The sequence below is a fragment of the Pan troglodytes genome, chromosome 5 (assembly GCF_028858775.2).
Source record: "Pan troglodytes isolate AG18354 chromosome 5, NHGRI_mPanTro3-v2.0_pri, whole genome shotgun sequence".
In the NCBI taxonomy this organism is placed as follows: Eukaryota; Metazoa; Chordata; class Mammalia; order Primates; family Hominidae; genus Pan; species Pan troglodytes.
Window position 1 is genome coordinate 170,977,648 of NC_072403.2, and position 144,179 is coordinate 171,121,826.

The 144,179-nt window shown below is 40.8% G+C and overlaps 2 protein-coding genes and 1 long non-coding RNA gene across 13 annotated transcripts; 1 reads left to right on the forward strand and 2 right to left on the reverse strand.

Annotated features, from left to right (window-relative positions):
* Positions 1 to 1,471: 1,471 nt before the first annotated feature.
* Positions 1,472 to 54,447, reverse strand: RSPH3 (radial spoke head 3). 8 transcript variants are annotated; one of them, XR_010157801.1, is made up of 9 exons: positions 53,906 to 54,447; positions 48,316 to 48,403; positions 40,721 to 40,862; positions 38,124 to 38,269; positions 36,946 to 37,149; positions 35,230 to 35,392; positions 32,718 to 32,804; positions 31,942 to 32,307; positions 1,472 to 2,179 (listed from the first exon to the last, which is right to left on the reverse strand). XR_010157801.1 is itself a non-coding variant. In XM_001147232.8 (8 exons), exons 1-8 carry the CDS (start codon positions 54,445 to 54,447, stop codon positions 31,997 to 31,999), a joined length of 1,683 nt encoding a protein of 560 aa, XP_001147232.2. In that variant the 3' UTR covers positions 27,327 to 31,996. The 8 variants fall into 8 exon arrangements, 2 of the variants coding, with proteins under 2 accessions (XP_001147232.2, XP_003311615.1); XR_010157803.1 differs by lacking the exon at positions 1,472 to 2,179 and adding an exon at positions 24,254 to 24,271; XR_010157800.1 differs by lacking the exon at positions 1,472 to 2,179 and adding an exon at positions 25,033 to 27,049.
* LOC104007056 (uncharacterized) lies at positions 54,401 to 74,959 on the forward strand. Of its 3 annotated transcripts, none has more exons than XR_010157807.1 (3): positions 54,401 to 54,863; positions 55,073 to 55,146; positions 74,654 to 74,959. It is a non-coding gene; the product is annotated as an uncharacterized LOC104007056 (long non-coding RNA). The 3 variants fall into 3 exon arrangements; XR_010157806.1 differs by having other exon boundaries at positions 54,744 to 54,863; positions 55,116 to 55,146; positions 74,654 to 74,774; XR_008548718.2 differs by lacking the exon at positions 55,073 to 55,146 and having other exon boundaries at positions 54,744 to 54,863.
* Positions 74,960 to 89,565: 14,606 nt separating this feature from the next.
* TAGAP (T cell activation RhoGTPase activating protein) lies at positions 89,566 to 99,685 on the reverse strand. 2 transcript variants are annotated; one of them, XM_518833.8, is made up of 10 exons: positions 99,454 to 99,685; positions 98,698 to 98,782; positions 98,556 to 98,609; positions 98,167 to 98,233; positions 96,656 to 96,822; positions 95,932 to 96,093; positions 95,301 to 95,410; positions 93,692 to 93,887; positions 92,688 to 92,802; positions 89,566 to 91,699 (listed from the first exon to the last, which is right to left on the reverse strand). In XM_518833.8, exons 2-10 carry the CDS (start codon positions 98,722 to 98,724, stop codon positions 90,402 to 90,404), a joined length of 2,196 nt encoding a protein of 731 aa, XP_518833.3. In that variant the 5' UTR covers positions 98,725 to 98,782; positions 99,454 to 99,685; the 3' UTR covers positions 89,566 to 90,401. The 2 variants fall into 2 exon arrangements, with proteins under 2 accessions (XP_518833.3, XP_054542443.1); XM_054686468.2 differs by lacking the exon at positions 98,698 to 98,782 and having other exon boundaries at positions 99,454 to 99,606.
* Positions 99,686 to 144,179: the final 44,494 nt, after the last annotated feature.

Here is a 144,179-nt window from a genome sequence, read left to right on the forward strand (position 1 = left end):
TTCCTCTCCCAGACTGTAATTTAAAATATGTACTCATAATTTGCTTAATTTGGAAACAGGCAGAGAATAGAAATTCTATCTTTAAAAGTACCATATTCTGTATTGAGTATTACTTGGCACTTAAAAAATAATTTTTTTTTTTTTTTTGAGGCAGGGTCTTTCTCTGTTACCCAGGCTGCAGTGCAGCGGTGCAATCACGGCTCACTGCAACCTTGACCTCCCAGGCACAGGCAATTCTCCCACCTCAACCTCCCTAGTAGCTGGGACCACAAGTGTGTGCCACCTCGCCTGGCTAATTTTTGTATTTTTTGTGGAAATGGGGTCTATGCTATGTTGCCCAGGCTGGTATTGAACTCTTGGGCTCAAGTGATTTGCTCACCTCGGCCTCCCAAAGTGCTAGGATTACAGGTATAAGCCACCACACCTGGCCAGAAATAATGTTTTAAAAGCATGACAGGAAGTTTCCAGTCAATAAGTTTAATGTCAGGGTTGGTCAGACCATACTATACATGCTGTGAGACTTTTTCATCCTATCAGGTTTATTACATTTATTGTACATTATTGATTTAGAAACTCATAAACTACCTTTCGTTAAAATTACATTTTCAACCAAAGCAAGTTATTGGAAATAAAAAGCACTGTAGGAATTATATATATATACATATATACATACATATAATTGTATATATGTACATATGTTATATATGTACATATAATATATGTACATATATAATTATATATGTGCATATATACACAAAATATACAAATATATGTATATATGCACATATTTAATTGTATATTATATTAATCATATTAATACATTAATTGTATATTAATATAATTAATATTAATATATTAATTGTATATTAATATATTAATATTAATACATTAATTGTATATTAATATATTAATATTCATATATTTATTGTATATTAATATAATTAATAGTAATATATTAATATAATATAGTATATAAATATAATATATAATTATATATGTGCATATATACATATATTTGTATGTTATATATGTATATATTTATATATAAATATGTATTTATGTTTGTATATATTTATATAAATATACATTTATATATAAATACATATATACATATAAACATATATATATTTACATATAAATATATTTATATGTATATATTTAAATATATATAAATGTATACTTATACATTTATATATTATATACAAACATTTATATACATTTTATATATATTTATATATTTTGTGATTTTTTTATCACACTAGAAAACTGATCAATTAAAACAGAAAACTCCTATTTAAACTTGAAGCTTTACTACTTCAGTAATTTTATCATATAATACTATTTTAACATTGTAATAACATTGTAATATTTGCTTTGGCCAATACTGCCTGAAAGTAAACTCATGGCTATATTCTTAAAACCTAGATATGTCCTAAATTTCTGAATAAAAAGGGATAGACTATTGCTTTTTATAGAATTTTATACTTTTTGTAAAAAGATTCACCAAAGTAAATAAGATACACTTTGACTATATTTATTTTAATTATAAGAAGACACTTTTTGGGCATTTTCCTTCCAATCTACATGGACTCTCATCCATTCTTCTGAGCACTTAGTGCAGCAGATGGCTAGAGGGCATGGATGGGGTCAGCTACACCTATGTTCCCCTGAGAATCACACGAGCTAGTCCCTAGTCTGTCTTCTTTGGGGGTTTAGAGATTGGCAGGGACTGCTAGGGTCTGGTAGCATCACCTAATTCACTGGGTCCAATTTCCATTTTTCTTTAGTATGAGGGACTATATTGTGGGTCAAATGAGAAGAAGAAACGAATGTGTATGAAAGAACCCAGAGAAGAAACAGTGCTCGGTGGTTTTCAAGTTTTCAACTCTGGCTGCACTTTTCGCTAACTTGGGCAGCTTTGAAACCGTGATGCCTGGACTCCGCCCCAGCGCAGCTGAATCACAGTTTGCATTCATTGCACAAAGTATTGTTTAGAAGGTGCTTTTAGGAGTATCTTGCAGTGATCTCATAGGGCTGAGGAAGTTTGCCCATGCAGGGAGGCAGGACTTGCTTCATTTTCAAGAGACGCGGAAGTCGGGCAGCAACCTTCCCTGTTAGTTCATTGTTGTGTTTTTAGTCACAAAACAGGTCTTGGTGCATAATAAGTCTAAATAAATATCTGTTGAATAAATAAATGACAAAGTATAAAGACTAAGCTGTGTTTTCTCCTCATGGTAGGGATATGCACTCTAGGTTCTCTCTTCAAATGTGCAGCAGATTTCTCTTTAGCCATTCCACTCGCAAACTGGCACCTGTCTGACAGGCGATGTCTTAAGTCTTTTCTTATTGAACGCTATTTTATTTCTTGATGTTTATTATGGAAAGAGTAGATGATGTTTCATGTATTATTTTCTGATTAATAAATGAAAATTAGATTTTATGTTATGTTAAAATAACGTTAAGAGATTTTACTGAATAATCTATGTTTCGAGTAGATAAATTAACCGCAAAATAAAACCATTTTCATTTACCCTTTCTTCCCATCCAGAAATCAAAATGTTGTGGTCAAAAAGTTCCTGATGCAAAGGATGAAGACTGGTCTTGGATAAAATCAATGTCCTGGGATACAGATACACAAAATATAAAAATCTCATAGGGCACTGAAGACATCTATGACACTGACCACAAGTGTGATCTTCCATGGTCCCAACTTTCAGAAACGGAAGAATGACCCGGCTGAGGGAGTTCAATGGGACTATGTTAACTGACATATTCCAATAGAAAGAAACGTATGATGCTTTAACAACTTACATGAACATTATTAAAGTAATGGCTAATACTTTATCCATGAATGATACTGAAGTGATTCCATGCTGTAATATAAGGATTTGCTAAAATTACATTATAATTTATAATGTTACATCATATATACATATTTTACTCATCTGTAATTTTGTTAGAAATAATTTTAGCAGTTACTTCACAAGAAATGAAAAGTATTAGAAATAAAAAATTTGTATATTCATGAGTGCTTTGTGTAGTTTTCCTTTAAGGTACTATATAGATAGCTTTCACTGACTATTAAATTTTTTTTCCCAAATAGAGGAAATTATACACACACACACGCAAAATTTCCTTAGCACTTAGCACTTGGCACACTTAAGTGTCTGGTACAGATGTGTGTGTGTATATAAAATCAGAAGTAGATGAGCCATTTCAGGGATATTTTATTGCCTATACTAATTGAAAAATGGGGCCTGAAATTTTAAGTTTGGAATGATAAATTTTCTTTAGCATTAGGGACTTGGATTAGGAAAAATCCAAGCATACAACTTTTTGGCTACTACTACTGCTGAAAAAACAAAAGAATCACATACATAGACAGTGTTCTCTTGCAACATTCTGGGAAGACTATGACATTCTCGTATCATGTAAACCGTTACTCCATTTTCTTTACTTATGTGGAAGTAGCTCTATAACTAATTAAATCTTGTGTGAAATGTGTGAATGCAGTCACTTCTTTCTTTTTTTTGAGATGGAGTCTTGCTCTGTCGCCCAGGCTGGAGCGCAGTGGCACGATCTTGGCTCACTGCAAGCTCCAACTCCCGGCTTCACACCATTCTCCTGCCTCAGCCTCCTGAGTAACTGGGACTACAGGCACCCGCCACCATGCTCAGCTAATTTTTTTGTATTTTTAGTAGAGATGGGGTTTCACCATGTTAGCCAGGCTAGTCTTGAACTCCTGACCTCGTGATCTGCCCGCCTTGGCCTCCCAAAGTGCTGGGATTACAGGCGTGAGCCACTGTGCCTGGCCAGTCACTTCTTATTTTACTTTTTTTTTTTGAGACAAGGTCTTGCTCTGTCACTCAGGCTGGAGTGCAGTGGTGGTATCATAGCTCACTACAGCCTCAAGCTCCTGGGCTCAAGAGAACCACCTGCCTCAGCCTCCCAAGTAACTGAGACTACAGGGGTGTGCCACCATGCCTGGCTAATAAAAGAAAAACATTTTTTATTTGTATTTTTTTCAAAGCCAGGGTCTCACCATCTTGCCTAGGCTGGCCTTGAACTCCTGGGCTCAAGTGATCCTCCTTCCTGCCTTGGCCTCCCAAAGTGCTGGGATTACAGGCGTGAGCCACTGTGCCTGCCCCTACAGTGATTTTTTAAAAAAGTAAATCCTCCCTTCTATTCTACCATGTATTTCTTCAGTTTTCCTCCAATTTTTTTGACCATGTCATCTGTTTCCTCCAATGTCTCCTCTTCCTTCCTTCTCCTTCAACTGCATTCTCATTGACCTGAGAATTTCTCTACTCTTTCAATTTCTGAGGTCTCATTCATTTTTCAGTGTTCAGTTCTCAGATGATGTCCCAAAACCCATCCAGTTTCTCAGGCCCTGACTCTTCTTTGCCACCCCGACAGCTTATATCTACACCCCAGAAGCTGATTCTCCATGGCTGGAGCTGACCAGATTCCAGATCACAGTCACCACACTCCCACCCTGCTAACTGGCTGCTCCTCTCTCTTCCCTGTTCCTATCACAAGCATCGATATTCTTCAGTCTCCCACGGGCTCTACTCCTAAGCAGGGAGGCCCTCAAGGGCTATTCCTGCATTGTTCTGTACTAGAGTGTGAGCTTCATGCGGGCAAGGCTCAGGTCTGTTGTGATCAATGCTGTCAGCCCAGGGTCTAGAGCAGTAGTGCCCAGGATGGAACAAACATGCAGCGTGAATTTTTGTACAAATGACATGAACAGCTCCATCTATTCATGACATACCACATACCTTTGCTTTGCCACATGGATTTTAAAAATATATTAAAGTAGAAAATTATCTCAATAGATGCAGAAAAAGCCTTCGATAAAATTCAACACCCTTTCATGCTAAAAACGCTCAATAAACCAGGTACTGATGGAACGTATCTCAAAATAATAAGAGCTATTTATGACAAACACGCAGCCAATATCGTACTGAATGGGCAAAACCTGGAAGCATTCCCTTTGAAAACCAGCACAAGACAAGGATGCCCTCTCTCACCACTCCTATTCAACATAGTGTTGGAAGTTCTGGCCAGGGCAATCAGGCAAGATAAATAAATAAAGGGTATTCAAATAGGAAGAGAGGAAGTCAAATTATCTCTGTTTGCAGATGACACAATTGTATATTTAGAAAACCCCATTGTCTCAGCCCAAAAACTCCTTAAGCTGATAAGCAATTTCAGCAAAGTCTCAGGATACAAAATAAATGTGCAAAAATCATAAGCATTCCTATACACCAATAATAGAGAGTCAAATCATGAGTGAACTCCCATTTATGATTGCTACAAAGAGAATAAAATACTTAGGAATAAAACTTAAAGTGATGTGAAGGACCTCTTCAAGGAAAACTACAAACCATCGTTCAAAGAAATAAGAGAGGACACAAACAAATGGAAAAAAATTCCATGCTCATGGATAGGAAGAATCAATATTGTAAAAATGACTATACTGCCCAAAGTAATTTATAGATTCAACGCTATTTCCATCAAGCTACAATTGACTTTCTTCACAGAATTAGAAAAAACTACGTTAAATTTCATATGGAACCAAAAAAGAGCCCATATAGCCAAGCAAAAAGAACAAAGCTGGCGGCATCATGCCACCTGACTTCAAACTATACTACAAGGCTACAGTAAAAAAACAGCTTGGTACTGGTACCAAAACAGATATATAGACCAATGGAACAGAACAGAGGCCTCAGAAATAACACCACACATCTACAACCATCTGATCTTTGACAAACCTGACAAAAACAAGCAATGGGTAAAGGATTCCCTATTTAATAAATGGTGTTGGGAAAACTGGCTAGCCATATGCAGAAAACTGAAACTGGACCTCTTCCTTACACCTTATACAAAAATTAACTCAAGATGGACTAAAGATTTAAATGTAAGGCCTAAAACCATAAAAACCCTAGAAGAAAACCTAGGCAATACCATTCAGGACATAGGCATGGGCAAAGACTTCATGACTAAAACACCAAAAGCAATGGCAACAAAAGCCAAAATAGACAAATGGAATATAATTAAACTAAAGAGCTTCTGCACAGCAAAAGAAACTATCATCAGAGTGAACAGGCAACCTACAGAATGGGAGAACATTTTTGTAATCTATCCATTTGACAAAGGGCTAATATCCAGAATCTACAGGGAACTTAAACAAATTTACAAGAAAAAAACAACCCCATCAAAAAGTGGGCGAAGGATATGAACAGACACTTTTCAAAAGAAGACATTTATGCAGCCAACAAACATTTAAAAAAAAGCTCATCATCACTGGTCATTAGAGAAATGCAAATCAAAACCACAATGAGATACCATCTCATGCCAGTTAGAATGGCGATCATTAAAAAGTCAGGAAACAACAGATGCTGGAGAGGATGTGGAGAAATAGGAACACTTTTACACTGTTGGTGGGAGTGTAAATTAGTTCAAACATTGTGGAAGACAGTGTGGCAATTCTTCAAGGATCTAGAACTAGAAATACCATTTGACTCAGCAATCCCATTACTGGTTATACACCCAAAGGATTATAAATTATTCTAATATAAAGATACATGCACACGTATGTTTATTGCAGCACTATTCACAATAGCAAAGACTTGGAAACAACCCAAATGCCTATCAATGATAAACTGGATAAAGAAAATATGCCACATATACACCATGGAATACTATGCAGCCATAAAAAAAGAATGAGTTCATGTCCTTTGCAGGGATATGGATGAAGGTGGAAACCATCATTCTCAGCAAACTAACACAGGAACAGAAAACCAAACACCACATGTTCTCACTCATAAGTGGGAGTTGAACAATGAGAACAATGAGGGCATGGGGTGGTGAACATCACACACTGGGGCCTGTCGGTGAGTGGAGGCAAGGAGAGGGATAGCGTTAGGAGAAATAAGTAATGTAGATGACGGGTTGATGGGTGCAGCAAACCACAATGGCACATGTATACCTATGTGACAAACCTGTACGTTCTGCATATGTATCCCAGAACTTAAGTATAATTAAAAAAAAGAAAAAAGAAAATAATAACCAATATTTGTGGATCACTGTTTTCTGCATTTGATACTTATCTGCTTTATTTCTTACAAAAACCTTATGATGAGGCAGAGGGAACATATTGTTAAATTTCCACTTTAGAAATGTTAAACTGAGACTCGATGGGCAAGTAATGAGTCTAATTTCTTCACCTGAATTTGGTTTCATCTTCTCTTAACTTCTTACAGACTTTGCTTCATCTAGAATCTCCTATTGGCTTTGTCTCATGTGACTGTCCCCTGCTTTCAACTCCCACTCTCTCAATGGCTTACTCTCTCTTGCCTAACAATTGGAATATTGTACTAATTAACCTCTTATTTCCTTTTTCTTTTTTTCTCTTTTTTTTTTTTTTTTTTTTTTGAGACAGGGTCTTGCTTTGTCACCCAGGTTGGAGTACAGTGACCTGATCTCGGTGCACTGCAACCTCTGCCTCCCAGGCTTAAGTGATCCTCCTGTCTCAGCCTCCCGAGTAGCTGGGACCACAGGCTAGTGCCACCATGCCCTGATTCTTGTATTTTTTTGCAGAGACAGGGGTCTCACTATGTTGCCCAGGCTGGTCTCGAACTCCTGGGCTCAAGCAATCCACCCGTCTTGGGATTACAAGCATGAGCTACCATGCCTGGCCCTATTTCCATTCTTAACAAAATTCTATTTTATACTTCTACCAGAATTACCTTCAAAAAATACAAATTTGATGTCATTCTTCTTAAAAACTACAATAGTTTCCCTGACCTCCCAGAAGATTTCATCTTTTCCCAGACATGGTAATACAGAAACTAGAATAAAACAATTTCTATAATCCAGATTGAAGAGTAATGAAAAAATAATTTGGTACAAGAAATTTTCAATTAGCCTTCACAGGGTTTCAGTATCTTTTGAAAGTAACATGTATTGGCCGGGCGCAGTGTCTCATTCCTATAATCCCAGCACTTTTGGAGGCCGAGGCGGGTGGATCACCTGAGGTTGGGAGTTCGAGACCAGCCTGACCAACATGGTGAAACCCTGTCTCTACTAAAAATACAAAATTAGCCGGCCGTGGTGGCACATGCCTGTAATCCCAGCTACTTGGGAGGCTGAGGCAGGAGAATCGCTTGAACCCGCGAGGTGGAGGTTGCAGTGAGCCGAGATTGTGTCATTGCACTCCAGCCTGGGCAACAAGAACAAAACTCCATCTCAAAAAAAAAAAAAAAAAAAAAAAGAAAGTGACATGTATTTTTCCATATAACAATTTGAAAGACACAAGCTTCAAATGGCATTCATTTTATGTGTGTAGAGGTATTATAGTAATAGTTAATACAGCTATGCATAAGATGTACTTAGGGCTGATGTGTCTAGCTAGCTAAAGGCAATACTGCTTATTACTATTGCTCTCATATTAAAAATTAACATTTTGTGAAACACACACAATGCACTAGAATGGCCTTGGTTAAACCATCAGGCGGAGCCAGTCTACAGATAATGCTGCCTCAATTCCTAGATGTCGTGGAAATAAAACTCTTAATGTTTTATTACTTCATCGTCTGAAGTTAAACAAGTCCTACAGGAGGATAACAGTAGGCCAGAGTCATAACATTGCTCTATGTAATGTCAGCACACTGATGCTAAATTCTTTTTTTCTTTTCTTTGAGACAGGGTCTCACTGTGTCGCCCAGGCTGGAGTGCAGTGGCATGATCAGAGCTCACTGCAGCCTGGACCTCCCAGGCTCAAGCAATCCTCCCTCCTCAGCCTCCCCAGTAGCTGGGACCACAGATGTGTGCTACCACAACTGGCTAATTTTTTGTAGAGATGAAGTTTCGCCTTGTTGCCCAGGCTTGATGCTAAATGATGCTACTGCCAAACCCAGCATGGTGATGGCTTTCCTGTATCTCATTTGAACTCATGAACGTATGTAATTCTCTTATGTTCAGCTGTCAAGGAACTTACATTTTATTGTATCTTTTTTTTCTGGGAGAATCTTTTAGCTACCACCACTTTATATTTATAAAATCCCATTCTTGTTTTCTGTGAGATTTTTAAAAACAAGATAACCAGACGTAACTCTATGAAGATAAATTATGGGTGAAAACTCTTTCAACTAAATTAATTCAATATAGTGTTGTGCAAAATGCTATGCATTCCTGTCATTTGGGGGAGGTGTTTAAATTTCTCAAGACCCTTCCTAAATGAAATCAGTATAAAAGATGTGAAATCATTACTTCATATTTTCTATCAGTAGCTTCAGTTATAATTCAGGGACCCACTAAGATACTGCTGGCTGCCAAAGTTTACCAAAGCAAGGAGGCAACCCGGTCATATTATCTATTTAGAAACTCAATGCTCTATAGGTGGCACTCCTTTCCTGTTATGTTTGGATAAAGAGAAATGATTGTGAAATAAAGAACAAAAGAAATTAAAAAGGGTAGCAATGTATGAGAAGATAAGTGATTGTGAAACAAAGAATGTAAGAAAGTAAACAGAGTAGCAATGTATGAAAATTTCACCTTCATAGCATTTACTTAATACATTTTATTCCTACATAACTAGATTATTGAACAAACTGGACTTGAGAGGAGGCAGGCAGGACACAACCTTATTTTTCCTTCCACTGACTCTTTAAGCCCAATCTGTGGACTTGTTTCTTTGCCTCTTGGATGAAATGTTGGGCAGATTCCACAGCTTTTCTGGTTACTTTTTAAAAACACTGTGAAATTCATAATGTAAAATTTAACCATCTTAACAATTTCTAAGTGTACAATTCAGTAGTGTTAAATATATTCATATTATTGTGCCACCAATCTCTAGAAGTGTTTCATCTTGCAAAACTGAAACTCTAAACACATTAAGCAACAACTTCCTGTTTCTCCTCCCTTCCAGCCCCAGCAATCACCATTCTACTTTCTGTCTCTATGAATTTGACTACTCCAGATATCTCATATAAGTGGTATCATATAGTAGTCATCTTTTTTGTGAGTGGCTTATTTCACTTAACATGATGCCTTCAAGTTTTATCCATATTGTAGCATTTGTCAGAATTTCCTTCATTTTTAAGGCTGAATAATATTCCATGGTGTGCATATACCATATTTTGTTTATTCGTTCATTCATGCATGGATACCTGGGTTGCTTCCACCTCTTGGCAATTGTGAATAGTGTTGCTATGAACATGGGTATACAACCATCTCTTCAAGATCTTGCTTTCAATTATTTTGGATATATACCCGGAAATGAGATTGTTGGATCATATGGTAATTCTGCTTTGAATTTTTTGAGGAACCATCATGCCATTTTCCATAGGGGCTGCACCATCTTGCATTCCAACGACAGTGTACAAGGGTTCCAATTGTCCCGCGTTCTCATGAACACTTATTTTGTATTGTGTTTTGGGTGGTAGCCATCCTAAATGGTATATGGTGATATCTCATTGCAGTTTTGATTTGCATTTTTCTAATGATTGGTGATGTTGCATATCTTTTCATATGCTTGTTGGCCATCTGTATATCATCTTTGGAGCAATGTCTATTTAATTCTTTTGTCCATTTTAAATTTGGGTTATTTTGCTCTTGTCGTTATTGTTGAGTTGTAGGAATTCTTTATGTATTCTGGGTATTAACCCCTTTTCAGATTTATGACTGGCAAATATCTTCTTCTATTCCACAGGTTGCCTTTTCACTCTGTTGAATGTGTACTTTGGTACACAGAAGTCTTAAATTTTGATGGAATCCAATTTGTATATTTTTACTTTTGTTGCCTGTTTCTGGTCATGTTTAAGGTACTAGAACCTCTAGTTAAATAACCGAGTCTAATACAGTGCAATAGTCAAAACTCTGGACACTCCACCAGTTGGAAACCTCTCCCTCCCGCATCCAGCCAGCTTCAGATTGGACGATCTGTGGTGGAGTGGCAGAGGGCTGGCGCTGGGATGCCTGGCTTTTCCTCTTTTCTCCAAATTGCTCTCAACTTGTTGCAGGTGCTTGTTGTTTCTGACCCCTCTGTTAGAAGGTGTTGGGCCCAGGGAGAGCAAGAATCTGCAGAAGTGGTGCACCCGTGATCTACTCTCAGGGTCCTCTAGATGGTGGGTATCAAATCTTGGTTCTTCCTCTCAAAGAGAACTTTTGAGGGTTCCTCAAAGAACCCATGAGGGAGCTGGCTGTAGCTCTTCTGAAGCCATGCACTGATCAAAAGAAGTGTGCCTGACATTAGTGGTCAGGGACAGCAAGTCCTTTCGGGTCTTCGAGCTGGTGTGAGAAGTATCTGATGCTGTACTGCTGCTGGCCCTTGGTGCACCAGGCAGCCATGCCATGTCTGGCACTTTTGCCTGTGAGATGCCCAAAGGCTCATGTTAGTGGGAAACATGAGCAATGGCAGGCTGGTTGTGTGGGAGGTGAAGGCTGAGCAGTCCTGCTGTAGACTGACCTGAGGGAGTCCAAATGCTCCTGCTACTGTGGCTTGTCTTTTACTACGTGGTGTATGAACCCACTAGTTGTTTTTTGGTGGTATATTACATTTTGCGGTAGCAATTAACTCCAGCTCCAAGGAACACAGGTCGAACTCCTGAGCTCTCCCCTTGAAGCTTCTTTCCCGCCTAGACACTGTGTGGTACACCAGTATCTCCAGAACAAGCGCCACCCCTGGTCTCCCTGCACTCCCTGTCTACAGCGTCATGCTGGGCGGGGCCTAGTGCTCACAGCCTGCTATCTCTCTGCAGGGCCTCGCAGTTGGTGCCTTTCTTAGGATGTAGCAGTACCAGGTGCTACTGCATGGTTCTCAGCCTCTAGGGCCTTGGCTTCCCCTGAGAAGGGAGTCCCGTTTAAACATCCTGTTGGGCGCGGTGGCTCACGCCTGTAATCCCAGCACTTTGGGAGGCTGAGATGGGTGGATCACTTGAGGTCAGGAGTTTGAGACCAGCCTAGCCAACATGGCAAAACCCTGTCTCTACTAAAAACACAAAAATTAGCTGGCTGTGGTGGCGTGCGCCTGTAATCCCAGTTACTTGGGAGGCTGAGGCAGGAGAATCGCTTGAACTCGGGGGATGGAAGTTGCAGTGAGCTGAGACTGCACCATTGCACTCCAGGCTGGGTGACAGAGTGAGATTGTCTCAAAAAAAAAAAAAAAAAAAACAGTTACCTGACTATATTACAGAGAACAAAGAAAACTAAAACAAGTAGCAGTTTAAAAATGAGGCACTAGTGAAATTACTTGATAAAAATACCTCTGAAAAAAAATTTTAGGTACTTTATTTATTATTTATTTATTATTGTTATTATTTGAGATGAAGTCTCACTCTGTCGGCCAGGCTGGAGTGCACTGGTGTGATCTCGACTCACTGCAACCTCCACCTCCCGGGGTTCAAGTGATGGGCCTGCCTCAGCCTCTTGAGTAGCTAGGACTACAGGTGCATGCCACCACGCCTGGCTAAGTTTTGTATTTTAGTAGAGATGGGGTTTCACCATGTTGGCCAGGTTGGTCTCAAATTCCTGACCTCAGGTGATCCACCTGCCACAGTCTCCCCAAGTGTTGGGATTACAGGTGTGAGCCACTGCGTCTGGCCATAATTTTAATAATAGTATCTGAAATAATGTATCTTATTAACCCATCTTATAACAAGTGACTCAATACTGAAATTCAAGCAAAACCAACGTCATGATGTCTTAGTCTGTTTTCTGTTACTTACAACAGATGACCTGAAACTGGATGATTTATTCAAAAGAGGAATTTATTTCTGACAGCTCTGAAGGCTGAGAAGCTCAAAGTTGAGGGGCTGCATCTGGTGAGGGCCTTCTTCCTGGTGGGAACTGTGCAGAATCCTGAGGTGACAGGGCATCACATGATGTGCTGGCTCAGTTCTCTTTCCCCTGCTTAGAAAGCCACCAGTCCCACTTTTGTGACATCCCATTAATCAATCAACCCATGAATCCTTGCGTGGGTTAATCTATTAATGAGGGCAGAGCCCTCATGACCCAATCACCCCTTAGAGAGCCCCCACCTTTTAATACTGCCACATTGAGGATTGAGTTTTAGAGGGGAATGCTACAATTCCACCCCTGGTCCCCCAAAACTCATTTCCTTCTCACATTCATTCTACTCCCATAGTTCCAAAGTCTGAACTAATTCCAGCACAAAATTCCAGTTCAAAGTCCAGAGCCTCACTTGTGAGCCTGTGAAACCAAAACTAGCTCTCTTCTTCCAAGATACAGCGGTGGTACAGGCATTAGACAGACATTCCTATTTCAAAAGAGAGAAATAGGCAAAAAGAGAGGAGTAATAGGCCCCAAGCAAGCCCAAGACCCAGCAAAGAAGACGTCAAATCTTAAAGCTGGAGAATAGTCTCTTTTGACTCCATGTGCCACCTGCTGTACACACTGGGGCAGAGGTTGGGGCCCTAAGGCTTCAGGCAGCTGCCCCCACCCCCTGGCTTTGCTGGGTGCAGTCCCTGTGGCAAAGCGCCTGAAGCTTTGCCATGCAGGTGCTGCATGCTGCTGGGGACTCCACCGCCCTGGGGTCCTGGTGGTGGTCCCGCTCCCATGGCTCCACTAGCAGCCCTGGTGGGGACTCCCTGTAGCAGCTCTGACTCCACATTTCTGCTAGCATTACTCTAGTGAGGGCTCTCTGCAGTGACGCCATCCCTGAACATGTCTCTACCTGGCTTCTAGGCTTTCAGCCACATCCTCTGAAATCTAGGTAGAGGCTGCCAATCCTCCGCAGCTATTGCTTTCTGCAAGCCTGCAGAATTAGCATCATGAGACACCATCAAGGCTACAGCTTGTATCTTCTTGAGCAGCGGGTTGATCCACACCTGGGACTACTTGAGCCACAGCTGGGGCAGCTGAGAAGCACCTCACCAGAATCTGGTTAGCAGGGTCCTGAGGTGGCCCTGGGGAGGGAGTCTGTGGAAGGTGTCTTGGGCTCATCTCTGCCCTCATAGGCCTCTGGGCCTGTAACAGCGGGGAAGCCTCAAAGGTCTTTAAAATGGCTTTGCGGTCTTTCTTTCATTGTTTTGAGAAGAAGCACCTGGCTTCCTTCTAGCTGTGCTAATCTCTTTGGCAAGAGGTCGCCGTGCTACATCCTTGATTTCCTCTTCTAAACATGCTTTTTCACTTTTTTTGAGGAAGGGTCTCACTCTGTTGCTCAGGAATGCAGTGGTGTGATCATGGCTCACTGCAGCCCCCTAGGCTCTGGTGATCCTACCACCTCAGCCTCCTGAGTAGCTGGGACTACCAGTAGCTGTGCACCACCACACCCAGCTATTTTTTTTATTTTTTGTAGAGGTGGGGTTTTGCCATGTTGTGCAGTCTGGTCTCAAACTCCTGGACTCAAGTGATCTGCCTGCCTCAGCCTGCCAAAGTGCTGGGATTACAGGCGTGAACCACTGTGCCCAGCCATTTTTCACTCTTTATATGGCCAGGCTGAGAATTTTCCAAATCTTTCTGCTTTGCTTTTCTTTTGGTTATAAATTCTGTCTCCAAGTCATTTTTTCCCCTCTCACAGCTTAATGTTAGCAATTAAAAGTAGCCATGTAGCAGCCTGAATGATTTTCTGCTTGGATATTTCTTCCACAGATACCCTAGTTCATCACTTTCAAGTTTGCTCTTCCACAAAGCCCTCAGACATGGACACGGTTCAACCAAGTTGGTTTTTTTTTTTTTTCTAATTTATAAAAAGGATAGCCTTTACTCTAGGTTCCAAGAGAGTTCCATTTGAGACCTTGTCAGAATGGCCTTCATTGTCCAAATTTCTATCAGTATTCTGGTCATGATCACTTAAACAATCTCTAGTGAGTTCCAAACTTTCCTTAGTCGTCTTGTCGTCTAAGCCTTTACCAGAATGAATTGAAGGCTTTTTCTGGACTTGGCCTGCTCCTCCAAATGCTTCCGGCCTCTGCCCTTACTTTCACGTTTTCAGGTATTCATTATTAGCAACAGCCCCACTTCTGATACCAATTTTCTTAGTCCATTTTCTATTGCTTATAACAGAATACCTGAAACTGGATAATTTATAAAGAAAAGAAATTTATATATATTGATGATAATTGCTTTCCAGAAAGATCGTGAGGGCCTTGTTGCTGGTGGGGACTCTTTGCAGGGTCCCAAGGTGGTGCAGGGCATCACATGGCAAGTGGTCTGAGTGTGCTAGTTCAGGTCTCTCTTGCTGTTCTTATGAAGCCACCAGTGCCACTCCTGTGATAACCCATTAATCACTTAACTCATTAATCCATTGATCCATGTGTGGATGAACCCATACATGAGGGCAGAGCTCTCATGACCCACCACCTCTTAAAGGTCCTGCCTCTCAAAACTGCCACACTGGGGATTAAGTTTCCACATGAGTTGAGGGAACAAACATTCAAACCATAGCGCATGGGAAAGGCATAAGAGTCAGGTTAACACAAAAATATTACTAGCTGTATGAAAAAAGCAAACTAAATTGTTGGTCATTTGGGCAACCATTGTTTGTAAACAAAAATGCAACTTATGAGATGAATGATAAACCTGGGTATCTGCAAATCAAGAAGTTAGAAAAATTTGGAAAACTACTAGATGAATTGAGCTTAATATAAGAGTTCCTATGACCCCTGGTCTGTTTAGCAATGCCTTCTTAGGGCTATGTCAGTCACTGGCCTCTTAGTACTCATGGCTGAAACAGTATGAGATGCTGATGGAACAGAAAATGAGGCACCTTTTGAATTTAGGGGGTAAACTGAGAATTTAGGGTCAACTTGACTAGGACTCATTCTCTGCAGATTGGTCTTCCAGAGATGGAGCTGGCCTCCCATGGAATAGGACCACTGGGTTCTGAAATATGCACCACAGATACTAGCTAGAATTGAGTACCTAAGGCAGTGAAGTTAATCATGATAGAATGCTGAGTGGCAGATCAGAGTTGGAAACTACTGATCTACCAGGTTACATAGTTAAAATTATAAGACTTGGCTCCTAGACTCTGACCATGCCACGGGAAGGCCTGGTACTCCCCCTGTCATGTAGCTGATCACGTTTATGTAAGAATACAAGGCTGAAGTCCCTTTTCTGGAGTCTAATATCCAGCTCTTCTCAGTCAACGTGAGCCACCCACCTGTGGGGGGGCAATGGGAAACTCTGCACTTGCAATTGTTCTTGTCTTGGTAAGTTTAGGCCTGGTGTGTGCTGCAAGGACACTGGAGCCCTGAGAAAGGCTTCTTAAAGTGGGGACTCCTAAGCTGAGTACTTAAGGATGAGAAATTTGCTAGGTAGGCAAATGGTTTGTGTGTGTTGTGGAGGTGGAGGGGATGGGAACAGCAGGTGGGTATATCAGATATCATTTGGTTCTTTCATTAATCATTTCTCTCTTGAGAAATGATTTCTTTCTTTAATCACCTCTCTCTTGAGAATTCATATTTTTCAACTCATTGAAAGCATATTTTGTTTTACTTCATTGAGGAGAGTTCTAATAGCTGTTTAAAAATCATTGGCTGCTAATTCCAGTATCTGGCACATCTTGGCATCGGACTCAGTTGATTTTGAGAATATGTTTCATTTTCTTGGTTCTTTATATGATAGGTAGTTTTTCTTATTGTATACTGGACCTTATCAATATTAAGTTGTAGAAATTCTGGATTCAGTTAATTTTCTCTCATGATTATGATTTCTTTTGTTTAAGCAGGCAATCGTCTGTGTTTGAGTTGCAATCTCTATTTTTTGGGGTGGCAGCTTCAGTCTCAGTTCAGATATTTTTTCTCTAAATGAGCTGCTTTGAATTTGGTCCATACATACGTGGTTCAAGGGTCACTCGGAAATGTGGGCAGACATGTTTGCTGAAACCTTCTCTTGCTCTTTTGCTTCCAAGATTCTTCCACTTTTTTCAGTGTCCATGATTCCCTAGCTTGGTTTTTTTTTTTTTTTTTAATTTCCCTGGTCAAAAAGACCGCTGTTTTCAATTAGTGTCTCCTCCAAGACCACACACTCCAAATAGACTATATTTAGCCCCAGAACAGAAGCCATAAAAACAGAGAATTTGTACAGCTCCCATCCTCTTTTTCTCTGAGCTTGTCTCCTCCACCCGATTTCGTCTGCTCTGTCCACTCTCCAATTCACTGATGTAGTTGCTTTGGTATTATGTCCAGTGTTTATAGATATTTTCTGTTGGGACTCCTCCAGTTGGGTCTTGTTCTGTCATTACTGGAGGTGAGGTGAAAATTCCTACTATTTATCTTTTAGCATAAAAGATGTGTTATTAAAGAAGGTAAAATCCAACTTACTCAGATTCCACTGACATTGATGGGAGTGTAAAAAGTTGGTACAATCTTTCTGGAAAGCATTTATCATCAATATATATCAAGAGCCTAAAAATGTTCATTATTTGACCTAGTAATCTCACTTGTAGGAATCTGCCAAGGAAAGATTTAAAGACACATTTATGATTGAAAATGTTGTTTATAATTTTAGAAGAGTAAAAAATTAGGAAAGCTTCAATGACCAGCAGTAGGACATCATTAAATCAATAATTGCACTTTAGGTGCTATTTGTAAGGAATACTGAATAATATGGGAAAACACAAAATATATTTAATGATAAAAACAGAAAATAAAATTATATTCATCATCCCAATTTTATGGAATTATAAACATATACATAAAAAGACTGAAAGGCAATATTATAAGTGATAATTCTTACTCAATTTTGGTGGTGAAATTAGGAGAGATCTTTTTTCTTTTTCATAATTTCTCTCCTTCCTCTCTTCCTCCCTCCCTCCCTCCTCTCTCTTTCCTTCCTTCCTTCTCCTTCCTTCCTTTCTTTCTTTCTTTCAGATAGGGTTTCACAGTCTTCCTTCCTTCCTCCCTCCCTCCCTCCCCCCTCCTTCCCCCTTCCCTTCCCTCCCCCTTCTTCCCCCTTCCCTTCCCTTCCCCTCCCCTCCCTTCCTCTCCCTTCCCTTCCCTTCCCTTCCCAGTCTCTTTCTCTTTCCCTCTTCCTTTCTTTCTCCTTCCCTCCCTCCCTCCCTTCTTTCTTTTCTTTCTTTCTTTTTCCCTTTTCTTTTTTCTTTTCTTTCTTTTGATAGGGTTTCACAATGTTGCCTAGGCTGCAGGGCAATGGTGCAATCATGGCTCAACAACTCACTGCAGCCTTGACTTCCCAGGCTCAAGCAATCTTCCCACTTCAGCCTCCCAAGCAGGTGGGACTACAGGCATGTGCCACCAAGCCAGGCTAATTTACAAAATTCTTTTGTAGAGACAGGGTCTCACTCTGTTGTCCAGGCTGGTCTCAAACTCTTGGGCTCAAGCAATCCTCTTGCCTTGGCCTCCCAAAGTGCTGGAATTATGCCATAATTTCTAGTAACTTCCAAATAGCCTCAATAAAATAAAATGGAATAAATAACAATGAAAACAATTTTTAACAGCCATAGATCCCCAAAGTGATATACTAGAAAGTAAATTTTCTACCCCTCCTCTTACCCCTGATAAAAATAACTTTTGCTAGTTATCAGGAATCATTAATATATGTACCCTATTCAAACAATGAGGGAGGTATGGACAAATGTTCCAAGACTTTTGGGTTCCACAGACCAATAACTTTTCAAAAACAATTTTAAGAATGGACAATTAGGGGGAAAAATTCTGAACAACTACTCTTTATTATCTTTAATTTCTCACACCACCCTCTCCTCTAATATAATCTCAGAATAAAGGACAGTTCTTTAATTGGGAAAAACTTATAGTATTGTCTTTATTTTTCAGTTTTTGCCATGGATTGATAGTTTTTGTGGACTGAATCAAATCTAAGGATCAATGGGATTAGATGGATTCTCAAGTCTTTTTCTGTATTGTGATTGTATGGTCTTCAACTCATTTTTAGGACCTGGAGTCCAGATGTGACCAGTGTCATGTCATAAATCATTAACCTTATTTGCTTGAATGAGTGTTCCAATTTCTCCTCATCCTTAATAACTAGTTATTGTCTGTCTTTTTAAATTTTAGCCACCTTAATGGGTATGAAGTAGTTTTGATTTGCAATTCCTTAATGACTAATGTTATTGAACATTTTCCATGTGTTTATTGGCTATTTGTTTAAATTCTTTAGAGAAATGTCTCTTTAAACCCTTTACTCATTTTTAAAATAGGTTGTCATTTTATTGTCGAGTTGTAATTCTTTGTATATTCTGGATAATAAATTCTTTGTTAGATATATGCTTTGATAACATTTTCATCCATTCTCTGAGTTATCTATTCACTTTCTTGATGGTGTCCTTTGAAGCACAAGTTTTAAATTTTGATGAAATCCAATTTATCTTTTCTTCTTTCACCATTTGTGCTTTTGATGTCATATATAAGAAACCATTGTCTAATCCACAGTCACAATGTTTTACTGTTATGTTGTCTTGAGTTCTAGCTCTTACACTTAGGTCTATAATCTATTTGGAGTAAATTTTTGTAAATGGTGTGAAGTGGGATTTGACTTAATTCTTTAGCCTGTGGGTATCTAGTTGTTCCATTACCATTTATTGAAAAGATCATTCTTCCCTTATTGAATGATCTTGAACATATGTCAAAAATTAATTGACCATAGATGTATGGATTTATTTCTAGACTCTGTAGTATTCCATTGATCTATATTTCTATCCTTATCCCTTACCACACAGTTTTGAATACCGTAGCTTTGAAGTTGGGAAGTGTGAGTCCTATAATTTTGTTCTTTTTCAAGATTGTTTGGCTACTAAGGTTCCCCTGTAATTCAATATGGGTTTTAGGACTGGCTTTTCCATTTCCATAAAAAAACTCTGTTGGGATTTTGATTGGTATTGCATTGAATCTGGAGATCACTCTGGGGAGTCCTGCCATCTTTACATCATTAAGTGTCCCAATATGAATATGTAATGTCTTTCCATTTATTTAGGTCTTCTTTAATTTCCTTCATGAGTGTTAAGTAGTTTTCAGTGTACTGTATAAGTCTTGCATCTCTTTGGTTAAATTTATTCTTAAGTATTTAATCCTTTTCAATGCTTTTGTAAATGAGATTGTTTTCTTAATTTCCTTTCAGATTGTTCATTGCCAATGTATAAAAATGCTATTTTTATAAACTATTGATTTTGTGGTCTGCAAACTTGCTGAACTCATGTATTACTTCTAATAGTGTTTTCATAGATTGCTTAAAATTCTGCAACTAAAGATATTTTAATTTTTCCTTTCCAATCCGGATGACTTTTCTTTTTCTTGCCTAAATGCCATGACTAGAACTTCCAGTACAATGTTGAATAAAGTGGCAAGATAAGATGTCTTTGGCTAATTCCTGATCTTATAAGGAAAACATTCAATCTTTCACCGTTAAGTATTATGTTGTGGAATTTTCCTAGATGCCTTGTACAGGATTGAGGAAGTTTCTGTCTGTTCCTAATTTTGTTGACTGTTTTTAATATGAAAGTGTGTTGAATTTGTTAAATGCTGTTTCTGCATCTATTGAGATGATCATGTGGTTTCTGTTATTATATTAATATGGCATATATTCTTTTCTTTTAATTTTATTTTTTAAACTCTTATTTTAGGTTCAGGGTACATGTGCAGATTTGTTATATGGGTAAACTTGTGTAATGAATATAACATATTATATTGATTGACTTTTGGATTTCACAACCTTATATTCCTTGGATAAATCTCACTTGGTCATCCTTTTCGTATGTTGCTAAATTCAGTTTGCTAGTATTTCATTGAGGATTTTTGCATTTATATATTTAAAGGATATTGGTCTACAGTTTTCTTGTGATGTCTTTGTCTGATTCTGGTATTAGGGTAAACTGGTCTCACAGAATGAGTTGGGAACTGTTCCCCTCTTCTTTTTCATAGTTTGTGAAAGTTTGACCTTAATTTTTCTTTAGATGTTTACTAGAATTCATCGGTGAAGCTGTCTGAGTCTGGGGTTTCCTTTGTGGGAAGTTTCAAAAATTAATAATCCAATCTCTTTGTTACAGATCTATTCAGCTTTTCTATTTCTTTTTGAGTCAGTTTTGGTAAATTGTATCTTTCTAGGAATTTGTCAATGTCATCTAAGTTATTTAATTTGGTGGCCTACAATTGTTCATAATATTCCTATAATAATCTTTATTAATGTAGGGCCGGTAAAATATCATTTCCTTCATTCCTAATTTAATAATTTGAGTGTTCTTATTTTTTCTTGGTCAGTTTAGTTTTGGGTTTGTCAATTTTGTTAATCTTTGCAAAAAAACCCCCAAATTTGTGGTTTTAGTGATTTTCTCAATTGTTTTTCTATTCTCTATTTCATTTATTTCTGCTCTAATCTTTATTATTTTCTTTCTTCACTGGCTTTGCATTTATTTTCCTCTTCTTTTCGTTTTTTAAGGTGGGAGTTTAGGTTACTGATTTAGGATGTTTCTTCTGTTTTAAATATAGACTTTCAGAGTTATAAATTTCTGTCTAAGCATTGCTTTAGATGCATCCATGTTTTGGCATGTTGTATTTTTTTTTTTTTAAAGACATGGTCTCACTCTGTTGACAAGCTGGAGTGCAGTGGTATGATCATGCATCACTGTAGCCTTGAACTCCCTGGGCTCAGATGATTCTCCCATCTTAGCCTCTCAAGTAGTTGGTACTACATGCATGTACCACCATGCCTGGCTAATTTTTGTATTTTTTTTTTTTGTAGAAACAGGGTTTTGCCAGGTTGCCCACGCTGGTCTTGAACTCCTCGGCAATCCACTCACCTTGGTTGGGATTACAGGCACGAGCCACAGCATCTGGCCTATTTCTGTTTCTATTCACCTCAAATTACTTTCTAATTTTTCTATGATTTCTCCTTTGAACCATTTATTATTTAGGGGTATATTGTTTAATTTCCACACATTTGTGAATTTCCCAAACTTCTTTTTATTATTGACTTTTAACTTAAATGTATTGTGATTGGAGAACATACATTGTGCAATTTTCACTATTTTAAAATTTACTAAGGCTTATTTTTGGTCTAACATAATCCTGGAGAATGTTCCATGTGCACTTGAGAAGAATGTGTATTCTGTTGTTAAGTATTTCTATAAATGTCTAAGATTAATTAGTTTATAATATATTTCACATCCTCTTTTTCTTTGCTGATCTTCTCCTTAGTCTATCCATTATTGAAAGTGGGGTTTTGAAATATCTATTGCTTTGAGTTGTCTAATACTCCCTTTAATTCTACCACTTTCTGCTTCATGTATTTTGGAGCCCTGTTGTTAGGTGCATATGTGTTTATAATTGTTGTCTTTCTGAAGATTGACCTTTTTATCATAAAATACATTTCTTCACCTCTTGTAACTATTTTTATCTTAAAGTCCATTTTGTCTGAGATTAATGTAGCTACCCCAGCTCTTTTTTGGTTACTGTTTGCATGCCATATCTTTGTCCATCCTTTTATTTTCAACCAATTTGTGTCTTTGAATCTAAAGTGTGTCTCTAATAGTATTGTTGGGTTATTTTTTATAAAAACCGTCATTCTGGCAATCTTTGCCTTCTGGTTAGGGTGTTTAAGCCATTTACTTTTGATTAAATTACTGATAAGCTAGGATTTTAATTTACCATTTTGCTATTTGGATTTTTACATGTCTTATGTATTTTTTGTACCTTTATTCCTCCATTATTGCTCTCTTTTGCATTAAATGGGTATCTTCCAGGAAAAGCTTTTAATACTCTTGTTTCTTTTACTGTTTTTTATTTTTTATTTTTTTGAGATGGAGTCTCACTCTGTTGCTCAGGCTGGAGTGCAGTGGCATGACTTCAGCTCACTGCAACCTCCACCATCTGGGTTCAAGCAATTCTCCTGCCTCAGCCTCCTGAATAGCTGGGATTACAGGCATGTGCCACCATACCTGGCTAATTTTGCGTATTTTTAATAGAGATCGGGTTTCACCATGTTGGCCAGGCTGGTCTTGAACTCCTGACCTCAAGTGATCTGCCCACCTCAGTCTCCCAAAGTGTTGGGATTACAGGTGTGAGCCACCACACCTGGCTATTTTTACTATTTTGTAAAAAGATACTTTCTTAGTAGCTGCTCTGGGGATTACAATTAACATCTTAATTTAAGACAATCTACTTCAGATTAATAGTAATCTAATTTCAAGAGTATACAAAAAGTTTTCTCTAGTATTATTCTGTTCCTTCTCCTTCCTTTGTAGTAGTATTATTATTTATTTATTTATTTACTGTGAAACAGAGTCTTGCTTTGTCACTAGGCTGGAGTGCAGTGGTGTGATCTCGGCTTACTGCAACCTCCATCTCTTGGATTCAAGCAATTCTCCTGCCTTAGCCTCCCGAGTAGCTGGGACTACAGGAGTGCGCCACCACACCCAGCTAATTTTTGTACTTTAGTAGAGACAGGGTTTCACCATGTTGGCCAGGATGGTCTCAATCTCATGACCTTGTGATCCACCCTACAAATTACATCTTTATACATTAGAAGCCCATTAATACAGTTTTATAATGATTGCTTTATGATGTAACTGTCTTTTAAATGACAGAAGAATTACAAAGAAAAGTAAATTTATACTATCAATTATATACATATATACAGTATTTATTGGTGCTCCTTATTTCTTAATGTGGATTTGAATTGCTGTCTAGTATCCTTTCATTTCAGTATGAAGGACTCCCTTTAGTATTTCTTGTAGGGCAGGTGTGCTAATGACAAGTTCTCTCAGTTTTTGATTATATGGGAATGTCTTAATTTCTCCTCATTTTAAAGGACAGTTTTGCTGGATACAGAATTCTTGAATGGCAGTTTTTTCCTTTAGCACTTTGAATATATGATCCCATTGCCTTTTGGCCTTCATGATGTGGGATGAGAAGTCAGCTGTTAATGTTATTGAGGAGCCCATGTACATGAAAAGTAATTTTTGTCTTGCTACTTTCAAGATTCTATTTGTCTCTGTCTCTTGACAGTTTGAGTAGCATATGTCTAATTGTGGATCTCTTGAATTTCTCCTATATGGAGTTCACTGAACATCTTGAATGTGAAGATCAACATTTTTCATCAAATTTAGTAAGTTTTCAAGCCATGATCTCTTCAGATATTCTGCCCCTTTCTCTCTGCTCTCCTCTCCTTCTGGGGATGTGTATGTTGATATGCTTGATGGTGTCCCACAGGTCTCTGAGGCTTTGCTCATTTTTCTTCATTTATTTTTCTGTTCCTCAGAGTGGATTATCTCAATGGACTTAACTTCAATTTCATGGATATTTTCTTCTGCCAGATCAAATTTGCTATTGAGGCCCTGAAGAAAATTTATCATTTCAATTATTGCACTTTTCAATGCCAGAATTTCTATTTGGTTCTTAAAAAATGTTTTCTCTCTCTTAACTGATATTCACATTTGGTGAGACATCTTTCTCATACTTACTTTAATTCTTTAGACATGGTTTTCTTTAGTTCTTTGAATATATAATAGCCAATTAAAGTCTTTGTCTAGTAAGTTAAAAATCTGGACTTCCTTGGGAACAGTTTCTATTGACTGCTTTTTCTGACTGCCATATGTTCCTATTTTTTGCCTGCCTTGTACTTTTTTTTTTTTTTTGCTGAAAATCAAACACTTTAAATAATTATAATGTAGTAACTTTGAAAGTTATATTCTTGTACCACCCGTCCAACTATTGCTGTTTGTTATTCTTTGTTTAATGACTTCTCTGGAAAAATTTTGTAAAATTTGTATTCTTTGTTCCATGTGGCCACTGAAGTCTCTGCTTAGTTAGCTTAGCAGTCAGCTAATGATTAGAGATTTCCTTAAGTGCCCTGAACCAGTAAGTTTTCCATCCTTTGTTGAGTGGCTCTATAAGTGTTGGGCATGCCTTTACTATTTTGGCAGTTTATAGCTCTGTCTTAGCTTTCAATTCCTGGTTGTGCAGATCCTTAAGGTCAGTCAGAAGTGAGTGATTCAGGCCTTCTTAGCTCTTTTCTGGGCATGCATGCAGTCCTACACATGTACCCTATATGTAGTTTCCCAAGAATGTCAAAGCTTTTCTTTTTTTTTCTTTTTTTGAGATGGAGTCTCACTCTGTCACCTGGGCTGGAGTGCAGTGGCGTGATCTTGGCTCACTGCAACCTCTGCCTCCTGGGTTCAAGTGATTCTCCTGTCTCAGCCTCCTGAGTAGCTGGGATTACAGGCACCCGCCACTATGCCTTGCCAGTTTATTTATTTTTTATTTTTAGTAGAGATGGGATTTCATCATGTTGGCCAGGCTGGTCTTGAACTCCTGACCTCGTGATTCACCCGCCTTGGCCTGCCAAAGTGCTGGGATTACAGGTGTGAGAAACGTGCCCAGCCAAATGTCAAAGCTTTTTAAAGCCCCTTATCACCACTGCACTCTCAAGATTTTCAATTTTTTTTTGCCAGTCTCTTATTTGCTCTACCTCAGGCAGCTGTGATGTTAAACAATTGCTGCTGCTTTTTGTTCTTAATGCCTTGATGTCAGGACTTTTGTCACTGAGAAAGCTCTGAGTCAGGTTAAATAAAGACATGCCTCTGTAAATGGGCTTTTCCAGAGAGCTGCCACAGATGCCAAGTAGTGACAACTGTCTGGAGATGCGGTTTTATTGTGGGGGTGGGGAGGCACCAAGCCTTTCTGCTCCTTTCAACATCTCCTAAGCTTCTGTTTCTTGGTTACTGACTTTCAAGGCTACTGTGGAGCTGGGAAGAGCGGGATGGAAACAGGTCAAGTTAAAATGCCGTGAAGCTTATTGTTCTTACTAACATTCAATCATTTTTCTTTAATAAATGTTTGTCATTGTTGCAAGCCGTTGGTTAATTTCTAGAGTTCTGAAAATACTGATTTTGGCAATTATGGCCTGCATTCACATTGCTTTTATGGAGGAACAGATTTTCAGAGATCCTTATTCCACCATTCCAGAGGTGAATTTCTGTATTGTACTTTAATATAAACATGTAGTCAGGACATGCTGAAGAATACTCAATTTTTGCTCCAGACTGCTATACTTTTTGAGTTGCCTATTTTTTCCTGCCATTTCTCTTATGTTAGTGCTATGAGTTTTCCCACAGCAGTCCCTCTTCCCTGGTTAATGTTACTTCTAACATATTGTAGGGCCAATAATGAAATAGCCTAGTTGGTTAGCAACATGTTAAGATAGGCTTGGAGGGTCCACTGCAAAGTCTGTTGACTTCGTGACATTGCAGCTGCTCAAAATTCATTTTGGCTTTTTCTCTCCGATGTCCTGGAAGATATGATTTCTAGGCATTTGAGTTTAGAGAAAGTGATTTGGTGATGGGTGATTGCCGAGTCAGATTACACCTATAGTTGTCTACCTAATTCTGGGAAACATGTTTTAAGAGAAACTTTGACCAAATAGCCATTTAAAAGTAATAGTAACCAGGATGGTGAGTGGGGAAGTTCCGAAACTGTGCCATATGAGGAATAATTGGGAAGAGTGGTGAATCTCATTGGGAGAAAAAAAACTTGGGGGGGATAAAGAAAAATTTATTGGGGTACATGATAGATAGGGCTGATTTGGCAATAAAATCATTTTGTCTCCCTCTACCATAATCATGCCCTCATGATTATGAACAATAAGCAAAGGTTATAACAGGCAGGTTTTGAATCAGTATAGAGAAATTTCTAATAATGAGAACTGTCCAACAATGTTATTGGCTAAGCATCTACCATAGCCCAGGCCTGTGGAGACAAAACCAAGTAAGACAGAATTGCTATCTACAGCAGCTCATAAAGTGAAAACCTCATCCTTAAAGTCATGAAACAAAGACTAACTGACCATCTGTTAAGGATCCTGAATTAGATAGTGAAGTATGTGACAACTAAAGTCCACTCTAAAATGAACATTTTAAGAGTCTGGCACCCCTACAGAGCTGGCAGAGAACTTTAGGGTGAGATAAAATATTCATTGAGAGTCTAGAAGATTCCAAGGAATACAATATATTTTTGAACTGTGCTCACCAAGGTCTTTTATGGTCACGAAATTATGTATGAAGTTGGCAGCAAGTCAACCTTACCTTAGGATTTCACTGACACCTAGTGGTTATAATCTAAAATGTTAAAAGACAACATACAATGATCACAAAAATGTTCGTATTTATAAAAATCATAAATGAATATAGTGATAAAAATTCATTCATTTTGAATTCTCTTTTCAAAAAGAAGTTAAAATTGCTTAAATGGCATCTTATATCTGAAATATTTTTATGCTAAAATTTCAAACTCTTTAACACTTGATTATAAGCAAGCCTATAATGCTATTAGCTTATCTTTTAACTCATATCTTTCAGTTATGTCATTCTCTTGTTTATGAAAAACAGAAGAACATCATCTAAATGATCAGTTTATTGAATTTTAGTAATGTAAGTTGAGATCATGAAACATACAATCTAATTCAAAAGAAGAATCATAGGTACCAATTCAACACCATTAGCACTACTTTCACAATAGTGACACCCCACTTATAACACTCTTTTTTGGGTCTCTGACTGTGAACAAGATTGTGGAAGGTTGGTTGAGGTTAGGCCTAGGCATTACGGTTAAGAAATAACAGATGCTAATTAGTTAGTGGGGAAGTAAAGCTCATGTTTAGGCCTTTTCATAATGTCTTTATGCTAAATAAATTAAATGAAGTAAACAGCCATGGCTATCGAACTACAGAATACATAAAAATACATTCTGTGATTCACCTATAAACAAAAGAGTAAAGCAGAATGTGTCAAATTTTCCATAGCAGGTAAAGCATAGAAAAAATATCTAGCTGATATAGTTGTTATGTTTCAACAACATAAAATGAAATGTTTCTAGGATAGAAGAAATTGGTACCATTAACATTTGGATGGTTATGGTACCATAACATTTTGATATAATATGCAAAATGCTGCTTCCCCAACTATGACCGCCATTATAACTTTTAATGGAATTATAAGCTCCAAATACTTTCTTCTGCAAGTTACCCACCCTTTCATATGTTTTTAAAATGAAACACTAGACTGATAAATCAGTTCTTTTTCTTAATTTAAAAGAAAAAAGCTTTGAGAAAGGCAAACCCCCTTCTCCATGGTGAAGACTACATGCTTGCGTGTGAGGACTCAAGCCCAGTGGTCTGGCTTTGAATCTGCTTTCAAACTCCACCTTGTGTTGCTCAGAGTGACTTTGCAGGCCATGCTCATAGCCCTCAGATGGCTTAAATGTAATGATGCCTATGCTAGAGAAAATTTCATTCTACCTCTCTGATCTATTTTAGTGATATGGGAATTTATGTTAAGAATGACAATTTCTTTTTCTTTCTTTTTTTTTTTTTTGAGACGGAGTCTTGCTCTGTCACCGGGCTGGAGTGCAGCGGCGCGACCTCCTGGGTTCAAGTGATTCTCATGCCTCAGTCTCCCGAGTAGCTGGGATTATAGGCACGCGTCACCATACCCAGCTAATTTTTGTATTTTTAGTGGAGACAGGGTTTCACCATGTTCGCCAGGATGGCCTCGATCTCCTGACCTCGTGATCTGCCCGCCTTGGCCTCCCAAAGTGCTGGGATTATAGGCGTAAGACACCACACCCGGCCAGGAATGACAATTTCAATATATTTACTATCTGTTCTTCATTTTATTATTATTTAGCTTCTGTTAGCTCAGTGTTAGCTGAAACATCAGAAAGAAATAAAACTTATGAGAACGGTATTAGCAAATGTGTGAAAAAGTCAAGTACTTTTTATACTCCAAAAAGTATTTGGAGCTTATAATTCCTTTAAAAGTCATACTGAGGGTCATAGTTGGGGATGTAGCATTTTGCATATCACATCAAACTGTTATGATGGTCCCATAACCATCTGAATGTTAATAGTACCCATTTTCTTCTATGCTGGAAGAGTTTTATGTTCCCAAACCATTTGCAAAAGTTGCTTACAGTTATGAAAAGTCTTCTAGACATATGGAAACTAAGAATGCTATCTTGTAATTTCCCATAAAGTCCTTCAGGTACTTGAAGAAATTCTTCATAAACTTTGTTTCCATTTAACATTCTTCTCTCCAGATAACATATAATGTGTTACCTCTAAGCTTTCTCACAGCGACAATGCCCTAACCTCTCAATTATTTTGATTTCTCTCTAGGATGGACTAGGATTGCAATTAAGCTTAACCAGTTCAGTGTGGGGTTTATAGATATCTACTTCTTTCAATAAATTGAATTAATTCATGGATTTATAGAGCATAGGTCTGGCATCTGCAAAGTGTTTAATGGACTGGATCATTCTAAAGGAGAATTAGAAGATTATGAAAGATAATCCACCTCAAATCAATTTTAAGGTTTTTTTTTTTTTTGAGAAGGAGTCTCACTCTATCTTCCAGGCTGGAGTGCAGTGGCGCGATCTCGGCTCACTGCAACCTCCGCCTCCCGTGTTCAAGCGATTCTCCTGCCTCGGCCTCCTGAGTAGCTGGGACTACAGGTGCCCGCCACCACGCCTGACTAATTTTTGTATTTTTAGTAGAGACGAGGTTTCACCATGTTGGCCAGGATGGTCTTGATCTCCTGACCTTGTGATCCGCCTGCCTCGGCTTCCCAAAGTGCTGGGATTACAGGTGCAAGCCACCATGCCTGGCCCAATTTTAAGGTTTCTAAAAGCTAGTTGTAGATATTTTAAAATTGGTAATAACAATAATAATCAGCAATAGCCCTAATTAAAAATTTTTGGTCTTCTTGCCAAAATTAATATCTTATAAATGTTAGGATGATCATAAAGACTGTTTAACAAGATGGAACCAGCCCCATGATGGATAAGAGGTGTGATTCCAATTTTTTAAATGCTATTAGTGCAATAATTTATTTTAAATTATTCTTTGTACCTCACAAAAACAGCAAGTTATTAGAAGAAAGTATACCAGATTAGAAGTAAGAAGATTTGGATTCCAGCTTTAGTCCTATTCCCTACTAGGCTTGTCGTCTATTGCAAATCACTTTAAATTCCTGAGCTTTGGTTTCTTTATTTACATCATTTACTTCATTTAGCTCCACTGCTAGGCTGTAAAAAACATGTAGTATTCGTGACTGTTCACCGCTGTATCTGCAGCGTCATTCCCAAGGCAGAGCAGGCACTCAGCTAATGTTTGCTGGCTGACCGAATTAAGGATTAGAAACTAAAAAATACAAATATTGTCATGCATGCTTCAGAAGGTTGCCATGAGGCCTAAGTGTTATAGTGAAATACTATATGGGAAAATGGGTGCATTCTTTTAAAATTTTTTAAATGTGGATACATTCTTGGTACCTAACTTAAAAGAAATTAAGGTAAATGGGTTAATAATTATAAGTTATTTTAAATCACTACATTTATATATGTGTAAGTATTTTGAGAAAAACAGACTCAGCCAGGTGCGGTGGCTCATGCCTGTAGTCCTAGCACTTTGGGAGGCCAAGGTGGGCAGATCACTTGAGCCCAGGAGTTGGAGACCAGCCTGGGCAACACAGCAAGAGCCCATCTCTACAAAAAATACAGTAACTAGCCAGACGTGGTGGTGCACACCTGTAGTCCCAGCTACTTGGTAGGCTGAGGTGAGAAGATCACCTGAGCCTGGGAGGTCAAGGCTGCAGTGAGCTGTGATGGTGCTGCTGCACTCCAGCCTGGGTGTCAGAGTGAGACCTTGTCTCCAAAAAATAAAAATAAAAATAAGTAAAAAGAAAAATAGGCTCTATTTATCTAAAGGCTCTGAAGACTTCAGTTATTGCTTACGATTAGCAAGGCTTTGGAGAGAAAATAACTTGTGATTTTAATACTGCAGGTAAATTCTCTAACACATTCAGATTAAAAAGTCAAATGTTAATTCCCTATGCTACAGCACAGTCATAATATGTAATACCTTAACCATATTTTGACAAGATAAGAGATTGATGCCACTAACCTTGAAAGATCTAAGACATTCTCTTAAGTGAAAAATAAAATATGTAAATAATGTTTATATTTATATAAAGAAAATCAAGCTATATATTTCTAGATTTTCAAATACATTTGTATAGGAATACCTCAAAAAAGGCCTAGAGAGCTCATACCTGATAACAGTGATCTACCTTTGAGGAGGGGAGTGAGACTGTATGAGGGCAAACAGGGACTTTTGCTTTATTGGCATTGCCTGAAATTTTTTCATAGTAGGAATGTGAAAAAATAGATGAGAGCATATACTAATCCACTGAATTCCTTAAGCCTTACTTGAATATTGAAGATGGTCCTTGCAGGAAGGGAGCACTGTGGCTTTCAGTAGCACAACGTTTAGGCATTCTCTCTCTTTTTTTTTCTTTTGTTTTTTGAGACGGAGTTTTGCTCTTGTTGCCCAGGCTGGAGTGCAATGGTGCAAACTTGGCTCACCGCAATCTCCGCCCCAGGTTCAAGTGATTCTCCTGCCTCGGCCTCCCAAGTAGCTAGGATTACAGGCATGCGCCACCACGCCTGGCTAATTTTGTATTTTTAGCAGAGATGGGGTTTCTCCTTGTTGGTCAGGCTGGTCTCAAACTCCCGACCTCAGGGGATCTGCCAGCCTCAGCCTCCCAAAGTGCTGGGATTACAGGTATGAGCCACCACGCCTGGCTAGGCATTCACTCTTACAGTAGGTGAAATAGTTTTCCTATAGAGAAGAAAAGCTATATGGCTGACAGCACTGATATTGAACGTTAAATATCATACTTACTAAAAAAAACTAACCCGCAAAATTAGAAGGACTAAGGAAAAATGTATTTGCTGGTTACATATAATGGTAATAGAAAGCTAGTAATTAAATATAATTCTCATTAGAATTACAATATAGCCTTTGAATATTCTATTAAATAAATGAATTCAATTTAAGTTCATTCTCAAATTAATTTTATCACATTTGATTGGCCCAGTCCATTACACAAAAAGACATACTGACTAAATACAACATAATTTCTATAACCTGAGGGGACTCGCACATCATTACCTGATTGCTTGCTGACTTGGCTGTTGATTGGTTTCATGACTTTGAAGCTTCCCTCCTATGACAATTCTTCCTCCCCTAAGGACTTCCTCATTGCTGTTTCTTCATCTTGCCCTAAGAGCTCTCTCTCTTCCATAAACTTCCTTTCCTGGGATGACCTTCTGTCATATGTTGTTCTTTGTAGGTAGTCTCCATCTAAAAGCAGCTCCCGTGTCTGTGACATGCTCTGCTCCGGGAATTCAGAGGCCTCCAGTGACTCTGTCATTGCTCCAGGACCACCAGGCTCATCCTCGGGTTCTGGAGACTGATGTGTGTCTTCCCCATGCTCATACATACACAGTCGCTTTTCAACCACCTCACGGATCAACACTGAAAAGTTAAATGTTCAGACATCACTATGATTTTCATATTATGGTATATTTCAGGAGTTATAATGCTCACTTATAGATGATTACAAAACCTTCACGAAGCCTCATCTCTTTCCTATGTCATAACCTTTTTTGGAAGTCAGCATACTTCACACTTAATGCATTAAATATAAAATATATTCTGTTTTAACAGAGTATCATTTATAAAGTAATGGCAGAAGATATTAATAGATAGCAAATTATAGAAGAGCCAAAAATAATATTGAGGGTAAAAATTTGCACTTTTATTAATACAATTGATATACTAAAAGTTTAAATATTCAAACTGTAAAATTAATCTTTCTTTCAGTTATTCAATTTATTCTTTCTACTAAAAACTTTAGAGATGAATTTTTGGATAAAATAACTTACTGTCAAGCACTGTTCTTCCCACCATGCTATATTCCATGGTTTTTTCAACTTCATTCATTAGCCATGGAAGAAATCCTATCTCAATATCTGTAATAAAAGAATTCATTGATTTTCATGTATTATCAGAGGAATAATGCGCTTTTCTCTTAATGTAATAGACTCATCAACATTGGTTTCTTAATATAAAATGTTAAGTAGACTCATACAGCATAACTTTTGCCATATTCCTTATATATGTTCTGGTCAGTTTCCTTTCTGTTGCATAAGTGATTTTTTTTTTTTTTTTTTTTTTTGAGACAGAGTCTCACTCTGTTGCCCAGGCTGGAGTGCGGTGGCGCGATCTCTGCTCACTGCAACCTCCGCTTCCCGGGTTCAAGTGATTCTCCTGCCTCAGCCTTCTGAGTAGCTGGGACGACAGGCACACGCCACCACACCTGGCTAATTTTTGTATTTTTAGTAGAGACGGGGTTTCACCATGTTGGCCAGGATGGTTTCAATCTCCTGACATCGTGATTCACCCGCCTCGGCCTCCCAAAGTGCTAGGATTACAGGTGTGAGCCACCGCGCCTTGCCCAATATTTTAAGAACTATGAGGCCTTCCTTGGAGTCAAGGCATTTGGAGTTTCCTTCATAGGTGCAATCTGAGATGGATCAGGGAGGCAGGGGGAGGATGTGGGTTTGGGAGAACTCCAATCCAAATGCAATGCAAATCTGGGATTGAGCAATGCCAGTAAAAGAAAGTCTCCACCTGAAGCCCAGGGCCTAATGGAAGGAAGCTGATCAGACTCAGAGAATGCAGTGAGAGGGCATTTGAGGAGGCAGTCATCTAGAAATAGGTCAGAAACTAGGTGTTTCCATCAGTATTAAGTTTGTTCAAACTGAAATCTACTGTGTAAGCATTTTAAAAATATGGTCTATTACAACATACATTTTAAAGTTTCAAAATAGCATTTTTTGGGGCAGGCATCTAATTTTATTTTTCAATAGGATGAAATGGAGAGTGTGATAGAATATTATATTCCCTACTATAAATAATTTTTATCTCAGGTATGAATTTCATTTGCAAGCTTTTAAATGATCTATAACTTACTTTTTTGGTAATCCGTGATAGAAAAAAGGCTACTGGTCTCTCTGGCTAACAGTTAGAGTCCAAGCTAGAGCCCAGGACAGCAGGATGATAGCCGAGAATGAACACTGGACTTGGAGTCTGAGTTCCAAGTCAGTTTGAGGCCTAATATTTCCACTGCCTGAGGATTTGGGAACAAGGCATTTAACTTCTCTGAGCTTCAGTTTCTATTTCTGAAAAAATGGGAATTCTATCTGACCTGTCTATCCTACAGGGTTATTGAGAGTATCAAATGATATCACCTATGAAAAATACTATGTATATTAATAATATTTGTCTGTGATCTGACCTCTTTGTATTGAATTGAATATGTAATCAGTGAAAATTACCATTACTAACATGTGTCCCAAGATACTACTGGCCAACAAAATAGGACCTATACACCAAGCACGGTGGATGTAAGTGCTTTTCACTCTGAGGAAGGTGGGTGGTGGTGAGGACATGCAACTCTTCCTTTCCACTGGCTGAGCAGCTAGGAACGTGGGCTTTGAGGGGATACAGACAGACAGCTATCAGGCTATGGGCTCCCTAGTGGCAGAGATCAGGAATCCTTCTTTTTCTCCAATACCAAACACTGCCTGGAAGAGGGTAAGCGCCTAACTAAATGAATAAATGACCTTGATAGCTGCCCTCAAAGGGTTTTTGATTTGAATAAGTCAGCTGAGAAAAAGTTAATAACAACTACTTATGCATACACAGGACTTTATAGTTTACACAGTTTCATATATTTTATGACTTAACTCCTAAATAATTCTCATTTCAGGCTAGGCACGAGTGGCTCACGCCTCTAATCTCAGCTCTTTGGGAGGCCAAGGCAGGCGGATCACTTGAGGTCAGGACCAGCCTGGCCAACATGGCGAAACCCCGTCTCTACTAAAAAATACAAAAATTAGCTGGGCGTGGTAGCAGGTGCCTGTAATCTCAGCTACTCGGAAGGCCGAGGCAGGGAGAATTGCTTGAACCCAGGAGGCGGAGGTTGCAGTGAGCCAAGATTGCGCCACTACACTCCATCCTGGGCAAAAGAATGAGACTCTGTCTCAAAAAAAAAAAAAAAAAAATTCCTCATTTCACACATGAAGAAACTGGAGGTCATCAAGCTAGCTAATGATAAAGCTGCAACCCAAACTCAAGTTTTCAATACCAAGTCCATATTTCTTTCTACTATACAAATGTTGCTTCTCAATAAACAAACACTAATATCCTTAAATCAAGATCTTTAAAATATACATCTCATTAACAACTGTACTTACTTTAAACAACTAAAATTGACTTTGTGTCAGAAATAGAAAGACTCTAATTCAAAAGAAAAATGGACATAAGATAAATTTGAACCATTAAGAGGATGCTTATTACAACAAAATTAATCTAACAAAAATATCTACAAACCTCTTTCAATGGGATCATAAAAGTAGCCACTATCCCTGAGGCTGCCAAAAACAGACGGGAGAAGGTCAGCCAGGTAACGCTGTGCAAATGCTCGGGCGGCGATTTTTTGTGATGTCTCGTTGTGCTTGTGCATTATTTCCCACTGCTGTTTCTTACGCCGTTCCTGCCAAGAACGACAGAGGTGGTTATTTAGCTCTTATGCCCTCCCCAAGTGCTGAATCTAGTGAAGTTAGTAAGTACAAGAATCCAGACTTACCAAAAAATGGACAGCGAGGTGTCTATCTATTAAAGGTTCATATTTTTCATCAAAATTTTAATGAATTTCAACAGCTAGTGGCTACTGAATTCAGGAAGTTATAAAAGATGGAATTTAAGGTAAAACATGTCACTATTCATTTCAAGTAAAATAATTTCAAGACATAATGCTTGACAGTATAGATGGTAGCAAAAAGATAATCACCATTATATGTATTTTAAATTAATATTATCATGAAATATTACTGGTAAGAAAAATTACCAGTGGGCCAATGAATGAGTTCATTTGTAATAATTCCCTGAATTTGTAAAGCTGAATGGTTCTGAAGATTATGAAAGCCTCTTATTTTTTGTTGTTGCTTCCTTTAGACCATGTAATATTTATAAAGCTGATGAATCCTGTTCTCTACTCTCATGTGGAAGTGGGAGCATTAATACGTTTTCTAATTAAATCTATTTTCAAACTTTAAACAAATATAAATCTAGGTGATTCTTGTATCCAGTTTTCCATAATATGTTTCCAAATAGTAAATAAACAAATATTTTTTGATAAAGACTTCACGACTCATTTCAACAAAGTTTATTTTGCCACAGTTTTTTTATATCTACAAATTTGCACAATCCTTATTGTAAGCCCTATGCTCTTTACACAACTAAGTATTCATCTTAGAATTAAAGTCCATTTGATAGGTATTGAGTAGGATTTCCCAACAATTATGCTATTTTTCACAGTATAGTAAGTTAGGCCCCTTGGGAATTTTTTCTTAACTGTTTCAGGTATTAAGATATGACTTTATAATTTGTTCATCAGTATACAACAAAGGCTGACAGTTATTGCCAGAACCAGAAAGACTGTCTTTTCTAGTGCTTCCTAACTGTAGGCTACTGGCACATGTAAAAAAACTGGATTGTAAACCTTTCCTTATTGAAGATTCTAAAAATCTAGAATCTGAAAAATATTCTATAAGAACCCAAATAGGTCTGGTGTGTCACCAAGGGTATAAAGAAGGGCCTGGTCACCGAGAAAAAGAATCAGAATTCTATCCAGATCCCCTGCTTTTTACCCACAGTCTCTCTCCAATACATTCACTTTTTCCTTCCTTCCATCTTTCTGCCACTGACTTATGGCAAACCAACATACATCTTTCTTTCTTTAGGACTCCTGATATTTAAGAGAGTCTTCCAACTGGCACACATGTAACTTAGGAACTTTCACTTCATTTAGAAACTTTTGGAAACTCAATTTAGGTATATTTATGTAAGCTGGAGTTTAAAAGATGTAATTCCGTCCATGAAAGATCTATGATCTATAGGAGAGACTTGAGCAAAAATACTATAGATCTTTTTCTAATATATTCCCAAAGATCTTTGGTTTTATGATATATCATCACATGTAATTTTGAACATAATATGCTAACTAGCCAAAAGACTGCCTAAGAAAGAAAATATAATTATATATACTTTTTCTTCTCGGTGTCGCCTCTCTTGCTCTTCAAGTCGTTGAACTTCAGCACGTTCACTATTCCGTAGTTCTTCATACTCACGCTGACTGGCCCGCAGGTTAGCCAGCTCTTCTTCTTCCATTACTTCCAGAAGAGACTGCTCAATTGTCTTCCCCACCAAAACTTCTAACACTGGTTTAACTTCAAGATCAAAGTCAAAGAGCTTAAACATACAAAATAAAGCAAACTTAAAATTTTAATTACGAATCAAATGCTCAACAAAAATATAATGAATAGCAATAACAAGATATTATTTATTAAGTGTCTCCTGTGTGCCAGACACTGTGCTGGTGCTTTATTCATGGTTTCTAATCCTCAAAATGAACAACATTTTGTTTACAGGCAAAAATCTGTTAAGTCAAAGTTATGAAAAAAACCTATGCATTCATCAAAATGAACCCTGACACTGAAGAAAAATATCCTCGTCTGTCTTATTCTTTGCCTTTTCTGTTTGATTTTTATTTATTTTTAAATAACAGTTTGATGAATGAAGGAACAAGAATGAGAGATATTTTGGTGATTCATTGCTAGGATTTATAGGCAAATATAACTTTCAGGTAGCTTCTGAAGATTTATTTTATTTCCCAATTTCAATGACAGTTCTTTCAAGTTCCCACAAGTGTTAAAATTCACTTAGGTCATTATGAACGTAATCATTGCCTTCTCTTCTTCAATTTCATAAACAGGCCTATTTATGCATTCCACACTGATAGAAAAATGTAATTATTAAAAAATATTTTTTTAAATGAGAGAATATCTTTACAAAAGCTAAATAATCCAAAAGCAACTAACTGTGGAATTTTTTATACCAGGGATATTATTTTTCCCTATTTAGTACAAATCTATCTTATACATATGTACATTAAGCAAGCATATAAACAAACAAAAATCAAATGTGGAAATATTCTAAAAATATTTCAAATGATTTTGTTTTTAATCAGCAAAGAAATCGGAACATGGTATGTTAAAGCATTTCTGAGTACTATATGATAAAACCATTATAGATAATATCTGGAAAGAAATCCAAGAAGTAGAATCTGATTGTGAAGTGGTTCTTGCTCATATTCAGCATTATCTACACCTAACTTTACCTCATTTATAAAGATTATAGAGGGAAGCCCAAAGGATGTACTGTACCTCTCCTTCTAGTATTTGGGTGGCCACATCTTTGCCAGTTTTGGCAGGAATAAAGAGTGGTGTTGGTGGTCTGTCCAAAAATGCATCTGTTTGGCATTCCATATCAACTTCTATTATGCGATCAGCAATTTCTTCAAGGTATAATTCTAAGAAGAATATCATATATATTGAGTTTAAAATTCTGGTCCAAGGCCAGGCATGGTAGTTCATGCCCATAATCCCAGCACTTTGGGAGGCCGAGGAGGGTGCATTACTTGAGGCCAGGAGTTTGAGACCAGCCTGGCCAACATGGCGAAACCCCATCTCTACAAGAAATACAAAAATTAGCTGGGCGTGGTGGTGCGTGCCTGTGGTCCCAGCCACTCGGGAGGCTGAGGTGGGAGAACTCCTTGAACCTGGGAGGTGGAGGTTGCAGTGAGCCAATATCGTGTCACTGTACTACAGCCTGGGCAACACAGTGAGACTCTGTCTCAAAGAAAAAAAAATTCTGGTCTATTTCAAGCATATATGTGTATTTGAAATTTTAGCTCCTTCAAAACATATTTAAATGAATCAGAAAATAAGTATTAGAATAAAAGTGCTCAAATGGGCTTACCTCACATACTGAACTAAGAGTTTTTAAATATTTGGAAGACCATAGATAGAGTTAGGCTAGAACATTTACTGAATGTCTAGAAAGCACTGAGCTTTGTATTTGAAAATGGAACTAAAGAAGAACATTAGACCGTAGATGTGTATAAGATGCAGAGTACAACAGTGGATAAAAAGTCAATTTTATATATATATATATATATATATGAGTCCTAAGATAGTGAACATATACAGATTTGAAAATTCCTGGATAGTTAAAAAAATCAAGTACCAAGTCACCAGGTTATTTGATGTTCCCTCTACACTACAGATTATAAACAGATGTATGAAAACAAATTTCATGTTAGGAGTAATTTATATGAGGCAGGGGTAATGAGGTATCAAGCAAAGAACATGAGCACTAGAGTCAGATGTTGGGCATAGGACTTGGCCAAGTCATGTCCTCTCTGGGCCTTAGTTTCTTCATTTGGAAAATGGCTATAACTACCTGTCACACAGAATCTTTGTAATAATGAAGGAAATACACAGATAAAGGACCTGGTTCAGTCTCTGAGGAAATAGCCAAAAAAAGCTGGCTGCTATTGTATCACTTAATATTCTGATGGTATAAAGAAACATGAAAACTTAGCTCTTTGGCTAATGACAGCCATACACTCATTCTAGACTTGGCCTAAAGGCAGGGGTTAAAGCATGGAATGGTCCCTTTTGCCTTTACCATGCAGAAATAATCCCGATGGATCCACTCACCATCTTGGAAGGGTACAAAGTGAACCTGAAGTAGTGACAGTGGTCCAAGGAAAACATCAAGCACTGTCTGATGACCAAGATTCTGTCAACAACACAGCTAGACCCTATAGGACCAGGTAAGCCTCTACAGCTGAGCAGAGTGAGACAAGTACGCAAATCCTGGCACCTGCCTCAGGGGTGCCTGTGTGGCCCTGGGGAATGTGCACAGCGACAGAACCAGAGGACAGAAGAGGCTGGTGTGAGAGGCAGACGACTCAGATGGGAGTGGGTTTACTAATCTCAAAAGACAAACAAAAGGACAAAATAGAACTATATTGCTCTCCTTTCCTGTAAGTCCTAATGAAAAGAACAGTGATTCATGTTGGGCTATGAGAAAGGATCCCAGTTTGAGAACAGAATATGTGAAAACTGCTAAGAGAGAATTTGGTCACAAAATTATTTATTTATTTGTTGTTCAGGCTGAGTGCAGTGGTGTGATCATAGCTTACTGAGGCCTTGAAATCCTGGGCACATATGATCCTTCTGCCTTAGCCGACTGAGTAGCTGGAATTACAGGCGTGCACCACCATGCTCAACCAATTTAAAAATTTTTTTGTAGAGATGGGGTCTTTGGTCTCGAACTCCTGGGCTCAAGTGATCCTCCCGCCTTGCCTCCCAAAGTGTTGGGATTACAGATGTGAGCCACCGTGCTTGGCCAAAATTCTTCTTTTTGTTTTTTTTAAACCCCATCCCAGACTTCCAGCCATATCCACTATGATAATAGTATATAGTCTATGTATTTCTCTCTCTCTCTCTCTTTTTTTTTTTTTTGAGATGGACTTTTGCTTTTGTCGCCCAGGCTGGAGTGCAATGGTGCGATCTCGGCTTACTGCAACCTCCGCCTCCCGGGTTCAAGCGATTCTCCTGTCTTAGCCTCCCGAGTAGCTGGGATTACAGGCGACCACCACCATGCCCAGCTAATTTTTGTATTTTTAGTAGAGATGGGGTATTTCACCACATTGGCCAGGCTGGTCTCGAACTCCTGACCTCAGGCGATATGTCCGCCTCAGCCTCCCCAAGTGCTGAGATTACAGGCGTGAGCCAGCACACCCAGCCTAGTCTATGTATTTCTTTAATAAAGGAACTTCCCTACCATGTGATCGGGGAAGTATCAGATAGCACAGGAGAGGCATAAGTAATACAAAGGCCAAATAAAAATGAACTGACATAGACAACTGAGTAAACCAAGAGGACACAATGCCAAGGGCACAGTCACACACCTGTTTGCACATCGACATGCTTTCTGCCTTCCACAGGTTCAGGTGTTTGTGGTCTGAGCTGCTCTTGGGCTTGTTTTCTGGCAAGAGCCCTCTTCCTAGCCTCCTGTTGTCTCTGGAGCTCTAGAGAATCAGGCTGTCCGAGCTAACAGTGATAGAAAATACTTCTAGAATTTAGAAAATATTTATTAAAGCATACAGGAACTGCCATTCCAAAAGCAATTCCTGAGTAGTATAAAGGCATTTGTCATAATGTTTCTTGATTATCAGTAACTTCATTAAAATTGTATTGGTACTTTGTCAGATAATTACAAAGATGTTTGACAAAGCATAAAAGTAACTTCAAAGTATGGCAGTTAACTGGAATATATGGGTGCACAATCCTATCTATATATTTAGAAAAATAATAAAAACATTTCCTTTTTAATTTATTCATTGACCTGCTGATCATTCAGGAACATGCTGTTTAATTTCTATGTATTTTTGTAGCTTCCAAGATTCCTCTTATTATTGATTTCTAGTTTTACTTCATTGTGGTCAGCAAAGATATTCGATATGATTTCTACTTTTTTGAATTTGTTCACACATGTTTTGTGGCCTAAGATATGGTCTATTCTGAAGAATGATCCATGTGCTGAAGAAAAAAAATGTGTACTCTGCAGAAGATGGATAAAATGTTCTATAAATATCAGTTAGTCCTAATAGGTCTAGTGTGAAGTTTAACACCAATTTTCTTTTCTGTCTTTCTTTTTCTTTTTTTCCTGATTTTCTGTTTGGATTATCTATTCATTACTGAGAACAGGTCGTTAAAGTCTCCTAATATTAATGCAGTCTATCTCTCCCTTTAGATCTATTCATGTTTGCTTTATATAGTTGGGAGCTCTGGTGTTGGGTGCACGGATATTTATCATTGTTACATCCTCTGGCTGAATTGATCACTTTATTATTACCGAGTGACTGTGTTTCTTTTTACAGTCTTTGATTTGTAGTTTATCTGATGTAAGTATACTCATGCTCTTTTTTGGTTTCTAGTTGCATGGAAAATCTTTTTCCATCCCTTTACTTTCAGTCTATGTGTGTCTCTGTAGGTGAAGTGGGTTTCTTGTAGGAGCATATAGTTGGGTCTCGTTTCTTTATCCAATCAGCTATTCTATGCCTTTTAGTTGGAGAACCGAGTCCTCTTACATTCAGTGTTATTATTGATAAAGCAAGGACTTACTACTACCATTCTGTTGCTTATTTTCTGGTTGTTTTGTATCTCCTTCCTTCTTTATTGTCTTTCTTTGTGTTAAGTGACTTTATCTGGTAGTATATTTTAGTTTGTTGCTTTTAATTTTTGGTGAATCTATTACAGATTTTTGCATTGTGGTTACCATGAGGCTTACAAAAAACATAGATATAACAAGTTGTTTGCAGAGATGACAACTTATCTTAGATCACAAAGAACAGAAGCAAAGAAAAAAAGAAAAAAAATTCTACACTTTAACTCCATCCCCCCACATACTAACTTTTAGTTGTCTCATTGCACATATTTTTATATTACCTACCTCTTAACAGGTTGCTGCAGCTATTACTGTTTTTGATAGTTGTCTTTTGGGCCTCATAGTAGAATTATGAGTGGACTGCATACCACAGTTATAGTATGAGAGTATTCTAGGTTTGTCTATGTACTTAATTTAACCAGTAAGTTTCATACCTTCAAATGTTTTCTTTTGGCACATTAGTGTTTTTTTGTTGTTGTTGTTCAGGCTGAAGAATTCCCTTCAACACTTCTTGTAAGATGGGCTGGTGGCTGAATTTGCTCAGCTTTTATTTGTCTAGGAAAGACTATCTCTCCTTCATATTTGAGGGATAACTTTGTGGATACAATATTGTTAGATGATTTTTTTTCTTTCAGCACTTTGAAAATATCACCCCAGTCCCTCCTGGTCATCTCACTCCCTCCTGGCCTGTACAGTTTCCACTGAGAAGTCTGCTGCCAGATGGATTGGAGCTCCTTCATGTATGCTATTTGCTTCTTTTCTCTTGCTGCTTTTGGGATTCTTTTTTTGTCCTTGACCTTTGAGAGCTTGATTATTCTATGGGGTATTATTTGGTGTGAATCTGTTTGGTATTCTCTGACCTTCCTGTACCTGGATATCTATCTCTTTCTCAAGTTTTGGAAAGTTTTCTGTTAGTATTTCTTAAAACAAGCTTCCCACTCCTTGCTCTTCCTCAATTCCCTCTTGAACACAAGTAATTCTTAGCTTTGATCCTTTAGGGGTAATTTTCTATATCTTATAAGCAGTCTTTGTTTCTTCTCATTCTTTTTTCTCCTCAGACTGTGTATTTTCAAGTAGTCTGTCTTTGTCTTCATGTTCACTGATTCTTTCCTCTGCTTGATTCATTCTGTTGTTGAAAGCCTCTAATAAATTTTTCAGTTCAACAAATGTATTACTCAGCTCCAAGATTTCTGCTTGATTTTTAAAAATTATTTCAATCTCTTTGTTAAATTTCTCTAACAAATTTCTAAATTGCTTTTCTGTGTTATCTTAGACATCACTGAATTTCCTTAAGACTGCTATTTTGAATTTTTGGTCAAAGAGCTCACATCCTGCCATCTCATTAGGGCCAGTTACTGATTCCTTGCTTTGTCCCTTTAAGTAGGTCATGGTTCTCTGTTTGCTGTTGTTTCATGTGGATGGACGTCTATGTCTCTGCACTGAAGGATTATTTAGTCCAGTCTAATCTGTCTGGCTTGTTTTGCTTTTTATTGGATATATTTTCTTAGAGATTTTTTTTTTCCTTTTTTGAGACAGAGTCTCGCTCTGTCACCCTGGCTGGAGTGCAGTGGTGTGATCTTGGCTCACTGCAACCTCTGCCTCCTGGGTTCAAGCGATTCTCCTGACTCAGCCTCTCAAGTAGCTGGGATTACAGGTGCCCGCCACCATGCCTGGCTAATTTTTGTATTTTTAGTAGACGTGGGGTTTCATCATATTGGTCAGGCTGGTCTCGAACTAATGACCTCAAGCGATCTGCCTGCCTTGGCCTCCCAAAGTGCTGGGATTACAGGCATGAGACACTGAGCCCCGACAGAGATCCTTTATCACTAGATTGCTGCCTCCTTTTTGGCTCTAGGTGGTGCCTTAAGGCCAGGTTCACCTGGCTCTAGTAAATGATCAGAGCACTGCCCATCCTGAATGGGGGAGGTCCCAAAGGGGATACACTGGTAGTGTGACTGGCTAGGGGTTTGTGCCCAGGGGACCGGTACAATGTTAGCTCCTACAGTGTGGTGCTGCTGAACAGCCACTCTGATTTGGTGTTTCCTTTGGTTGAGTTATACAGCAGAGTGTCCAGGGCTGGGGATGGTAGTCTCACCTCCCCATTTTGTTTTTGGCTGTACTCAGGGGTATTTCTCTCTTCAGGAACTCATGATGCTTCTGGTGGGTTGAATTTCCTGCCAGGAAACCCAACATGGTAGGGAAACTAGTTGTCCACCTTGATCTTTTTCCAGTGCAGAAATCACAAGTCAGAGATAAAGCCTTGTGATGGTTAATACTGAGTGTCAACTTGATTGGATTGAAGGATACCAAGTACTGATCCTGGGTGTGTCTCAGGGTGTTGCCAAAAGAGACTATCATCTGAGTCAGTAGGCTGGGAAAGGCAGACCCACCCTTAATCGGGGTGGGCACAATCTAATCAACTGCCAGAGTGGCTAGAATATAAGCAGGCAGAAAAATGTGGAAAGAGAGACTGGCCTAGCCTCCCAGCCTACATCTTTCTCCTGTGCTGGATGCTTCCTGCCCTTGAACACTGAACTCCAAGTTCTTCAGTTTTGGAACCTGGACTGGCTCTCCTTGCTCCTCAGCCTGCAGATGGCCTATTGTGGGACCTTGTGATTGTGTGACTTAATACTTAATAAACTCTCCTTTATATATATATATCTATATATATCTATATATCTATATATATATATATGTATCTATTCCATTTGTTCTGTCCCTCTAGAGAACCCTAATACAATCCTCCACACCCTTAGTGCCAGGCAGACTAGAAGGAGAGATACTGTAGACATGAACATCTGATTCTCCTACCATCTCCTTGAAGCTTTTTCACTTTTCTGTAGCCCTGGGAACTGCTTCTTCCTTCTGCTTGAGCTCTAGAATATTGCTGGTGGTAATCTTGGCACTGTACATTTGTTCTTGATTTTCTTTTGCAGAGGGAGTGAAGCCAGCCTGCTTCTATGCTGCCATTTTGGAACTCCTGAAAAATATTTTCACTGGATTAGAATTAGAGCTTGATAGTTCTTTAAGGACTTGAAAAATATTGTGCCACTTTCTTGTCTCCATGTTTTAGGTAAGAAATCCACTGCCATTTAAATCATTGTTCTCCTTTAGCTAACGTGTAATTTCTTTCTGGCTAATTTCAAAATTTTTTTTTTAATTTTCAAAAGTTTGATCTTGATTTGTCTTGGATAGATTTCTTTGGGTTTATCCTCTTGGGGGGTCACTTGGCTTCTTGGATCTGTAGGCCTTTTGCCAAATTTGTGGAATTTTCAAGCACGATTTCTTCAAATATTTTTCCATCTCATAGTTTTCCTCCTCTCCTTCTAGGATTCCAACAACATGAATGTAAATCTTTGTGATTGTTCTTCTGCTCTCTCAGGCTTTTTTTTTTTTTGGTCTATTTTCTCTCTGTTCAGCTGAATAACTTCTGTTCTTCATTGATTCTTCTTCAAATTCACTGACTGTTTCCTATGCCATTTCCAATGTACTACTGAGTCCATCCAGTGAGTTTATTTTAGTTATTGTATTTTTCAGTTCTATAAGTTTCCATTTGGTTCACTTTTGTATCTTGTATTTCTTTGCTAAGATTTTTTTATTTGTTTCAAGAGTGTCTATAATTGTTCACTTTTCATTGAAACATTTTTGATTGTTGCTTTAAAATCCTTGTCAGGTAATTCCCACATCTGAGTTATCTTGGTTTTGTCATTTCTTGATTGTCTTTTCTCATGCATGTTGTGACTGTCCTGATTCTTGTATGATGAATGATTTTTGTTTGTATCCTGGCTATTTTGGGTATTATATTTTAAGACTTTGGATTCTATTTAATTTTTCAGTAGGAAGTCACCCTTTTTGTTTTAGTGCACAAGCCTGAGTGGGGTTGGAAGTTCAACTTCCTGCTGGGCCCCACTGACACCACCTCAACAAAAGCAGAGGGTCAACTTGTACCAACACATTGGTGCCAGGTGGGGGTGGTAGTTCAGCTCCTTTCTAGGCTCTGTCGACACTGGTGGTGGTGTAGGGCGAGTGCAGCATTGACTAGCACTGCCTCATACCACCTTGTTACTGCCAGATAGGACTGCAATTCAGCTACCCACTGGGTTTGCTGGCACCACCCCAGAAAGAGTGGGGCACTGACTTGTGCCATCTCCTACTACCTCATTGGTACTGGGTGAAGGTGACAGTTCAGCTTCCTGCTCCACCCTTGTTGATACCACCTCAGTGGGAGAAGCAGGGAACCCCTGGAGGTTCTAATGCAGGAGATCCAGGATAGGGCTGAAGCATATATACATACATACATATATATGTTTATTAAGTTAACCATTGCTTCAGACTAATAGATGTTCCCCAACTTATGTGGTTTATGATTTTTCAGCTTTATGATACAAAAGTATCCACAGAAAATGTACTTTGAATACTCATACAATCATTCTATTTTTCACTTTAATATTTCATAAATTATATGAGATGTTCAGTACTTTATTATAAAATAGGCTTTGTGTTAGATGATTTTTCCCAACTGTAGGCTAATGAGCACTGTTTTTTTTTTTTTTTTTTTTTTGTAGACAGGGTCTCATTCTGGGAACATACCTTAGGTGGGTTCTTCACATCCCTCATTTGACATTCAACAACATTCTCTCTAATGTGGATTTGAATGCTATTATTCATCTTTAACTTCTTTTTAATCACGTATTTCTTGATACTCCCTGCCTCAGACTCCGATACAGGCACACTGAGCTTCCCTCAATTCCTTAACATTCTAGGTTGTATTTTTGTTTTTGTTTTTGTTTTTTGAGACAGGGTTTTCCCTCTGTCACCCAGGCTGGAGTGCAGTGGTGTGATCACAGCTCACTGCAGCCTTGTCCTCCTGGGCTCAATCAATCCTTCTGCCTCAGCCTCCCAAGTAGCTGGGACTACAGGGGCATGCCACCATGCCCAGCTAATTTTTGTGGGTTTTTTTTTTTTTTTGTAGAGACAGGGTTACCCCACATTGCCCAGGCTGGTCTCAAGCGCCTGGGCTCAAGTGATCTGCCCACCTTGGCCTCCCAAACTGCTAGGATTACAGGCGTGAGCCACCACGCCTGGCCTCTGAGCATATTTAAGGTAGGCTATGCTATGTTATGGTGTTCGGCAGGTTTGGTGTTTTAAATTCATTTTCAGTGTTCAGTGGGTTTATTGGGACGTAACCTCATCGTAAGTGGAGGAGCATCTCTATCACCATCTTGTATTAGGCACTTATATGTCATATACTGTTTATGGATTCACTTGTATTTCATTTCTGTGCCAAGAACTCACCACCCTTAATATCATACCATGTCTTACTCGTCTCTGTATCCTAGGTACCCAGAACAGGACCTAAAACTCAATAAATATTTGTTGAGTGAATTAAAGAAGCAGAATTCAGACTTTTTGATTAAATAATGATAATTGTATTAGAGTATGAGATAATCTAAACAAATCTAGATGCAATAGACAAGTGCCACTCAAAATGTGGGCCTCTGGCTAGTGTCTATAAACTATTTGAACTGGTCTGTAACAATTTAAGTACAGAAATTGAGAGTAAAAGTTTAGAAATGTTTAGAATGGCAGAGTTCTGTTGAATCTAATGAAAAATTGGGGCTTTTTCTTTTGAGATGGAGTCTCGCTCTGTCGCCAGACTGGAGTGCAGTGGTGTGATCTCGGCTCACTGCAACTTCCGCCTCCCGGGTTCAAGCAATTCTCCTGCCTCAGCCTCCCGAGTAGCTGGGACTACAGGCGAGCGCCACCACACCCAGCTAATTTTTGTACTTTTAGTAGAGACAGGGTTTCACCATGTTGGCCAGAATGGTCTTGATCTCCTGACCTCGTGATCTGCCCGCCTTGGCCTCCCAAAGTGCTGGGATTACAGGCGTGAGCCACCGCGCCCGGCCAACTGGGGCTTGCTTTTTTTTTTTTTTTTTTTTTTTAGCTAATTCTTTTTTTGTGGTAAAACACACATAATGTAAAATTTATCACCTTAACCATTTTTAAGTATAAAATTCAGTGGTATTAATTACATTCACATTGTTCTATCACTGTCACCATCCTCTATCTCTGGAACTCTTTTCACCTTGCAAAACTGAAACTCTACACTCATTAAACAATAACTCCCTCCCTGGCCCCCTCATCCCCCAGCTCCTGGAAACTGTCACTGGGCTTCTATTTGTATGTCTTTTTAAAAATTTCATTTTTATAGTAATTCATCTTTATTTTATGAATGTTTTAGTCTGCAATGGATTAGAAATTAACACCAAGAAACTGATCCTTCCCCATAGATAATGTGAGAACACGGTGTTAGACTATTCAAACTGAACTTACCAGTGGCCCTGTCTGGAGTGCATAAGTGTTACCTCGAATTACCCTTCTGTCATACATTATGTTTCCATAATGCATAGGTTCTTCATCTCTGTAAAACAGAAAATTCTGTATAACCACTTTAATAGAGTATTGGTATCTATGAAGTAACTCATTTTCAATAGGATTTAGACTAAAATCAATATATTTTAAGAAAATAAATTTCTGTTTTAGTGTGGTCCATAAAATAAGGAGGTAAATGGATACAATTTATGTAATGCTTACTATATGCCAGGTCCTTCATGTACATTATTTTATTTATTATTCACAATAAGCTGCAAGTTGGGAATTATGATTCCTTTTTCAGAAGGGGAAACAGACTCAGGAATCTGCCCAAGGTCACCTTGCTAGTAAGTGGCAGGACTAGATTTAGGTTGTAAATCTGTATGACTTTAGTAAATATGAAAATGGCCCATTTGAAAAGGAGCCTTCTTTAAAGTACTGAAAAAAGCTTGATTCAAAGATTGAAAAGTTACACTAATAAAAAAATGGGGCTTAAAAATTAAGTCAATTTTCTCATTGTTCTTTAAACCCAAATATATTTTTTAAAGTTATTGTTTAAAATGTTAATACTATTTTCGAGCCTGGCCAACATGGTGAAACGCTGTCTGTACTAAAAATACAAAATTAGCCAGGCCTGGTGGCCCGCACCTGTAATCCCAGCTGCTCTGGAGCCTGAGGCATGATAATGGTTTCAGCCCAGGAGGCAGAGGTTGCTGTGAGCTGAGATTGGGCTACTGAACTCCAGCCTAGAAGACAGAGAAAGACTTTGTCTCAAAAAATAAATAAATAAATAAGAAATAAAATAAAATATTAATTTCAGTGATCGAATGATTGCTAGTAAAAAATACAAAAACACAGTTGATATTTCCATTCAAAGTTATTTCAATTATATATTGCTTATAGCTAAGACACTAAACATTGCCCTACACCAATAACAGTACTCTATGGGAAATGATTCTGAGTGGGGTATAAGTTGCTTTTTTATCATATATTGAAGCCACTATTGAACATTCTAACAAGTTTCATTTCTTGTATTAATGGATCTCTGGGCAGTATTAAGCCCAGCTGGCCACTCCTTCACTGAAGCATTCTCTTTCCTAGGCCTCTGTGTTACCACTATAATCTTCTGATTGTTTTTCTACTACTTCTCTAACACCTTTTTCTTAGCCTTTGTTTGCAGTTCCTCCCATACTGGAGGATTTCCTCCGGGCTCAGCCTTCTCTTATCCTTAGTTGACCTCATCCATCTTCAAGACTTCAATTATAATCCATATACCCAAAACTCTCAATTTTTATTTTTAGCTGAGAACTCTTCTCTCAACTCTAGGCATATCCAGTTGCCCAATGACATCTCACTATATTACCTGGAAGGCAACCTCAGAATTGAACTAATTATCACTCTCCCATTCCAACTCATTACTTCTTCAGTGTTTCCTATTTCATTAAATGGTACTACTAACTACATAGTTGGCTTAAAATAACGCATTTATTCTCAGAATTCTGCAGTTTAGATGTCCAAAATGGGTGTCAACAGGGCTGCACTCCTCCTGGAGGTCCTGGGGAGAATGTTTCTTTGCCTTTTCCAGCCTCTAGAGACTGCCCTCATTCCCTGGCTTGTGGTCGCCTTCCAGTCAGCATTTGTGTGATTCTGACCTTTGCTTCTAATGACACATCTCCTTCTATGACTCAGACTCCTGTGCCTTCTTCTTTCACTTTATTTTTATTTTTATTTTTTTTGAGACAGAGTCTCACTCTGTCACCCAGGCTGGACTGCAGAGGTGCAATCTTGGCTCACTGCAAGCTCCGCCTCCTGGGTTCATGCCATTCTCCTGCCTCAGCCTCCCGAGTAGCTGGGACTACAGGCGCCCGCCACCACGCCCGGCTCATTTTTTTTTGTATTTTTTTAGTAGAGACGGGGTTTCACCGTGTTAGCCAGGATGGTTTGGATCTCCTGACCTCGTGATCCGCCCACCTTAGCCTCCCAAAGTACTGGGATTACAGGCGTGAGCCACCGTGCCCATCCTTCTTCTTTTACTTTTAAGGCCCCACTGTGATTCTACCGGGCCCACCTGGATAAGCCAGGCTAATTTCCCATCTCAAGATCTCCCATCTCAAGATCCTTAATGTAATCACATCTCAAAGTCCCTTTTACCACATAACATGTTCACAGGTTCTGGGGACTAGGAAGAGGACATCTTTGGGGAATCATTATTCTGCCCTCTACAGTGATTTTAAACCTTATTTGATCTGAGTAAAAATAAAAATAAAAAAAGGTATGTTCTAAGGTTTTAATTCATTTGCATTAAAAATGTTATTTTATTGGAAGGGTTATATATCCTTTACCAAAGGATTTGTAAAATGAGGGGATGTCATTAGAACAATTGTCTTTTGACACATGCCTAAAAGTGAATTTAATGGCATTTATGATCACCCAACTACCAAGAAATACATAAAAGATGTATTACATTCTCTTGTTTGTAAATGAGAAGACTAGTATTCAAATGTTCTCTTTCAGCTTTATAATCCTATGAAAAGGTGGAAGTTCTTGATTCACATTAGACTTGTGTTAAATTTCTAGACCCTTTCAAAGGAAAAATCAGATACTCCCATTTCTGTATTTGTGTAACTGACTTCTCATACCTAAGTAAAACCTCACAGCTTTCCAATTAAGTTTCATTTTTTGGTTTCAGCCCAGTTATATATACCCAATCAAGATAATTTAGAACCTTGACTCCCTTCAGTCATAAGTTAGTTATCCATTCCAGCCATGTGTCATCTGAAAAACTGAAGATTTATCCAGTTCAACATAAAATTTTGAACAGGAAAGAACTAAACGACATTCTAGGATAGAGACAGATTGACACAAAAGCATACTCTTTTTGGATATGGTCATTTAGTTACTCACCAGCAAGTACTAAAAGTACTGCTGTGGTCTGGATATGGTTTGTCGTCTCCACTAAAACTCACATGGAAATTTAATTTCCAATATGGCAGTGTTGGGAAGTGGGGCCTAGTGGGAGGTGTTTGGAACATGGGTGGATCCCTCATGAATGGCTTGGCACCAGTTCTCGCAGTAGTGAGGGAACTCTTACTCTCAAGAGACTGGATTAAGTTCTCACAGGACTAGTTCCAGAGACAGCAAGTTGCTACAAAATGAGGTACTTCCTCCTGTTTGGCCACTTCCCACGGATCTGCTTCCCCTTTGACCTTCTCCATCATGTTATGAAACAACAAGAAAAGCCCTCACTAGAAGGCAAGCAGATGCCAGCACCATGCTCTTGTACTTCTCAGTCTGCAGAGCTGTGAGCTAAATACATCTCTTTATAGACTATCCAGTTTCAGATACTCTGTTAGAGCAACATAAGATGGATTAAGACAAGTACTCTCCTGAACACTTTTTTTTTTTTTTTTTTTTCTGAGACAGAGTTTCGCTTTGTCGCCCAGGCTGGAGTGCAGTGGCGTGATCTTGGCTCACTGCAACCTCCGCCTTCCGGGTTTAAGTGATCCTCCTGCGTCAGCCTCCCAAGTACCTGGGATTACAGGCACATGCCACCATGCCTGGCTACTCTCCTGAATACTTAAAAAATATTTTATTCATAAGGATATCAGAGGAGAATATTATCCTTATCCATAAGCAAATTATGGATAAAATATCAGTATTTTATCCATTAGGATATCAATGATTATGATTTGTAAGATACTACTTCCTCAAAATTGAGATTTTTCTGTCTTGTGCATTACTCAGATATACTAATAAACTAATCAATAGATTACTTCAATATACTAATCAACTATCAGAAAAGTTGTTCCTAATGAACCACCATTGATTCTTGTTTCTAATCTGTTGGTCTGATTGGATAGTAATGATTTGTAAGCAACCACTTAAAGGCACCAGAAAGTGTTTTTGGAAGGATTAGAAAATTTTAAAATTGAATCCTTTTCTAATATAAATGATCACTCTTCAAATTTAAATTTTCTATTTTAGTTTTCTTACAGTGATAGACATCTCTTATAGAAAAAGAATTTGTTAGAACAAGATAATTATGAATTTAGAAAGAGCGTTTGAAATAAGCATCAATAATTACATTGTTGATGTTCAATCATCAGTTTGGCAATTCGTATTAAGTGCTTACTATGTACCAGGCGTTGTACTAGGTGAACAAAAGATGCAAAAGTTCCTGCATCCATGGAGCTTGCATTCCTATAAAGTTCTGCTGAATTCAACATTTGAGGCTTATGGAAAGAACTTCAGAGAACCGTTTAACTTTAAGAGAACTTTAAGAGCTTATGTTTTTTTTGCTGGGTGTGGTGGCTCAGGCCTGTAATCCCAGCATTTTGGGAGGCCGAGGCGGGCGGATCACGAGGTCAGGAGATCGAGAGTATCCTGGCTAACATGGTGAAACCCCGTCTCTACTAAAAAAATACAAAAAAAAAAAAAAAAAAAAAAAAAAAGAGCCGGGCGTGGTGGCGGGCGCCTGTAGTCCCAGCTACTTGGGAGGCTGAGGCAGGAGAATGGCGTGAACCCGGGAGGTGGAGGTTGCAGTGAGCCGAGATCGTGCCACTGCACTCCAGCCTGGGCGACAGAGCGAGACTCCGTCTCAAAAAAAAAAAAAAAAGAAAAAAAAAAAGGCTTATGTTTTGTTTTTTTCTTTCCTATGTATGTTTGAATATTTGCAACTGTTCATCGATGTAAAAACACAATCTGCCGTCCGGGCGCGGTGGCTCACGCTTGTAATCCCAGCACTTTGGGAGGCCGAGGCGGGCGGATCACTTGAGGCCAAGAGTTTGAGACCAGCCTGGCCAACGTGGCAAAACCCTGTCTCTACTAAAAATACAAAGATTAGCCGGGCGTGGTGGAGGGCGCCTGTAGTCCCAGCTACTTGGGAGGCTGAGGCAGGAGAATCATTTGATCGGGGAGGAGGGGGGCGGAGGTTGCAGTGAGCGGAGATCGCGTCATTGCAGTCCAGCCTGGGCGACAAGAGCGAAACTCCGTCTCAAAACAACAACAGCAACCACCACCACCACCACAACCACAAAAAACCAATCTGTGGTCCTGCATGGAAGAATAATCTTACTCCTGCTCAAAGCCTGCCGAAGAGATTTACTCGGCTCCCATTTTGGATATGCTACTGTTGGATATCTTTGCACCACGGTCTCCTCATCTGCATAATGGAGTTATAAAACCAACTTCACAGCACTGTGGATTAACTGAGAAAACGTATTTGAATGCCCCCAGTAAGGTGCTCAGCACGTAGCTGGCCCTCAATACACACTGGTACAATTCAAACTTTGTGAAATAAGCCAATTCGTGTACATGTTAAGGACCACGGCAGCAACGCATATCACTAAAAGTTAACTGATGCCCAACCCATGCCCCTTCCTGCTTCACTCCTCCACACCACGGGAGATTCCTTAGGGCAGAACTTTTATTTCGGCAGACAGCATAAGGGAAGACAGCATAAGCAGCTTTTTTGCCAGGGCGAAGGGGCCAGACCCCGGCCTGGGGATGGGGTGCAAGTATGGACCACACAGGGGCTGGCTTGGTCACTCACGGCTGCGTCAGGCTGTCCCGGTAACGGCTGCGCTGGCAGGGCAGTGCTCGGGGCCGGCTGGTGTAGGTGTAGGTGCTCGGGGCCCGAGAGGTGCGATCAGTCAGCGCCGAGGCCATGTCCAGGGGCTGACTGCCTCGCTTTCGGTGGAGCTTCGCTTTGAAGCAGGTGGGCGCTAAGGTGTTGTGGGACCCGGAGAGATGTAAGTAGTGCCAAGGGCAAGGATTCCGCGACGCGAGGAGAGGCGACAACAAGGGAGGCGGGCGGGACGGGAGGTTACCAGCGCAGGAGGTGGGAGCTATACTGGGCTCGCTCCCAGCACCACAGAGACCAGCTGCGGGGGCCGCATCGGTTGCCCAGCAACCCAGGGTTCTGTCTGGGGGCCGGAACTCCGGGTAGTTCCGGTCCCCGGGTTTCCCGGGAAGGACTGCGGCACAAGGGACTTCCGGCTCTTGACTCCGCCCAGCCGCGCCACCCAGGTAGGTGCGCCTGCGCTTTGCGAGGTTCCTGGCTAGGGAGGCGGCCTTGGCTGGCCTGACCGTCATCCTTGAGGCCTGCGGGGCAACGGTGGCTGTCCTTGGCCCGGCTTTGGAATGTGGCTTTGCAGGGCTGGTGTTGGCGCCATTCTCGCAGGCCCACGTGCTCCTGCTCTTCCAGGGTGTCCTCGGCTGTTTCTCCTGCCGCGGCGCAGCAGCGCTCCCAGGCTGCCCCCGCGATAACACGCCCCTGGCAGCCAGGCTCCCAGCTCTGTTACGTGCCCGGGCGGGGAAGAGCTTCCTGGTGTCTCCCGGCTCCTGCCCTTCTCCCGCCCCAGGGGCGGGCTGCCGCCGCCCTCTGCAGCTGAGTCAGTGCAGTTCCTCACCTACCTTCTCTGCTCACCGTTGTGTGCTAGCAATCGGAGGACCCTTGGCACACGGAGCGACAGGGGCCTCCCCCACAGACACCTCATTTTGGGAAAGAAGTGAGCAATTTATTGAGTCTTAAAAAATACAAAGGCATAGTTCCCCTTAATCTATCAGGCTTCCAGCTCTAAAGAATGTCTCTAGTATTGCGGGGTGGGGCTGCGCTTAAAAACGCAGACGCTTTGGTTTTAGTACCAGCAACGTTAAAAATCTTCTATCTTGTATGAGTGAATGTGTATCCCTTGTGATGAGTTATTTGCATTTGCAGTTACACCTTCATTCAGCTAATTGCTGTCTTGATTTGAATCCAGGTTCTAGAACGAACTAGCTCCGAAACCTCAGGCAAGTTAAATGTTTTTGTGCTTCATTTTCCTAATCCACAAAGTGGCAATAGAAGAATTTATCTCTTTAGGTTTTGTCTTGAGGATTAAAACCGTTAATACTTAGAGCTGTGCCTGGTAAATGGCAAGCCTTTATTAAGATCTGGACCGTTCTGTGCTTTGAAGTGTATGACCTAAAGCAGATGTAGGCATTCTATAAGTAACACTAGCATAAAGGTGTATGGTAAATTCTAGAGGTGAAAACACTCCCAAAATATTTTAGGTCTGATCATTTAATTTTGAGGTAATTTCTGAAAGGGCTAGAGGAGAAAGTGACATTTAAATTGTGTTTGATGAATGATAGTATTTTAACTGGCCAGCCTCTTGGGGGAAGTGCATTCGGAATGGCTTGATCAAAGGCTCAAGAAGCCCAAGGTGCATTTGGAAAACTGTAAGCAAGGTTTGTGTAGATGAGTTGTAGAAATATCTATAGACAGGCTGACACCACATCGTGGAAACAGTAAACACTAGCATATTAATTAGAATATTTTTTCCCTCAAGTAACAAAAAACCAATTCCAAGTGGCTGAAATAATAAGGAATTCATTATTTTACACTCCCCAGGTTGGTTAACCTGGAGGGTAACTTGGGGGCTCAGCACATTATCAACAGCACGTTTTTTCCCCTACCTTTCCACTCTGTCACCTGGGTTGTTGGCTTCAACAAAGTAGTAATAGAAGTATCTGCTCTTTTGTCTTTATTGGGAGAGCAAAACCCCCTCCTAAACTCCCAACTGACCAGAATTACATCATATTGATTTAAGCTTAGGATCTATATAAGACCACCATATTTGGATTAGACCAGGTAACCGGTCTTTCTAGGCCTCCAAGAAACACTTGGCCAGGGAGGAGGAGAACAAATTCTGTTAGGAGGATGTTGGGGCACAATTGAGTGGGTATTAAGTGGGTAACCAATAGTGCTATACCAGCCACAGTGGGCTTTATAAAGAAATTGATAGCCACTATAGGTTCTTGTACAAGTTTCTTTCTTTTTTTTTTTAGATGGAGTCTCGCTCTGTGGCCAGGCTGGAGTGCAGTGGCACGATCTTGGCTCACTGCAACCTCCGCCTCCCCGGTTCAAGTGGTTCTCCTGCCTCAGCCTCCTGAGTAGCTGGGACTACAGGCGTGTGCCACCCCGTCCAGCTAATTTTTGTATTTTTAGTAGAGGCGGGGTTTCACCATGTTGGCCAGGATGGTCTTGTTCTCTTGACCTGGTGATCCGCCCTCCTCAGCCTCCCAAAGTGTTGGGATTACAGGCGTGAGCCACTGTGCCTGGCCTGTACAAGTTTTTATCCACAGCCTGTTTCTCTTCTTGTACTTTCTCCCAGGGCAGTCCCATTTCACGTCTGTAATTTCTAGTACCACCTATATACTCAGGGTAGCAAAGGATGTATCTCTAACCTAGACTTCTCCCTCAGGTGACAGTCCTGGATATCTGACTATTTTGTAGACAACTCTTGGATGATCTGAAACTGAAAGATTCATTCCACAAATAGTTATGCGTATCTAGTATGTGCCAAGCATTGTTGTTTTCTTGTCCCTCGTCCCCACTCCCCTGGTGTTAGTGGGGATATAGCAGTGAAAAACAAAAACAAACAACAGATTAAAACTCCTGCCTTGACAGAATTTATATTCTAGTGGAGGAGTCATACAAACAAGAAAAGTGAGTACATTATGGGTGTTACATAATTATAATAGCTAATTCGAAATAAAGCAGGAAATAAGGCTAGGTGCTAGGGGCATGGGAGACCTATCAATTTTATAGTGGTCAGAGAAGGCTTCATTGAGAAGGTGACATTTGAGTAAAGACTTGAAGGAGGTGAAGAAATGAAACTTGAGACTTGTGACTAATTGTCACAGCATTCCAGGTCAAGGAAGCAGTCAATTCCTCGTTCTAAGGCAGGAAGTCGTGTTGGGGATGGGAGTAAGAGTGAGTGGAGCAGAGTGAGCACAAGGAGGAGCATTCGGAGATGAAGTCAGAGGCTGGGCCGTGCGCCTTGTTGTAGGTCAGTGAAAGGACTTTAGGTTTTACTCTAGGGTTAAAAGTCCCTAAAGGGTTTTGAGTAGAAGCTTGACATAGTTTGATTAAAAAAATTTGTTTTTTCTAGTTGTTTGGTTGAGAATAGACTGAAGTGGGGCAAAGGCAGAAGCAGAGAGACCAGATAGGAAGCTGCTCCCAATAAGGCTGGTGAGAGGGTGGCTTGGATCTGGTGTAGGTGTGGTGCTCGGGCCCGAGAGATGCAGTGAGTCAGTGCCGAGGCCATGTTGGGGGACAGACTGCCTTGCTTTCAGTGGAGGTTGGTTCTGGATCTGGGCCAAAAGTGGTGGGAAGATCCCAGCTCAATTTTGAAGGTAGAACAGATTGGATGTGACGTGGTGCACGAGAGAAAGAAAGGCATAAGAGATGAACCTAAGGTTTCTGATTAAATGTTAGACATTGTGTAGGAAAAAAATCACATAGAGGCTCTGGCAAAAAAAAAACTAAATAAATAAATAAAAATAAATAAATAAATTGCATAGAGACTGTGGCTGATGTTGTCTTTCTCCAGAAAGGATTTAATTTTATTCTGGCAAGCAATTAGAGTAGGAATGGATGACTTTTTTTTTTTTTTTTTTGAGGCGGAGTTTTGCTCTTGTTGCCCAGGCTGGAGTACAATGGCACTGTCGTGGCTCACTGCGGCCTCCACCTCCTGGGTTCAAGCAATTCTCCTGTCTCACCTCCCAGGTAGCTGGGATTACAGGTGTGCACCACCATGCCCGGCCAATTTTGTATTTTTTTAGTAGAGACTGGGTTTCACCATGTTGATCAGGCTGGTCTCGAACTCCTGACCTCAAGTGATCCACCTGCATTGGCCTCCTAAAGTACTGGGATTACAGGTGTGAACCCCTGCGCCTGGCCTCAGATGACCTTTAATCAGGGATTCAGACTTTGTGAGGGCTGATCATTTTCTGGTTTGGCCTTATCCCAGAGCTAGGCCTTTCTATTCTTTCTCAACATGAACATCTGTGGTATTTAACAGGTCCCCATCTTTGGGTGACCTTGAACTCCAATTTTTGTACTCCCAGCTCTGTGAGACTGTTGAAATGTACACTTAGCATTTTAGCTATTTAGCAACTGTTTGGTTTCTTGATTTCCAGTGCCCTTACAGCTTAGAATTCAGCAAATGCCTCAAGGATAAAAGCCAAACTAAATGTCAGACTGGCTTCTCTATGATCCTCCTTTCTTTGGGATCTTGTCCCTTCAAGTCCTATCAGCAGTTTTCAACTCCAATTTTTTATCTCCCCATATCTGAAAGGTCCCTGATACCTCCAGGTCACTGCTTTCTGCTCACCATAAATGCCCTGCACAAAACTCAGCAAATGACCCAATCAGAAAAAGTAATGGAGAAGTTCTGTATCACTTTATGCATCTGTCTTCTGGGATCCCAGTCTCTCATGTCTTGACCATCTTGGTTGCTCTCCAGTGTCTTCAAACAGCCTGTGTAGTTTTTGTTATGTGTGCTTTTTTAAATGTTCAGCTTTTATGCTTATTCCCATGAGAGGACTGGTTTAATTTAAACTATTCAATTACAGCTAGAGGCCATGATAAAGTTGTTGACTAGAGTATCTGGAAGAATGGAGTTGCCATTTAGTGATAGAGGGAACGCTGGGGAGGATCCATTATTGGAGTGAGCATTAGCAGCTTGGTCTGGGGCACATCAAGCTTGGAAGGCATGTTAGTCATCCAAGTGGAGATGTTGAGTAGACAGTTGGACATGGGAGTCTAGAGTTTCAGGAGATTGGTCTGGGCTACAGAAGTGGAATTTTGAATCAACAGCCATGAGACTTGATAAGATTACCAAGGGAGTGTAGAGAGATAAGGCCTTGAGTGTTCCAATATTTAGAGTTTGGAAAGATGAGGAATTATCAGCAAAGGAGACTGCAAAAGAGGGCCAACAAAATGGTAGAAAATGCGGAAAGCCTGGTCACCTGGGAGTTAAGTAATGAAAGTGTTTCAAGGAGAAGGGAGTAATCAGCTGTATGTAATGCTATACATGTGCTAAGCAAGATAAGAACATTGGATCTAGCAACATAGAGGTCTCTGGTGATCTGAAAAAAGGCAACTTTCATGAAGTAGAAGAGTTCAGTTATAATGGATCCTGAAGAGAGTGACAGAAGAGCGATTTATGACTCAAGGAAAGAAAAAACAAATGGGCTGGTAGTTAAAGGGAAATTGAGTCAAGAAAAGGTTCAATATTTTTTAATGGTAGAATTGACCGTATGTGTATGTGCTTCTAGAAGTGATTCAGGAGAGAGGGTGGAATGGATGGTGTGGGACGGAGGGAAGAATTGGTGGAATGATGTTGGCAAAAAGGAATAGGCTTTTGTGCATAAGTTGAGGGATTGGCCTTGCCTAGAAACATGGACAATTCGTCTATAGTAAGAAGAGAAAAGGTAGATCTATGACCACAGACATAGTCAGATAATCATTTAAAAATTCTTTAATCAATAGGTGTTTCTGATGTATGGCAGGCAGTAAGCTAAGCAGTTTACATACCTGATTTCATTTAGTTATTATAACAATCCCAGTCCAACAATGAGGTAGATTCTGATATTATTCCCATTTAATTTGCAAGGAACTGAAATTGAGAGAAGTTAAAATAACTTACCAAAGTCATATAGCAAGCAAGTGACAGGACCAAGACTTAAGCCCTTGACTGCTGGACTCTAGAACTTAAGTAAGAAAGCATCAGCTTATGATGTTCATTGTCCTCCCACTCCCAGATCCCCCATTTCTTGCCCCTTTTGCTTGTTCCCCCTCCCCTCATTCTCCATATCCCAATAATCACCAAGTCCTGTCCATTTTACTTCCTCAGTGTTTCTTGCTTCTGGATCCTCTTTTTTGTATCCTTCCTATTCCTACCAGCCTTTGACCTCATCATTCTGACCTCATGTAGTCTAAATTAAATCGTCTATGGAACCAAACAATAATCGAACAGAAAGTGATCCTTGATCATGCTTGCTCCATAACCCACTGCCTAATGAGTTCAAGTTTCTTAAACTATGCTATAAGCCTGCCACTACCTGGTTACTGCGTATTTTTTGAATTTCACATCTCACTGATTTCTGTCTTGTACTTTTTTTCTCAGCAGAGCTGAGCGCTTGCAGTCCCACTGCATGAACTATCATATTTCCACACTGTGTTTGTGCTTTATGATTTTTCCTTGTCTCTTTTCCTGGATTTTTTTTCTACTCCTCTTTTAAACCTCAGCTCCTGTTGCTTTCTCCAGGAAGGCATTTCTTTTTTTTTTTGAGACAGAGTTTCACTTCTTGTTGCCCAGGTTGGAGTGCAGTGGTGCTATCTCGGCTCACTGCAACCTCTGCCTCCCAGGTTCAAGCAATTCTCCTGTCTCAGCCTCCCAAGTAGCTGGGATTACGGGCATGCGCCACCACACCTGGCTAATTTTGTATTTTTAGTAGAGACAGGATTTCTCCGTGTTGGTCAGGCTGATCTCGAACTCCCGACCTCAGGTGATCCACCCGCCTCGGCCTCCCAAAGTGCTGGGATTACAGGCGTGAGCCACAGCACCCGGCCAGGAGGCCATTTCTGATGCCTCTAACTTGGGTTCATATAGTTTGCAGCCACAACGCCATCTTTTACTTGCCACATGGCTTTTATAATGATTTGCTAACATGTTTGCTTCCACTAGGCCATGATTTCCTTGAGGGTAGGGATCATGTTCCATTTGTATTTGTAGTCCTACTATATTACTTAATGTTTGGTTATAATAGTTTTTTGAATGAGTGAATAGCGGGGGTATACAATTTATCCAAGAAAAGAAGCAGCAGCATATTTTCCATTTAAGTGTGCAAAAAGTGAGTGAAAGGCTATGGTTTCAGAAATGTTTTTAAGTGTAGGTAAATGTATTAGTCTGTTATCACATTGCTATAAAGAAATACCAGAGGCTGAGTAATTTATAAAGAAAAGCTGTTTAATTGGCTTATGGTTCTGTGGGCTGTACAGGAAGTATGGCGGCATCTATTTCTGGAGAGGCCTCAGGAAGCTCGCAGTCATAGTGGAAGGCAAAGGAGAAGTGAGGTGTCTTACATGGCAGGAGCAGGAGCAAGAGGGAGAAGGGGAGGTGCTCCATGCCTTTGAACAATCAGATCTTGGCCGGGCGCAGTGGCTCACACCTGTAATCCCAGCACTTTGGGAGGCTGAGGCGGGAAGATCACCTGAGGTCAGGAGTTCGAAACCAGCCTGGCCAACATGGTGAAACCCTGTCTCTACTAAAAATACAAAAATTAGCCGGGCATGATGGTGTGTGCCTGTAATCCCAGGTACTTGGGAGGCTGAAGCAGGAGAATCACTTGAACCTGGGAGGCAGAGGTTGCAGTGAACCGAGATCACGCCACTGCACTCCAGCCTGGGCGACAGAGTGAGGCTCTGCTTCAAAGAAAACAAAACAAAACAAAATTAAAAAATCCAGATCTCGCAAGAACTCATTCACTATCCTGAGGACAGTATCAAGTAGATGGCAGTAAACCATTCATGAAAAACACCTCCATGATGCAATCACCTCCCACCAGGCCCACATCCAACATTGGGAATTACACTTTGGCATGAGATTTGGGTGGGGATACAGATCCAAACCACATCAGTAAGAGAATTCAAGGGAGAACTTACTATATATAGTTCATTATTCAACAGACACTAAGCACCTTCCTTGTACTGAGCAGTATTATAAGAGCTTCGGATAGATGAAGCTTTTGTCCTAGTGTAGGGAAGTAGATAATAGGCAAATAGATCAAAAAAGAAAAAAAGAAAATTTCATGAAATGATAAAAGCTTTGGTGAAAACAAAACAAAAAGTTTGTGGTGGTGGTGGGGGGCATGAGTGGCTGCCTTCAGTTAAGTAGCAGAAAAGGACTGAGAAGGTAACATCTAACTAGAGACCTTGTGACATAAGAAGCAGCGAACCACATGAAGTTCTGGGGGAGCCGCCCAGACAGAGGGCGGTGGCTAGTGCACTATTCCTAAGGAAGGAACAAGCTTGTATGTTTAAGGAGCAAAAGGAAGGCCAGTGTGGCTAGAACATGGAATGACGGGGAAGAGTGGTTAGACGTGAGCTTTTAGAGCATTTTGAGGAAGCTGGGGGCAAATTGGAGGGCTTTGTAGAATGGAGGAGGAGTTGGGATTATGGGGAGCCATTCAAGGGTTTTAAGAAAGGATATCATCTGAGTTATATTTTAAAAAGATCACTGATTGCTATGTGAAGAATGGATTGTAAGAGGTGAAGATTAAGTTACTAGTTAGGAAGGTGCTGAGTAGGTTAATGAGAGGCTCTGGCTTGAATTAGGGTGATAGTAGGGAAAATGGAGAGAAGAGGTGCATTTGGGAGCTTTCAGAGAATGAACTAAGTCCCTTTATTCCTCTACTCCTCACTGCCACTTACTAATAGTAAGTAGTGGAGGACTACAGAATGACTGCTAAGATTTTGGCTTTACTAAACTGACAGGATGATCATGTTATTTACTGCGATGCAGTCAATTGTTGGAAAGAGTAGGAAACCAAGAGTTTTGTTTTGGACAGATGCTATTGGATATCCAAATACATACGTCACATTGGCAGGTTAGAGATGCGAATCTGAAGTTCAGTGGAACTAGAGATATAAATTTGGTACTCGTGAGCACTTAGATGGCTTTAAAACATTTTAAAGGAGAAGGGAAACTGATTTTGCCAAATCCAAGGGTTTTAGGAACAGTGTGTTCAACCTGGTCAGATACCACTGAGAGGTTGAGAAAGATGAGACTTGAGAAGTAATCATTGAGTTTGCCAACCTGGAAGTCATCTGTAAACTTGACAGTCACACAGATTCTGTGAAGAGGAGGGAACTGAAGCCCATGTAGAGTGATTGAAGAGAGAATCTAGTTACAGAGGCAGAATTGCAACCCTAGGTTATTCTTTCCAAAATTTTGCTCTTGTCTTAACTTCTTAGTGAAGTGCATGAAGCCTTTGGACATCTCTGCAAATGGGTAGCAGTAGAACATGAATTAATAAGCTTTTGCCACAAGGTGTCACTAATTCTTCATTAGCTTCTAGTAAGCGAAATAATTGCAGCCCAGGTATACCTTGTATTAGGGAAATATTATTTTTAAAAATCACATTTACAAAGTAGGCCAACTTGGCCCGGCGCGGTAACTTATGCCTGTAATCCTAGCACTTTGGGAGGCTGAGGCAGGCAGATCACCTGAGGTCAGGAGTTCAAGACCAGCCTTGCCAACATGGTGAAACACCATCTCTACAAAAGTACAAAAATTAGACAGACATGGTGGCAGGCACCTGTAATCCCAGCTATTCGGGAGGCTGAGGCGGTAGAATTCCTTGAACCCAGGAGGCAGAGGTTGCAGTGAGCCAAGATTGCGCCATTGCACTCCAGCCTGGGCGACAGACAGAAAGAGACCCAGTCTCAAAACAAAAACAAAAACAAAAGCGAAACGAAGTAGCTAACTAGAAGGCAGTTACTTACATGGTGGAGAGGTTTCCTTTCAAAAGACAGTCTCTAGTATGTTTAACAAATGTGCATGGCCGTCAAGTGGTGCGTGGAGCACTGGGCTAGCGATCAGAAGACCAGAGTTCTGGGTGTAGAGTATTGGATTTGGAGTCAGAAGCTTCGAGTTCATCTCCTGTTTTGTTCTCACTAGCTATGTGACCTCATGCAAGATTTAAATTATTCTTTGTCTTATTTTGTTGTTGTTATTTTAAAACGATAGATAGTAAATGCTGTTCTGGCCATCTCAAGCAATTATTTTTGCATACCAAAAGAGATAATGTGTGTAACAATTTAGAAAATTATGAAGTGCTATGTAAATATAAGATTTTAAAAATTTTATAAAAATTATTTATACCGAACTTTACAGCAATATAGGTATTATGTAAAGCAGCTGTATTAGTGAGAACCCCCGGTTGCGTAAGGGAGAAATCCAATTTGAATTTGCTTGGCAAAAGGGCATGTTTTGAAGTTTATGGGGTGGTTCCTGTGCCTTCAGGGATGGCAGCATTGTGGGTGGGCTTTAGGCATTGCTGGAATCAGAGATTGGAATGACGGCAGCATGTGTACCCTTCATTCCCCTTTGCTTCTATCTGATGCCTTTATTCTCTTTGGCCCAAACTTACTTCCTCTACCTTGTGGGGAACATTTTGATATTGTGATTGTAGGGCACCTGCATGACAACATCCTATAGCTTGAGAAGGTGAGAAGCTGGGGCTGGAGAAGTAGACGTAGAATTACCTTGATTTTGATGAAGAGAATAAGAATTTTGAATTTATGAGAGCCATTGTCAGTTAATGCTGACCTTCCAGTTTTGAAAAATAAAACTCACATGCTCTGAAACAGTTTAATATCCTGGAGTCTGCATGTCTTTGCCCGACCGCCCGCCTGCCCACCTTCCTGCCTGCCTGCCTTCCTTCCTTCCTTCCCTCCTTCCCTCCTTCCTTCCTTCTTTCCCTCCCTCCCTCTCGCTCTCTCTTTCTTTCTTTTCTTTCTTTTTTCTCTCTTTCTTTTTCCCTTCCCTTCCCTTCTTCTTCCCTTCCCTTCTTCTTCCCTTCCCTTCCTGACAGGGTCTCACTCTGTCACCCAGGCTGGAGTGTAGTGATGCAAAATCATGACTCACTGCAGTCTTAACCTCCTGGGATCAAGCCATCCACCGGCCTCAGCCTCCAGAATAGCTGAGACTACAGTAGGTAGTTGCCACTATGCCCAGCTAATTTTTCTATTTTAATTTTTTTTCCAGTTTTAAATAGTTTAAAAATTAGCCAGGCATGGTGGCGGGTGCCTGTAGTCCCAGCTACTCAGGAGGCTGAGGCAGGAGAATGGTGTGCACCCGGGAGGCAGAGCTTGCAGTGAGCTCAGATCTCGCCATTGCACTCCAGCCTGGGCAACAGAGCGAGACTCTGTCTCAAAAAACAACAAAAAAAAGTTTATTCAAGAAAAAGGCCCATTCAGGAGGAAAAGACTCCAGAGAAACAGGGTCAGTGCTCCAAACGTCAAAGGTAAGTTCTTAATTATAGAGGCAGAAAACAAAGACATTAACAGGATTACAAAATTTTCTATACAAGGCTGGTTTAAGATGAAACTCTAATATATAGGACATAAATAAGACTTCTAAAGTGTGTTCTAAGAACACCTGCCAAAATTATCAAAATTACGTCATTGTCCCTGGGATTCATTTAAAATGACAGGGCTGGGGACTCCTGGTTTAAAGTGGCATTGACTGAAGTTGGAATTTCTTCCAATTCTAACTAAATACCCATGGCAGTAGGACAGGGCATGTCCCATTTCTGTCTAGAGGAGCACAGTAGCTGGAAATGGGAGGGAGCTGGGAGCTGGACATTGCAGTCTGTTTTTTAGCTTGAAGAGGAGATTGACAGGCACCCAGGTAGATAGAAAGTGAGGCCGAGGACAATATGATGTGTGTCTGTTGGTGGGCACCAGGTCTGGATCTGTTCTATTCATTGGAGGAGGAGGTGAGGAGAAACATAAAATCTGTGAAAAAATGCTGTCAAGTAGGAGGAAGGGAACACACATTTGAATAATCAGAGGAAGACAGAGCTCTAAAAATGAAACTCATTGGTATCCCTAAAGATGCTGTTTGGTACCACCTTTGAATAAAACCATGCAGAGAATTCTTAAGATGCAAAAAGACGGATGTGATTGAAAAAGACTGATATTATAGGCAAAAATATTTTTTAATGCTTACCACATGCCAGCAATGGCGCTCGGGGCTGAGGATATAATGATGAATAAAATTGCCATGGTTCTTGTCCTCTCAGAATCTAGTGAGGTACCAGACAAGGGAACTGGCATTTCCAATTCAGTGTGAAATGTGTGATAATAGGGTTGGCAGGGCACAATAGAAGCACGGGGACTCCGAGCCATCCTTGGCGGTCGTGGCAAGCTTCCTACATGAAAGCTGGAGCTCAGAGCATATGAAGATGTAGGAGTTTGCCAAATGAAATGACATGGTGGTGGAGAGTGTTTATGACCAAAGAATGCCGTGTGTGAAGCCCTAGAGGTGAGAAAAAACCCAAGATGTTGTCCAGGCCCAGTGGCTCATGCCTGTAATCCCAGCACATTGGGAGGCCAAGGCAGGAGAATTGCTTGAGCCCAGAAGTTTGAGACCAGACTGGGCAACATGGTGAAACCCCATCTTTACAAAAAAATACAAAAATTAGCTGAGTGTGGTGACACGCAGCTGTAGTCCCAGCTGCTTGGGAGGCTGAGGCCAGAGGATCGATTGAACCTGGGAGGTAGAGGCTGCAGTGTGCTGTGACCATGTCGCTGCACTCCAGCCTGGGTAACAGAGGGAGACCCTGTCTCCAAAAACAAATACAAAAACAAAACCCTAGATTGTTGAGGAATTGAGAGAAGTTCAGTGTGTCTGAATCAGAGTATGAGGCAGGGAATATCAAGAGATAAGTGATTAAAAAGCAATTAAAGATGAATAATAGCATTCACATCCACACAGAGAGAATGCTGTTGAATGTCAAATGAGGGATGTGAAGAACCACCTAACGTATGTTGCCAGAATGCAGAGAAAAGGATTAAAAATATTGGCCGAGTGTGGGAGATGAGAGCTATCTAGGGGAGGGAAGAATGATTCAACGCAAGAATCTTAGGTATTCCTATGGGAAAATAGAAGCAACAACCAAAGACCTAATTAAACAAGTGTTTCTTGTGCTGAAAAGAACTTGAAGATGAAGATCAAAAGAATCCACCACAGGGCTGGGTGCAAGGGCTCATGCCTGTAATCCCAACACTTTGGGAGGCCGAGGCAGGCAGATTGCTTGAGGTCAGGAGTTCGAGACCAGCCTGGCCAACATGGAGAAACCCTGTCTCTACTAAAAATACAAAAATTAGCTAGGTGTGGTGCCGTGTGCCTGTAATCCCAGCTGCATGAGAGGCTGAGGCAGGAGAGAATTGCTCGAACCCACGTGGTGGAGGTTGCAGTGAGCCGAGATTGCACCACTGCACTCCAGCCTGGGTAACAGAGCGAGACTCCATCTCAAAAAAAAAAAAAAAAAAAAAAAAGAATCCACTGCATTCCAAGAAAAAAGAATGACAACATTTTCACATTACAAAGATATAAGAAATAGACCATATGAGCATTCAGATAGAAAAAAGTAAGTTTCCTATGCAGGAACAAAAATCTCTCTGGCCATAGGCTTTTTTTTTTAAATTTTTAAATTTTTTTATTTTTTGCAACACCCAAGATCAGAAGACAATGAAACCACACGTAGTGGAGTTTTCAGGGGGAAATGTTGGGAACAACCTCATGCCCAAGTAAGTCTGTTGTCTTTCAAGGCAACAGCATATACTTTCAGATTTGCAAGGCCTGGTACCATAGACCTTCCCGTCCCTTCATTAACACATCTCAAAGATCTGCTACTCAAAAGAGCGGTCAAAATGAAGATCTCAGTAATGAGGAGATCATGATCCACTTTAAGACCAGCATTGTTCATGCTGGACCCACACACAGGTATTTGATTGGCCTCCATGTGGTCTGGTCAGTTCTGTGGCCACGGGCTGCGGTTTGGCCTGCAAGAACCTCCTTGAGCTGCTCCTCTTAAGGTCTCCGTCATTTCCCGGAAAGTGGATTTCTTGCATCACATGCTTTACCTCATGTTTCAGAAGAAATGTCATGATTGATGACCACATGAAACTGATTTGGCTCCAGGGTCTGTTAATATTGGCCAAACTATTTACATGGTTGAGAGCCAATGCTGAGAAGAACCAAACACTTCCCCTTTCTCAAAACCAGAGCTGTGTAGTGCATCGTATTCATCATTAGCATCACCAAGAGCTTCACATGTTTTCTATGTCTTTTTTTTTTTTTTTTTTTGAGACAGTCTGGCTTTGTTGCCCTGGGTCTGCTCTTGAAATCCTGGACTCAAGTAATCCTTCCGCCTTCGTCTCCCAAAGTGCTGGGATTACAGGCGTGAGCCACTGTGCCCAGCTTTGTCTGCATCTTTAAGACTTCAATGGTTACCTGATTTCTCTGACTTTTAACTAGGAAAGAATAGTAAAAGGTCTAAGCAGCCACTGTGTCAGAAAGCTTCAGTTCATACTGTCCTCCACCTGGGACTTGTGAATGTCCTTGTGTTACCTATGGCTGGACTCAGTATATTCATTATGTTCATATAATGCAAATATTTAGAAGTGAGGCTGACCTGTTTTTTATATTTTTTAAAGTAAATCTAAGAATCAGAGAAATTATCATTTCCTTTTGATCTAAGAAGTTAGTGACTCACTTTAGTAAGAGAAATATTTTTAAAGGCACAGAAAAAAGACTAAGAATTATAATAATATAATATTATATTATATATTATATTATTATATATTATATAATATAATATATTAATATATAATATATAATATATATAATATATTATATAATATATATAATATATTATATAATATATAATATATAAATATATTATAATAATATAATATATAATAATATAAGAAGAATAATATAATAATATTTCTAGTCAGAAATATTACAATATAACTATAGCTGGGTAATTAGCCCTCCGCCCACCTCTGAAATTACTGACTTAAACAATGTATTTGGAACCTTCAGAAACAAAGCCAATAGTGTATAAATACATACATTATAAGACCGTTATTATAGGCAATTTATTATGAGGAATTGGCTCATGGATTGTGGAAGATGAGAAGTCCCATAGTCTGCCATCTGCAAGCTGGAGACCCGGGAAAGCTGGTGGTGTAGTTCCAGGCTGAGTCGAATGGCCTGAGAACCAGGGGCACTTGATGGTATAAGCCCCAGTTTGAGGGCAGGAGAAGACTTATGTCCCAGCTCAAGTAGTCAGGCAGAGGGAGCAAGTTCTACCTTTCCAGGCCTTTTGTTCTGGCCTGCAATGGACTGGGGAAGGAACACTGGGGAAAGCAATCTGCTTTACTCAGTCTATGATTCCAGTGTTAATCTCATCCAAACACCTTTACAGACATACCCAGAATAAGGTTTATCTAAGTATTCAGGCATCTTGTGGTCTAGACATAAAATTAACCATCACAAACAACATGCATTTATTGTGCTCAAGGGTTCTGTGGATCTGGAATTTCAACAGGGCACAGGAGGGAGGGTTTGTCTTTATTCCCTGGTGTCTGAGACCTCAGCTCAGTAAGACTCAAGCTGGGAATGACTTGGTAGCTGGGGGCTGGAAGCATCTGGAAGCTCTTTCATTCCCCTGCCTGGTGCCTGGGTTGTCATGACTTGAATACTAGGATTACTGAGCAGAGCAGTCACCAGCTTGCCCAGATTCAGAGAAAGGGGGACACAGACCCCAACCTCAATCAGCAGAGTAGCAAAAGAATTTCTGGCCATACTTTCCAAAACGACCTGGTAATAACTTGTTAACATCGGTTTTCTTTGGCTCATAGGATTTGGGATGGTGTTCTGTGTTGAACTGTGTCCCGCCACCCTCTTCCAAATTTATATGTTGAAGTTCTAACCCCCACTACCTCAGAATGTGACTATTTGGAAATCGTGTGTTAATTACTTAAGTTAGAATGAGGTCATACTGGAGTGGGGTGGGCCTCAAATCTAATAAAACCAGTGTCCTTATAAGAAGGGGAAATTTGGATACAGATTTGCACACTGGGAGGACACCATGTGAAGATGAAGAGAGAGGTCAGTGTAATGTTCTGTCAACCAAGGGATGCCAGAGATTGCCAGTAAAACACCAGAAGCTAGCGGGGAGGTGTGGAACAGACCCTTCCCTCACAGCCCTCAGAAGGAACCAACCAGCCCTGCCAACACCTTGATCTTGCACTTCTGGCCTTCAGAACTGTGAGACAAAAAATGTCTGTTGTTAAACCATGCAGTCTGTGGCACTTTGTTATGACAGCCCTCGCCAACAAATACAGATGGTTTTAAGGTTTTTTATACTTTTCATATTTTTGACAGGGAACATGTATTTCTTTAATAATGAGAAAAATAGATTTGATTTAATGTTTTCAATTTCTTTGTTCCGTAAAACATGAAAATATGCCAAAATCTTTCCATGGTTGTGTCTAGGTAATGTGACTACAGGTAATTAAAAAAATCCCGTCTACTGAAAATGTTTTCTCTAATGAGTATGTGTCACCCTTATTATGGTGAGGAAAAGAAGGCTGGAAAAGCCACCATGGGAAGTAGAAAGAGCACCTGCCCCGGGTCCCACTCCGCTGGGGAGTAGCTCTGAGTCCGGCTCCCAGTGTGTAACAGGGGGAGTCTTCCTCAGTGTTGAGAGAAGCAAATGCATGCATCTATGCAGACACACACAGAATCCCGGAATCCAGTGTCTGGCGCTGGGGCCTGGTGAGCCGCACTTTGCCTCCATTCTCCACAGTGTGGTTTACAGCCTGTGGCTGTGATTACGAATGGTGGTGGAAGATGTCAGTACTTTAAGATATACATATATATATTTTAAGATATCTATATATAGATATATATATTATATCTATAATATATAGATTATATATCACATATATAGATAATATATATAGATATAGAGTATTATATATATATTATCTATCCATCTATATGAGAGAGAGAGAGAGAGAGACAGAGACAGAGTCTTGCTCTGTCACCCAGGCTGGAGTGCAGTGGTGTGATCATAGTTAATTGCAGCTTTAAACTCCCTGGGCTCATGCAATCCTCCCACCTCAGCCTCCTGAGTATCTGGGGCCACAGGAGCATACCACCATGCCTGGCTAATTTATTTATTTATTTTGTAGAGAAAGCATCTCCCTTATGTTGCCCAGGCTGGCCTCAAACTCCTGAGCTCAAGTAATCCTCCTACTTTGGCCTCCTGAAGTGCTAGGGTTACAGGCATCAGCCACCATACCTGGCCGCAAAAAATATTTCAACCACAATCATGTCTCTTTTCATGCTGACTTACCTCATTGAATGGCCCTGGAGTAGCCATGGGGATTTTAGGACTAGGCTAAGGGAAAGCTGACTTATGGATATATTTAGTTTGATTTCAGTGAATGTCTTAATCCATTTCAGCTGCTATAGCAAAATCCCATAAACTGGATGGCTTATAACAACAGAAATTTATTTCTCACAGTTCTGGAGGCTGGGAAGTCCAAGATCATAGCACCAGAAGATTTGGTGTCTGATGAGGGCCCCTTTCCTGGTTACAAATGGCACTTTCTCTCTTAATGTCCTCATGTGGTGGAAGAGGTGAGGGGGCTTTCTCAGGCCTCTTCCATAGGGCACTAATCCCACTCATGAGGGCCCCAGCCTCATGACCTCATCACCCCCCCAAATGCACCACCCCTTAGTAGCATCACCTTAGGGGTTAGGATTTCAACCTAGGAATCTTGAGGGAACCCAAACATTCAGGCCATAGCAATGGGATTTACTTATGTGCTTTGCAATCACTTCCTTAAGTAGGTAAGTTATTCATAACTATCCTGGGGTGGGAGGGGCTTTCAAAGATAGTCCTACTGACCACTGTGCCTACTCACCAGGCTTGTGACGTGTGCTACGAGAAGAACACTTTTTGCAGAGCCTAACATTGGCAGTATGTAGGTAGTAGAGGAACATTTGAAATATATAGAACCAGCAGTCTGCAGGTATTTTTCCAGATTTTATAGCTCCTATATGAAAAACACTTGGCAGAGATTTCTCCAAATTTGTCAATAATTCTAAAAATTTACATGACATTATCAATGAGTTGAGAAGCTGAAATAAATTATTCTAAGCTATTAATGTTGGAAAGAACTCCAAATTTTAGCCAAATTAAAGGAAAAACAACTTTTATTCTCACTATAGAAAATAATTTTAAATATTTATTTTTTAGGAAAAAAGTGTTTTAAAAGAGCATGCAACTAAAAAAGATAGGAAAGGGAGCACTACCGAAATGTCCCAGGCAGTTAGTAAAAATGTTATTTCATATTTTGGTGAAAAATTTTGTTTGCTGTATTTGTCAGCGTTATTAAATTTATGCTTTATGTTTTTTTGTTCTAGATACATATTTGCGTTTATGATTAAATTTGCATTTGTAAGTTTGCCTTCTTTTTCTTGTAGAGAGCCTCCAAAATTATAAAAACACAGAGCCCCTCAAAATCTGAGTCTGACCTGAAGGAGCCCAGCTTTCAAATCGATCCTTGTTTTCCCACAAAGTTGTTATTTGAGTCTGATGCTACTATTTAGAATTGTAGGTTCTCTGTTTTTCCATTTCCTACAGAAGAACTCAGATTGAGAAAAGCTATTTACCAATCATTTCCTTTTAACCTAAAAGGTTTCAGTGACTCTCTCTAGCAAGAGTTTGAGGGTGCATGCTATTTACCTAGTCAGAGCAAAACCATGATTCAGAGTGTGAGAAAACGGCTCTCATTTTCCTAGGAAGTTTTCAATATAAAAACATGCTGTGCTTTTGAATGAAAAGTAAAATTTAAAGCCAATGGATGGAAATTTCTTGTAAGAAGATGTAAAAAACCCCTAGCTGTTTCTATTCTTGAAAATAAGAGTTGTTTTTTCACAGGGTCTAAGACTTGAATACATTTTTTCGAAATGAATTTGGCCTGTTGTATTAAGGCCTGTGATAATACGATTTCATTCCTTGGTGCAGCTCCTTAACTACCTTCCTTCTGTAGCCACTGTGCTTTGGTGTTTTAAAGTTAAAAAACTCAGGAAAAAATAGTCTTGGGTCATAAAATTACATTTGCATATATGGGGTTTTAATTTGAAGCCAGGGGTTTCTTTGCCTTTATCTCTGATAAAAGATAAGCTTCACTTATTTTGCTGAACCTATTCTGTGGTTTTAAAAATATTTCCTGTTGTAAAATATAACAGATCTGTCACAGAAAGAACATAAACTAAGTATCCAGCCTAGAATATTTGTCCCCTTTCCCCTATGCTGGGATGGAGAAAAAGAAAAGAGCATGTCTTCAGAATACAGTAGCCTTATGTTAAAATATCAGCTCCATCTTTCATTAGCTGTGTGACCTTGGGCAAGTTACTTAGTCTTCTCATCTATTAAATCATGGGTATTAATATTCATCTTGTGAAGTTGTGAAAATTACATGATAAATTAAAAACAAGAAAACAACCAAAAAACCTTTTCCCATCTAGTTATAGTAAATACCTGGCACAAAAAGGAACTAAGCAAACACTTAAAATATGAGAAAGATAAGGCCTTAAGCCTGCTCCTGAGGAGTGTGGAATCTGGAAGATGGCAGAAAAGAAGGATCAAAGGGGAATGGTTAAATTATGGAGCCTTTGAAGTTGGTGAATTTTGAAGGAAGTGGTGGAAAGAAGTTGAGTGATTCTAGTTTGGAGAAAGTTTTATATAAAGCTGAGGAGTAAGTGATAAATTACATGTAGGGGACCACTGTTATATTTTCTTGGTTGAATTAAAGAGTAGAAGTTCATTTATTTCTTTATTGTTTTATTAATTCAACAAACACATAGTGAAATGTTTAACATGTGCCAGGAAGTTTTTTTAGTTCTGGAGAATACAAAGAGAAAGGAGACCCATTTCTCACCCTTAAGGAAGTTATAGTCTACTGGGAGGAGAGAAACAGGAAAAAATGGAAGATATTAAAATGTGGGGTACAAAAGAGAAAGGGAGGGAGGTGGGGTCTGTGAGTTCTTTAGGTGTCAGAGGTAATTCTTGAGCTGAGGTGTCTGCTTGGCTGCGAAGGTCTGGTGGCAGGGTGTGCGGACTGTGTAGACATTGTAGGTAGGGAACTGGAATGAACGAAGTCCCAGGTGTACATCAGCTTTGCATGTGTGTGGGAGCTGCTCCAGAGTAACAGCATGTGGGGTCTGTGATGGAGGGCTGGCTTGCATGCATCAGCGCAAGCCCGTGAGGGGCCACGTCAGGGAATAATGACAGTGGCTGTGGCAGTGACTCCAAGAACAAATAGATGTAACATAGGGCAGAGGTCCCTGATGCCTGGGCCATGAACCGGGTACTGGGTACTGCTGCTCTAGGGGAAGGTCTGAAAGACCAGATGAAAGGGTGGGATTTGAAAATTTTGGGAAACATGATGAAGGTGGGGTTTGGAATGTGAGGCTTCCAATTGTATATACTGCTCAAATTGCATGAGGAGGTGGCGCATGCCTGTAATCCTAGCACTTTGGGCCCAGGAGTTCAAGACCAGCCTAGGCAACATGGCGAAACCCTGTCTGTATAAAAAATACAAAAAAAGTAGCTGGGCATGGTAGTGGACTCCTGTAGTCCCAGCTACTAAGCAGGCTGAGGTTGGAGAATTACCTGAGCCCGGGAGGTTGAGGCTGCAGTAGGTGCCAGATTGAGACTGTTTAAAAAAAATTGCGTGGGGAAGACAGCTGAGACAAGGATATTAAATAAGAAGACATTTTATAAGCCTGGCCATTTGAAGATATAGGCTTAGACCAGTAGATTGTAATTTAAATTTTACTTTTTTATTTTCCAACTCTTTAATCTCTAGGAATAACTGGAAATTTTAAGAAGTTACTATCTCTGCTATGGGGATGGATAGTCAGACAGCAATGTTCACAAATTACTCTTGAAACTTGATGCAAACAACCTGTTGAAAAACTGATGTCACGAGAGGAATTTCATGGATGCAAATGAACACCTGTGAAAATTCTTCGGCAAGAACTGTTTCATTTAGCAACACCAGGTTAGCAGTTTGAGAGAGGATCTTTTTTGGGTCTACATGCCCAAATTTACAGATTGTTTTGTTACTTCAATCTGCCATAATGTTTGTTGAATAAATAATATCTATCTTTGAGGGAGCTGTTGAATTTTTTTATAATCAAAATCCTGAAAGGAATACATTTAGATTTTATGCATCTCAATGTGCTCCGAGGCCTGTGGATGTTTGCTGTTCTTTTTAAAGAATTTAGGCATCTTAACTCTTGGCATATAAAATTATTCTTAGGAATGATATGGATATAATTCAAGTGTAATACCACCTATACATTTGCCAGAAATCACAGATATATATGGGTGTGTGTGTGTGTGTGTGTGTGTGTGTGTATATATATATATAATATATACTTTTTCTCATTTCTAGTAACAATGAAAATCCTGTAACTTTTTGCTACAGATGAAAATAACTGGGATCATGAATGAAATGACCACATGGTTGCCCTATCACCTAACAGTGAGGTGCCCCCGCTGGAAATGTTTCTGGTTTCTTTTTTTTTTTTTTTTTTTCGAGACAGAGTCTCGCTTTGTCACCCAGGCTAGAGTGCAGTGGCGCGATCTCGGCTCACTGCAAGCTCCACCTCCTGGGTTCACGCCATTTTCCTGGCTCAGCCTCCCTAGTAGCTGGGACTATAGGCGCCCACCACCACGCCCGGCTAATTTTTTTGTATTTTTAGTAGAGACGGGGTTTCACCGTGTTAGCCAGGATAGTCTCGATCTCCTGACCTCGTGATCCACCCGCCTTGGCCTCCCAAAGTGCTGGGATTAAAGGCGTGAGCCACCGTGCCTGGCCAACATGTTTCTGGTTTCTTAAGACTTTAATATATTGTTCTTAACATTTATTTGGGCTGTATTTGCATTTTTGGAAGCTGACCAGTTTCTACACATATCTAAATGCCTCCTTACATTTGACAGTACATTTAACATGCTAAAGTACTTTTCTTAGATATGATCAATTTTATCCTTGAAATAAGCCTATTGGGAGCCATGGACACCAGCTTATTGTGGTGAGGACGCTGAACTCAATGGTGCAGATACAGTGGTGAAGGAGACACACACCCTGTGGTATGGTGGAGTAGACTCCTAACAGACCAACCCTGCCACAAATATAGCAACTATAAACTGGACAAACTACCAAAAGTAACTACTTAAGAGACCTGGGAAATGAGCAAATGCAGGTAGAGGGGAGTTGAATCTTGGAGGAGAGTGTGAGTTTCCTGTTTTTCAGCCTTGTCCGAAAGATGGGCCCTGGTCACAAAGTGTCTGGGGGTGGCTAAAACTCCCATAGAAAGACTGCCATGTTTCTGGTCTAGGGAACCAGGGGCTGGAGTCTGGGGCAATCATGGCCACGAGAGTGAGGGAGAAATCCCAGAGAGGACAGAGCCAGAGAAGGGGCACCCAAATGCTGTATCTGAACTCTGCCCAAGTCTCTAGCTGACCCGTGAACCACATGTGCACAAACCAGATTCAAAGCCACTTGCAGCTAAGGTTTGGAGTACTGAATTGAGATTTGAATGGCCACTCACCATGGGAGACATGGAGTTTACAACCTTCAGTGTAACCAAGTCAATTGCTTGTTAAAACAAAGTATCAACAGCCTTGGAATGAATACAACAGAATTTAGAGTCTTGACTTATGAAACATCCACCATGTCCAAAACTACTCAAAATATGAAGGACCAGGAAAATGTGAAGTATTGGCAACAAAGAAGTTAATAAAAAGAGGTCAATTTCAGATGACCGAAATGTTGAAACTATTAGTCAAGGAATTTAAAGCAGCTATTGTACTCTATTATAGAGTGAAAAAAATGCTCCTAATAAATGAGAAGATAGGAACTTTTAGGAAAGAAATGGAAAATATATAAAGAAAATATATAAAAAGTGGAAATTTTAGAACTGACAAATACAAAACATGAAAAAAAATTTGCTGGATGGGCTCTAATAGCATAATGGAGATAGAGAGGAAAGAACCAGTTAATTTGAAGATAGAGCAATAGAAATTGTCCCATCTAAAGTAGGAGGAGAGGAGGAGGGGGGCGGGGGAAGGGAGTGAGAAACATAGCCTCAGGAATGTGTGGCACAATATAAAAAAAGCTGAGATTATGGATAGTTAAAGTATCAGGAAGAGAGGAGAAAAAGAATGAGATGGCAAATATTTGAAAAAATAGTGGCTGAAAACATCCTAAATTTAATAAGATGTTTACATTTTCTGATTGGATAAGCTTTGTGAATCCCAAATGGGATAAATACAAAGAAAAACAAACTAGACACATCATAGTCAAACTACTGAAAACAAACAAACAAAAAACAAAGAGGAATCTTAAAAGCGTAAATAAAAATGACACATTATATATAGGAGAATAATGATTTCAATGGTTGCGGACTTCTCAGCAGAAATTATAGAAGTCAGGGACAGTCGAATGAAATTGTTGAAGTGCTTAAAGAAAAAACCGTCAGCTTAGAAATCTCTGTCTAGCAAAAATACCCTTCAAGAATGAAAGCAAAATGAAGACATCTTCAGATATCAGAAAACTAAGAGAATTCATCACCAGAAGACCTGCACTTCCAGAAGCTAAAGAAAGTTGTACAGACTGAAGGGAGATGATATGAGAAAAGGAATAAAAAGCATTAAAAATTATAAATATTGGAGTAAACATCAAAGACCAATTTTCCTCTTAATTTCTTTCATATATGCACAACTGTATAAAGGACATATAATATTGACTTGAGGTTTGTATCACATGTAGATAAGTTTTATGGCAGCTATGGCATAAAAGATGGTGGCAGTGTTGGTGGTGTGGCCGGGGAGGGTAAATGGACCAGTAAAATTGCCAGTAGACTGAGAAGTTAAGGGATTATATTATAGTCTCTAGAGGAGCTTCTAAGAAATCATGCAAAAGACTAAAAGACCAATAGGTAAGTTAAAATGAAATTATAAAAATATTCACTTAATCCAAAAGAATATAGGAAAGGGAGAACAAGAGGGACTAACAGCAGAGGAGACAAACATAAAGCAAATAATAAAATAATACAGCGTAACCAATTAGTTTTATCCCAGGATTTCAAGGTTTGTTTAACATTAGAAAATCAATATAACTCACCATATTAACAGAATAAAGGAGAAAAACCATCTGATCATTTTCATATGTAGATAAAAAATATGACAAAATTTGATATCCATTTATAAGAAAAATTCTCACCAAACTGACTATGAAGGACTTCTTCAACTTCATAAAAAGCATCTATGAAAAACCTACAGTGAGCATTATACTTAATGGTGAAATATTAAATGATATTCTGCCAAACTCAGAAAAAAGGCAAATGTGCTCATTTTTTTTTTACCACTTCTACTCAATATTGAATTGGAGCTTCTAGCCACTGCAATAAAGAATGATAAAATGATAAAGATTGGAAAGAAGGAAGCAAAATCGTCCTTATTTGCAGGCAATGTGATTGTTTACATATGATTGTTTTCTACATCCTAAGGATCTAAAAAATAATTAGAAGTAGTATATTATTCCATTCTCACACTGCTATAAAGAATTACCTGAAACTGGGTCATCTTTGAAGAAAAGAGTCTTAATTGACTCACAGTTCCACAGGCTGTACAGGAGGCATGGCTGGGGAGGCCTCAGGAAACTTACAATCATGGCAGAAGGTGACAGGGATGCCAGCACGTCTTCACATGGTGGCAGGTGAGAGAACGAAGGGGGAGGTGCTACACACTTTTAAAAGAAGCAGATCTCATGAGAATTCCATCACAAGACAGCACTAGAAGGATGGTGCTAAACCACTAGAAACCACCCTTATGATTCACCTTTCACCAGGCCCCACCTCCAACACTCAGTATCACAATTCAACATAAGATTTGGGTAAGGACACAGAACCAAACCATATCATTTTGCACCTGGTCTTTACCAAACAAATGTCATGTCCTTTTCACGTTTCAAAAAACAATTATGCCTTCCCAGCAATCCTCCAAATTCTTAACTCATTCCAGAATTAACTCAAAAGTCCCAGTCCAAAGTCTCATCTGAGACAAGGCAAGTACTACTCCTCTGCCTATGAGCCTGTAAAATAAAGAAACAAGTTAGTTACTTCCAAGATACAGTGCAGGTACAGGCATTGAGTAAATGCTCCCATTCCAAAAGGGAGAAATTGGCCAAAACAAAGGGGCTATAGGCCTCTTGCAAGCAAAACCCAGGAAGGCAGTCATTAAATCTCCAAGATCCAAAATACTCTCCTTTGACTCCATGTCTCACATCCAAGGCACACTGATGCAAGGCGTGGGCTCCCAAGGCCTTGGGCAGCTCTGCCTCTGTGGCTTTGCGGGGTACAACCCCCAAAGCTACTTTCGTGGGCTGGGATTGAGTGCCTGCAGCTTTTTCAGGCGAACAGTGCATGCTGTCAGTGGATCTATCATCCTGGGGTCTGGAAGATGGTGGCTTTCTTCTCACAGCTCCATTAGGCAGTGCCCCAGTGGGAACTTGGTGGGAGCTCCAACCCCACATTTCACCTTCACACTGCCCTTATAGAGGTTCTTCATGAGGGATCCAGTCCTGCAGCAGACTTCTGCCTGGATATCCAGGTGTTTCCATACATCCTCTGAAATCTAGGCAGAGGCTCCCAAGTCTCAACTCTTGCCCTTTGCCTACCCACAGGCCCAACACCATAGGGAAGCCATCAAGACTTGGGGCTTACACCCTCTGAAGCAATTACCTGAGCTGTACTGTGGCCCCTTTTAGCCATGGCTGAAACGGGAGCAGCTGGGATGCAGGGCACAATGTCCCAAGGGTGCACAGAGCAGTAAGGCCCTGGACCTGGCCCATGAAACCATTTCTCCCTCCTAGGCCTCTGTGCCTGTAATAGGAGGGGCTGCTATGAAGGTCTCTGAAATGTCTTAGAGGGATTTTCCCCATTGTCTTGGCTATTAATATTTGGCTCCTTTTTACTTACGTAAATTTCTGCAGCTGGCTTGAATTACTTCCCAGAAAATAGGTTTTTCTTTTCTACTACATGGCAGGTTGAAAATTTTCCAAGCTTTTATACTCTGCTTTCCTTTTAAATATAAGTTCCAATATCAAACCACCTCTTCGGAAATGCATATGAGCATATGCTGTTAGAAGCAGCCAGGTCACTTCTTGAATGCTTTGCTGCTTTGAAATTTCTTCCACCAGATACTCTAAATAATCTCTCTCAAGTTCAGAGTTTCACAGATCCCTAGAGCAGGGGCACAATGCCACCAGTCTCTTTGCTGAAGCATAGCAAGAATGACCTTTACTCCAGTTCCCAATAAGTTCCTCATCTCCCTCTAAGACCTCCTTAGCCTGGACTTCATTGTCCATATCTCACTATCAGTATTTTGGTCAAAGCCATTCAACAAGTCTCTAGGAAGTTCCAAACTTTCCCTTATCTTCCTGTCTTCTTCTGAGCCTTCCAAACTGTTCCAACCTCTGCCCATCCAAAGCTGCTTCCACATTTTCAGGTATCTTTTGTAGCAATGCCCCACTTCTCTGATACCAATTTCCTGTTTTAGTCCATTCTCACACTGCTATAAAGAACTATCTGAGACTGGGTAATCTATGAAGAAAAGAGGTTTAATTGACTCACAGTTCTGCAGGCTGTACAGGAGGCATGGCTGGGGAGGCCTCAGAAAACTTACAATCATGGCAGAAGGTGAAGGGGAAGCCAGCACATCTTCATATGATGGCAGGTAAGAAAGAATGAAAGGGGAGGTGCTACACACTTTTAAAAGAAGCAGATCTCATGAGAATTCCATCATGAGATAGCAGTGGGGAGATGGTGCTAAACCATTAGAAACCACCCCCATGATCCAATCACCTCCCTCCAGGCCCCACCTCCAACACTCAGGGTCACAATTCAACATGAGATTTGGGTGGGGACACAAGAGCCAAACCACATCAAGTAGTAAGTAAATACGGCAAAGTATATGAAATTAAAAATACAAAAATCAATTATGTTTTCTTTTTTAAATTTTACAGACAGGGTCTTGCTCTGTTTACCTAGGCTGGAGTGCAGTGGCACAATTATAGCTCACTGCAGCCTCAAATTCCTTGGCTCAAGCAATCCTCCCACCTCAGCCTCCTAAGTTTCTGGGACTACAGGCATGTGCCACCACACCCGGCTTATTTTTTATTTTTGTCAAGATGGTCTCACTCTGTTGACCAGGCTGGTCTCGAACTCCTGGCCTCAAGTGATCCTCCCACCTTGGCCTCACAAAGGATGAGATTTCAGACATGAGCCACTGTGCCTGGCCAATTCTATTCTTATATTTTAGCAGCAAACCACTGGAAAATGAATTGAAAAACAATTTCATTTATAATAGGTTCAAAAATAAAATATTTAGTAGTACATTTAATAACAGATGTACACAGGTGTATATCTACATTTAGATGTACACCTGTTACACATAACAGATGTACACATCAGCATAGTGTATTGTTAAACTTTTAGATTTTTGCTTATCTCATGGGAGAAATAGTATCTTCGTGTAGTTTAGTTTTTTTAAAAAAATGAGTGAACTTGTGTATCTTTTCAAAAGTTAAAGAGCCATTTGCTTTTTTCTTTTAGACATATTTTAAAATAGAGAGTGGGTCTCACTATGTTGCTCAGGCTGGTCTCTTAGCTTCTGGGCTCAAGCTATCTGTCCACCTCAGCCTTCTAAAGTGCTGGGATGACAGGCATGAGCCACCATGCCCAGTTCCATTTGCTTTTCTTTTTCTGTGTATTGGCTGTTCGTATCCCTTGCACTTTTCTTATTGAGTTTTGTTCTTTCCCTTATCTTTTTACAGGAACTTTATATGTTATAAAAGTTAGCCCCAAGAATGAAATCGTGTCCTTTGCCAAAACATGGATGGAGCTAGAGGCCTTTATCCTAAGTGAGTTAATGCAGGAACAGAAAGCCAAATAGTGCATGTTCTCACTGATAAGTGGGAGCTAAACTATGGGTTCACAAAGGCATGCAGAGTGGTACTGTGGACATTGGAGACTCAGAATGGGGGAGGCTAGGAGGGAGGTAAGGGATGAAAAAGTACCTGTTGGGTACAATGTACACTACTTGGGTGACGATGGGTCCACTAAAATCCCAGATTTAACCACTGTACAATTCATCCATGTGACCAAAACCCACCTGTACCCCAACGCTATGAAAATAAATAAAACCAAATTAGCTCTGTTTCTGTTAGATGACATGCAAATATTTTCCCAAGTTTGTCCTTTGTCTTTTGACTTTGTTTATGGTGTTTCACTCATGCAGATGTTTTTTATTTTTATGTTTTTAACTTGTCATTATTTTCTTTCATGTCTTCTGGATTTTAAGTCATGTTATCAAGGCTTTCCCACTCTGATATTATAAATGAATTTTTCCTCATTTCTCTTAGAACTTTGATTCTTTCACTTCCCACATTTAACCTTCCACGTATCCAGAATTTCCCCTAGCATAAGTTGATACGGTCCCAATGTTTCTTTTTTTTTTTTTTCCCAAATGGCCACTCATTTATACCAACACCATTTATTGAATCGTCTATCGTCCCCACTGATTTGAAATGCCAGCTTTACATACCAAAGTCGTGTATGCATTTGCCTCTGTTCTGTTCGGTAGGTCTATTCAAGCTCCAGTTCCCAAAAGTGTTGAGTGTCGCTTAAAATCTAGAAGGGCTGGTTTCTAGTTTTCCATCATTGCTCCTCTTTTCTAGCGTCCTCTGTCCTATTAGGGCTTATTGATTTTTAAATACGATTTGTGGATTCAGTTTTCTTTAGTTCTAGTGAGCAACAAAAACAACCAAGAAAAAAATCAAAAAACCCCTTCCTGTTTTTCTTTCTTTCTTTCTTTCTTTTTTTTTTTAATCAAGATCACCTTAAGTTTAAAAATTAACGTAGGATAACTTGACATATTTTATGATTTTTATGTTACTCTCTGAAAATATAATAAGTGGTTCTATTTATTCAACTCTACTCCTTTGTCCTGCAGGAACATTTTGTTTCCTTATCAAGTCTGATATTGTCTTTTGGTCTGAGATAGACATATTTAAAAAAATTGTGTTCATTGATTTCTATCTTATTATTGACTGGTTTTGCTAACTTTGTTCCTATCTATTTTTTGTGAACGTACATGGGGCCTTTTCTTTTGCTATATTTTCTAGCTATTAGTATGTACAGAGGCTTTTGATTTCTGTGTATTTATTTTATACCTTGCTTGCTCAGTGTGTTTTATTTCTAGTAATTTTTCTTATTAGTTGATTCTCATGAATTTTCCAGATATCCAATTATATAATTTGTAAATAGTCATAGCCTTACCTCCTCTCCTACAATTTTTGTTTCTCTGATTTCTTTCTCTTGTCTGGTTGCTTTAGATAGTACCTCCAGAGTGTGTTAGATAATAAAAGGAAATAATGCCAATCAGACTTTTTTCTGACTTCAAGGGAGTTTCTAGTGTTTCCTTATTAAGTCTGATATTGCCTTTTGGTCTGAGATAGATATATTTTTTAAAAAATTGTGTTCATTCATTTCTATTTCATTACATATATTTTTAAAAAACCTCAAAAGACCAGGTGCAGTGGCTCACACCTGCAATCTCAGCACTTTGGGAGGCTGAGATGGGAGGATTGCTTGAGGCCCGGAGTTCAAGACCAGCCTGATCAACATAGTGGGACCCTATCTGTATTATTTTTAAAAACATAATAAATAAAAACCTCATAATGGAGATTAAATTTTGATAGGGCTTGTCTTACTATCTATGGATCTAATCATGTTACTTTCCCTCTAACTTATTAATATGATATATCATATTAATAATTCCTACATCAAGTCATATTTGCATTTTGGAATAAATGTCACTTGGTCATCATATATTCTATTAGATAATATTTTATAATTTTTACATCAATATTTGTAAGACTGATCTGTAATTTTCCTTTTTGTGTATGTGAAATTGTTACTGGGTTTTGGTAGCAGTTATAGTTGCTTTATCAAGATAATTTAAAAGTTTTTTTTTTTCTTTTTCATAGTCTAGGTAGTTTAAATAGCACTGGAATGATCTGTTTTTTAAAGATTTGGGAGAAATCCTGTGAAACCAACTGGACTTAGGGAATTAGGGAGAGTGGTTGGCTAGTTTCTTTGTTTCATCTATGAAATAAATCTGCTTAAGATTTTTCTGTTTTTTGTAATCAGGTTGGTAAATTGTGTCTTCCTAGAAAAATGATAATCTCATTCATATTTCAAATATAGTTGCATAGTGTATTCAAATATATTAATACAATATATAATATATATTAATATAATGTATAATATTATGTATTATAATATATAGTACTTCAAATATATTTGCATAGAATATTCAAATATATTTGCAAAGTAGTCTTTTGATTCTTCTAATTTTCTGTAGTTATTGTCCCATTAGCATTTCTCATGTTGTATGTTTTTAATTGCTCCCTTTTCCTTGCTTAGATTAAGCAGAAGTTTGTTTTATTTATTTTTTCAGAGAGCCAGCTTTGGTTGTATTTATCAGTTTTATTCTTTTTCTGTTTTCTAAATTATTAATTTCAACTTTATTTTTATTATTTCCTTTTCTAACTCCATAAGTGGTATGCTGAATTCATTCATTTTTACTTTTGTTTATTAATATAATCATATGAGGATGTAAATTTTCATCTGAACGCCACTGTAGCTATATCTCAGATTCTTAGTGTTAATATATATAATTAGCTGCTGTCATAATTATGATTTATGGTAGAAAGCCACTAGAGAGTTAAGAAAATGAGTGAATTTGCTTACTTAGGATGGGCCTAAATTAAGAAGGGCCTTGAATGATAGATGGTAGGCAGAGGACTTTAGACTCAATAAAAATAGTGTTAAGAAGACATTGAAAATCCTTGGTTAGGAAACTAACAAGATACGTGTTGTTTGGAAAGATGAACAGCCCGTATATCAGCAGTTACCTTATCTACTGCTTTGTGTTTTTCAAAACAAATTTTGGATAGGAAATGCCCTTTTCAGCAAAGATGGAAAAATGACATCTAACTATTTACTTCTCAAAGATATTGCCAAATCCTGTAAGTGAATATCCAGCTGGAACCTTCCACAATTGTTTTGAATGTTGTACTTGCACTTGTTTGAAATCTTTAAGGTTCCTTTAAATGTGAAGTATATCCTAAAGTAATGAGACCATGAAGCAGCCATTCATTTCTACTATGTATTTTGTGTTATTATCACTCACTTGGAACTTACCTTTGCTGTCAAAGGTGTCTTATTTCTCTACTAGATTGTAAATTCCTTATACAAATGCAATATTTTTATATTGTAGGAGGCCAATATTTGTTACTAATTTATTTTACTTAAAACTACTGTTGTATAATTGTAAAATTCTCACAGTGAGCATACAAATAATTGAAATACTCTTGAGACTGTTATCTGCCTTATCTTTTTATTATTCCTAATCATATGGAACATTTTCAATGGTCTCATTATATTAAGTAGATAGTCTACTTTATCCTGCCTTTTTAATCATTAGAGCAACTAAATTTGGATGTGTTTCGTTGTACCTACGATCTCTTTTATTTGACTTTTGTGTCAAGGCCTTGCAGTATCCATCTCCTAATTTCTTACTGATTTTGCTGGGAGAGGCAATTGGCTATAAAAACTGTCTTCTTAGGTTCCTCTGCTGGTAAGAGTAGCCACGTACTGGCCGAGTGCGGTGGCTCACGCCTGTAATCCCAGCTGTTTGGGAGGCCGAGGCAGGCGGATTGCCTGAGCTCAGGAGTTCGTGACCAGCCTGGGCAACACGGTGAAACCCCGTCTCTACTAAAATACAAAAAATTAGTTAGGTGTGGTGGCATGCGCCTGTACTTCCAACTACTTGGGAGGCTGAGGCAGGAGAATTGCTTGAACCCAGGAGGCAGAGGTTGCAGTGAGCCGAGATTGCACCACTGCACTCCAGCTTGGGCAACAGAGTGAGACTCCGTCTCAAAAAAAAAAAAAAAAAAAAAAAAAAAAGAAGCCACGTACTAAGTTCTGGCCTCTGGGATGGAGGTAGAGGTTATTGAGCAGAAAGTTCCTGCTTGGGATCTGGAGGGAAAGGTTAGGGGAAGAGGATCATGTTCCCAGAAAGGATGGTAGACTAGAAAGTTGAAGTTGTGCACAAGACTGGCTACATAATTTGCAGGGCCCAGTGCAAAGTGGAAATGCAAGGCTCCTGTTCTCAATTATTAATACTCTAAAAATGCCAATAGCAGAGAATTACCCTAGCACTGGGTCCACAGGTCATAGCCCCATGAAACTGGCTCTGAGTGGGAAGGAACCTGAGGCCGGAGGAGGCCATGAGCCTTCATCCCAGCCCTGGACTGCCAGTCTGTTCTTTTCATAGAGCGCACAAACCTCCTTCTTGGTTAAGCGTCTGTTGTCTGGGTTTTCTGTTACATGCGTTCCGTAACTGATGCAGGTTATCATTACCCTCATCTGATAGATGGAGAAACCGGAGCTCAGACAGGTTTAGTGCCCTGTGCATGGGAGCAGATTTCGGGGTATTCACAGACTCAGGTTCTGTGAATTTGGGTCGTGTATTCATTCTGTGTCAACACGTTGTCTTTCTTTTTCCACGGAGATGTTAACATTCTGCATTTCCTATTTCTGGCCAGATTTTGCATTCTGCAAATTTGCTTGTTTCACAATGCCCCCCTCTTTGTAGCCTGTAGTAGGAGGAAGCACTTCATCCCATTTGTTTTTCCTCATTTACATTTAATTTTTACTCTGGAGTGAACATAATGCAGAAGTTCAGTCCACATTTAAAATATTGCTAAAAAGTGATTCACTTCCAATTCTAGCAAAATGTTTATACCTCTGATTCCTCAGTAATTCTCTTTTTGCGGAGGAAGAGTTAAGATTACATAATTTAATTAAAAAAGAAACTGGAAACATGTAAGATCGCATCCGATGTGAGTTTCTGTCTGTTTGACCTTTCAAGAGAGAAGCATGTATTGGCGATTTTTCCAGTGAGAACATAATCAGAAGAATTTATCTATCAATGTATTCTTTTAATTTAGGATAAACCTAAGGATAAACAGTGTTTGTAGCTCTTTGCACATTCTATCTATGGCCATAGGATGTGCTATGGCCATTAACTGTTATTTGTTTTGTTAGCGCTAAAAACCATAGCTGTGACTTCAGCTTCCAAGGGACCCCAGTGTAACACAGGTGTTGTATTTGTTGCGTTCAAGTTCTGGTGCAATCTTAGTTTTGCTAAGCTCCTGCAAAAGCACCTAACCTTGGTTAACTCCCACAAGTCAACATTTCTGAAACAGGTTTTAATTTATTTCAGTCCTCAGTAGTGCTGGTGTGTGGGTGGGGGGCATGGTGCACAGTGTGTCAGCACAGATAATCCGAGTATCATGGGTCATCCACCTCTCCCCCTCTTTACCGGAGGAGAGAGCATCTCCCAGGGAATCAGACCTGAATTTAAGTTTAAGCTCCTAATTAGGCTTCCAACCCGGTTCTACTATACACTTTGCGTCAGGTACATCTGTGATTGTCCCATTTGTCATTAGTGTGGGCCCTTAGGAAGTCAACAGAGGACAGAACTCTGGTGTTCCTGGATCCTTGACTAAAGCATCATTTTATTGTCATCTAAATCTCACTATAAGCCCTAGCTCTCTGGTTATGGTGAAATATTCAAATTATTGGCATATTCAAGGTATCATTAAGTAGTATTTTGAAAAGCTTGGTGTTATGGGTTGAATTGTGTCTTGCCCCATCCAAATTCATATGTTGAAGTCCTAATCCCCAACATCTCAGAATGTGACTATATTTGGAGAGAGGGTCTTTACAGAGGTAAAATGAGGTCATCAGGTTGGGTCCTAATCCAGTATAACTGGTGTCCTTAGAAGAAGGGGAAATTTGGAGACAGACTCACGTAGAGGGAAGATAATGTGAAGAGACACAGGGAGGAGGCCATCTGTGCTAAGGAGAGAGCCCTGGAACCTATTCTCCCTCACAGCCCCAGAAGGAAACAACCCTGCTGAAACCTTGACCTTAGACCTCCGGATTTCAGAACTGTGAAACATACATTTTTGTGGTCTGAGCCGCCTGATCTATGGTACTTTTTACAGCAGCTCTCAAAAACTAATATACTTGGGAGCCAGGTTGGGAAAACCTGTTTGAAAGGCAGATGGACTCTGTAGATAGGAGTGGGGCTACCACACTGTGCAATATTTGAGATAGTCAGCTGTTACTGTCTGCACTGTTCAAAGACTAACAATGACATTTGCTTGGGCAGGGAGCTCCTAAACGTTCGTCAGCAAAGTGTGCTATTCATTTGTGTAGAGGACTTCCAGTTTCATTCCACTTTTTTAAAATAAGGAAATTTGGGTAGGGTTTTCGTGACCTGAGTCGGGTTTTCGTGACCTGAGTAGGGTCACACGGAGATCAGGTGAATGGTAAAGTGGGAATACATTTGTAGCTTCCTGGTTTGTAGTCTTAATGGTCTATTGATGGGAATCCTCTGATTCTCAATAAGAAGTGGCTATTATTAGAGGCAGAGGATTTTTTTTTCGGTACTGAAATACTTAGCATAGTGCCTGGCACATGGTAGATGCTAAAATTGTAACTATTGCTATTAGTGACCAACTCTGGAAAAGGACTGCTTTTCTTAAGTTAGCAGTCAGGTAAGCTCTGCCCCATGAAATTTATATATTACTGGGGCTTAAGAAAGTATTTTTATTATTTATTTTATTTATTTATTATTTTAATTTTTTGAGACTGAGTCTCACTCTGTCACCCTGGCTGGAGTACAGTGGCACGATCTCGGCTCACTGCAACCTCTGCCTTCCAGATTCAAGTGATTCTCCTGCCTCAGCCTCCCAAGTAGCTGGGACTACAGGCACCCACCACCACACCTGGCTATGTTTTGTATTTTTAGTAGAGATGGGGTTTCACCATGTTGGCCAGGCTGGTCTCAAACTCCCGATCTCAAATGATCTGCCCACCTCAGCCTCCCAAAGTGCTGGGATTACAGGTGTGAGCCACCACACCTGGCCCATCAATAAAGTATTTTTAATATTAGGTCTGAGTATGCTGCCTTGGGCAGTCTATTTTACACATTATTAACTTTGCACATTATTGATAAATCATCTCTGAAAAGACTCAACACAAAATATTTCTATAACAAATCAGAAGCATGCATGATATTTTATTTTAAAAAGATAAAATAAGGAAAATTGAAGTCCAGCATCTCTAAGATACTGGATAAATATCTTAATAATTGAGCAGTAAAGCTCTAATACAGTACAAACATTTTACCATTATGTTTGCCAATAATTAAGCAAACTGAGCATCATAAGAATGAGGTGAGATGTAAAATTACTGGAAAGTTTAATTCACTAGAAATGAGAAATTTTACATTTGTTATATTATCCTGTATTTGTGTACTACATTTTTCTGGCAGAATGACTGCTTGCTGAAAAAAAAATGGCTTAAAGTAGGTGCTTTTTTTATGGTTTTGCAAATTCTGGAGAACAGGGACTGCTTCTTCCTAAACAAGATCCCCGGTCTTGCTATTAGTCTAGAATGGTGAATATATATTTAATAAATGCTTGTTGAGTGAGCCAATATATGAATGATTTTCTTAGTGGATTTCTATTAATTGAGGGAAAGGAGTTAACATGTCAATAAAAAAAGAACATTTTTACTTTCAAATAAGGAAGGCAATTTATTGTAGTGAAATTACATTGAAGTTTTATATGTGACCCCCAATGCATATAAAATCATTTACCTCCACATTATAGGATAGGATATCATGAACTACAAAGAAACTCAAAGTGCTATAGATGAGTTAATATTGATGTAATACATTTTCATTAATCTACCCAAATTTAACTGGATGATTGAAAGGACATGTTGAAGTGTTTTTCATGATTTCTGCTATGGCCCCAGCTTTTACTGGAGTTTTTAATGCCTTTGATGACTCCAGACACTCAACTCTGTTCCTTGCAGTCTGTTTCTTTCTTCTATGGTGGTGATTAGTTATTGCAAGGCTGCTTATATAGAGTAATATATAGTTTACTCTGGTATGGAGTAAACTTATACCAGAGATTTAAACATTTCTCCCTAAATGGAGTTTGTGGAAAATGTGAAAATTGGCATGACATTTGAGGCCACATTAAAAAAGCGAAGATAATTTTTAAACACCAACCAAGAGAAAAGTGCCCCAGGAAGCAAGGAACAGCAGTGTACTTCACTGCAAGTTCACAAACGTGTGCAGGGATTATTAGACATCCTTTGCACCTAACACCTTATCTATAATACATTTGATACATTTTTACATATTGCACAAATCCAGGTACACAGAGACTATCTGATGCGCCATGGCCATGGTGTAGCTATCCTCACTGAGGAGGGCTTTCCACAACTTTCTCAAGGAGCTTATTCAAGACCTTTTAAAAGCAATCTACAGGCAGTTCTTTACAAGTCTCATATTTACAGATAGCACAAGCTATGGCATGGCGTATGGCGTCCCTCCTAAATATACGATTCTTTGGCATATTGGAATTGGTCAGCCTCAAAGACCGGCTGGCTACATCGTCGCACGAGACAGTCCCGCTTATTCCTCTGCATGGACTCGGAGACAGTCCTCAGCGGGAGGAGCTCAGGTCTCCCTGGGCCAGACACGTGCCCCAGAGAGTCCCCAGAAGCATGGACAGTTCTGCTCTGTTTCCATCGCTCAGGCAGGGGAGAGAGTCCGTGTCCAGGGAGTGGCTCTTTGCTGCCCCTGTGTCTTGAGTCCTCTACGTGGTGAGCAGGTGGAAGAGGGGGTAGGAGGCAGTGCGCCTCCAGCATCCTCGCCCTCATGCTCCCCACCGTCATGCTCCCCACGGTCTGGCTCTCGTAGGCCACTAGTCTGGCTGCCGGGCCCTGCATGGCCTCTTCATAAGAGGGTGGGCTTCCAGGCCTCTCCCAGTCAGCTCCCTGGAACACATCATCCACCGAGAGGGCGTGGGGTCTCAGGCAGAAGCCGCGGGCTGTTTGGTTGTGGGTTTCACACCCATTTTCCTGCACGATTCGGCCGGCAAGCTGGCTTTCCTTTCTGACACCCCTCGGGACGTGGTCCCTGGTAAAGTCTTGCGATTTCCCAGAGCCCGCGCTGAGGTTTTTGGTCAGCACTTTTTTGTGAGGGGCGAAGGAGAAAGACATGGAGTGCTTTTTAATTTCTCGGCTGGGCTTGCCTTTCTCCGTCTTTGTGGTGAAAGACTGATGTCTGCTGAAGAAATTTCTTTTGGGACTGGAAGGAGAAGCCACGGGCGAGCTGTCAGAGGACGCGTCCAGCGAGCTGCTGGAGAAGGCTTTGAGAACCAGTGCCCGCGGGAGCACCGAACCCGGGGCCAAGTTCTTGATCTTCAGGTCCACCGGCCTCTTGGTTTTGCCTTGCACTGCAGGGAAGACCTCCTCTGGAAATGGGTCTTCAGCCTCCTCACTTTCCAAACGAGAGCCTACCCGGGGCACGGGGAAGTCCCCTTCACTCTTTGTTAGTGTTTGGTTTGTCACCCGGCTCTCGAGGCACTCCTGGGAGGATGGCATGCTGGGCTCTGAGTATCTCCTATCGGGCTGTGCGAGGGAGCTTTTCAGCCTGGCCACGGTGCTCACAATGGGCTCTGGGCTGACCTCTCGGGCATCCTGTGGGCCCGCGCTATCCAAGCCAGCAGCTGTGGCCATGGGCACCTGGGGCTGCCTGCTGGGAGAGCTGATGCCACTGCTGCTGTTGGATTCCACATCAGGGTCGTTGCTGTCGTAGGCTGAGTCATTCTGCAGGGTGGACACATCTGGGGGAAGTCAAGCAGCAGTTGAACATTTGTTTGGGTTTATTTATTTATTTATTTTTATTTGTATTTTTTATTTTCATTTTTTGAGATGGAGTCTCGGTTTGTTGCCCAGGCTGGAGTGCAGTGATGTGATCTCGGCTCACTGCAACCTCTGCCTCCCGGGTTCAAGTGATTCTCCTTCCTCAGCCTCCTCAGTAGCTGGGATTACAGGCGCCCGCCACCATGCCTGGCTATTTTTTCTATTTTTAGTAGAGACGGGGTTTCACCATGTTGGCTAGGCTGTTTTCGAACTCCTGATCTCAGGTAATCTGCCTGCCTTGGCCTCCCAAAGTGCTGGGATTATAGGCGTGAGCCACCGCGCATGGCCATTTAGGTTCTTTTAGAAATGAACTTTGCTACAGTTCGCCCTGCTCATACCAATCAGGGCACTAGGTGATTTATTAGCAGAACTACTTAGGGGCTTGATATGACAAGAAATGTACCACATGAAAAGTTTATTTCTTTCTGAATTTATTTTGAGATCAGAAGAAAAATAGGGAAAGGAAATGAGTAAAGGAGGGAGGAAGGAAAGAGAGGAGAGAATAAGAAAAGAGAGAACAGCATTTCACTGAAAATGTATTGACCTTAATTTTTAAAACTGCTCCTTTTACTGGACCCATTTTCATTGTGATGGAGTCATATCCCATGAAGTGGAAACAAAAGTTTCTCACTCCAACTCCAGAGCTAAAGGTAGCTTAGTGAAATCAGCAGTGATTTGCGATGTACACTGGGAAGGGGGAAAGACTATCTGTGGTCTGAGGAGGCGCTGCAGGAAAAGCCCGGAGCAGGGTTTTCATGTTTAATGACTTCCTAATGGACTGGAGTCTAGTCTGACTCGGTGATTTGTGAAGGTAACTTCTGCCTCAAATATCAGAGATGCTTTACATGACTGGCAGACTGGCATGAACTTTTCCCTACAATCGTAATCAAATGATAGCACATTCCATACCTGAACTGTCAGTGTGCTCCAGGGAGTCATCAGAAGTGATACTGGAATGCACTGGAATGTTCTCCCCAAATATTTCAAAGCAGTTATCAATGAGGAATTCCACCAGTGTCTTCACCTGTGAGGAAAAGTAAGCAATTTGTCAGCTTGAAGACTTTTTTTTTTTTTTTTTTTTTTTGGAGGTGAGGAAGAATGGGGACACTGGAGTCAGGTGCCAAAATGAGAATCTGAGATCTTTATGTGTCCTGAAAAGAGCATACAGAAATTTGGTAACAATCAGATACTTTTTTTTTTTTTTTTTGAGACAGGCTCTCACTCTGTCACCAGGCTGGAGTGCAGTAGCCCGATCTCAGCTCACTGCAACCTCTGCCTCCCGGGCTCAAGCGATTCTCCCGCCTCAGCCTTCCGAGTAGCTGGGACTATGGGCGCCCGCCACCACGCCTGGCTAATTTTTTCTATTTTTAGTGGAGATGGGCTTTTGTCATGTTGCCCAGGCTGGTCTCAAACTCCTGAGCTCAGGCAATTCGCCTGCCTCGGCCTCCCAAAGTGCTGAGATTTCAGACGTGAGCCACCATGCCAACAATCATATACATTAAAGTTAGATACTCCTTGGTGTTTTGAGACATGCATTTTAAACTTAAGAACTTAAAAAAATTTAAAGTATTAATAAAATTTTCGTTTAAGTAAGTAGTTTCCCAGATTGATAGACTGATAGACTGTGGTGTACAAAACACAAAAACAAAAGGGCTTTTTTATATCGGGAGAGAGTGATGTAAACACTCGCAGCACTCGTCTGTCTCACAGATGACAGAAGACACGGATTTATTCAGTTTCATTAGATACATGTATCTGAGAGAGTGGAACTATGACAAAAGCATTTTGCATTTTATATTTTCACTGTGATTCTGAGTCAGTTGGAGACATTCAGAAGCATTTTATTGCCTGGACTTGGCAAACAGATGGTGAGATCATAAGTTGGGGATTTCTCATCAGTAAGCAGAACAAACCTTGTTGTTCAGGTCCTTCTGGGCTTCAAATGACAGGCTCTGGTCATTCTCCAGGGTGAGCATGTTGGGTCCAATGCAGATGGCCAGATTGCTGGAGTCCATCCTGTTCACCTCAGAGTTCTTGCTGATGAGGTGCAGCACATAGACCAAGTGCTTGAGTAGCAGGAGGTTGGGCTGGGGGAGCTTATCTGCAACCCTGGAATAAAGTGAAGGGATGTTAGTTTTCAAAAAGGCTAACGGTCTTCAGTGTAGCAAGCTGAGAGTTTCTGCCGAAACCAGACTTCCTTTAAAATGAGGAAGGTGCATTTTCACAAGTAATATTGTGAAATGCTCATTCAGACACTTCCAGTGGCAACTGACACAGAGTGAGACTGGTTAACCACAAGGTCTTGAGGAGCTAAGAAACTGGCCTTTGTAATTGGGACACCAATAACACAGCCCTTTATTATTTATACAGAGCTTAAATTATGAAGCCAATCTGCATTAAACACCGTAGTTTGCCTTTATGTTTAGAAAATAGTTTTGTTGAGTAATCATTTAGTCATGTAGAATTTCTTTCTGTTTCTAACACGACTAGACTGGTTTTCTTGCCTTAAAACAAAGATGGAAACAAAACTATAATTACCAAACGAAGATGACACATTTTTACAACATTCTGAGAAAGCTTTATGAAGACTAAATCAGTTTCTAAGGGCATGTTCATATAAGGCGGCACTTAAATCGCAACATTGTTTCTAATGATAAGAAATTAGACTTCTTAAAGTCTCACTTTTTCAAAAATGAAATGGTGATTATTTTCATTTCTCAGAAGAAGGAATTGTTATAAAAATGCTTTATGTCTAGGTAGAAACTCATTGTGATAATCTTAGAATTTTCAGTTTGGGACAGACGTTTTAATGTCTTCAATTCTATACATATGTCATTGAAAGTATTTAGCCATGTGGGACAATTATAACATTTAGATAAACTTTCATAGGATGTGACAACCATGCTGACATTTCAAAGCTTGGGTTTTAGAATTCTCTAGTCACTAACAGATCACACTTTCCATTGTATATGTTATTATTTTTACTCTCACTGGAATGTGTTATTATATAGTTTTCATTTGGGTTAATTATAAGAAGATGAAATATGCTATGAAGTTTTATGAACAAAACAACTGCCCCCCACCACACTGTCTGGCTGCATCCTGAGGGATGTTTTATGGGAGAACTGTTGCCTTGCATGACACCAGTCAGTGTAGCTTAAAGATAATCCCGAATTCCTACACTTTGCTGGTGAGCCTGTGTTAAAGTTCTCAGGTCTGATTTTATCTCATACCTTTTTGAACATCTTACATTTTCAGACTTCCCTGCCTCTTGGGATTTGTGAGGATTGAAGTTCACTTTCTACTTTTTGAAGAAATATTTCATTTGGCTAAAATTAAAATTCAAAAGTCCAGGGCACCCTCTGGTTTTTGTTCTGGGAGTGGACGAGCAATTCCACTCGGATTCCCTAAACATCACAATTCTCATGGAACAGGGATCATGAAGCATTTAGAAAGCTGTGTAAAGAATCAAAAGACGGAGGTGATGCGGCCTGGCAATGACCGATGACTTTGATGACTTACTGTTTCAGGGCCTCGATTCTGTCCTCCTCGTCCTGCATCTCCAGAGCACCCATCCACTCCTCAAAGAGGTCGCTTGAAAGTAGCTTCCGGGGTATACTTCTGAGGAAGTCCTGGGGGATGAGAGTGGGCTGTTGGCCTATTGGTACTGTATGATGTCCCATGTCCTCGTTTTCACCTGGTTTTCGTTCCATCGCAGGGTGCTCTATGCTTGGCCCATCATAGATTGTGGCCCTTCATTCCTGCATTTGATGAATCCAGGGAACCCTCTCTCCAACACCCTTGGCCTCTCTGCAACTTTCTAACATCAGGCAGAGTCAGAGGCACCATCCCCAGGTGGGTGTGTTCTGAGGGGCCACTGGATTTTGACGTATGGATTATGCCACGGAACAATCAAATTGCCCGTACTTGGCAAAGTTTTGGGAGAGCAGAATGCATCACTTTCTGTTGGAATCTGAGGTCACAGAAACAGAGGTGCTTACTAAATAAATAAGTAAAGGGCTTAATGAAAAAAATTAAACTCCAAGATCAGTGTACCTTGCTGTGTGGGGAGAAGAGCCTATTTCTTGTATCCTGAGAATGAGTGTGTCAGGGCCCCTTGGCAGGTTATTTGGCACAAGTGTGTTGAACTCACCTTAAAGACCACAGCAAGGAGGTGCACGGGGAGCCTCTCCAGATCCACCGCATCCCCAGAGTTGAGCTCCTCCTTCAGCTCCTTACGGGCTTTCTCGTTGGCTGCTCTCCTGAATATCCCTTCCGTTGAAGGGCCTTTAAGGCATAGAATAGTGAGAATGTCCTAAAGGAAACAGCAATAGGAACAGGAAAGGGTTACCCTTCTTCTCTAGTATACTGAGATAGTCTTAACAGGAATATTGATGTCAGATTTTGCTTTTAGTCCAGTTGCTGTCAATGGCCTTCCTCAACTCTGCTATTTTTCTAAGAGGAGGCAAATTGTGAAAGCTCTAATTTTGCACTTTCTAAAATCACTTTGGAGCTCTCTCCTTTCAAATACTTCCATATGAACATTGGATTTCGGATCACAAAGTCTATATTCTGTTTCCCCCTTTTGACTTTTCAGAAGCTACAAATCTTCAGCATTCTCCACTCTGTGAAGTCAGAGGAATGGAGGGACCATAGCTCTGAGCTCATTGGCAAATACAACTAATTTCAATTTCTGGAATGGAAGCAGTCAGATATTCTTCTGACTGCACGCGTATGTGGGAGTGCCATGTTGAAGAGTGGAAAATATGGAAGATCAGTTCCTACAAACTTAATAGGAGAATGACATTCAGATTTCCCAAATATTTTGCATGTCCAACTGAAAACTGAAGTAGGTTTATGAGAGAATGCATGCCTACCTGGATGGGTCTGGGGAGTGTGTCACTGTCACCGCAGATAATTGACAAGGGCTGATCAAATAGCGATGCTTTCAAGTCTGTCTCCAAAGCCCCAGAAAAATCTGATGCAGGGGAGAGCCTTCTCATGAGAAAGGGCCAGGACAGCACCTTCTTTCTCTTCTTAACTTCTACAGCCAAGAAAACAAGGCAACGAGAAAAATTAGACTACAGTGTTAAGAAGCAAAGATCCAGGTAAGAAAATGGGTATCGTTGGCCGCATAATGTGGTCTATAGTATGCGATGTGAGAAAAATAATTTTGAAAACTTGAGAAAGCAAAGGGCGTGAATCTTAATCTAGAAAAACCAACCGATAAACAACCACACTGTTACCAGGGCAACCAGTTCCCTAAACAGCAACACCAGAGTTCCTCAAGGCCTCCACCTTTCCTGTTTTCACTCTTTCCAGCTGTTTGCTACAGAAAATTAGCAAAACCTAACTGTGCTGATCATAAACAACCATCTTAACCTACTGGCCTGAATAACTATAGAGGAAATTTCTGATATGAAATAGATTATTTTGATTTCCTCCTTTAACTGGCGAAGAAAACGAAACTTAAAAGGTGAGGAAGTGACTTGCTCAATATGTTTTCGAAGGCACATAGCAGGGCTGGCTCCAACCCTTTGCAGCCACGCAGGCACCAAACAGCCACTAGAGGGAGCTAACACCATTTTTCCTTCCAGGTGACTGGTCACCTGGGTTTTCCAGGTTGCTGCTTTAGGACAGAGGCAAATACGAATCGCTGCGGGAAGCCTTGAACCTAGATCTGGCAACTGGGAATTATCAGCAAAACGTTATCAAGATATTCTGTCCTTCCGAAATCCACAAGATGTGTGTGCAATGGATATTGCAATCTCAAACATTTCCTTCTTTCTTTTCTTTTCCTTCCTTCCTTCCTTCTCCTTTTTTTACTAATTATAAAGGCTATATTTTCTAAATGCATTGGCATCTGTTTCTATACATTTCAAATTGGCAAGTGGAAGCATGATGAGAAAGAAGTGGCCTGTCTTTATGGTTCAGGAGAACTGGGTCAGGGTTACGCTATAATGAAATGCATTATGAAAAAAGTTGAGAGTGAATGGTGGGTCCTTTGGGATTTGAGATCAGCAACAGTTGCTTCATAGGCTCTTGGATGCATTCTCCATAAGAGAAGGAAGAAAATGGAAAAGACACTGTGTGTTTTTCAAATGTGTGCATGCTAATTGTCGAAGCATACATGGCCAGGAGATTGAACCGCATTAAAAACGCTTGGCAGAACTGGGGATTCTCTATGGAGAGGCTCTTTCCTTTCCCAGCACTCCCTGCTCTAGTGAGTTGGAGCATACCTGCCATTTAAGGGTTAATGTTCTGCGGTCTTTAACAGAACAACTTATACAAAAAAATTCCTAGTAGAGTAAAAGCGCTGTGGTTTTGCAAACCAAGAACACTGGTTGTTAGCACTTACATAAAAGATCGGTATGTTTTTAAAACTCACCAATGAGCTGGCAAATACTGTCTTCACTCTCACATGATGCCAACAGGGGATGTTCCTTGATATCACCCTAAAAACATTTTTATTTCAGTTAAATATAGTGACTGAAGAAACCTATCGAGTCTTTCCCCACAAAACACACATACAACATTTTATTCATATTAAAAATGAAGTCAGTAGAGTGCATTGATGTTTTTTCTAGCTTCTAGAAGCAATATTAAGGTCTTGATTGTCATCATATAAGATCCTAATTAATGTGTTTAATTTACTACATGTGTGATGTTAGTTTACTACTCTGATAATTAATATTCAACCCAAATAATATTCAATTAAAACAAAGTTTTCCACCTTCTCACAGTACAGATAAAAAATTTTAAAAATTGCTTTCTTACCTCTGATTGACATTCGATTAGAGTCTCCATATTATTGGCGTTTAGTGTTTTTGACTAAAAGAGAAAAAATAAAATTAGGTAAATATCTTTTGGCCCTTGCCTCTAGGAAACGTGAATGAATGAATGTGAGAGGGGCACTCACAGCATTGTGGCTGCTTCTCAGCTTCATCAGTATTGCGGCTGACTGTCCAGGGGTGGATTTCACTCCCGTGTGGCTGTGCCTCTGTCTACAGCGAATCATATGGAAAGGAGTTAGGAGGGACACACATAGTAGGCCACTTTCAGCGCCACTTTGCCAAAGCACAGAGTTTGAAACTATGTATTTATTTTTCTATTTTGCTATTTTTTCACTTGCCTTTACTTTGGAAAAAACTATTACATAGACAAGTTTTCATTTAAAATCAGTTCTGTTACCAGATGTCGTATGTTGTTAAGAGCAGCATCTGAACACAATTATTTCTAAATTATTTAAGTCAACTATCTTTACCACTCTAAACGTTGTTACCAATTTATTCCGTTCCATCAGGAGATAATCTGGATATCAATTACATTAACATTTTCAATTAACATGAACATTAACTTTTTTGGGGGAGTGCTGACTATATGCCAGCTATCGTAGTAGGTGCTTTGCATGGATTTTCTCATCTAATCCAAAAAGGAAAAAAAAAACATATCCCTAGGATGCTAAAATAGTAAACATGAAACAAAGATAACATTTACAGAACTCCTACACCAAAAAGGTGCAGCCTTCACGTTGAAGCAAAGCTTTGTCCTGAGACTTTATAAAGTGAGAGCATATTCCACGGGATAGCTGTTTTCTGTTGCCTGTGATCTGAGTGACCTGTGACTTGCGAGGCAGCTTGTAATTTCTAGGCATGTTAATATATAGTGTACTTACCCTTGGAGGGTCTCTAGCCAGAGTTCTTTTACATCCGGTGAGCTGTAAAGAATGGGAGAAACAGCGTAACACTCTGCTCCTTCTAGTCCACTGGGAGAGAGAGAGACTGAGCCGGTCTCCCTTCACATGCTCTGCATTATAAGCGAGGGGGCGGGCAGGTGGAAATTCAGAATATTACAGAGACCGGAAAGAACATCATGGGCTGTCACACGGACGGAGCCAGCCAGACACTGGAGAGCTCTCGCTTCCTCATTCCTTTTAGGGCAGCTATGTCTTTTTTTTTTTTTTTTATCTCTTCCACTTCAAAGTAAAAAATCTGTAAACTACTAGGAGTGGAAAACATGACATTCAGCCCATAGGTGAAGGCTCTGATTAATGTCATAGGTGGGATGTGTGAATAAGAAATTGTGTTATTCTGTGCATAAACATCACTTTATTTTCTAAAGTGGTAATTTCAAGTGCCTCTTTTTGCATCCTGTTTGGGTGCTGTTTCCCCTCCCACGTGCCATCTGCTCTGTCCACCAGCACCACACGTTGATTAGCACCCCTGGATGTGGGACACTGTTACAGAACCAGAAAGAAACCCAAGACAGTCCCTTCCTTGAGGAACAATCACTGTCCAAAGCCAGGTTAGTTTCCTTTGGAAGTAGAAAGAAAACTCCCTCGAGTCAGTTGTCAATATAGTAACCCCCTCCTCCTTTCTGTAACTCCTGGTCAAAAGTATTGATACTTAATTTACAGTCAGAGCAGCTGTCGTTCTGACACAGAAGGAAAACAAACAAAAAATTCCTTTGATCAGACCAACTTAAAGTAGGAAAGAGAAGGTGAATTTCATTTGTGGATCACTCTTCTGCATAAGGGAATTTCTGATCTTTTCTATGGATCAAGGGCTATATATGAAACCACTCAAATGCCTCGACACGAGAATGGATGCATAAATTGTGATCCATTCACATAGGGAAAGAATGTTGTATAGCACTGATAATGAACAGCCTATGACTATAGCCAACAATATGGTTGGATCTCGTAATATGACGCTGAGCAAAAGAAGCCAGACGTGAAAGTGTATATCCTGCCGGCTCCCATTAATGCAAAGCACAAAATTAGCAAAAGTCGTCTGTGCTGTTGGAAGCAAGAGTAGCAGTTTCCCAGAGGGGATGGTAATGACTTCCAGGGGCCAGCGGGGGGCTTGGTGATGGTCCATTCTTGATCTGGGTGGTGCTAGGCTTATGTGCACACTTCCCTATTTATGTAATTTTTCAATAAAAGGTTTTAAAATAACTTGGCTTCATTTATCATCAGCATCTTTAATTTTAAGACTTTTCCACATTGTCAGTTCTTTTGTCGTTTTACTGAAAGGAGGTGATTATGGGGCAGACTTTGGGAAACTGAAGCACAGAGAGGTCGAAATTTGCTCTGTAACTCAGCGGCTCGGTGGGGACCTAGGGACAGATCCTGGTTTTCAGGCTTCCAGCTGGGGGATCCCTCTCTGAAAGCCACCACAGTGCTAGAGTTCACCCAGTGTTCCCAGGGCAGCTGTAGAGGCCACCACTCTTTCAGCATCCCTCTCCTGCCTTTATAAACCTCCAAAGTGAACTCACTGATTTTTTTAACTGAAAAAGGGCATTTACACTGTGCCCGGCCTAGTGCTAGGCATATAGTAGGTACTAAATAACTAATTTCTGAATATATACATGTCCTTATAAAATAGCCAAAATAGAATATTACTATAATGTTCTATATATCATAGAATATATATGTGATGTATATTCATTGCTAGTATGTATTTTCTAAACTTTTTTTTTTCCTGACAAACGGACTTTTCAAATTTTTGTAAGAAACTTAATGTACTTACTGTTCTTTTTTTTTTTTTTTTTGAGATGGAGTTTCGCTCTTGTCACCCAGGCTGGAGTGCAATGGCCGATCTCGGCTCACTGCAACCTCTGCCTCCTGGGTTCAAGTGATTCTCCTGTCTCAACCTCCTGAGTAGTTGGAATTACAGGCACGCGCCACCATGCCTGGCTAATTTTTGTATTTTTAGTAGAGATGGGGTTTCACCATGTTGGCCAGGCTGGTCTGGAAATCCTGACCTCAGGTGATCCACCCACCTTGGCCTCCCAAAGTGCTGGGATTACAGATGTGAGCCACTGTGCCCAGCCTCAGCATCTTTTAAAAATACATAACATGAATGGTTTGATGACCTGCAGAAATGGTTACATCGACGGACTTTTCTTTTTCTTCTGGGACCTACCATGCCTAGTTAAGCACCCAGGGAACTATCTAGGATGAAAAGTTAGTAGCAAATATGGCAACAGAATTAGGGCCCCTCCATTTTTTGAAACAGAAATATGTTTTGGCTCTTCTTATTGACACAACTGATGGTGGGAAAGCCCAGAGGGAGGTGCCATCCTTTGGGGTCCCTGGGAGATTTTGACAGTCAACATCTAATGAATAGGTACATTTTGTGACTGAAGGAAAGCCACCATTGTTGGCTGGTGCTGCTGGGGGACTGAGGAGACGTTCTCCTTTATGACTGTGGCCCCGCCTGCATATGGCGCCTACTGTGGAAAGAGAAAGAGTTGTGAAGGGCAGGTGCTGCACCCTCAACTCTGAAAATCTCACAGTAATTTTGATCGCAGTTTTACGAACACTAGGAGAAACATTTATAAATAAAGTGTAAAATTTGGAAGCAGTCATGCCAAAAGTTAGAAAAAAAGATGGAAATGTTAGATTCACTTTTTCCATATTCTTGTCTCCCACACATCTCTTTGAAAAGCAAGCTCTCATCGTCCTGCATAGTAAGAGTCTTCAGAACGTGGAAAGGAACTTCAGTGGCTTTTGCTGGGTTGGGCTGAAGGAAACCCCGGTGAAACCCACACCTGTAAAGATGCTTCTCACAGTGGGACTTTTATCGCTTGGGTCCTGGTCACAATCAATTTTTCTGCAAATAATTGGCTTTGCTTTTCTTATGGTGAGTCTCTAAGGACAGTGAGTTCCGTTCTGGGGACTGTGAGTTCTATGCTGTGTACATGTGTGCTTTGGAGGGTGACTGGAAGCACCATCGTTCCTTCCCATACTTTCAGGCTCAGTTACCGCTTCAGTCTGGACTGTTGTGAACAAGAATATGGAAGTCATTTTCCCCACATTGTTTACCCAGCTTGCCTGGGAAACACCAACTGGAGGATCAGAGTCCGGCTCTTCAGTTTGAACTCACTTTCCCTTTCTTTTCCTGGGACCACCCAGTGATTCAGAGCCCTGCATTCTGTAATGAGATTAATGTCAACAGTTTCCTGCGTTGAAGATTATTTTCCCAAAGAGTTCATGATTTCCTTCAGGACTTCTCCATCACCCCAGTGTCTGGCTACCTAATGATTGATTAACAGGTTGATCTTCTAGAAAGCTCAAATTACAATTTCTTTTTTTTAAAAAAGGGCAATCCAGCCTTTTCTCTGATTATCCGTCCTCCCCATCTCCCACTTGTCCTATGTTTTAGCCACACAGGCTGTTGTCATCCCCTAAAAGTGTGCTTCTGAGTCTCCAGGCCTTTGATAAATTGTTCCCTCCTCCTGAAATGCCATTCACCCCATCTGCCTTTTGGAATTCTGCCCTTCCCTCGGAATCTAGCCCAAGTCCCATCTCCTCTAAGAAGGGACTTTTCTAGATTGAATTAAACTTCCTTCCCCGGCCCTGCATAGTGGCTGCACCCAGTAGACTGTGAGTCTACTTTTTTCATCTTTTATTCTTACAAGTGCCTGGCTACACAGTAGGCATTTGCTATACTTTAATTACTACTAAAACTGTGTGATAAAATAAAACATTTAAATCTCACTGTACGTTTGCTGGTATTGCAATTTGTTACTCAGACTTTTTGTCACTTAGCCTTTGACTGTTTCGTTTCATGGAGAAAGACTACCTCTTTGTCACGCTGTAACAGAGACCATCGTTGCAGAATTTGATTGAGCTGGAGACAGCCTCTCCTTGCACACACCGCGGGCTTATGTCGATACCAATGTTGTGGGATTAGACACATGGACTCTCTAGCTCTGTGGTGAGGAAGGAGGCCTCGCCTTAGGTGGACTTGAGCATCAGCTTCTGTCAGTGAATCTGTCAGGAGGGCGCGACCACACCTGTCCAGCCTCTCACCTCCCACCCTCCAAGGACCAAAGCCTTACCAGTGTTCTCACCTTAGACTCCCTAGTTCTGTGTGCTCTGGGAGGTGTGGACGTCCCCAGAGCCATGCTCCTCACTGTCTGGTGGCAGAGGAGGACTTGGCATAAAGGACTCCGGGGGCTGGGGAGTTGGTGCTCACTTTGAATGACGGTCTTGGATTCACTAATCTGCAAAGTACCCAACCTGCAGAATCTTTTATGCGGTGACTTTGGTTATAGCGAATTAGCAATAAAACTCCTTGCCTGTCTCTCCTCTAAGAAACTTCTAGGAAAGTCTGTGGGTGGGGAAGATATGCCTGGAAGAGACGTTCTCACCTCTCTGCAGGCCCCGGGCTCACAGATGCAGGCAAGGACTCAGTCTCGGCTATGGTAAATACAGTCCAGTCCTTTAAGGTCATTTTTTTATTTTTATTTTTTTTCCTGGAAGGAGAAGGGCTGCCTTCCAGGGAACTTCTCAGAGGTTTGCTGGGACCCTGGCATCCCTGAAATAATGTCAAGCATCATTTCATCTTGCAAAATAACTTGCTGTCTCCACAAATGCCTGCATTTCTGCAGTAGTGGAAGCAGACATTTCAAATTTGCCCCCTTAGATATTTGCAATTATGAATTTATCTTTGTGTTGGAATACAAAATAGGCTCAGCATAAAATAATATTTGAAGAACGCTGTGTTTTCAAAAGCTGGCTTGAAAACTAAGAAAGGCTCAAACAAAATGTTCTTTTTAAACTGGCTTCTCCACTTATTAAGATCAAGATGAAGAATTAAAAATAAGACATCCTGAGATTAGGTTATTAGAAGCTGTATGGCTGATGACACAAACTGCTATGGGACCCAGGCAGGGCCTCACCTTAGCTGCGTTATCACTGCTATGGGACCCAGGCAGGGCTTCATCTTAGCTACATTATCAGTGCTGTGGGACCCAGGTAGGGCTTCAGCTTAGCTGTGTTTATCACTTTAAGAACTAAAGAATGTGGCTAGGCGCGGTGGCTCACGCCTGTAATCCCAGCACTTTGGGAGGCCGAGGCGGGCAGATCACGAGGTCTGGAGTTTGAGACCATTCTGGCCAACATGGTGAAACACCGTCCCTACTAAAAATACAAAAAATGATCTGGGCATGGTGGCACACGCCTGTAGTCCCAGCTACTCAGGAGGCTGAGGCAGGTGAATCACTTGAACCTGGGAGGCGGAGGTTGCAGTGAGCCCAGATCGCACCACTGCACTCCAGCCTGGCAACAGAGCGAGACTCCGTTTCCAAAAAAAAAATAAAAAATAAAAACAAAAAAACTAAAGAATCTTTTCTTTCTGTTAATATTTTGGCCTGAAAAATTGCACAAAGCAAACATGATGTCAAAAAAGGCATGTCAGCAGCCTTGAACATCAGTTAACTACAATATGATTTGGTAGGTTATTTTTTTGAAGAAACAGAGAGAAAACTATGAAAGCTGAGGTTCTTTGTTAGCAGTCTACAAAATTCATGTGCGGCATTTGTAAAAATCTGAACCAAAAAAGTAGAAATGGTGGAAAAATGTTTAGTTTGCCCCATGCTTTTAAAATGCCTTTTAAAGATATATTTACTGTAGTTGACTTTGGTTTTTTTACTGAGTACTTTTTTTCATTTGTCATATGAAAAAAATTATCCAGGGCTTTTACCTCCCTGTGTAAATTTTAAAAAAGAAAAGTATTTGTTATTTTGAATGTGTGTGGTCCCCTTCTCAAATATGTGCCTTATTTGGTGTCTCCTAAGAAAATCTTTCAGTGATGCCCTCCCAAGCGGCCCCTGCTCCTCGGGGTTGGGGAGCGTAGCCACTAGGCACGCAGCTCCTGCCAGGGGAAGCAGTAAGGGGGTCTCCAACCTGAAGACAAACTCTCACCTGGCCGGAGCGGGCTTGCCAGTGCTCAGGGCACTGTGCTCATTGGTGGCTTCACATCTGATTTTCACCTTTTCACCCAGGTTCAGCTAGCAACCATTTAGCAAGTCCTAACCCTTTGTGGCTGGATCTGTGGAGTGCTTTCTTTTCCTGGCAATTGTAGCCTTCCTGATGGACTAGTCCAGACTGGTTCTGATTTAGACTCTAGGACCAGTCCGGGGGAAGGGTTTAAAGCTAGTGTCATCTTCTGTGTGAAAAGACTTTGGGCAGAGGGGCAAGGGAAAGCCACGTAATTTTTGCAAACCTGATGCTGCCTCCTGGGCTTTTCTTACAGAAAAAAGAATCATAAGATTTCTCCTTCTGTTTTTGGGTCATAAAACATTATGTAACACACTAGAAAGCATTATATATATATATATATATATATATATATATATATATATATATTGAGATGGAGTCTCGCTTTGTTGCCCATGCTGGAGTGCAGTGGTGTGATCTTGGCTCATTGCAACCTCTGCCTCCTGGTTCAAGCAATTCTCTGCCTTAGCCTCCTGAGTAGCTGGGATTACAGGCACCCGCCACCACACCCGGCTAATTTTTGTATTTTTAGTAGAGACGAGGTTTCACCATCTTGGCCAGGCTGGTCTTGAACTCCTGACCTCGTGATCCACCTGCTTCGGCCTCCCAAAGTGCTGGGATTATGGGCGTGAGCCACCGCGCCCAGCCATGATACATATTTAAAAAAATTTCCATATCTTTCCTAAGTTTGCATATGTTAACTGGAAAACTGAGCCCAGAAGCCCTTTCTCTGAGTTGTAGCCTTTGTGAGATCTTCCATAAATCTCAAACAGCAACCATTTCTCAAATGTGCAGTGCAGTGCTGCTCCAAGTTGATCGCGTATCAGAATCACCTGGAGGTTCATTCAAACCTAGACTGTGGCCTCCACCTTGGAGCGTCTGATTCGGCAGGTCTGGGGAGAGGCCTGAAAATGTGCATTTGTAATGAGTACCCAGTGACGCTGATGCAGCTGGTCTGAGGGCCACACTCTGAAGGATGGCTGTGGAAGCACAGTGAGACCTCATTTAATGTCATCCATAGATTCTTGGAAACTGTGACTCTAAGCAAATCAACATATAACGAAAACAATTTTCCCATAGGCTAACTGATGATGTAAACAAGAGTCAAGTTCCTGTGGCATATTTCTGGTCACAAAAGGATCACTGAACTTTTCAGTAAAGACCCAGAACACTTCAAATATTAAACATTGAAATAAGTGTGAGCTATACGTACATTTAGGAAAGATGAATAAAAACAAAGAGGTTCATTATTTACCTGCTCATTCCAGTTCAGTGTCTGGGGTGACAAGAGACCATCCTGGCGGCTCAGCTGCCACCCCATCGCAGGGCACACACACACACACACCTAAGCTCACTCAACCTGGGACCACATAGACACGCCAGTTCACCAAACGGCACAGCTTTGGGATGTGGGAGGAAACCAGAGGACCCAGAGGAGACCCATGTGGATGTTGGGGGAGCATGGAAATTCCACACTGAGAGTGGCCCTAGCTGGGAAGAAATTGTTTTTCTTCATCCACGTGATAATGAAATGACATTGAACAAAATGATGTTATTTGAGGGCCTGCTGTATCATGAAAAAGTATAAAGTAAAATGTATTTAATATATTCCTGCTTCCTGGCTTTGGAGTTTATTTAACAGCATTTTTATAATCACTAGGTTATTCCATGATTCTTTGCTAGCTTTCACATTCTATCTTGCCCCTTGAAATTAGAGTGCACGTCCTTAAATTGAAGCAATTCATTCTTACACCCCAAGACAAGCCTGGGGTGCACAGTATGAAGTACACAAATATCCATTTTTAAGAATGAGTAAAACAGGTGCCCAGCCTGAAGCTGTACTTCTGCTTTTTTGGATATTTGGACACATTTCTTCTTCTGATTGCTATGCTCAACCATGTTTTCCCAGACAAAAGCTGAGGGCTACTCCAAAGGAATCGTTTACACTTTTATGTTGAGACTAAGCCCTAGACCTTTCACTAGGTGGCTAAACAGAAAAGAGAAGGCATCTACTGCTTGGCTCACTTAGAGCCCCGAGATCTAACTCAACAGAGGCTTTGCTAATTTTACTTAATTTTTTCAAATAAATGTGGTATTTCCCTATTGGCGACTCACTTTCAATGGCCTGGGTTAAAGAAGCCAAATAGACCACCAGGTGCACAAACTCGTCTTGAACCTAAGAGCCAGCTGTATGTCCACAGGGCGTCTGTTTTTTGTGAGAGAGCTCAGCTCTCCACAAATGCCCCTTGGAAGATCCCTAAACACTTGAAGGTGAGCGTCCTTGACCACCACCTACAAGAACACTCAGGGTGTGTGTGTGTGTGTGTGTGTGTGTAACATTATCCTTTCATGATGCATGTTTACCATGTACAAATGACCAGGTCGACAGAGTAAATAAGGCGTTAGTTGAATCTCTCTGACAATTGAGAAAAGGCAGTTTAAAGTTTAAATATCAGTCCTTCTCAAACTTGGCTGCACGTGAGAATTCCCTGGGAAGCTTTTTAAGAATAATCAATGCCCACACCTAATCTTTGACCAATAAAATGGAAATTTCTGAAGATGGGATTTCAGGATTTAAAAAAATTCTCCAGAGAATTCCAACATGCAGCTTAACCAGTGATCTCAGCCACAGTTTTTGGGGTCAACTGATCTGTCAGTTTTATAATGGGATCCTTTTCCACTGTAACCACAGGCACTGGGCAATCTTAGAAGCAGCAGGTACCTTTTCCGCCTGGGTGGGAAGCTGAGCCTCAGCGTCCCTCCATTGAGCAGCGTCATCTCAGGAGCACTATTTCCCTAACTTACCCCTTCTCACCCACAAAGTGAGAGAGCTGAGGTGACTTAGAATCTGCTGCAGTCTTGTGGTTAATGAAATGTAGCCATAATTCTTTGAGGCGGCTTCTATCAAGACACGGAGTCTACTTCCCCACTTTATGTGAGGCTGCCCTCATGACTTGTAGAATGCAGAAAAAAGGATACTGTGCTCCAGTGGCCTCAAAGTTTCCACCTTTGCCCTCTTGAATGCAGCCCTGAGATAGCCATGTGAGGAAGCCATACAAGCTTCCTGGAGGATGAGAGACCACGTGGAGGAGAGACAAGGTGCCCAGCCTACAGCCAACACCAACTCTCAGACGTGTCTGTAAGGCCGTCTTGGGCTATCCTGAATGTCATCTAAGTGAGACTGTGTGAAACCAACAGTAGAACTGCCCAGCCAACCCATAGAATCCTGCTAAATCAGAAATTGATGCTGTTTTAGGAGACTGAGTTTTTGGTGGTTATTATTCAGCAATAGGTGCCTGAAACAAATAGTGACTCCATAAATTGTTACCATGACTTTTGCACATGCACCCCCAGGGTAACATTGCAATGCACTGCAAATGCAACTTTAAAAAGCACTGATTTAGCCTCGTTCTCGGTGGAAGCAATCCAGCTTTATTTTAAAGCATCTTAGTGAGCTACTGGTACAGTATTTCTCACAGTGAGCCCATGATGCATTTTTTAGTGTGTTTAAGATAATAAAGTTTAAAATAGACCAGAGAGATGTAAAATAAAAATCAATCAGTGGTGGATGCTAAAAAAATCTGTGTTTATGGATACAAATGACATACAAGGGAATTTTTAGGATGCAAAACTAAAGGGTGGAGTATCCAGAACTTTGGGTAGAACTTTCAGAAATTCCAAAGAAAGACTGACATTCTTTGGGTACTCGAAAAGTTGAACTGAGATGCTTCTGGAAACTTAATTTTATTATTATTTGTACTCAGTCAATAAATACTTTTTGAGTCCCCACAAGGTGCATGGAGCTTTACTGGGTATTGAGTTGGAAAATGGACATGGCTCCCAAACTCAAGGTGTGTTTCACGTTCCTATCTCATCCTTTCAGTTTTCCAAGTTATTAGCTGCTGTCAACAGGCATTTCTTAATCCTAACAGTTGGGATTCACATTTAGTTCTTCTGGAAATGATCGTGGTTCTTCAGTGCAAAGAGGGAGTCAAGGTTCCCAGGAGGATGCTGTGGAGCGTGTGTTGGGCTGTGACCAGGAAGGGCCCTGTCACACCGTTCAGAACAGAGTCAGGAGGGGTGGCGCGTTTCATTTGACAGTGTAGACAAGGGGCTTCTACTGGGCAACAGCCATGTGATTCAGCGATCTAGAATTAATTCAGGGAGGAGGCTTTGCCTTGTGACTAGCCACTCCAACTTTTATCAGTTCCTCATATTATACACACACACACACACACACACACACGCACACACACGTCTGCTGGGGCTGCCACAACAAAATACCACAGACTGGATGGCTTAAACAATAGGAATGTGTTCCTTCCAGTCCTGGGGTCTAGGAGTGACCAAGGTGTGGGCAGGGTTGCTTTCTCCGAGGCCTCTCTCCTCGGCTTGCAGATGGCCATCCTCACTGCACCCCGCCTTAGTCTTCCCTCCGTGTGCACATTCCTGGGGTCTCTCGTGACCACATTCCCTCTTATAGGGGCGCCAGTCGGACTGGAGTAGGACACACTCTAACTGCCTCACTTTAACTTCACCACCTCTTTAAGAGCCTCCCTCCAAACACAGTCACATTTGGAGGTGCTGAGGGCTAGGGCTTCCACAGAGGAATTTTGGGGAGACACAATTCAGCTTATAAATATACATATGTATATATGAATACACATATAGGTGTACATATATATACTTTTAAGTTGACCAGAAGTATGCCTGCCTTTGTTTCTCTGTCAGGGGGTTGGTATCAGTTCTCTGCCTTGTGGACCACCCTACGATGTGACAGATACAGACAAAGGGAAGGGGCAGGAGGGTGGTTTGAAAGCAATAGACACTCAAGTCAGACTCAAGTCAGAATCGCTGAAGGCAGAGACCAGGAAAGCTCCAGGAAGTCTGGAGCTGGCAGTAGTGACAGAAACTCAAATCTTTGCATCCAGGGACGACACAAAGCTGTGGGCCAGCCCCACAGCATCAGGAGGGCATCAGTTTGCACACTTCTGAGCAACTTAAGTGGGACAAAAACCTCACCTTCTCGAGTGTGATTGCTCAAGTTCCTATTCAGAAATAATTGTCAAAGAGGAAATTACATTTTTTTTGGTGGCTCTTTTCCTTCTTCTCATTTTTAAACTCTCTAGACTGTGATAGGCAGATAGGAGTTTTGCTTCCTTAAATAAAAGCCACTTAGTTCCTGTTTTCTGTCATTGGAGGCATTTCAAATAAAAAGCCAGGTTATCAGATAGACATGAAAAACCTACTTCCTAACTGAAGGGGAATTCTGCAGATAACTAAGGCATCTGAGAATAGGGATTGAGGATGTCTGCATGAAGTCCAAAAACATGTATTCATTTACAAACTCAACAGATTGTTTTCTAGGATTTACTCACTACTCATGTCCGGGGAGCCTTTTTCCAAATAAGTCTGACGAAGACCTTTGCTCAGCTTTTATGGGAGAAGCTTTTGAAGCCAGCCAGAGGGGAGACTTCCCACAGCCTTCCCCAGGAAGGGCTGGAGCCATCACAGCAGGAGGTGAAGTGCTCCTGATGGCCATGGATGAGAGAAGACAGGGTTTTAAAAAGGAAATATGAAAAGCCTAACCCAGGAACAAACAGGGAGACGATGTTAACATCGAAGTCCTGAAAGTGGAATTGTCAGCAAAAATGGCCAGATGAAAACATCAGATCCTGAAGACTCTGCATCCCATGGGCAGAAGTCAACATGAGGAGACTGGGGGATGCTGCCTAGGTTCCCAGAGAGTCCTGAGTGGGACAGCTTCCTGCAGGTTTTCAGCCCTATAGTTAGTCTGCCTTTCTGCACACTTTTGTTTGTTTGTTGTGTTTTGATCATGATGGGATTGAAAGCTTTAAAGAAGGCAGATTCCAAGAGCTTGCGCGAATTTCTGCAATGGTCCCTGGATGCCAAGATTTATACATTTTACTCAGAGCTCATTAAATTAGTAAAATATGTAAACATTTCCTGTACTGCTTTTTCTCAACAGGGAAACCACTTTTTCCCCTGAAAGAGAGCCATGTCTGAGACACACAATCACACAGGAGCCTGAGTTTCTTCTGTGGTGATGAAGGGACCTGCTTGGCGTGAGTGTGACTGTCTAAGAGCAGAGGGTCCTCAGATGTCTTTCTGGGAGCCCTGCCTGGTGTCCCTCAGCTGGTCTGCAGTGTTCTGCGGCGAAACACAAGCACGGCAGTCTCTTCCCAATCCACAGACCAATTAAACTTGGTAGAGAAAACTTGCTTAGTTTTACATTTTCTCCCCATATTTACAACAAATTTGCAACTCACATTTGTCTATGTTGGAATCTACTCCATGGTACTATTTGCTTTGGCATAAAGTTGCCAAGTTATTTTACAGCGAACGTGTTAAACTTTCATAGTGATCAAAAAAACTTTCCTGTGACTTTCAGACACTCTGGTCCTTGAACAAGGGTGTCCCCTGCGGTGGTCTGCTTGACTGTCCTTCCATGAGGGCAGGGGCTGTGTCCTGTTAATGTTGACATCTTCTCCGTAGGACTCGCATATAGTCGGCATTCAGTAAAGGCTCATGGACTAGATGAATTCTGGTAGGGTCCATCTTTGAGCATGAAGCATGTGTGGCTCTGGCTCTGCAGCTGGCGGTGACGAAATGTCATTAAAGGGCAGGGGATCCATGAGCCCCAAGAGTCAGAAGGGAGGAGGAGGGAGAGTTACCTTCTGGTTTCTGGGACTTTATGTACCAGGCTCTACCCAGATGTGGAGGGAGGACATATTTCCTCTGTGGTAGTGAGTATGGTTTTGCCTGTGGTCCATTTTGGAAGTCATACTTCCATTTTGGAACTCTATCCTAGCTGCCCTTGGTAGAGGAATTTCTTAAAAACTTTTACAAAAGCCCAGGAAAAGACCCCGAATGATGGGAAAAGGTGGCCACAGAACCAGGACAATGGCTGGTTCCCCAGAGTTTCTCTCTTTTTCTTTGATGGCCACAAGAATACAGAGAAACTCTTTGTCCAAAGCCAGGAAGGAGGTTCCTCACTATGAGTGGTGGTGAAAAGTGAATCTCTCCTTAAGGAACAGAAAGTGATGGACCTGGTGATAGTTGACTAGTTGGGTGCGGGTTAGATAAAGACTTATGAGTCAAATTTTTTTCGTATCTTTCTCAGAGCTGTATATTTCACATAGTAAAAAGTATAACTATGTTTTTCTTTCTTTTTTTTTTTTGACGGAGTCTTGCTCTGTCGCCAGGCTGGAGTGCAGTGGCACAATCTTGGCTCACTACAACCTCTGCCTCCCGGGTTCAAGTGATTCTCCTTCCTCAGCCTCCTATAGCTGGGACTACAGGCACGCACCACCACGCCTGGCTAATTTTTTGTATGTTTAGTAGAGATGGCGTTTCACCAGGTTGGCCAGGATGGTCTTGATCTCTTGACCTCGTGATCTGCCTGCCTCGGCCTCCCAAAGTGCTGGGATTACCGGCGTAAGCCACCATGCCTGGCCAACTGTTTTTCTCTTAATGGAAAGAAAATTATTCCCAGTAAGAATTGATTTTCCTTTCTGCACCCTTGAAGACCTCTGCATCCTTTTTAGAGCTTGGATATTGGGGTGGTTGTGTCCAAGGATACTACTCAGTGAATCTGGAACATGAGAATCACCTGGGGAGCTCCCAGTGATCCTAAGGCCTGTGTTGGACCCCGTCCAATTGCTTCAGAATCTTTGATTCAGGCATCAGTATTTTAAAAGTTTGTCAAAGGGTTCCAAAGTGAAGACAATACTGGGAACCACTGCCTGGAGTCCACTATAGTCCTCAAATGCAAAGGTTTCGATTTTTAAAAAATGTTCAAAGGTTTCTTTTACTTGGAAAAAGTGTATTTTAAAAAATAATCTCATAACTCAAAAGTTACCAAAGGGATTTTTCCCCTTAAACTTTCCATTAATAAAAAACAAAGCAAACTTATACTGAAAACAATTATGAGAAAATTCAGCCCAAAGTATAAATTTCCAGAAAGTTATGGGCAAGTGAAAAAAAAAGGCAAAAACTATCACTGAAAGAAAAAATGCTTCTTACAGGAATTTCATTTTAAATTCATTTGCAATGAATGTCTAATTTCAAAGGTGGATAAACAGCATTTGCCAAAAGTCCCACCTCTGGTGGTGCTAAGAAGCTCTGTGTCGAGTGATGGAAATGCCCACAACAGAGTTAACTCAGTCTGACTCAATGTGGGTTGTAAAAAAAGAAATTAACAAATTTTAACAGTAAGAGCACAAGTGGGCGACAAAATGACTAGCAACAAAATGACTGGTTGAAAAGGATTATCTTGCCAGCCAGGATGGATGGTTCATTTTGCAAACACAACTTTTCTAAATACCATGTCAGCCTTATCTTTTGGTGGCAAAAGAAATGCGTGTTTCCAATTAGTGAGATAATAATACTACACTCTGCAAGGCTCTAGACTACTCTGCAAGGAGCAGAAAAAGTGGATGTAATACATCAGTTATTGACATGGCACAACTGCACCAAGTAATTGTTAACTCTTTGCATTGTATTAATCTGGCACAAGACATTGAGTTCACTGATTTTTGTGACATCAGCTTCCCATTAGCTGCAGGACAAGTAGAAATTCCTCGGGCTGATGTTTAAACCCTTCCATGATGAGGTCACACTGTGCCTTTCCATCCCTGTACCCCTCTGGTGCCTTTTTTTGGGCCAGTCTTCCTAAAATTTTTCTAGTGAAGAGACACAATGACAAATGAGAGTCTAAGAGAGTCTCCCAAGCCCTCTGTTTTCCCCTCTCTACCATTACTGGGGTCTTCCCCTAGGTCAGACTCTGTTACACATTTTACAAATTGATCTTCTTTGCGCCTAACTGTAAACCTGAGAAGTGGGAATTATTATTCTCTTTTTACTTATGATCCCATGTCACTGCTGAAGTCTCCTTCTTACTATACCAGGGTTTGTCTTCATAATAAAGAGAGTACTTTTTCACTCTCAAATCACCAAAGTTGAGGTGCAGGGAGATGCTTAGTCCTGGGTCATGCTAATCTCTTGGATGCTTTTGACTGAGCACACATGTTTGCAAGTGAACTGGAGTGAAATAACTCAGGAGTAGGCCAAGCTGGAATTGCTCTGCAGGAATGGAGAGGTTGGGCATTCCTTGTTCAACTTTTCTGTTGCGTTGCTTAACTCAGTGTCGGTCATGGCCATGACAGTGGGGATGATGGGAGTAGCTTATGGAACAGAAAGGAAGGGACGGGCAGATACCAAATCCCGTTCAGCCCTCCTCTGCTATGCCTGCTGCCTTCTGTGGGCGAAGGGTGCTTTGCATCTCTGGGCCTTCATCCCTTTTGTCCCTCTACTGAAATGTCCTTTCCACTCTTCTCCAGAGGCCCAATCCTGCCTCTCCCCACAAGGCCCAGCTCAGAATGCCCCCTGCCCCTCACTCCCAAATCCTCCTGTTTCTCTCAATGAGGTTAATTGTCTACAGTGGCTGTCCCTCAGAAAGATATGTCTAAGTCCTAACCTACACTACCTGTGCAGGTGATCTCATCTGGAAATAGAATCTTTGCTGATGTAATTAAGGTAAGAATTTTGAGATGAGATCATCCTGGATCAGGGCGGGCCCCAAATCCAATGATGGGTGTCTTTAAAATAAAAAAAGGAGAAGATTCACAGAGGAGAAGCCGTGTGAGGACGGAGGTAGAGACTGAAATGATATGTCTACAAGCCAAGGAGCACGGGGGATGCCAGGACCACTGGAAGCCAGGAGAAGGCCCGGACACGTTCTCCCTTAGAGCCTTCCAGGGGCACCCACCCAGCGGAACCATTGACTTTGGACTTCTAGCCTCAGAGCTGTTTGTGGTAATATGTTACAGCGCCCCTGGAAATGAATACACTGCCTTTTCCTGAACCCTCCTATTATTCTATCTTATTTTCTCTTGAGACCCATCAGTTCTGACACTATGTTTTATTTTTTCACACACACGTTTGCCTTCTACCAGATCACAACCCCCAGAGGGCAGGATCCAGCTTGACTGCCCTCATGCCACCTCTCTCGAGGATTCCTGAAGGGTTGGTACTCTGGTAACGTCTGCATGGTACTGCACGAGGAAGCTGGAACACCAATGAGTTAATGCCCCTGAAGGGACTTGACCTACTCAGAGGGAGCTGGAGCACTTCCTTGGCCTCCATGGCAGCCCCTCCCCTCCATGGCTGGGTCAGCCTGATTCTGGCTCAGCCCTGAGACTTCTTTGTTGCTTCAAGTCTTAGGATGTCCTCACCCAACCTCCCTGGTAGACTTCAGACAGCACTGGGTGAGGGGCTTATCCTCTTTGCACCCCCGTTGTCCTCATCAGCACTTAGAGCCCTTGAGGACTTGGTCTCCAGCCAGATTTCAGGCTCAGTTTGTCTTATCTATCTGCTTGGCCGGTCCCCCAGCCCCCTGTCCCTACGGCGAACTCTCTGACTGCAGTGCAGTGATACCAGCCCCTTGGCAGTGGGTTGATTTGCGTGCCCACCTGCCCCCAACCTTATTTATGTGTTGGAGTCCCCAGTACCTCAGATTGTGGCCTTACTTGGAGATAGGATCGCTACAGAAGGAATTTGGTTAAAGTGAGGTCTTTAGGGTGGGCAATCCAGGATGACTGATATACTCACAAAAACTAGAAATTTGAGCACAAATATCTATAGAGGGAAGAGGATGTGAAGACGCAGGGAGAAATCAGCCATCTACCAGCTGAGGAGAGAGTCCTGGAACAAACTCTTCTCTCACAGCCTCAGAAGGAACCAACCCTGCTGAAACCTTGATCTTGGACTTCCAGCCTCCAGAACCGGGAGATGTACATTTCTGCCATTTAACCCACCCAGTCTGTGGTCCCTTGTAATGGCAGCCCTCGCAGGCGACCACTCTAGTAGTTCTCAAACCATCCAAACCCTTCCCTGGGGGCAGGCGCCATGCTCAGAGGTTTACCTGAATTATCTCATTTAATTCTCTTAAAAACACAGTATCTGAAGTTCCTTTTTATGAAAAGAAGTGTTGTCTATGCTGGTTGGCCTGTGCTGACATTGTAAACGAACCCATCTGAATGAATCAAAAACAGCATCCACAGGATTGCATGATATCCCAGAGACTACAACGGGAGGGACAGTTCAAAGGGCATAGCCATGCTCAGGCCAGCGTGAGTGGAGATGCCAGGGCTTCTTGTGGTCATCTGATATTAGAGAGGGTGGAACTTCCCACATTAGTAAGAGAAAGAATTTTTTCTAACTTGGAGGAAGCCATTCTGCAAGGAGAAAATCCATTTGTGACGCCCAGTTTGAAAGACTCTTACCTCACATGTGACTAGGGCATCTGTGTCAGAAAGGAAGTGGGTGACTTATTGTATATCAAGTGCTCAGAAGAGTGACAGGCACATAGTGAGTTCTGGGTAACTGTGGACCATTATTATTATTAGTATTCTAAAGTTTCTCTGTCAAGAAAGAGTGTCACAAACAATGATGGCTCTTACCTTGTACACTATGAGCTGATCCTATGAAGTTTATAGGACCACAGTTATCTACTGCAAGGATAAAATAGAAGCCATTTTTCTAGAATATTTCAGAAAGTAAAAGAAGGTGACACAACCCCAACCATTTCCTGCCAAAGTCCTACATCTGTGGCTACAAACTTTGCGGAGCTGGTTTTTTATTGTGATGCTCAGTGAACCTCTCAGTTCTTACGTGTGGCTGCAAGCTTCTCTGCTATCATTTGGGCCTCTGTAAGGCTGCAGAGTGAGCCTTCTTCATGGCCCCTCCTTTTGCAGGTGTTTATATCTGCTCTCCAGTAGAAAACCCTTCTCCACACTTTGCCATTAAGCAGTTTGCCAGAACAATTTGAAGCAAATAGGGAGGTTGTGGGAGAGTTCCCAAGTCACCCCTCAGAGAGGGACTGAGATCAGAAACTTAGTAATTCTAACCTTATCAATCATCTTGGCTGTGAAGACCATCTTCACTGGCCTGGATCTTCCTTCCCCCAACCAAAACAAAAAACCAGTTAGCAGCCAGCACTTGCACCACACACCTGCTAAGTGCGAGAAATTCTGTGTTGGTTATTTCTATTTAAGCTACCTCATTCTTAGTTCTCTAAACTATGTGTGACAGCAGCTCATTTATTCTTCCTCAAAATTCTGTAGTGCAGATAAAGCTACTTCCTTAATGGATGAGGAAACTGAGTGAAATTTGCCTGGGTAAAATACTCAGGAAAAGACAGATTTAGGATTCCAATGTTTGTCTTCTTGGCTTCAGGTTCTAGGCTATTTCCAAATCCCCTGAAGCTTCTCAGTTTGGGAGTGCCTGAGTCAGGGAGACCATTTAGGCTGGAAAGGACACAGTTGATGAAATACACTGAGAAGGTTCCATATATGAGGTCTCTCCAGAGATGTCTGGAATTCCTCAGTCAGAATCTCTGTTTTCGGCTAAGGTGCATTTACAAAGGGGCAGCAGAGGCTCTCAGTACTGACCTGGGGGGCACACAGCCCCCTGTTCCAGTGGGTCTCTAGATCAGATGGCACCACCAGCCAACGGAGGGCACAGGTGAGTATGGATGGCAGGAGGGGATGAAGAGGCTTCAAGAAGAGGCCGGAAGAGCAGGAAGAGTCAATGCAACAGGTATTGTGGGTGTTAATGGGAGCCAGGGTCTGGGCTGATTGCAGGCTGTGGGCTGGAGGGACCTGGTCTACGAGGGAGGAAGGTGGAGCACGTCTACAGCAGTGTGTGGGTCACGAGCGCCAATGGGAAAGAACATAGAAGGCAAATTCAAGCTATGTTTCTATGACCTTCGTGTCCCATATTGAAGGAACACATGCTGAGCTTTTGGAAGTTTTGTTCCTTTGAAACAGGTGACCCAGGCAACCCTTCCCAAAGCAAAGAAGAGGTCATTCTCATAATGCTGTGTACATCTCATCATCCTGGCAGCCCTTTGCCCACAGAAGAACCCTATGAACTGTGAAGGGGAAGCAGGGTGTGTAATAGAGAAATAACACCCCATTTCAACTCTGTTCTTGGCGGGAGCCTAGAGTTGCTCTGAACCTTCTCATGAAAGATGGAGACAGAGCAGCTCTCTTTCGTGTGTCCAATTTCCTACATGATAAACTGACTTATTGGGTTATGTGGTCACAAATATGCTATAAGGAAAAGAAATGCCATTGTTTGTGTAATACAATCTTTAGAGGGAAACAAAACTAACAGTTAGCTTGAGTCCGGGAATTGGTAGTGAATTACTAAAATTCAACTGTTTCTCTTCCCTTCATATCTCTGCACACAACACAATTCTTTCTTTAAAAACTAATCTGTATGAAATATGAGAAAAAGCAAAAATAGGCTATGAGGTCGTCTGGTAACAATAATGGAAGTAAATGGAGATCTAAATGCTTCCTGCAAAACTTCTTTTTGTGAGAGCTGGAATCTGTCAAGGACCCAGACTTTGCTAGGATGACTGTCTTCAGAGCCTTCTCCCTGTCACATTCCTACTTTCAAGGGTGCCGTGCTTTGGCATAATGTATTCATTGCAAGTGACACGTCTTGGTCGAGTGTCTAGAAGACACTGTCACGTTCTCTTTGTTGTAACAGTCATGAGTCAGTGAAAGGACCAGAGGCTTCCTGAAGATCTTAGCTTTGTAAACCTGTAATTGAAACTGCTGGCACTCACGGAAACTCGGCGACACAAGGGTCAGAAGCCAGCATGAAGACCAGAGAATTTCCTAAACTGATAGTGAGATCCTGGTCTTTGTCCCCATCCTGCCTTTCCTCTCTGTCACAGGTGACAGCCTGCACGCCAGATAGATGCAGCTTCTGTTAGAATCTGTAGCTCTTGGAAGACCTGGAAAAAAGAAAATGAGAATTTCGCTGATTCTTGGATTGACTGTGAACTGCAATGGAAATGCTCCAAGGGAAGCCAGGCACCAGTGAGACCTGGGCAGCCCCCAATTAGACGCTTGGTCCGTGTGTGTCCCTTTCTATCCAGATCGGTCCTTGATTAGCCTTCTCTTCACTTTCCAGACAGCATCTGCAAAGGAAGACACACCACAAACATACCTGGATCTGAAAGTGTGAGGCGCCTGTGAAGGAACCATTAGGTGGCCTTGGTGTGACAAAGCGTTCCCTGGCACACATGACCTGAGCTTTCTACCAGGTCCTGTCTCCAAGGGGAGAAGGAACCTGTGTTGAGATATGGGCCAGCTAGGTGACACGGCTTCCTTCACAGAGCTGATGTCTCAGCATGGCTCCCACTCAGCCCCCATCACCGGCAAGTGCCAAGTCGTGGCCAAGTGTTTTGATAATAAAACAGTAACAATAAATGATAGCTACTATTTTCTCCATGACTTTGTTTTGAAAGCATCAAAAGCCAGCAAAAAGACATTCCTGCTCCCCCCACCTTCTCAGCTTTGTTGTAGGTATAAATAAAAAGTGTAATTTAACAGATCAAAAGAAAAGCAGAAGGCCAGGCAGATCATAGGCGCTTAATAATGAAAAGAAAAATTTACAAAAAGCTCAGAATGTATAAGGAGTTTGAAGGTTGAATAAAAACTCATGGGTATGCAGGGGGGTTGAGACTTTCCTTTTTAACAAGGACAAACTTGTAAGTTTCCCTTCCAGTCTCAGCAGCCACGACAAGGTACCATAACAAAATTATTTTAAGTCGGGGAAAGACAAATTCTGAACATGCAGGAAGAAGAGAAGCCCTAGAAGGAGTATATTTCTTGACTTCTGGACTCTCCTCCAGCTCTTTTGCCTAGGAACCTCCTAGCTTCAATTCAACATGAGAATTGTGGACAGAAAACAACTGTGGCTTTGGCAGGGATTAAGAAGTTGAGTGGGGGTGGCCCTCACTGTCCCTTGATTTAGGAGGGGAAGGCAGCTTTATTTTCAAGAGCAGATCTGAGCTGAATAAGAGAAATGGAACAAACAGAGAGGGCAAAACAAGAGACCCATAAATATCATTAAGCCTCAGCATGTTTTCAAAACATCTCAACCCTCCCAGAAGCACATGGTGATCCTAACACATGACAGTGAACTTGGACAATACCAGGGCCTCAAGAGGCCTTCTGGTGGTTGGTGGTGGGGGTGGGGGATGCAGAGGGAGCTGTGGAGGGTGGAGGAAGGGTTGAGGCAGGGCATTGTAGCAGTTCTCTCCTTCTCCAAAGACCAGCAGAAGGGATTCTGTTGGCTGTCTTGAAAAAGCCCAGTTACTCTGTGGGGTAGGCTGAACTGTCAGTCCTAAATATATATGTTTCTAACAACAATTTTCTGCTTGAAATAATAAATAAGAAATAAGGTTGCATTTTGTTTTCCTCTCTCTTATCACCACCAGGGCCCTTCAGATTCTTTAGACTGCCAAGATTAAGGGCAAACGGCCAGTGGTGACCCCTACTTAGGCGCCAATGAAGATGACATGCATTTTTCTAATGGATCATACTACTGTGTAACTTCATTCTTTTTAAACATGTCACCCATACTGTGCAATCACAGACTGTTCTTTGGAAGCAAACAGAAATCTAAATCCTTCCTGCAAAACTTCTTTTTGTGAGAGCTGGAATCCATCAAGGACCCAGACTTTGCTAGGATGACTGTCTTCAGACACTTCTCCTTGGCACATTTCTGTTTCCCACGGTGCTGTGTTTTGGCACAATGTACATTTTGCAAGTGACACACCTCTCCCTCACTGCCAAAAAGCAGTAAGTGAGGCCAGGTGTTCTTTAACTCAAACTCCGGAGACGGCCCCATCCTTCTAAATTTTGAAAATTAAAAAAAATGTTCCCTGATGCTCAATACTTGTTCTCTCTTCACCCTTCTCCTGCCCTTCTCTCTCTCTCCCCTCAAACCTCCCCTCTGTGTTTTCTGATCTTCGTGAAGGATTTTTATTTTCTCGAGGGATGAAACAGCCTGGGTTGTTGCATGCTCATTCGTGTTATTCTTCTTTGTGTTACTGTCAACTAAGTAGATTGTGTCATTTATTTTGGGTGGCTGTATAGACTATAAGCCAAACACAGAATTTTTGCTTTTTCTACAAACCCAGTAGACAGCAGGACAAAAGGACACTTCAAACCAGTAAGATGCCATTTTTTTTTGTCCTTGTGAAGGAAAATGAAAAGGAATAAATTGTTAATGTCTTCTCTTTTAGGAGATAGGATGGAGTGCCACCAAGATAGAAGACAAAAACATAAGCTGTGAAATATGATTATAAAACAGTGACATGAGTGCCAGAAACTACGGAGGAAACGTCTCCTTGTTCTGGATCCACACTCCATACGTGGTCATTGAAACGTGGCATCAAATGGGAGGAATGTGGTGGGCCAGGTCAGGGGAAGAGCACCAAGCAGGGCCTTTCCCTGGGAGATGGCACCACGTGACATGCTTCATACGGAAGCACATGGGCCCTCAGCGCTGGTATCTTGCTTCACCTGGGGATGGTGATGAAATGATGCAGAGCTGACTCAATACGATATGTGGGATCTTCCATCGTGAAGCAGCTGGGAGCACCAGGAGGCAGGTTTTCCCGTGCTTATGGAAAGCACCACATTGTTCTGCTGGGGACATGTTCTTTTACTCCAAGGAGTAGTGGATGTGCAACGGGCTGTCCTGCCCGTAGAAATGTGTGGGGCTGGCTGCTGAGAACAGATGGCAACTGGCTGGCTCTGATGCCTCAGAAGAGGTGAATGCATTCGGAGAGGCCACAGCTGAGAGTCCCTCAAACTGGGGAGTTATTATTCTAAAAGTTGGATTTTTAGTAAGATTTTACCAGGTGAGGCTGATTAAATGATGGTGGCAGGGGCGGGGAGAAAAATAAAAGTGAGTTGAAGTCAACTTCTCCAGTTAATGGATGTACGTCTCCTTTACCCAGTGTTCATGGGTCAGAAATCTCACTATTCCACTTAGTAACACACTTCTAGAATTTTTGGCTTCTGTTGTCCTGAATTTGAGCTCTTCTAGGACATTTTGTTTTGCAATGGAGGAATACTTCCAGCAGGGCACCAACGGTGGCTCCACTGATTGCCAGTCGAGACTTCTATCTGACCATTCGGGTCTCCTCACACCACTGAACCGCACAGCAAAGAAGGGCATTACTCCACTGGCTGGGGTGGACATGCAACCACCAAGAGGAAATGTGGTTGTTGCCATACAGTGGGGCAAGGGAGGATTCTCTGGAGCACAGGGGACTCTCTGGGCTGTCCCTTAGCTCTTCCATGTCTAATAATAAATGTTAAGGGAAAACTATAGTAACAACAAAAATGCAGGGTCACTGACCCCTTAGGAATGAAGGTTCCAGTCACTGTGTAGACAACCCTCACAAGCTGAAACCATGGCCGAGGACAAAGGAAAGGGAATGGCCAGTGCAGAAAGAAGCTGTACACATCAACGACAGCCTCATGATCAGTCAGAGGAAGGGGGACCAAAGCCACTCCGTGTACTCTCTCACATTCGTCATAAGTGTGTGCATGAGTGTGCTTACATATGAACATATTTTGTCTTCTACTTTCTCCCTCTCTTTACTTCTTTGAGCAAGTATTGTTGGAGATTAATTTACAATTTTGTCTTTAGGTAACACGTTATTTGAATTGCCTGTGACTGAATTTGAGGAACAACGCGCCCACCCCAGAGATGGACAGTGGCCTGTTTTCAGGAGATGGCAGCATTGATGACTGGGACATTGTATCTCCTCATTCAAGGGAGAGAATGGGAATGCCTCCATTTCTTATGAAAGAGGCCCCACATCTTGTTAAGTTGAAACATGGATGTCTTGGGAGTTCCAAAGCTCACAGAGGGGAGTGTGTGGAAGCAAAGCCCAGGGCAGGCTGTGCCGAGTATGGAGCTTTGGTTTCTCAGTCCCAAGCCTGCTATCCTCCACCCCGAGATGCTGGGCTGGGATGTTGCAAATCAATGCCTGCCTTGCTGCCTGGCTCCCTGTGAGGTCCTGCTGATCGGGCCGCTGCAGGCTGGAGGAGGGGGAAGGGACTTGCTCCTTCCTGGTTTGTCCTAGTTCTGCTTTCTTTCATTCGGTTCCCGTCAGACACCTGTCCGTGTCTTCAGGTTGGCAGTGGCAGTCCCATCCAGTAGCAGGAATTGAGATCAATTTTCAGTTTTTTCCAAGGTTCTCAGAACTGGCCTCATCACACTCTCTTAGGGCCGTGAGTGCCTGTTGCCCAGCGTCTCTCCCCTCTTCAGAGGTCAGGGACTCAGCCTCACAGGGACCCCGCTCTGATCTCTGGGATCCCAACCGGGCTGAGCATCACTTGATTCTCACGGGTTTTGCTCTGCAAGGCTTTCCCCCAAACTGTTAGGAATTCCAACTTCTTCCCTTTGTTCTCCTAGCCGAGGTGCGACGGCTGCTTCCCGCCTTTGCTACATCCACGATCCCTCACTGTTTCCATTTTGCCTTTTCATTTCTCCAGGTAGTTAGCAATTCTATGCATTACATTCTCTCTGTCAGAGTAACCAGTTTGGTTTCTGCCTCTTGTCTGCATTTTTAAACTTTGCTTCTTTTTTTATCTCTCTTCCTCACTCATGTGGAATTGGTCAAATTTTCTTTTACCTGCTTTCAGAATTTTCTTTTGCCTCCTTTTAGAAGGTAAAAACATACATTCTACTTTTACTATTTTAGAAATCATCCACTAATTCTTGATTCTTAATGCTTACTCGACCTTATTTTTTTTTCTAACAAAATCTAGAGATGGTTAATATTTCTACTCTCTTCTTGAACAAGTCAAGAATGGTTTACTTTCTTCTGAAGTCTTCTCTTCCATCTTTTATGATATTGTCTTTTATATCAGTTCTACTATCTTGATTTTTTTTTTTTTTTGAGACAGGTCTCATTCTGTCACCCAGGCTGGAGTGCAGTGGCACGATCACCACTTGCTGCTACCTCGACCTCCTGGGCTTGAGTGATTCTCCTACCTCAGCTTCTTGAGTAGCTGGGACTACAGGTGTGTGCTACCATGCCTGGCCAATTTTTATATTTTTTTGTAGAGACTGGGTTTCGCCATGTTGCCAAGGCTGATCTTGAGCTCCTGGCCCCAAGCAATCCACCCGCCTCAGTCTCCCAAAATCCTGGCATTACAGATGTGAGCCACTGTATCTGGCCTCCATCCTGATTTTTAAGCAATCTCTAACTAGCTGTAATTATGATCTGTACCAGTCAACTACGTAGACTGATCAGTGCATTTGATTTATTTCTTTGGTTACCATTGTCTTTTTGGATCCTCATTTTTCCCTTTGGATTCGACTTCCTTCTTGCCAGGGTACAAAATAATAATTTTTTTTTTTCACCAAGAGTCTGCGGGCATTCAACTCTCAGTTTTCATTGTCAGAAATTGTCTTTATTTAGCTTTTAACTTAGAATAATAATTTAGCTGGAATTTAGATTTCTTTGATGAAAACTGTTTTTCCCTGAGTATTTAAAAGATATTATTCATGGCTCCTGCTATCTGTTATTGCTTCTTGGAAATCTACTGTCAGGTTAGTTATTATTCATTTTAGCTCTCTGCTTTGTTTTCTTATTAGATAACATCCAGGTTTTTTCTCTTTACTTTTGATATTCTGCAGGTTTATTACCATGTGCCTTGGAGCTTTTATTTATACTGTCCTGGTTTCAGTCTACTTATACAATTTGAAAAGTGATGTTTTTCCTCTCTTCTGGAAAAGTTTTCAGATATTATCACTTGAATATTGCCTCTCTAACTTTCTATTTTATGCACTTATTCTAGAACTCTAATTAGACACATGTTGACTTTTCTCACTGTACCCTTGTAACTTTTTTTTTTTTTTCTGTATTTTTGGTACAGATGGACTTTCGCCATATTGGCCAGGCTTGTCTCTAACTCCCGACCTGGTGATCTGGCCTCCCTCGGCCTTCCAAAGTGCTGGGATTACAGGTGTGAGTCACCGTGCCTGGCCACCCTTGTAACTTTCATATGTTACATTTTATCTTTCTGAACTATATTCTAGATGATTTTTCCTAGTTCTTTATGCTAATTCACTATTCTCTTCAACTATTAAACCCACCTATTGAGGCTTTTTGTATAATTTGTTTTTTTTTTTTTTTTGGAGGTTAATCTCTCTTTTTCTCTCCCATGCTCTTCCTTTATGCTATGTACATCTTTACATTACATATTTTAGATATATTTAGGATCTTTTCAGATTGTTTTATTTTTCTTATTTTATTCTTTGAGACAGAGTCTGCTCTGGTTTTTGGGCTGGAGTGCAGTGGCAAAATCATGGCTTACTGCAGCCTTCACCTCTTGGGCTCAAGGGATCCTCCTGCCTCAGCCTCCTGAAGTTCTGGGATTACAGCTGTGAGCCATCATGCCTGGCCAGATTATTTTATTTTTAGTTCTTGAAATGCAAATATTCCCATTTATTATGTTTGCTATTTGCCCCTGTTGGTAGTCCATTTCCTAATGTGATTTAGAGTCTGAATTCATTTTTTTAAAAGGGCTATTTTCTACAGGAGTCTCCCATACTGCTGTTTTATGGAACTATTCCTCCAGAGCTGTTTATATTTCCCAGAAGCTTCCAGGAAACCTTTCCTGGCATCTCATTGGCCAGAGTGGAGTCACATGTTTTTCTCAGGCCAGTTGATTGTAAGGGGGAGGGAATTACCCTTAGATCAATCAAGTCCACTCTAAGCAAGCTGAGGGTGTTTCAATCTTCCCCTCAGAAACAGGCTGAGAGGGAGGGTGGACACCTGAACCAAATCAGGGTTCTGTGAGGGAGAAACGTACATTTGAAACTTCAGCACTCCTAGAGATGTTCCAATTTGCAAAGAATCACTAGTTAACTATCCAGTAGACAAAATCTCCAAGGGATATGGAAGGGGAAGGGAGAGACAGAGAGTAAAAATGGAAACAAATACAGAAAGGGCAATTTTTTGATGGGACATATTCTGGTGCAGTAGCATTTATATGTTCTCTAGAAGTGACTCATGTTTTTCTGAAAGGCGACTTTGGCTTTTGTTGTTGGATGTGGAGTAGCACTGTACATACCACTCTGTTTTTCTTTTGTCTTTTTTTCCCTTCTATTTACAGGAAAATAAAAACAAAAGCAATCCAATGAAGAAAATGTAAACAAAATGGTCTCTAAATTTCAGATATGGCAAGACAAAAATTTAGTATAAGAACAGTTTGAATTAATCTGTGAGTACACTGTGATCCTTTGATGAGTTCAAAGTAATTTGTAGAAAGTTAGTTATATTTTCAGTATTGACGCAGAGCTATGCTTTACTCTGCGTCATGTAGTTAAGTAACATGATAGGGAACACAGTGTCTGACTGTAGGTCTATCTGGGTCTAACACTATCACCAGCCACACAATTTTGGCAACATCTCTTCTGTGATTTGACAAGCTAAGTTCCTATAGCAGTAACAAAAGCCTCAGGGGTGCTGCCAATGTTCTATGAAGTTTTGCTAAGATTAGCCCACTTCCTTTTGTCCTGTCAATATTTGATGAGCATCCACTATGTGTCAGGCACTGTGCTGTGTCAAAGACGTGACAGGGAATCAACAAAGTCGCTGCCTTCATTGGAGCTTATTAAGGACCAAATCTCTGAGGAGATGAGAATATTGTAACAGACTTTATACATATTTAAATCTATGGACATTTCAATTCTTCATTATTTATGGGCATACTTGCCACCTTGTTGAAAAGTAAAGGTATTATTGATCCTAGTAATAGGTGCTAAAATACCCAACATTTAGCATTCTAGATATATCTAGCCTCTCCATTTGTTTGTGTGACTTTGTCCAGCCATTCACTCCTTCATTTTCTCAAGAGACGTTAGATCTTAGATGGCAGAAAGACTTCTCGGCAAAGGTGACAATTAGGCTGAAACCTGATGATGCGGGGGAGGAATGGTGGTATTGGTGGGAGTGAGGGTAGAGGTTGGCTGAGGCAAGAAGAATGTTTCCAGAGAAAGGAAAAGAGCAGCACATGTAAAGAACCTCAGCTGGGAAAGAGCTTATGAGGATAAGGAACGACTATTTCCTTCTCGCATTAAAGCCATCAGCTACCCCAACCCGTATGTCCCTCGCTCCCATCTTAGACCCGGGAACAGTGGTTTTCTCCTTCCTATCTCCTTTGCTTTTTCCCCTTGCATCCTTTCATGTGTCGTCCTCACCTCACCCCTTTTCTATGTTCTTATCATTTCATCCTTGAACTTTAAGTCTGCTTGACGTTTGGTTGTTTTCTGGTCATAATGTTATTGTGTAACCTTTGAAATCTTTTTAGTCTATGAACATGCTTTGAATCCTGCTGGCTTTTCTGTAATGCAACTTTCAAATGCCATAATGTAAACTTGGAACAATTTCATATATAAGCCCTGTGAAAGAATCCCCATTTGTCCATCATGTTTGCAAGGGGGGTTTTACACATGTCTCATTGAATTCCAGCCCCAATCTGTCAAGGAGGTGTTCTCATGAGGAAACCAAGGCTCCAAGAAGGACTTTGTTAAAATCTAAAAACTAATAAACAATGGAGGTCAGCCAGACCCAGGTCTTCGGACTCCAAATCTAGTGTTCTTCCCAAATCACTTCTTTGCCTTTTTCACAAATGATATCATTGCCCTAAATAGAGACTGCAGATTTAACTTAAATAATTATAGGATCTCTTACACACAGCTTCTGTTGAGTAGGATTCAGAGGCTCAATTGATTTTTGGAGATTGGAGCTGTATTTAGATCAATTATCCTTTTAGATGGCATGGACAGAACAGATTATACAACTCAATTTTATCCCCCACCCCTAGTCCACCCAGTAGAACTAGGATTACTTGTATTTGCTCAGACAACTTTTTGTTTAGTTGATTCTCTATATTTGCTAGATCAGGAGTTGACAAACTTTTTCTGTAAAGGACTACATAGTAAATATTTTGGGCTTGCACAACCTCTCGACTCTTCCACTCTAGCACAAAAGTGGACATAGACAATGTGTAAACAGACTTACAAAAAACACATGGCTGGTGGGATTTGTCCTCTGGGCTGTAGTTTGCTGACCTTTGTTTAAGATAAATGATCCAGATAAGTGATAAATATTGTCTTATCTTTATTCCTCATATCAGTTAGGATTTGTTTCAACTCTGAATAACAGATCCTCCAGATAATAGTGGCCTAAACAAGATAGATGTTTATTTCTGTCTCATAAAATGCCCAGAGATGAGCAGTCTCAGGCTAGTATGGCATCTCTGTTCTGGGAAGTCCTCATAGTCCGTCCAACTCACCACTCTCCCATCGAGAGTGTGGCCTCATCCTTAGATCTGAGATGGCAGTATCCAGTTCAGGCAGCAGGATGGAAGAAAAGCCAATGAAGCTTTTCTTCCATTGAAAGAAGTGACCCTTCGGGAAAGTCCCAGAACCTGTCACATGATACTTCCTCTTTCATCCTGTTGGTCAGGCTCAGTCACATGGCTACTGGCCTAACTGCAAGAGACTCTGGGAAATGTGGTTCTTACTCTGGATGGTCATTTGCCTGGCTCAGAATTCTGTTACTGTGAAAGAAAGGGAAAATGGATATTGGGAGGTTCCTGATACACATGCTTCTTAATTCTTTCATTAACTGAATTTCAGTAGAAAATTCAGTAACTAAATTTTATTTTTGTTATTGCTAATATGATATTAACTAATGAGCACTCTTTTCTTGTTTAACAGGAATGATGCTAATGTTTCACTTTTAAGTATGAAATATTTAAACAGATTATGCATATTATCTACTATATTAAGTATACTAGATTTCTGTCAGAGATCCTTTGTCAATTTAAGGAAATTTTCTTCTAATTTTAGCTTGTTAACTACTTTTTAATCAGAAGAGAATAAGCCATAAAATCTTCTGATAAGGCAGGCCTGGCTATCCCACCCTCTTTATAGTTCACAAGAATAACCTTAACACCATCTGAATGGAAACGCATAGGATTCCTGTGGAGGTGAGCCAGGTCTCCTCGATTCTCCAGGGCCATCTGGTCATGCTGTCAGTGAATTAGTCTCAGGGATGCTGATATCCAGCCTGGGGGAAGACAAAGCTGCCTTTATATAGAATCACTTCTTTGGCTCTCTGCAAACAGAGACCCTGCTCTGTCAGACTTAATTGGGGTTGGTGTATCATGATGATTTCCTATCTTCCTTTGTGATAAATATGTAAACTATAAAATGTCCCCCTGGGGTGCAGAGCTGTCACAGACTCTCAGTTTATATGGTCTGTCTCAGAAGATGGGAGAGTTTATTGCTTGCTATGGGCATAAAAGCACACCCCATACTCCTTGTTGAAATTGGAGTCTTCCAGCCCCTGCAGACACACACCCAAATGTTCTTACCTGCCATGCCTAAGGACTCCCTAAACCCAGGCAGAGAACCTTTTGGAAACCCTCTATGAAACAGCAGCTTCCTCGCTGACTTAGTCAACTTTCTATGCCTCTGGATTCGAACTGGATCCATTTCACCTGCCTTCTCCAGTCTACTTTGAAGGGGTGTAGATTTTCTTTTTGTTTAGTTTAGTTTAGTTTTGTTTTGTTTCTGACCCACAGCGCCTACTTGCCACTTCCTAAAGGAACTGCTGTTCTGGGTCTGGGCTTGTTGCCAGACCCTTCCTGGGTGATGGGAGTCCTGCTCTGTCACCCCAGCTCTGTCCTGTGGGGCTGCTTGCATCCAAGTGCAATACTCTCTCTGCTCTGTTTGTGCCTGGCATAAGGCACATATCGCCTGCAATTCAAGCTTTAAGAGCCCGGGAATGTTTTACTACGTCTCTTCTCTCTTCAACAGAGCCTGTTCCATCAGCCGGGGTCCTGGGATGAAGGTAACGTGGAGCAGAGTTGCAGCTGATCCATGATGTGTTAGCGCAAGCAAGAAATAAACTTTTGTGGTCCTAAGGCACGGGGGTTTTTAAGTTGTTTGTTAGAGCATGACCTACCCTATCCTGACTGCTGTACAAAATCAAGCAATTTCTGTTTGGCAGGATTTCCCAGACCCTCCGGAAGGCTGCTGTGCTGTGTGAATCTTTAAAATGGGAATGAGGTATATAATTTTTCCCGGTCTTAATGCCCAAGACTTTCTTAATGAAATCATCTACTGGGACTTGAACTGCTGTTCCAAAGAAGTTAATGGGATAAATGGCTACGTGTGTTCTGTGCATGAGTCATCTTCTTCCAATGAGACTGAAAGCCCCTCAGTAGAGTAGCATAGCATCCAACACAGAGTTCAATTCAACAAACTTGTTGATAAAAAAATTTCATCCTTTCCTGCCACCTCCATGCCCACCCCATGCTGAAAGATTTATTTGTAATACCTGTTTCTTGCTTTGTGAACCAAGTTAAGCAGTCAGTGCATCCTGCTCATGTCATATGAGGCCTTGTCTCACCCATGGAACTACCACTGACTTCTTTTTATTTACTTATTTTTGAGACAGAGTCTTGCTGTGTCACCCAGGCTGGAGGACAGTGGTGTGATCTTGGTTCACTGCAACCTCTACCTCCTGCGTTCAAGTGATCTTTCCACCTCAGCCTCCCAAGTAACTGGGACTACAGGTGTGCACCACCACACCTGGCTAATTTTTTTGTATTTTTAGTAGAGAGATGGTTTCACCATGTTGGCCAGCTGGTCTCAAATTCCCGACCTCAAGTGATCCGCCTACCTCGGCCTCCCAAAGTGTTGGGATTACAGGCGTGAGCCACCATGTCTGGCCACTACTACTGACTTCTACAAGTGCTCCCTTCTGGGGCAGCGCCTGGGAGGCAAAGAGCTGTGTGAGAAGCTTATTTCCAGAAGAGGTGATGAAGGTAAATCAATAAGATTCCGATGCTGTAAACTGGTCAAGTGTCACTCTGCAGCAGACATGCAGTATTAAAGGCTTTGCTAAAAAGAAACCTTTGCCACGTCTGCAGCTATTAGAAAACTTTTTGAATGTCTTCAAAGTAGGATCGTGACAATAGTTTCTTAAAAGGTGTGGTTGTTGGGGAGAAAAGAGAGGCTGCCATGAAGTCCTTTTCTTCTCAAAAGCAATTGCAGGAGAGATCCCTGTGTTCAGAAGAGAAGGGAAGGTGTGGATGGGAAACGCTTTGGTCTGCAGTTGATGTTAATCGAGGCTCTTCTGGAACCAGTCAGAAGCTGCCAGTGCCTGTGATTTCCCCAGCCCTCAGTGCTGCGAGCGAGGCGGCCCATGAGTAATAGCAGCGCAGCCCACTCTGCAGTATGTGGGAGGACAATAAAGGTCAAACCACAGAGTGGGCTTCCAGCTGCCAGCGCGGTGGCCTCTGTCCTTTCACTGCAAGGGGGCTTGGGAGGCTCGGGGAGGAAAGGGAAGGCTGGGTGTTAACGTGAGGTCCTGTCATGGTTTCCGTGGTAAACCATGGGTTTTCCAGGTCTTCAGATTCCAGGCCCACCGCCCTGTGGTTGCCATCTGCCAGCCCCTCTGGACCAGATCAAGTGAAGTCTCTCTCCCAGTACCCTTCTAGCGAGGAAGCAGACATCTGGCTCCTTATCATTGAAGAGAGAAAGCACTTATGAAATTGGATTTTGATTTGTGAGAGATTCAGGAACAACAGAATAATAAAACTAGAGATCAGTGGATCCAGGCGCTTTTTAAAAAAGTCGGCATTCTGGGGCACTTTCATTGTGCCTGGTACTGTGATAAAGATTTTTCAATAACTATTTTGTTTTGTTTTGTTTTTTGAGACGAGGTCTCACTCTGTCTCCCAGGCTGGAGTGCAGTAGTGCAATCATGGCTCACTGCAGCATCGAACTCCTGGGCTCAAGCAATCCTCCTGCCTCAGCCTCCTGAGTAGCTGGGACTAGAGGACTGAGCTACCAGGCCTGGCTATTTTTTTTTTCTTTTGTAGATACAAGGTTTTGCTGTGTTGACCAGGCTGGTTTTAAACTCCTGGGCTCAAGCAATCCTCCTGCCTTGACCTCCCAAAGTGCTGGGATTACAGGTGTGAACCACCACACTCAGCCTGATAACTGTCTTTTCTAATCTCCCTGTCACCACTATGCTGTGGTACTATTACTATCCACATTTTACAGAGGACGAAACTGGCATCTAGAAGCTTAAGACCCCCATAGACAGCTGGGACCAAATTCAAGTTCAGCTAAATCACCAGCCTGCTCTCTATCATGCTGCTGCCCTGTATGGCCATTTTGGAAATTTCTGGCTAAAATAGCTACTGGATAGAAATGAACTACTACTATTGGTTCAGCATTTCTTCATTTATCCAGCGAACTTCTGTTGAGACCCTGCTGGTGAGAGCCCAAGGTGGATAAGGTTTGCCCCATCTGGAAGTCACCTGGGCTGGCTCAATTAGAGGGAGGCAATGCCAAAGGCAGTGAGAACCTTGAGGAAAGAACAACTCACTCTACCTGCGGCAGCTGGAGTGGACTTCCATGACATGGTGACATTGACGCTGAAGTGGGCTATCCCAAAGAGGAGAAAAAGGGGCAAGAGACTTGGAGAAGACTCAGCAAGGTGACCCAGGAATGGGAGGCGTGGGGAGTTTGGGAAACTCCAAGTATTTCCCTGCACAATGGGAGGAGAGGGAAGAAGTAGGAGAGAGTCAACCTTCTTAGTGCCACACTAGCTGGAGGGGCTTCATAAGAAGGCAGGTGACGTTACTGATGTTTTATTGAGCTGATGTTTGCCATTGAGGATTGGAAGAGACGGGAGTGAGGTGAGGTGGGTGCTAGATGAGATCAGTCTTGAAGCCACTACTCCTCTGTGGTGGCATGAAGGATGAAATGGGCCGAGCAGGTAAGGAGACAGGTGCAATAGTCAGATGCGAGATGATGAGGGCCTGGGATGAGGCAGAGGGGATGGGTTAGAATGACATGGTCTTGGTCATTGAATGGATTTGGGCGAAGGAAGAGGAGAACATTTTGGCTTCTGCCTCACCCCATTGTCTCAGTCTCATGCTAAAGGGGACTCTCTGTCTTGACTTAGTGGGTGCATACTTGAAAATGGAGTTTCAGGCTGGGTGTGGTGGCTCATTCCTGTAATTCCAGCACTTTGGGAGGCCAAGGCAGATGGCTTACTTGAGGTAAGGAGTTTGAGACCAGCCTGGCCAACATGGTGAAAACCTGTCTCTACTAAAAATACAAAAATTAGCTGGGTGTGGTGGTGGGTGCCTGTGCTCTCAGCTACTCAGGAGACTGAGGCAGGAGAATCGCTTGAACCTGGGAGGCAGAGGTTGTGGTGAGCCAAGGTTGCGCCACTGCACTTTAGCAAAAAAAAAAAAAAAAAAAAAAAAAAGGGATTTCAGGGTGGCTATTACCTAAGTAAAGGTGGATGGGTTTTTAAGTTCCTCTGTTTCATTTGTTCACTTCTATTATTCATGTCTCTAGCATGAATCTGCAAGCAGAACCAGTCCCAGTGGAAACTGTGGTGGAGGAGGTTCGAAGTGACAGGGGGTACATTATGTAAAGCTGCTGTCCTTTTTTTGTCTCCCGGCCGCTCCCAGCCTTGCACTGGGTCTCTCTCCCTGGTTACAGAGTACAGCATTCCAGAGAAGAACAGTTTGGCAGAAAATAAAAACATTTGGCGTATAGTAAAAATAAACAGAGATCTGCAATGAGGAAATCTTAACCCTGAACAATTCATGGAGAAAATATCTTCTGGGATATTTGAACCATCAAGAGTTGGGATAATTTAACATATGGGCTATAAAATGAGGAAGAAGGAGACAAATTTAAATGCTTCCTTTAATTAGAATATCTTGGTGAAATTGGGTTATAGCCTCCTGGGACCAATTGTTTTATTTTATAACTTTTCCTTAAATTTTGTTTTGCATTTTTTTTCACTATATCAAGAAAGCCTAGACCAAATAAACTACTGAAACATCTGGGCTCAGAACTATGAGGCCCCCACATAGCTGTCTAAAGCACAAGAAAATCCAGGTTCAAATCCCAACTTCACTGCATACTCATGCTGTGACTTGAGGCAAGGGGATAACCCACGCATCAGCGTTTCGATCCTCAAGCTGAGAATAAAAACACCAAGGATAGGTTGGTCTGAGGACCAAATTATAGAAATAATATGAAAATGTTAGTCTACTACCTGGTCCACAGGCAACACAGAATAAAATGTTAGCTCTTTATTATATCATTTAATTCAAAGAGACCAAAGTCACGTGTAGTGGCATTTGGGCATAGCAGCAGGCACACAGGAAGTCTCATGGCCAGGCAGAATTGCCTTACTTAGCTTCTCTCTAGAGACAGAGGTGTGGGGCAGCCTTCATTGTGATTAATGAAACAGAGGTTGGCCAAGGTCTATGACAGCACAGGTCTTCCAGTCAGAAGTGAACTCCAGGCAGGGGTCCATTCCAGCTCTTGTGTTGACAGCACAATGTAAGAGACACTTAGTCTGTAAGAAACTTGAAATAGCCCATAACCTTCCTCACATCCTCCACCTCCTACCAAGCTCTGGGGCTGTCCCACTTTGTGCACAGACTGGAAGTTGTGCTTTGTTGACACTGGGGTAACATAACTGTGCACATCTGCTAATGGGCAAGGTGGCCTGGCAGAGGAACGGTCTCAGGGGCTTCCCCTTCTGCAGAAAGGACTGTGGAGCTCACACCCTGAGTTTAGAGAAATGACCAGTCCCTTTCTTTCTTTCTGTCTGTGCTCTATGGGTTAATCTAACAATACCCATCAAAAGGAAGGAAGAGCCACGAGGGTCTTTTTGTTTTATTTTTAGCAGAGCCCTCCTTCCTGTCTGGTCTTCCCCAGTCCCTCACTTAGGTCCCACACTCTGTGGTGAGGCAGTCATGCTAATCTGCCTTACAACCAACTTTCCATCATCCTTACAATTAGGAGTTACTGTAAAAAATAGACCTGGAACAAGGGAATATACATCCTTAAAAAAAAAAAAATACAAAAAAAAAACCAAACCAAAAAACAAGGCCAGGCATGGTGGCTCACGCCTGTAATCCCAGCACTTTGGGAGGCCGAGGCGGGTGCGGGTGGATCACGAGGTTAGGAGATTGAGACCATCCTGGCTAACATGGTGAAACCCCTCTCTACTAAAAATACAAAAAATGTAGCCGGGCGTGGTGGCAGGCGCCTGTAGTCCCAGCTGCTGGGGTGGCTGAGGCAGGTGAATGGCATGAACCCGGTAGGCGGAGCTTGCAGTGAGCTGAGATGGCGCCACTGCACTCCAGCCTGGGTGACACAGCGAGAGTCCATTAAAAAAAAAAAAAACAGAAAAAGAACTTATAGGAATTTAGAAGTAATTACAAGTAATTACATCCTCACACTATCCTGAAAATTCAGTCCATTTCAGTTTTTAAATCAACATTTAAGGAAAATAACTAATATTTGTTGAGCATCAAGGACTTGACCCATTAACATCAAATCTTTAGTAATGCTCTATAAGTGAGCTCTATTTTCCTTATTTCATAGGTGAGGAAATGCGTGGCCAAGCTTAACAGAGCTCCAAAATAAAAAGACAGGCATTTGAAACCATCTGTGTCCAAAGCTCACACTCATTCCCAAACTCTGCCTGGCTCATCACTAAACCTAACAGCCTCAGCTAAGTGAGATAATCCAGCACCCCTTGGTCAGAAGTTTCATCTCCCAAGAAAAAGCAGATAAAGCAAATTGCTTTTTAAAAAAATTTCCATATGTATTTGGGGAACAGGAGGTGTTGGGTTACAAGAGTAAGTTCTTTAGCGGTGATTTGTGAGATTTTGGTGCACCCATCACCAGAGCAGTATACACTGTACCCAATTTGTACTCTTTTATCCCTCATCCCCCATCCCCCTCCACACTTTCCCCCAAGTCCCCAAAGTCCATTGTATCATCTTATGCCTTTGCATCCTCATAGCTTAGCTCCCACTTATGAGTGAGAGCATAAAATGTTTGGATTTCCATTCCTGAGTTACTTCACTTAGAATAATGGTCTCCAATTCCCTCCAGGTTGGATGGAAACAATGATAAATAGGTGAGACTTAATTAAACTAAAAAGTTTCTGCAGAGCAAAAGAAACAATTAGCAGAGTAAACAGACAACCGCCACAGTGGGAGAAAACTCTTCACAGTCTATACATCAGACAAAGGACTAATATCCAGAATCTACAAGGAACTCAAACAAATTAGCCAGAAAAAAACCCAAACAATCCCATCAAAAATTGGGCTAAGGACACAAATAGACAATTCCAAAATAAGATATGCAAATGGCCAACAAACACATGACAAAATGTTCAACATCACTAATGATCAGGGAAATGCAAATCAAAACCACAATGCTATACCACCTTACTCCTGCAAGAATGGCCATAATCAAAAAATAATTGATATTGGTGGGGATGTGGTGAAAAGGGAACACTTTTACACTGCTGGTTGGAATATAAACGAGTACAACCACTATAGAAAACAGTGCAGAGATTCCTTAAAGAACTAAAAGTAGAACTACCATTTGGTCCAGCAATCTCACTACTGGATATCTATCCAGAGGAAAAGAAGTCATTATGCAAATTACTTTTAATAATGAGCTCGTCTCTCAGAGCAGGGCTGGAAATACAGGGCCTTTCTGCAGGTGTTGACATACCACAGAATCACACTGGAAAATGATAGAAAACAAAACATCTTACTTCTACTTAACTAGTCATATGCTTTATTAAAAAAAGGATTTTTGAGATTATAACGAATATTAAACAATAAACTTGGGCCAGGCGCAGTGGCTCATGCCTGTAATCCCAGCACTTTGGGAGGCTGAGGCGGGTGGATCACCTGAGGTCAGGAGTTTGAGATCAGCCAGACCGACATGATAAAACCCCATCTCTACTAAATACAAAGAATTAGCTGGGCGTGGTGGTGCATACCTGTAATCCCAGCTACTTGGGAGGCTGAGGCAGGAGAATTGCTTGAACCTGGGAGGCGGAGATTGCAGTGAGCTGAGAATGCGCCATTGCACTCTAGCCTGGGCAACAAGAGCAAAATTTCATCTCAAAAGAGTAAAATAAAATAAATAAAATGGAAAAAAATAGGATTTTTAGTAAAGGAAATTTCGTTTAGATTTATTACAACTAACATGAATATAACATTTTATTTCTCTGAAAATAATAAAATTGGAATCTGCTGATAGACTGATAGAAAATGTATGCATGTACGTACATTTCTATATCTGAAAATATAATCCGTGATGATGCAAAACATTGCTAGGTAACTTAGTGACTAGATAGAGGACTACATATTCAGCTTGCTGAACCATACAATGTGGGCTAGTTGTTAGCTCTGTCTTCATGCTGATTTTCCTAAATGCTATTTAAAGAACACTTGAGATTTTTAAAATTCCTTCTCCTTGCTCTTGCTGTAGCTAGGTACATATTTGTTTTATACGTTTTCTTTTTAGGAGGAGGCTAATTTTTAAAAATACAGAAAACAATACAAATAACAAAAAAGCAATAATTCATAAAGCCACTACCCACTGGTATCTGTTTTAATGTCTATGGCTTTATATTTTATTTTGGTAAATGATAGCATCTGTCTTCTTTCTTTGTTTATCTTCACACAGTTGCCTTGGCTTTTTGGCACATTTAAGAATTTAATAATCAATTATGTTTTAAAAAAATCCCTTGATGATTTTGATTGATATAGCAGTTATACAGTAATTTGAGAAGAAATTGAGTCTTGCCATCCATGAATGTGGTATAGCTCTTCACTATTCAAGTCATCTCTCATTTCATATTTAATTAAAACTTTCTCTATAAAGGTCTTGAAGATTTTTCTTAGATTTATTCCTATTTTGAATTTTTTGCAATTGCAAACTAGATCTTATTTTTACATTTTAAAACTTTTGTTATTTCCAATTTTTAAATTAAAAAAGTTTCTACTTGTTTGGATATATTTTAATTCTGCTTTTCTCTATTTTTTTTTTTGAGACGGAGTCTTGCTCTGTCACCCAGGCTGCAGTGCAATGGTGCAATCTTGGCTCACTGCAAGCTCCACCTCCGGGGTTCATGCCATTTTCCTGCCTCAGCCTCCCGAGTAGGTGGGACTACAGACTCCCACCACCATGCCCGGCTTATTTATTTATTTATTTATTTAGTAGAGACAGGGTTTCGCTGTGCTAGCCAGGATGGTCTCGATCTCCTGACCTCGTGATCCACTCCCCTCAGCCTCCCAAAATGCTGAAATTACAGGTGTGAGCCACCGCGCCCAGCCTGCTTTTCTCTATTTTTAAATTTAGTGATTGATTTATGTATTAATCTCTCTTGTTTTGTAATAATTGCATATAAAGTATATAATATTTTATAACCTGGGCTAGTTTTGAAGTTTTATACTTAATAGCAAAACAAGAGATTCCATTTTAAATAGTAAATTTACTTTAATAACATGATTAAAAGTTTTGCCATAATTGTATTTAAAGGTTTTGAAAACCAAGATAAAGTTTGTGCATGCAAGTATCTGTAGCTGAAAAAAAATTAAGGTAGTGGTTTTACAAACCAGGGTGGTATGTATCACTTGTGCAATGACATCAGTACATGAGAATCTTTTTTGTTTCTATGAAAGTACTGATGTTGCATCATCTACTTATTAAGTAATTGTTCTTTTTTTTTTTTTAAATCTATTTTTGGGTTAAAACAAGATTGCCATCTTTCCTTGGATGGTTTTTCACATTGAATTACTGTTTCATCATCCATTAGCCTATTGTGGATTTGATTTGGAATAAGCAACTGATCAATAGAAGAAGACAAATGCTTATATTTCACTGAAATTTTAAGAAATATTGCCCACGTTGTTATCATTTTGCTATAATAGAACATTAAAATGTTAAAAATTTTAAATGTAAAAAACTCTTCTCATCAATCTTAATTGTACTTATTTTTGTTATAAATGGTTACTTAATGAATAGATACTAAAAATTTTAAGTCAATTTAAATTGATTTTATTACTTTTTCATCCACTGCATACAAAATTTGTTACAATACTTGGAAAACAGTTTTTGAAGTAATTGAAATTTATTCCTGTCTTACACATGTCAATGGAGTAGATTTTTAGGTTCAAATAAAAATTCTGAAGACTTAGACTCAATATTTGTAGAGGGAAGAATCTTTGGAATTCCATGAATTTAAAAAATCTTCAAAATATATTTAAACATATTCAATATATAACAGAAAAATTCCATGAACAAAATCTCAAACCATTTTTTATTTATAAAAGTTATACTTTTGTTCAATGTAGACAATTTGAAAACACAAAAAGAGAAAAAAAGCAAACTTTTGGGTAATTAATGAGAATTTTGAAAAGATTTTGGGAATAACTTCTCTGTTTGTGGGTATAAACTTGAAAATTTATGATTCCACCCTTGGCCTAGAGTGTGAGGTCCAGCATGCGCCAGATTCCTCTTAGGCTGATCCTAGCATGCTCCTTCCTCTGGTCTTTTTTCCATCCATGTTTGACCCTAACGTGTCTTTCCTGGCCTTCATGAGTTTTCGCCTGGTCCCTGTCGAGCTGCCCTGCATAAGAGCTTGCATTCTGGGGCCGGTCTACTTGGGGTTAAGTGTCAGTTTCTCCACTTAACCTTAGTGGGACATTGGGCAAGTCTTCTAACCTCTGCTGGTACCCTCATCTGTAAGATGATTGTAAGAATAGCAGTGTGTATTTAACTGCTATTTAACTAAATAATGGCTGTATTTAACTCGCCATTTGACAAGTCTGGGCGATAGGATGTTTGTGCACACGAGGCAAGCAAAGACCTGACACATCCTTGTGAGGCTAGGTTTGCCCTCTTGCATTTCAGTTGTCATTAGAAACACATGCCCTGAGTATCCTTCCTGCTGGTCCTAGAAGAATAACAGACACTAGAGAATGCCTGAACTTAACCTGTGTTGGGCACCCAAGCCCACCGGGTCCAGCGGAATGCTAGACAACCTGGAGATGCCTGAATAAGATGCAAATGCTTGTTTTCATGAGCTACTGTGTTTTGAGATGGTTTATTCTGTGTCATTTTTGTGACACTAGCCAATTAAAACAGTACCTGCTGCATAGAGGTATTATAAAGGTAATTAGGCACTGTGTCTAAAGTACTTCAGAGCTTATCACAAAGTCACAGCTTAGTGAGTGTTGGGTTTTTGAGCTCAGTTTCCAAACCGCTGTGTCATGTCCTGCCTCACTAACTGTTTCCTCCCAGTGGGCTGATTTTTCCACCTTGGGACTCTTTTGTGAAAGGCACACAATGCAGCTATGGTGGCAATGCACCCGGCCTGATTCCTGGGACCAGCCTCTCCTCACATGCAGCCCCAGAGTCAGAGGGCAGATGCCTGTGGATGAGATTCTTTATGGATACAATCATTTCATAGTTTCAGATAGTTAAAGTGAGAACACTACTCATATCAGAAACACTTAGAAAGATTCTAGAAATAATTTTCTTTCAACCATTTTTTTCCCTTGCCAGTATTCACCTGAGCAGTGAAGATAATCTCTGGTTCTAGAGAACCCAGAAATAAAGCCACATGTTTACAACTAAGTTATCTTCAACAAAACCGACAAGAACTTTCATTGGGGAAAGGACACCCTTTTCAATAAATGGTGCTGGGAGAATTGGATATCCACATGCCGAAGAATGAAACTGGACCTGTATCTCTCACCATATAAAAAAAAATCAACTCAAAATGGATTAAAACCAACCGAAGACCCCAAACTGTAAAAATACTAGAAGAAAACTTAGGGAAAACTCTCCTGGAGATTGGTCTAGGAGAATAATTTATGACTAAGACCTCAAAAGCACAGGCAACAAAAACAAAAATAGACAAATGGGACTTAACTAAACTAAAAAGCTTCTACACAGCAAAAGAAATAATCAACAGAGTAAAGAGACAATCAGTTGAATGAGAAAAAAATATTTGCAAACTATTCTTCTGACAGGGGACTAATATCCAGAATATACAAGGAATTCAAACAACTCGACAGGAAGAATCAAATAATCCCGTTAAAAAGGGGGCAAAGGACATGTATAGATATTTCTCACAAGAAGGTATACAAATGGCCACAGATATATGAAAAAAATGCTCAACATTGCTAATCATCAGAGAAATGCAAATCAAAACAATGAGATATCATTTTACCCCAGTTAGAATGGCTGTTATTAAAAAGAAAAAATAAGAGATGTTGGCAAGGATGTGGAGAAAAGGAAACTCTTATACACTGTTGGTGGGAATGTAAACTAGTACAGCCATTATGGAAAACAGTATGGACATCTCTCAAAAAACTGAAAATAGAATTACTATTCTATCCAGCAATTCCACAACTGGGTTTTTAGCCAAAGGAAAAGAAATCAATATATAAAGGGATCCTTGCACTCCTATGTCTATTACAGCACTATTTACAAGACAATGATATGGAATCAACTAAGTGCCCATCAACAGAAGAATGGATAAAGAAAATGTGGTATATATGCACAGTGGAACCCTATTCAGCCAGAAAGAAGAATGAAATCAAGTCATTTGCAGCAATGTACCTGGAACTGGAGGTCATTATTGTAAGTGAAATAAGCCAAGCATAAAAAGACAAATATCTCATGTTCTCCCACTTAGATGTGGGAGCTGAAACATCTGATCACATGGTGGTAGAAAGTGGAAAGAGAGAACAGAGATGGGAAGGGTGATTGGGGTAAAGGGGTGAGGATGAAGAGAACTGAGTTAAAGGACACACATACAATTAGATAGAAATAAATTCAATTTGTAAAAAATAATTTAAAAAATTAGAGATGGGATCTCGCTGAGTTGTCTAGGCTGGCCTTAAACTCCTGGGCTCAAGCAATCCTCCCACCCTGGCCTCCCAAAGTGTTGGGATTATAGGCCTGAGCCACCGTACTGGGCCTAAATTCATTGTTTGGTAGCAGAGCAGGATGAGTATGGTTAAACAAAAATGTATTGTACGTGGGTGATGGATATCCTAAATACCCTGACTTGATCAGTATACATTATATACATGTAACAAAATTTCACATGTACCCCATACATTTGTACAAATAAGAAAAAATTTTTTAAAATGTAATCTACTGTTCCTGTGGATGGAGGTGACTTTTTCCATGAAGCCAACAATCTCAAGAAAAAAATTGTTAAATAATATGTAAAATGAAAGTTAACATCAGCTTTCTACTTCCTTAAGATGTCAAAAATAAGCCAGAATTTTTTAAACAAAGTTTAATAATTCATCTAAGTAAGTTGTCACTTGACAAATGGCAACATACCGTGAGGGAGTATTATAACTCTGGGACTTGGGCAGGCATGCAAGGTGCGATGAAGAAGAGATACCAACTTCACAGAGCTGCTGTTGGCTACTAAATACATCAAGACGTATGAAGCGATAAACCTGGTGCCTGGGCCATAGGAATGATCGACCTTGGTATTAAAATTTGGCATAGGCTAAGTGGAGATGGGTGGTAATGAGGTCATCCTTCATAAGTGTCCAGCGGGGAAGACAAGATTCAGGACAGCCATGGACATTTGGATGTTTATGACACCAGAGAACAAGCCATGATGAGAGCTTTTATACATTTTATCACATGTAAAGCGTTTCGTGAATAATTACGAATAAATATGAATCTTGTTATGTCTGTTTCTATTTTATCAACTTGGATCACTATTAAAGATGTTCTTTTTGCCTGTTTGCCAAATTATTTTGTTTTGAAAACAATTTTATAGCATTGCAATTGTGACAATTTTTTTTCAAAATAGGTAACTCATAAAATGAATTTATTTATTTATTTTTGAGACAAAATATTGCTCTGTTGTCCTGGCTGGAGTGCAGTGGCATGATCTCAGCTCACTGCAACCTCCGCCTCCCGGGTTCAATCCTCAGCCTCCTAAATAGCTGGGATTACAGGCGTGCGCCACCATGCCTGGCTAATTTTCATATTTTTTAGTAGAGATGGGGTTTCACCATGTTGACCAGGCTGGTCTCGAACTCCTGACCTCAAGTGATCTGCCCGCCTCGGCCTCCCAAAGTGCTGGGATTGCAGGTGTGAGCCACCACACTCAGCTCCATAAAATGAACTTAGATGTACTCAAACTTTCACATCATCTGTAATTACATTAAATAGTGATTGAGAAGAGTTAAAATTTAGTGAATGAATTGAGCTTATGTTTTTTAAAATCTTACTTTAATTTGATATTTTATGTTATACTTACACTAATATTAGCTAATAGTTTACTTAGCTCTGTAATAGCTTTTAGTAGGAAAAGTATTTTGAATGCAAAGGTATGCTGATGTATGTCCCACAGTAAGACACAATTAGACACTGATCGCTCATTATCACCAGTGACCTCTATGATGCCTGATCCAATCCCCAAATTTCAGTGCTCACATTACTTGACTTGGGTATGGGATGTCCATAAGATCCTTTGTCAAATCTGGCTCCTTTTGAGAGCAAAAGGGAGCCTGATAAGTAATAACACCAGGACGAAAGCAGATGTGAGCTGGGACCTTCCTGGGCAAGCCAGTATAAACGACTAACCCTATCCCACAGCAGCATTTGCTGAAGTTGCTCACTCTCTCCTCCTTGATGCACTTTCTTTACTTGGTTCCAAAATGCCACAGTCTCATGATTGTCCTCCCACTCGCAAGCCTCTCATTCTTGGCCTCCTTTGATGATTTCTCCTCTTCTCCCCAACCTTTTAATGTTGAAGTATCCAAGATATG

Bases quoted from the DNA above. Each gene is read 5' to 3' on its own strand.
- TAGAP (XM_518833.8), bottom strand. From the start codon at position 98,724: ATGAAGCTGAGAAGCAGCCACAATGCT. The intron at 93,888-95,300 runs GTAAGTCATCAA...ACTTTATTCCAG, and splicing joins AGAATCGAGGCCCTGAAACA to GGTTGCAGATAAGCTCCCCC. The intron at 92,803-93,691 runs GTTTGTTCTGCT...TTTTCCTCACAG, and splicing joins AGAAGGACCTGAACAACAAG to GTGAAGACACTGGTGGAATT.
- RSPH3 (XM_001147232.8), bottom strand. From the start codon at position 54,447: ATGACGGTCAGGCCAGCCAAGGCCGCCTCCCTAGCCAGGAACCTCGCA. The intron at 48,404-53,905 runs GTGAGTGACCAA...TCTGTTTTACAG, and splicing joins CGGGACAGCCTGACGCAGCC to AGATGAAGAACCTATGCATT. The intron at 38,270-40,720 runs GTGTGTGACTGT...TATTCTTCTTAG, and splicing joins GCATGTCGATGTGCAAACAG to AATTATACCTTGAAGAAATT.